Source organism: Amblyomma americanum, chromosome 5 (genome assembly GCF_052857255.1).
Source record: "Amblyomma americanum isolate KBUSLIRL-KWMA chromosome 5, ASM5285725v1, whole genome shotgun sequence".
Classification (NCBI taxonomy): domain Eukaryota; kingdom Metazoa; phylum Arthropoda; class Arachnida; order Ixodida; family Ixodidae; genus Amblyomma; species Amblyomma americanum.
Window position 1 is genome coordinate 164,957,563 of NC_135501.1, and position 142,729 is coordinate 165,100,291.

Sequence of the window (142,729 nt, forward strand, 5' to 3'; positions counted from 1 at the left end):
GGATGTCTTGCCCTCGCATTACATGCCCTGCCCAAGCCCATTACTTATTGATTTCGACTAGGATGTCGTTAACTCGCGTTTGTTCCCTCACACACCCTGCCCTCTTCCTGTCCCTTAACGTTACAGCTATAATTTTCCTTTCCATAGCTCGCTGCGGTGTCCTCAATTGAAGTTGAACTTTGAGCCCTTTTATGCACCCGTTCCTGGATTTCGAGTCGCAGTGTAGTATGTCGTAGTCGGCGTAACCGGTGGGTGTGTTGCCATGGGGACAGTTACTGCGTTATATCCTTTCCTCAAAAACCAATTTGCAATTCCTTTATTTTGGGACACGTTGCGCTCTCGTGATGTGTACCTAAATGCAGCGAGGGTGTATCGTCCCGCTGCCGTGCTGGTATAGTATAGGGGTGACCCAAGTTCTCCCACCGTGTTGTGGATGCCCAGAGCCTTTAGTGTATCGGCAGAGGCGCTGATGGGGAGTCCTAGAGCTGCCGTGTGTGCATTAACTACGCCGCTTCGCACATGAAGCTTTACGCCATGGAACGCGACAGATTAAACACAGTTATTAGAAGAATATATCTGCAATCTGTTTTGCTAAATATATACTTTCTTAGCCCGGAGGTACAGGTATAGGTCCAATATGAAGAGAAACAAATTATCCGGATTCAACAAATGGTCACTCCAAGCACGCGGTAAAATCGACGGCGTTTTGTTTTGTTCTCTATGTAGGTTTCTTCGGGACGGATAATGCCCATGAGACATTTTCAACTTTTGTGCACACGTAACAACAGATTTCGTTCTTGTGTGAGAACTGGCTGTTCTCTTTCAGACTGCACTTACGTGGACATTCGATTACAGCAGGCGCTCGAACTTAGCACGCTGCGAAGCACGGAAACGAGCTGCTAAAGCAGCTCGCTCTCGTCTGCGGGCGCCGACAAGGAATTATATTCTCGATCTGCAATTCAAGTTAAAGCTCAGTAACGACTGCTGAGTCACAAGTATATTAAATGTCACTGAATATATATAGAATATCCTCGTCTGAGCACAGAAAAAGCTTACAGCTTGTCATAATCAATCCAAATTTGTCTTATATATGAATATATGCACACTTTTTTGTTGTAGTTCTTTATTCATGAGTTATCTTCATGCTCTCTCTACGCGGGCCCCTGGGCTTACAGAAAGATGCAACGACGTCTTATGACGTATATTTAGTACGACCCACGTACAATCTTTCTCAAAAGTCTTAAGTAATAATATAATAATAATTGTTTTTTGAGGGAAGGAAATGGCGCAGTATCTGTCTCATATACCGTTGGACACCTGAACCGCGCCGTAGGGGAAGGGATAAAGGAGGGAGTGAAAGAAGAAAGGGAGAAATAGGTGCCGTGGTGGAGGGCTCCGGAATAATTTCGACCACCTGGGGATCTTTAACGTGCGATGATATCGCACAGCACACGGGCGCCTTACCGTTTTTCCTCCATAAAAACGGAGAAGCCAAAGGCTTTTCTCTTCAGCCCCAATAATAGAGCCATTACGGCACTATTAAAGACCGAATGACTTGAAGTGCTAGCAGAAGGCTTCTTCTGGATGTAGAGAAGCTTCCTGCTTGACTTGTGCTTTGAATGATCCGCTACACAGAGCATTCTAGACACATTCATTTCGCTGCAGGTGAACGATGTGGCCTTATGACTTGTGACCAAGACTGTACGTAATAGGCGTACGACAGAATGTGTATTAACGCGATAGCGTTACAAGGAGCTCGCAACGCAGAAAAGCCGGCGTCGTTTACCGCGGAGCGAAAATTCCAATAATAATTATAATAATGATTGGTTTTTGGGGAAGGAAATGGCGCAGTATCTGTCTCATATATTGTTGGACACCTGAACCGCGCCGTAAGGGAAGGGATGGAGTGAAAGAAGAAAGGAAGAAAGAGGTGCCGTAGTGGAGGGCTCCGGAATAATTTCGACCACCTGGGGATCTTTAACGTGCACTGACATCGCACAGCACACGGGCGCCTTAGCGTTTTTCCTCCATAGAAACGCAGCCGCCGCGGTCGGGTTCGAACCCGGGAACTCCGGATCAGTAGTCGAGCGCCCTAACCACTGAGCCACCGCGGCGGGTGGAGCGAAAATTCCACGAAAAATTTTCAGAACAGGAAGCCAGGTGGCAGGTGGCCACCTAGGTCACGTGTCCTTGTGGCGTCATCACAACTTGCCCACCGGATTGTGAGAAAACTGCCCATCGTGGCAGGTGTCAGTTGATGCAATTAGTGGTCGCGAGAGGTTCGGGAAGAAGTAACCTGGGTCTCACAAGCCCCATCGGTGATAGCATGCACCTGCCATAGAAGGGCAGTGGCGCATCGCTTAACCGCTGCACCACTGCGCCGGGAGGGGTATGCGGACTCCCCACAATCTATGAATGTTAAATATAGAGAATGACGAATTCCGCATATATGGGCATTGACGCGTTAGCTGTCGCGTCATACACCATTTTTTTTAATAACATTTACAGAAGCATCTCACGGCAAAGCCGCAGTTTGGAAGACTGCTCAGAGCGCCAGTATTCTTTCACAGTTCTTGAAAAGCTGACCCCGCGGGAGAACAGGGAATAAATACTCTGACTTTCAATAACTTAGTCTGCGGAAAGGATGCGTTTCTTTTTTAATCGCATAAGAGAAAAATATGCTTCATAAAGTACGCAAGGTCCATACGACGTGCTTTTCGAGCGCTATAGCCGATGCTCACTTTCACTTAATTTGCAGCGTAAGAAGATCGACGTCACTGTAAGCTCACTGGGACACTAAGGATAGCGCCGTCCGAATTTTTGTTTTAGTAAAAATTGATTACACGGCCCTTTCTTGCTATGTTGGTATTTGTCCGTCAGCAAACTACGCTTTTGTTGCTGAGACAATTCGGTTTAAAAATTGAAAAAAAAACTTTCCCCGCAATTCGATTCAAACTTGTGACTCCAAGACAGAAAAGAACTCTGAAAATAAAAATGAAAATTGTTTTTTGAGGAAAGGAAAAGGGCACAGTGATTACCGTTTGCAAATGAACCGCCGAGTAACCCATGACCTCTATTGATTCGTGTAAAAAAAAACTGTCTTGTTGTAAAAACAATTTGCTTGCTAAAATTGCCAGTTAATGAAATATCTTGTTTTTTTTTTAAATCCTTTTCAGCACACTAATCTACCTTGGACGATTAACAACTGGACGCCCCACTCCATTTGTAGTCAACATATAGTGCTCTGCGCGTGTGTGCAAATAGTTTTTGTGTATATTACCTCTCCCCTCCCCCTATCCTCTCTTCCTGTCCCCTCACCTCTTTCATTTCATTTCTCCGTTCTGCCTGCTATCCTTTATTTCCGCTGCCCCAGCTCAGGTGCTCCAGTATCGATGGCAGATGCCGGGGCTAGCAAAAATCTTATCCTTCCTTTTTATTATTATTTTAATAAACCACTACTACAACAACAAGAATACTGTAAATACAAAAGAGTAAAAGGGGGCAACCTGCCCTATAGCGAATTCCCTTCAAGGGACAGGGCATACGCCGCCCAAGCCCTTGGGTAGAATTCCGTCTCAAAAAATACGGAATACTTAATGCCGGCGACGGAAACAAATTCCCTCTTAAAAACAAGCGAAGTTCTAGCAGTTACGAAGATTTTAAACGCGGTTTAAACCTCCCCTATTTGCTAACATCGGAACCTCCAGTATCGCTTTTAAAAGCCTCCTCCCATTGCTATAACTGCAACAATTGTTACGATGCTTTGCAGTGGGAACAGACTTCCGTGGCCAAGAGTATGCATGCATTCCCTATGTTTAGGGGTCTAAATCTACCCCGAGACTTGGGCAGCATACCCGGCCCCTGACAGCGAGTGCGGTAGGGGACAACTTACTCCCTTTTTACTCCCATATAAGGGGTATTCGTGTTTAGGGTGTAGCTCTTATAGAAGCTGTGTTTTCACTGAAAGTAGCCCCTTTGCTAATAGGTCGAACGTGGTGTTCTACCCTTTAAAGAGCTCTGTGTACTGTAGCCGTAGACCCGCCGCGGTGGCTCAGTGCTTAGGGTGCTCGACTACTGATCCGGAGTTCCCGGGTTCGAACCCGACCGCGGCGGCTGCGTTTTTATGGGGGAAAAACGCTAAGGCGCCCGTGTGCTGTGCGATGTCAGTGCACGTTAAAGATCCCCAGGTGGTCGAAATTATTCCGGAGCCCTCCACTACGGCACCCCTTTCTTCATTCACTCCCTCCTTTATCCCTTCCCTTACGGCGCGGTTCAGGTGTCCGCCGATATGTGAGAGAGATACTGCGCCATTTCCTTTCCCCCAAAACCAATTATTATTACTGTAGCCGTAGAGCGAGGTCTGTATTAAGCACAAAGTGAGGGAGGGGGGGGGGGGGGGGGGGGGGTAGGGAATGGCTAGTGGAGTGGGGTCACCCAACATCCTCTAGAGAGGGTGAGGGTGTTGGGTGACCGTCCCTCCTAGGCGATGCTGACCTCTCCCCACCCCCTCCTTCTTTATACATTGGGGGGAGTGGGTCCTGTTCACTATAATGGTGCCATACGCACTATATTAATGGTGCATTAACCACCATCTACCGCCTCCATGAGTTGCCAATAAATGGAGAGCTCTATATATAAAGTACTCCTTCCTGACTGTGCCCTTGTTGGGCGCCCCTCTGTCGCGGTTCAGTGCCAGCAGCCACAAATTATGCAGTTGCTCGCACTTGGGGCAACCTATCAAGACTGATCTCGGGACGTGCGTCGCGTGAGTGCTGGGCGCTCGACAGCTGTACACACCGCTCTGCTGGCATGGTGTCAGCGATTCCCCGGCAGCTCTGCGCCGAGAAACTCGGCGAAAACGAGCGTGAAAATGAGGCCAGATTCACGTGAGACACCTTGCGTCATTTTTCGTCTGGCTTGCTATAGTCGTCCGGCTCTCCGTTAGGACACTGCGCGTTGTCTGCTGTCAAGCTTTTTCGACGCATTTCGCTAAGATACTAGGCATTTAACAGCTGCGAAAATAAAGCGCACGTAGAAAACACGGGGACACCTAATTCCGTTATGTGTTGGAGACGCGAAAGCTTTCGAAGCTGCGATGCCTTTGCCGGGAGTGACTGGTGGGGCTTGTGAGACCAATGTTGCTCTTGTAGAGCTCTTTCCGTGCACCACCTGCCACCGTTTACAGGTGGAGGCTTCACACAGACGAGCCTGGTCTCGGTGGCAATATTAGGGCCGACGTCCTAGCTCGAGGAATACCTACACCGAGCAGGCCACACCGACTCTATACCCTATTCCCCTTCTCAACACATTTTTCCACCCGTCTATGGACCGTCCGCATAAATCGACGTTTCTAACTCCCACCACATCAAGCAACCTTCCCAGGCGGCCTGTACTATACCACCTCAGACGCATCCAAGCACTTTCCCCAATCTCTGCCACCTACACCCAACATTACACGCAGATACATGTCCTATAGTGTTTTGATGTCGAACACATTACAAACACATTACATGGACATACATTTATTGTTACACCGTGACAGGCACTAAAGCCATATCCAACGCGGCGTTGGAGAAATGAGAGGTAACTCTGGCCAGCGGCACCCTGGTAGACCAGGAGGCGCCAATCGCCATCGCCAATGCGTCGGCGGAAGCTACTGGAGTCCTGGACTGAGGACCCCATCCACAATCCGCTTCAGTCTCCTTTTACACAAGAAATGTTTATTCTCTCTCTCAAGGCGAAAACTCTTTGGGCTTCGTGCCTTCAAGCGACTCTCGGTGGGAGCTAATTTTTTTTTCTTTTTTGTAGCGATAGCTACATTACGGTAGCATTTCGAACCTTCAGCGTGGCGGCTCCGGCACCCTGTGGCTGTGGTCACGTGGTTGTTCACGTGACCAAGCTCCACTCGGCCAGCTGTAGCTATCGCGTCACTCCGGGTTTAACCAGAGCTAAACCACCGCCAATTTTTTTTTTATTCGTCCCTAGCCAAGGTACGGGAGGGGCGGAGAAAAGGATATACCGGCTGTAATTCCTCTCCCGACGCGATGTTGTTTAAAAGGTGCCAACGGACGAGATGTACTCTCCCCTATGGGGTCAATGCATTATTGTTTGTATCAGTACATAACTGGAACTTGCAGTCGGGAGACGCAGCGGCAAAAACTGCTGTTCGCTGTATACGCTCAACTCACCGCGTCCCTATAAACCATGCTGAGAGCGACGGATATGTATATATGTATACGTATAGTGCGCCTCCGATGTGTCCGATCATCCGTGCCGGCAAAGTCGTCTCCTATCGCGATCAAAGGAACGGCGATCGATGGTCGCCGATTAGCGGCGGAGATGCCGGCCAAGCCGATCGCCACCTCTGATCGGGACTAGCTCCGGAGGCGGTGGCGCACGCCAAGATGGGCTCAAGGCGAGCGGCTTGCCGAGGAGCAACGGTCGTCGCGGCTTGCGTCATGTAAACAGGGTCACCCTCCCCGACTCCTTGACAGCCTCGTAGAATCACGTACGCACTCTGTATACGGACCAGCAGGAGCCGACATGAAACAACGGCCTCAGATAGTGTATAGTACGCACTAGCTCGAACCACATACGTATGTACAGTTGCACGGCCCGGACAAGTTCGATAACCCTGCCGTCTGCGTCAGAAACGCGCCAGTCTCCGCGGTGATATCTTGTCGTCTGCTGGCCGCACGCGTTTCGACGCTCGATAGTCAGTCGCGTCAGACGCGCCTGGCGTTCGAACTGCGATTGGTTTGAACCTTAGACTAATAGCTGCGCATGAAAAAGGTGCACGAAATAGATTAACACTAGCGTCATTTATCACATGCCTACATCTGTGTGTGCGCAGGCGTATGCGCATTAATTGAGGACAGCGCAGCGGCCTGTGGAAAGGAAGATGTGATTTGGCAGTTGTGTTTACCGTCCCGATGCGGAACGCGGGGTTAATAATAATAATTGTTTTTTTGGGGGGGAAAGGAAATGGCGCAGTATCTGTCTCGTATATCGTTGGACACCTGAACCACGCCGTAAGGGAAGGAAGAAAGGACGGAGTGAAAGAGGTGCCGTAGTGGAGGGCTCCGGAATAATTTCGACCACCTGGGGATCTTTAACGTGCACTGACATCGCACAGCACACGGGCGCCTTGGCGTTTTGCCTCCATAAAAACGCAGCCGCCGTGGTCGGGTTCGAACCCGGGAACTCCGGATCAGTAGCCGAGCGTCCTAACCACTGAGCCACCGCGGCGGGTCCCGGAGCGCGGGGTTCCAGAATAATTTCGACCACCTGTGGTTCTTTAACGTGCACTGAGACTGCATAGCACTCGGGCGCCTTTTATTGCGAAAGCAGCAATCCGGACGTTCAGGACCGAACAAGATCGTCTCTTGCGTGCATGCTGCTGTTGCTGCTGCCTTAGTGACATGGCACATACCCACGACGGGGGATAGGCCAGGGTTCAGTGAGGAACGCCAAAAGCAGAGAGTAAACTGGTGCCAAGCTAATGGTTGTGCTTTGGGTAATATATCAGAATAATTAAAGAGGAAAGAAAAAAAAAACGGGAGAGAAGATCAGAGAATTGAATACACGAAAATTACTAAAATATCTTTTAAATGCGGAAATTTTGGATACAATTAACAAGCGAATCTGCCGCGCTCCGTCCCGCGGCACTGCCCGCTCATCGTCGTCGTCATCATCATCATCATCATCATAATCAGCCTGACTGCGCCCACTGCAGGGCAAAGGCCTCTCCCACATCTTTCTAATCAACCATGTCCTGCACAATCTGCAGATGGTGCAGGACATGGTTGATTACCCGCCCACCGTGTGCCCGCAAACTTCTTAATCTCATCCGCCCACCTAACCTTCTGCCGCCCCCTGCTATGCGCTTACTTTCTCTTGGAATCCACTCCTTTACCCGAGCAGAATCGACTGTTGTTTGTGCGCTAAAAAGGACAGAAAATTTAATCAGTCATCATATGTGTACCCGCCGCGGTGGCTCAGTGGTTAGGGCGCTCGACTACTGATCCAAAGTACCCGGGTTCGAACCAGACCGCGGCGGCTGCGTTTTTATGGAGGCAGAACGCTAAGGCGCCTGCGTGCTGTGCGATGTCAGTGCACGTTAAAGATCCCCAGGTGGTCGAAATTATTCCGGAGCCCTCCACTACGGCACCTCTCTCTTCCTTTCTTCTTTCACTCCCTCCTTTACCCTTCCCTTACAGCGCGGTTCTGGTGTCCAACGATATATGAGACAGATACTGAGCCATTTCCTTTCCCCAAAAAAACAATTATTATTATTCATCATATGTGTGCCTAAGTTCAGCCATTCACGCATGTGAATGGAAGTCTTTGTGAATGGAAGTCATTGTTAAAAAAAAAGCCCATGCTTCCGCACTGAATCGAATGTTGTATACAGTCTCTCCATCGAAATGCAGCCGCAGCAGCCGGGATTTTATAAGTGTAGGATAGACGGCAGAGTGGGCTAGGAAACAAGCGCGAGTCATTGACACCCCAGCTGAAATAAAGAAGAGGAAATGGACGCTGGCAGATGTGATGTAATGAGGAGGGCAGTTAAGCCATGGCGCGGCTAAATATAGGTACAGGTAACGGCTGGGTTAGAGAGCCCACGTAAATACGCTATTAGAGTAACGGAGTTGATTCCAAGGGAAGGTAGACGTACAGCACGGGGCGTCAGAGAGTCGGGCGAGGCGGATGAGGTTAGGGATTCTTGCGCGGATAGGGTGCCCTAAAGTCACTAAATAGAGTCACTAAATAAAAATAAACCTTTATTTAGTGACCCTAGGGTGGCCGCTGCCGACGTAGGACGTGCTGCAGCTGTTAGTGTTACATTGTTGTCGATAAGTGCGGTGCGCGATGGGTATATTTGAAACGAAATTTGTCATTACAAGACATTAGTAATTAACGATGACTTCAAAACTTTGTTCTCACAAAATACCGGGTGTTCCATCGAAGACTTTAAAAGATTCCTAAAAATACCTGGTGTTTCAAATAGAATGAAAATCTTTTCAGCAGAATACTCTCAGCCGGGGCGGACGTCAGTCATTTAATAAATCACGCTAATTGATCTCCGCTAATTAAATTTTATAGGAACTGTCTGGCGGTGAGCCGTCCTATAGTCCTGCAGCGATGACAAATCCGGTGCTTTTTTCCGCTCCAATTCCAAAACTGTGGCCCCTAGAAAAAGGGATCATACCGAAACCGAGAGCATGTGGTTCGCAGGAACCTCGATCGGGACAAGCGTAATGTCCGCTAAGTCTTCGCCGACAACTTCTGTCTGCTTCATCGTACTACGGCATGCACTTTCATTTGCTTCGTCACTCTAAAAAACATCGACCACGAAACTGGCGATGACTATGCACTTTTCCTTGCACCAAGTTGTGAAGCAAAAAAAAACCCTTATAGAATGGTCTATAGACTGTCTGTAGACTTCCTATGGACTCTGTTGGCTTCCTATTATTTCCTTTTGTCTATTATGTCCAACATTCCTGGACAAAAAATTTGAACACTGGAAAATTACGGTTATGTAAATATTGACGGTAATGGCCCGTTCTTCCGATGCGCAACGAAATCTTTCTTTTAACGTTTTTCATTACCCGCCGCGGTGGCTCAGTGGTTAGGGCGCTCGGCTACTGATCCGGAGTTCCCGGGTTCGAACCCGACCGCGGCGGCTGCGTTTTTATGGAGGAAAAACGCTAATCCGCCCGTGTGCTGTGCGATGTCAGTGCACGTTAAAGATCCCCAGGTGGTCGAAATTATTCCGGAGCCTCTTCCTTTCTTCTTTCACTCCCTCCTTTATCCCTTCCCTTATGACGCAGTTCAGGTGTCCAACGATAATGATACAGATACTGTGCCATTTCCTTTCCCCAAAAACCAATTATATAAAGTTTTTAATCGCTGCCACTGCCGCTAACATCATCACTATCATAATCACTATCTATCTCTAGCACTAGCCATCATGTATCACTATCAGTCGCTATCATTATCATTATCACTACCATCACTATCTATCTCTAGCACTAACTACCACTATCGGCAGCTATCATTATCACTATCACTACCGTCACAACCACAGTTCGTAGGGACTTGGGGTCAACTTCCATCTGCAACTTCCGTCCACACCACTAATGAGCCGAGAAATCGGCTTACGCCTTAATAATTCGAAGCTGTTATGAATGCTTGGAGCGTGTGGATCGAGTTGCCGCGGTAAAAAGACGGGCTCAGAATCCTCTTTACTGCGCCCTTAAATTTAAATGTCTTGAAAGGGTGCGGCGGTAGAGGGCTTCCCCCACCTTAAAGATATTTAGAGCTTGAGGGATGCCACAAGTGTTCCACACTATACGGTCGAAAGCAAACAATGATGGGGCCATGAAGATATTTAACTAAGGCTTTAGATACCAGAGTTAGCCTAAATAATAATGCTGAAATACCACTGGTAGCCTTCATAGCGCGGCACCAGGATCACTTTGGTTTCAGGTGGCTTTGATTAAGTGAAAGGATTATGGACAAACTATAAAGACCCACCCCTCATGTGATACCCAGACAGGGGCATTTCATGGATAAGTAAATAAAATAAATAAATAAAATCCGTATTTCCTGTGTGCTCCTGTTGTCGACGCTTGTGGTCTGCATTCATGCCTCATGATTTGTAAATAAGCATCCCCAGCCAACGTGAGTCAGGGGTTAAAAAGATCTTCCGTAAGTTCGTTGATATAGAGCTGAGGTATAATATATTTGGCGATTTGGCCTGGATCAAACGCGTTCTGTTTCAGTCACATTTGTCCGATGTATTAGTTGAAATTAGAAAAAAAAATGTAATGAAGTCCGCGAATCCCTTAAGTATGTAACGCTTAAGTACTTAAGGGACACTGAGGACAATCCTACCACATTTTTTTTTCTTAGTAAAATCTGATGGTTTGGGATTTTGTGGCTCTGCTGCCGCTCGTCCGGCAGCGAAAGGTGCATTTATTGCTAATGCTAAGAGGTTTGGATTCCAAGTTGAAAAAGTTTTTTTTTCCCGCCGTTACGATTCAAACTCGGGACTCTGATGACGAAATAGGAGAAGAGTGACGTAAAGCGGCGGAAACGGAAACGTGGACTCCGTGATTGCTGTCGGTGAGCGCTGCGCTCCCGCCTAGCAGCAGCCGAAATGAAAACTACTGCCGGCCGGACTTTGAAGGCCTCTATCAGCCGTCGTCGCTTCGTTTACGTTTGCACCAACGTGACGATGGATCGCGTTCCCGATTCCGACAACAAAGTCCTCGCAAAGAACTGGCGCCTGCATTCAGCGACCTCAACCCCACGCAGCGTGCGATGCTTCTTAGGGCTAAGGCTGCGGGTTTGACAAGAAAGTCTTAGCGCCGAGGATTCGGCAGCGTCGCTGTCACCGCCCCCACAGCCACGACCGATGAGTAGCGACTGGTACGTGCGGGCATATTTAAATTCTGTAGTAATAGTACTCGTATAGGGGTGGTTATGCAGCCCTGCGTCAGGGTACGTTGACGAGGCGAACACGCCGAGCGGTGTGTTTGCTGTCGTGGAGGCGCGTTGAACGTTGGCTATACACAGCTCATTTTCCTTGTCGCAGTTGCGTGCCGTTGCACGGTCTTCGTCCGAGGTGCAGTTCGAGGTCCTCTGCTGCTCCGCCCTTGTAAGTCGAGGTGCATAACGAAACTATACGGGCACGTGCATAGCCGCGAAGCACCCCAAAACATATCGAAACTATATAACCTGGCCGCCTGTTGCGCCGCCAACTGCAGGTTTTCTATGACTTCCAACATTCAGGGTGTCTCTTTTCTCCGTCTTCCTCGTGTGATAAAAGTGCACTAGTGGTTTCAGTACAAAACTCATATGCTTCAATGTCGATTAAACACCTGACCTTTTTTTTTTGTCATCCTCAGAGATCTGTTGCGTCTTTTCTCCTATTGCATCACCACGCTTGTACTTGCGAGATTGTCCTGTGGCGGCGATGCCTGTATTTTATTTCTTGCTTTTTCCGACCTAACAAGAGCTTTGTTTTCAGAAAGAGTGGTGTTTTTGTGTTTAGGAGCTGGCATTCTATCGATACAAGCCAACTTCAATTTCTCCTCAGAGTCCTTCCAAGTACGAACTGTCTGACGAGCCGGCATATGCATGGCTGCAGCTCCATCGAAACCAAGGCGCAATATGCGTCAACACAGCGTGTCTATATATGTGCTATGGCAACTTTTGCCAGTGAGAGGACTCCCACTTGCTGTCAGAGCAAATATTAGTTTCATATGGACTCACACACAAGGAATATCATATAACAAAGCTCATGTTTCCGGCCGCAGGGCACAGCAAAAGTGCTTGCAACGGCGACGTTGGGCTAGTTCACAAAAGCTACAAACCTCAATTTCGATTGGAAATAAAAGCTTAGAAAGAGCCAGTGACTTCGCGCATTCAAAAGAAGGCTAAATGATATTAGCGTTCAGGACCTTTGGCATAGTCAGCTTACTATCATAGCTATCAGTATCAGTAGCGGTCTTTATCACTATCACTACCATCACTATTATCACTATGCTATCATTACTATTTATCTCTAGCACTAACTACCACTATCGGCAGCTATCATTAGCACTACCATCACTACCTATATCTCTAGCACTATCATTATCACTATCTATCACTATTTTTATTATCTATTTACTATAACTACTATCATTACGTATATACTGAGAGCCGAGAAAGTACACGATAACCACATGTACTGAATGTATAAATGTTGAATCTAATTTAGGCAGTGCTTAAGTATACCCCAAACCACAGTTTCGGGGTGGAATCAGTTCTGTACAGATTTGACGTCTTGTGCGGGGCCACCTTGCGGGGGGATTAAGACGAACGGTTCCCCTTTATTTGGTAATGCAGTTTACGGCAACGGAGTCATGCGCCTGAAAAAGCTTTTTATTTGGAGAGACATTGAAAGAAACTACTCAGCACAAGATACGTTTTGTCAACAGATTTTGGCATGTAGGACCATCATAATCCTAAAACGCTATATACGAAATAGACGAGAGTGCTATTGGGATAATGCGCGCTGTCAATGTCCTGCGTAAAAGATGTCTACGGTGTAATGCCCAGGTAAAAGGTCCCGTTCACATGAAGGAACTGATATTTACATTTTAAAAAGTTACCCGTATTAAAACGCTCAAATAGTAATTTCTGTGGGCAATAAACAAAATGACTTAACAACACTCACGTAGATAAGGAATAAAATAAAATTAGAAGATTCAAGTTAGGAAGGAAAGAATATTTGTTTTTGCTGGCATTAGCGAGACCGGCAGAGATTACGATAAATAGAGGACTTATATTAACGTTGAACGTGATTAACACTGAGTTGACAAGCAAAACGATGTTTACGAGGTACGTTTTGAGATCATACCAATATGCTAACTAAAGTGCAACAACATGCATTCAGTTCTAGTCGTGCCAAAACAGACGAGCTTTCGAGAAGCTTGCAGGCAAAGCATTCTCTCCAGCGCTCGTAACTCCTCGAAATAGCCAACACTTGTTGTGTCACAGCGCCGAGAGTATCACCATTTTCGAAATTCTAAAAATTGATGTCGATATTACTTAAGGCGGGCTACGCGCTTATATAATTTATAATTGGTTTTTGTGGGGAAAGGGAATGGCGCAGTATCTGTCTCATATCGTTGGACACCTGAACCGCGCCGTAAGGGAAGGGTAAAGGAGGGAGTGAAAAAAGAAAGGAAGAGAGAGGTGCAGTAGTGGAGGGAATAATTTCGACCACCTGGGGATCTTTAACGTGCACTGACATCGCACAGCACACGGGCGCCTTAGCGTTTTACGCGCTTGTCAGCAATTAAGGAGCTAACAGTAAGAGTTAAAAGAGTTAAAAGTTAACTATTCAGTATTAGTTAACCGGCCTGCTAATTAGCTCGTCTTATCCGTATTCCGATACACTACACCGCTGACAATGCTATGCCGAAAAGAAAAAAGCGGCCTTCTAACTCATAAAGCCTATCTTAAAAAAATGAGTATAGACTCAGGTGAAGCACTGTATACATACACACACCGGTTGTTTCAGCAAACACTCTTAAATTCCTGAAAATAGGGAGTTCGATACGTAAAGAAAATCTTACGATACGTAAAGAAACGTCGATTAGTGCGCACATAATCTTAATTAGGTACAGCCGCCGCCAAAAGTTTGCAGCCCAAGAAATTTGCTTGCGAACCCCGCAGCATGCCCCGTAATGCATTCTCAGCAACCGTAACCTCTCTGAAGAGGAATAGCTTCGCGTCCTCAATCCTGCCAAACTTTGGACTGATAGATGTGCTAGGGAACCCCGCTAAACAGCTTAGAAGCAAACCCTTTGGTCTGTAAACTTTTGACGGGGGCTGTACATATATAGTTTGCGTTTCAATTAAACGAACGATTTAAAAACCGAGAAAAAAAAAGCTGCTGCCTTATCTATGCGACCGCGAGTTTCGATACCGAAACGAACAGCTCTTTATTCCTTTTTTAAATTGATGCGGCATTAGGCTTCATACCACAAGGCTGCGGTTCGTGTGTGCAGGGGTTCCGATACACAATACGAAGTCCTTCACTACAGCTTATGGATCGTAAGTTATAAGCCAAGTGCACATCTGACATGTAATAAAAGCTTATGATAAACTGCACATCTCCAATCAAAACCTTTTATTTTAACCCAACGTTTCGAAGCCGACTCGGCTCCTTCATCAGGGGTGACTGAAGAGAGAGAGAGAAGTTGTTGCCAGGAAGAAAGAAAAGGAAAGTGCACAGGCCTGCCCACTGTCTCAAGCCGAGCCACAATCGCTACCACGTGCAGATAGCAGGACAGTTGAAAGATGGGATAGAAAGACAGGATAGTAAAGACGCGCTAAAGACAAGGCCGATCCCGGAGGCAGTGCAATACCGGTGGCGGGAGTGAAGCATCCTTCAAACTCTCCGCCACATTTCCAAAAATAAGTCCAATTGGACCCGTAACAGATACTCTACAGGGTCCGGACAATCGCGCTATTGACTGAGGACAGTAGCTAGCGTCTTTAAGTATGGAGGGGAGTAGGGGTCAAAGGAACGACAGCTGTGATGCGAAAGGCGTGGGGGAGGAGGAGGGGGTTAAGGTTAGTCCCGCTGGCACACTGTGGGGAGGCGGTCAATGGCGACTTTTTTTTCGTTGAGTTGAAGAGCGAAGTCCCTGGGCATATACTGGGGGCAGGTTTCCTTTTGTGCGGTTGATATTGTTCGGGGTGGTTTGGATAGTAGTAGTAGTAAAGACTTTTATTCGACCATAATTTATAGGCCGAGCATGTCGACCGCCTGGGCGACTAGAAGCCGCTGTTCTTCTTCCCCTCTAGCGCCTAGCCAGTCGAGCCAGGTGGTGATGGATAGAAAGGGTGGGGGGAAGGAACCCGACTGCTGAGCAGCCGGGCAATAGAAGAGGCAATGGGCCAGGTCCGCATAGATGCAGGGGCAGTTGGGACAGGAAGGGTCCGATCGATAGCGATAGAGGAAGAGGCGGGACGGGGTGATAACTGCATTCATCTGAATGTGCCGAAGAAGGCGAGACTCCGGCACCGTGAGTGATGGAATGGTTTGGATATGCCAGGATTCCAGAAGAAGCCTCTTGTGGTAATTTGTTTCGGTTCCGAGGATGCGGGTTTCTTGGAAGTTGATTCTATGGCCTGAGTCCTCGGAGTGTTCGGCTACAGGATTGCGCTCTTTTGCGAAGTTGCGGACGTCGTTCTTATATTGCCGAATTCTTTCTTTTAGATTTTTGGTTTCGCTGATGTAGCTTGCGTTGCAGTCGGCGCCAGCACGCATTTGCTTTGCCGTGCGAAAATCTATCACCCATTAATCAATCATAACTTCTACTACAAAACGACTCTGAATTAATTATATGTGAAGATAGTATTATAAATAATTCTGAGAAAAAATGTATTGCGAAAAGCAGCCTTACCGATGCAAAGCGCATATCGATCGGCTGTGAACCGATATATGGCATGCAAAACATTTATGCGAAACAGTTCACGCGTTGCCCAGCTTGGGTGGTTAGTGCCTCTAGAGGTAACCTTTTTTTCTGTTTTTCGTAAATGAATGCCTTTGGAGCTGATATGAAAGACGGAATAAATTAGCACCCGCCTCTGCTCCAATTAAACGGTCCCCATTTCTTCGCACGCCTATGCAGTGACGAAGTAAACGCCTTCGAAATCGTCGTTTGTGTCACCCGGAAAGCTTCTAAGTTAAAGAGATACACGGAAACATGATAATGTAACACTTGAGATTGTTGTCGGCCCCATCTTTCGCATCCGTTCTCTTGTCTAGCAATGCAAACTTGGCGGGCTGCGCGTACTGCGCGTACGCGCCTGCTCTGCGAAAGCTGCCATTCCAACAACGGTACTCGTGGCTCCATCAAGCGGCGACTTTGCTAGTCCTCCAGCGATAACGCCCACGCGTGCGGATTACTGTTCCTCTGTTTTTTTTTTTTTTGCTACTGTTTCGCGGACAGTCATTAACTCGAACGTCATGTCATCACGTGCATATGTCCGCTTCTTCAGAACGTCATCGTGTTTATTTTTTTTTTTAAGGCATGCAGATTTGTGTTCCAAACGTGATGCCTTGAATGTGGCTCTCCCCTTTGTCAAACTTCACTGCAGTACCTTGGGCCAACTTAGTCACGTGACGCAGCTTTTACAGCCAATAGAAAAGCTCGAAGAGGGCCCATTAAGGAGGGGCGCATGGAGGGAGAATGCGTGATCGTGTGATGTCATTTTTGCCGTCAGGCGAAACTCGTGGAACGAGATGTGGTCAGTTTAGGGCGGTGATTTGCTGGCACTGGCTGCGGCTGTCGCCGTTGTCTGCAATGCGTTCGTCGGCCGCTCCTGACCCCCGGTTCAATGGCCGGCGGGCTCCTCGGAACGTGACGATAAAAAATGCCGACCGGAAAAGAATGAGAGGCATGTCGCCAAGGCGCTTGTCGTACATCGCGCTCAGTCGCTTTCAGTACGTCGATCGCACAATGGAAAGAAGATTAGGAGGGCTGTTGGGACATTATTGATTGACTATGGTGCTCGACATATTTCTTAATTCGCGATGGGCGACAAGAAAGATATATTAGAGTGGGCAGAAAAAAAACAGGGAAAAATAGAGGTGCCCTGTCCGCGCAACCAATTGGCACAATTAACGGGCTTGATTGAAGAGACGGAGAGAAAAAAGTTGAATATCTTGTAAATTTGTGCTGGAAGTTTCGGCATTCTAAAGTTCTGAACTACTGCCGAAAAAAAAAAACAGTAGGGGCTCACGTGGACGGATTTGCGCTCATATTGGTGGGTGATGGTAGTGGTTTATTAAAATAATAATAAGGAAGGATAAGATTTTTTCTAGCCCCGGTTTCTGCTATCGATACTGAAGCAAAGAGCTGGGGCAGCGGTATAGTGAGCTAGAATACGAGCTATTCTAGCGGATATAAAGGATAGCAGGCAGAATGGAGAAATGAGATGAAAGACGCGAGGGGACAGCTATAGGAAGAGGGGATCGGGGGAGAGGTAATATATACAAGCTATTTACACATTAATAAATGTGTACAGGTTGCGCGCGTGATTAGTTCATGATGAAGCATGCATGCGCTCAAATGCATAGCTTCTTTTTTGTGTATGCGGCAGATGACAACACCGGTAGCTGCAGCTGTGGCTCTGATTCGTCTTTCGTCTGCATTCTCGTAACGTGGTGTTCTTTAGGGCTAGTTGTGTTAAATAACTATAGCATCGCGTGGTCGCTGTAAATAATTTTCGGAGAGCAATAACAGAGCCACGCGGAAACTTGCGGAACAAAGATATCATCGACACAAATTTCAACTGTGAAACATATTGACCAGCGCACACACAGACAGGAACCAAAGTAAGAGTAAGAGACAGGACACTTTTACTTTGGTCCCTGTTTGTGTATGCGCTTAGTCAATATGTTTCACAGCTACAACCAACTAGCCCAAATGAAAGCCTTAACACAGCCGCCGCGGTGGCTGATCGAGTGGTTATGGCGCTCGGCTGCCGGCCCGAAAGACGCGGGTTCGATCCCGGCCGCGGCGGTCGAATTTCGATGGAGGCGAAATTCTAGAGGCCCGTGTACTGTGCGATGTCAGTGCACGTTAAAGAACCCCAGGTGGTCGAAATTTCCGGAGCCCTTCACTACGGCGTCTCTGATAGCCTGAGTTTCTTTGAGACGTTAAAGCTCTATAAACCAAACCAAACCGAAAGCCTTCACAAATTTCAACCTCGTGAAACGAGATAAGCAAGGGGAGTGCTTCGCCTCATTCGAACATCACGCGATATTTCAGCTGTACAGATGGCGTGACTCTGCGCCACGCGAAATGCAATGGTGGAAGTCTATTTTCAGAGCAAGATTAGTAAAGGCGGCTGCAGGTCACGGGGCCAAAATTCGACTGCGCGAGTCATATTTGCGCGCCAGAACGGCGCGTCGTCTGCTCTGCGTTGTGGCGGGAGTGCTGACAATAGGCAATTCTCATGTGTAATCGCAGAGAAACTTTTTTTTGTCAGATAACTAGCATAAAAAAAAAAATTGTCCGCTCTCCGAGTCTCTGCGGCGCACCCGTCGACAGGCATAGCCGGCACTTGAGATTTAGCGATTTAACCTCAAAACAAACCAAACCTCTAGCTAAACGCTGTGCACTAAAAATAAAATGAAATTATTTTTGTTATGTTATAACAAAGTAAATATTGGTGTCCTGGTGTGTTTATTTCACGACCTATTTACTCTATAGCAAAAATTTTGTTTCACCTCTGCATTAGCGGCATTGCGATAGACATCAAGCATCACGCGCCAGCGCGCCAGGTGGAGATGTGCGGCTAAGCTGTCGCCCGGGCCCGGCACCTCCCAGTCGGCTAAAACTAATCGTACCACGTTAAACAATAGGAACCGAAGTCATGGGTCTCAAAGAAGAGGACACAGCAATACTGGGCAAAACTACAAGCTACTGCAACGGTGTGGCCCACAGTGCAACGCTAAAAAGCGAAGCCAATGCCAAGGTACGTGATGGGTAGCCCAGCGCGTTAGTGGGCTGCACCCCGGCAAGGGTGCTCCGGAAACGTAAGCCAGGTAGCGCACGTTCTCTTTCATGCTGTTATGTTGGCGATCGTGCGATAGTGGCGTAGGCGTGCTGTTTACGGGTCCCGCTCACACACTTGCCCCTTGCCCTGCATCGGTTCTGCTCATGGACAGCACGCCGCTAGCCTGAAAGTGTGCCGTTCATCTCCGCGGTCCACTGACAGAACGAGGTCTCCTCGGCTTACAGAAACCTTGGCGCGAGGTGAGCGTCGGCGATCGCCGGCCCAACCGTGCCTCACTGTCGGGCTTTTTTTTTCTTTTCCCGACTGTCCTCGTTCAGCCGTTCGAAAGCTACTCATGTGCACAACAGGCACGTAGCAGCACGGTTGGCCCCCTTGCGCCTGGTAGTTTTCTGTGTCTCTTGTTACTTAGGAACCGCATCGGTATGACAGGCGTGATCGCGCAGCGCATTCTCGCCGAGGTGCGCCTTTGCGGTCCCGCTTCTCCCCATGTTTTTCACCTCAGAAGCTGCGTGCTGTCGCGCCTCCCTCTGTATGCCTCGGTTGGTCTCGGTGTTACGTCCCTAGGAGCAAGATCGCCAACTCTCGCCTCCACAGAAGTTCCGCAAAAGCTGCGGCTGTCGTGCTAAATGCCCCACCAGGTATATGACTGTCGCATATCTTGTTTTACGGCCTCGTATTATCAGTTCCCCCCGTTTATGCCTATTCGTTTCTAAATATACTTATCGCTTGCGCGCATTCATGATTTTTTCTTCTTTTTTTTTTGACGTGCGGATGCTGGTCCATTCAGAACTAGGCTAGACCGTCCAGTCGTCGCCGCGATGCACCGCGCGACATTTGGGAAATGACGCGGTGCGCTATCGCGCGGCGCTCTTTCTATCTGTGGGTCGCTGATATCTGGGCGGGCGTCGTCTTTCGCCTTTTTGCATCAGAGGTTAGCTCAGAAGAGTCTGCAGCGTCTCGCTGTTGACCTTGCCCGCATGCTGCAACGTGGAGAATTATCTGCCAAGTTCATGGAGTAATTTCCAGCAGCATCCGAGCCCGATACAAGAGCTAACTGCTACTTGCAGCCCTGTCAGATGGACAAATGTAGTGTTGCTTTCAGCCCGTGCACTTTATCTTATTGTCACTCTGGCTTCCAGGTGCCGCACTGCGAACCAAAGTATTGGTTTAGATTTGGTGGCACTGCCATTAGGTGAGGACGTAGTCAATTGAGAGTCGTAATGGTGTTGAGGAAGTGTCGAAAGTTTACTAAGACACTTGAACAAATTTAACATATCTTTATTAAAACTGCACAGAACGAATCCGATTTGTCAGTTTGTACAACTGTGTAATGTTCTTTCATGAGGCGGGCTCATGAACTGGAAAAGTGCATGTCGGCAGCAGCGGTCTTATTGTGCCTGTTTTGAGATATCTACATTATCACTTTCAATGACACTCCAGGTGTTGTAGCACCGGCTCAAAAGGAACACACACACAGACTGACTGAAGTGAGTTAGCTGAACTCGATAGCTGCCAAATGCACTTGGCAGTGAGTCATTAAAGCTTCCAGCATGACAGCTCCCAAATGCCAGCCTTGCTGAGTGGCAGTTGCTCAGTATAACATGAGTCCTTGCATCAGATGGAGCCTTCTATTGTTTATCTGCACCCTTGATGTCAGAGGTGCATCTTGGCTGTTTTATACCTTGTGTCATTGCTGGCATCTGATATGCTTTCAAGGAAGAAAGGCTTAGTCGTTGCATAATTTTCCTTGCCATGGACTTTAGTTCTGAACGTCTGCTTCTCTGGTTTCAGTGTTGCTGCTTATTCACTTTAACTCACCTAGGGCCAAGTATAGCCCAGCCATGAAATGTGATTTTTGCAATGAAATTTTATTCAGGCTTGGAGATTACATTCATATAAACTTACGGCTTTGGTCTAGTTGATTCATATGTACCATGAAATATAAATTACCCTCATCTGCTATAAAATGAAGTGCATGCATTGAAAGCAACATCTGAGTACATTGTAAGAAAATATTTACCAAATATATTTCAGTTTTCAAAAAACAGAAGTAGACATTACATCATTACCTATAATTTTGTTGCACGTATCTGTGATATTTAATGCTTAATTTTTGATTCCAGGATAATGTTTTGCATACTTGTCTTGTCACTGGCAATTTTCGAAAAAATGCCTCAGTCAAGTTACTCTTGTCTAGGGAACTTTAATTGTTAATCAGATATTTACATAAATGATATTAGTGCCCACACTTGCAGTGAAATCTGATGCTGAGTTTGTTTCTGAGATACTCTCTGCAAAACACATGTCCCTGCCACAGACTAAAATTAATGAGATGATTACCTGAGCCTGAAAGTTGTGTTCTGTGGTTGAAAAATATATATTGACCACCAATTCAACACGTACAGGCGGTCCTTTTTAATATGGCCAGCCTCCAGAAACGACACTCATAAAGCTCACATAAGAACACCAATAAATTTTATCTTCTGCCAATAAAAAGAGTCATCTATACTATTGAATTGGGAAAAAAAGACAGGGATACATATCCACTGAAGTTGAAATCTTGGTGACTTGAAATGCGTTTTTCTGAATGCCTTTATATATATATAAAAAAAATTCACTGCACCTTGAAGTGCCTCGTGGTTTATGAGACGTGGGATGGCATTGAGTCGCATAACAACACTCTTCCTACTATGGTTTTTCACTTGTCATGAACATCTAGTGACTAACAACACCCATATGATATTACCGACATGTGGTGAATGTGGTTGTCAAAGTAACAGAAGCTACTGAGAGCTTCTTCCCCGGCTATCGTGCAGTACGTCACACCAGACAAAAAGGTCTGTCGACTGGGGACCTTGGCACTTCAAGATGTGAAACCACCAGATGAAAAAAGTCTATCACTGAGGCAGTTGAGCTCTTGCAATGCCTTTTGCAGGTGTCCTGCACTCAAAATAGAGGAAAAGAAATGTTTGCTTGTGTACCCAAGGTTTTGTTTACATCATTGTCCATATTTATGCGCCAAAAATTATGTAGTCCCCAATGGGCACTGTGTATTTTTACCCTGTCCATTGTTCAGACGTTGTTTCCATATTACTGAGGCATAATTACATTGAAAAAGTTTGCTGCTCGGGAAACCTGCTCATAATTCTAATTTTCAGTATTAATGGGGCATGATTATACATCTGGCCAAATCTTTAACTGGCTTGAGTGTTGCATTGCTAAATGCACCTTGTCAAAGGTTTCTCTTTTCTAAACCACTAGCATATTCATGTTGTAATTTGACACATGAGGTGGCATTTGGCTGTCCCTTATTATTCATGTATTTTTTAAATGGATTATTTGCCTGATGGGGTCAGAATTATTAAAAATATTCATTGTCTACAGCTATGAAGGGCTCAAACAAGCAGGCAAAAAACAACAAACAATGGTTCTAGTGGTGCAATCCCGCTTACTTTAGGTGAATGTCTTTGTTTACCGTGGAAGGAGTGGTAGTTTACCCAGAGGTTGAATCGAAATGGACAAGAATCATTGCTGCGTAAGCCGCTTGTTTTGGCTCTTTGTAGCTGCAGATGATGCAGATTTCTAATAGTTTTGATCCAATCAGGCAGGCACTTCACTCAAACATTATGTGGAAAAAAAAGGCCACTATCTCACGCGTCAAATTACAGCATGAATATGCCAGCAGTTTATCCGAGGGAAGCCTTTTACAAGGTGCATTTAGAGCTGCAACACTCGAGCCATTTAAAGGTTTGACCAGGCGTACATCCTCCCTGTGATTTGTATTTGACTATTTTACTATTTCAAGTTTTTAGCTGCAGGAGAAGGTAGTTCGGCATCTTTTTTGTCTGTTGCACGTAACCTGCTCGGCTTCATCAGGCACAGTTATTGATGATACAGCTTGTTGGTGTATGCGTAGTGTACAAGTACGCATTTCCTTTACACTGAAGCGTTCTTCTCAATGCAATGTCGACTGGTTCATTTTAAAAAGTTGGAGGCGAAACACTGCTATGAGAACTGTTTTGAGAAACCACTTTTTTCAGACAGGGTTAAGTACTTAGTGGTTTCCCTAAAGTAAGGGAGAGTTCATTATCCTCACGCACTGCACATCAAGCATATGCTGCACATTTGCCGTTTGTCTGCCATATGTCTGCCACTTGACTGCCACACACCTGCTATTCATATCTGCCATATATATGTCTGGTATACATATGACTAGCATACACCGTCTTCCTCATGATCTGTATCAGAGTTATGTTGTATATATATATAATATTATATCATACTGGTATATTGATAAAAATTGTATGTAGCTCCAATTTTATTCTTTGCAATACATCCTAGTTATTTACAGCCATATTAATTCAAGTACTTGTATTCTAGCCGTATCTGGCATGCTTCATGCCATTGGGATAACTTGATGCAAACAGCAAAATTTAAATATAAAATTTTGTGTCGCAGTCTTCTCCATAGGTTCAGGGTAGTGTTTGCAAGGTGGGCTCTGAGCTGTTGGTGTTTTATTTCTATGCACAGTTTTTTAATAGAACAGGCCTCACTCCTGTTTTGTCTGGACACATTTGATTTATTGGTATTGCTGGGGAATGTGTCTTTTGCTGGTTATACGGGTTAAATGGAAGAATCGGTTAAATGCTTGTGAAACTCTCTTTTGTAATAAGTACACAGTAGGTATATGCATGCCTCTACCTTGGTACATGATTAAAACACTTGATCATACTTCATTCCACTTCTTTAGTTATTTTTCTTACACTTCCAGGTGCAGCTTTAGAGAAAATTTTCGCTGCAGTAATGTTCTTGTAATTCTTTTTGCGTGTGGGTCTTTTTTGCATTCATAGAACTGTTGTAAGCGTACACTGTATTGGCGTGGCAGGTGCCTTGGCTTGCCCAGGGCAAATGAAGCGGGACGTTACGCTCTGTTGACTCCATTTGTGTTGCTTTCTTGTTTTGCCCTCGTCATTGAGGTCACACAGACGCCACTTTGTTGCTGTGCGTTCTTTTGAAATAGGCTTTGTGTTCTACATTGTGTGCTGTGACAGAGCTTCGTACCGAACATCCTTTGCGCAGCGCTCGGCGGAGTACGTGCAGTTGAAAGAAAGGAAAAGGATGTGCTGCTAAATAGATTGCCCCTCTATAAATATGAGCACATGTACCCATCTCTGCAGTCTGCACAGGTTTATATTGTTAAAAAAGGTTGGTAAAACCGACCCACCAAAGGCTGTACAGTGAATGAGTACCAGCAATCATAGCCATTACTCCAGGTAGTTCGTCAGTTAGAGTGGTATGAACATTGATGAAACAATATATTGTGTGCTTACTGACAGTGCTATCTTGTTTTCTACATGAGCTTTTAAAATAATTTACTATAGCGCGTTTGCCTAGTGGGTATTAATACATGAGAGGTGCTGTACAGAAGACGATAAATGCTATATAATCGGGGGCTCTCATTTCTGTAAACTCTGAATTGATGTTATGCGAAAAGAAGCAGCAAGAAAGGTTGCATGAAGAGAGAAAAAAAAATGTTGAAAGAGGTGGGGAAGTAATGTTTGCAGTGATAAACAGCAGCTGCCCTTGACTATGAGTAGAGAGTTGAGTTTGCAGTGACTAGATTGAAGAATGAAAATGTAAGCGAAGCAGTATGTAACATTGACGTAACGGGAATACAACCAACAAACAAAAATTACTGGCAGCAAAACTCGTTTTGTATATTTATTTCTTCCTTCAGGAAGCTGAATTTTAATTACTATGGGATAAGGATAAGATCGCAGTACATAGTTAAGGCAACTAAATCAAAAATTGATAAAATGCAGTGTGGGTATATAAGGCTGGTTTGCTCGCGTAATGAATGAACTTTTTCTCAAGAAATTTATGAAAATTGGGGGTGGGTAATAAATTAGCAACATTTTGACAAAAGTGGTGTGTGTGTGTGTTCAGTGCGCAAGTAAATTCTTCCTCAGCTTATCCCACTTGTTCATGTGGGGCTACCAATCCTAAGCAAATAATACCAAATAAGTGAATAATAATAATGCAAGCTAATATGATATGTAAAGCATTGAGCAGTGTGCTTCTAGAGGTTTTTGTTTTCAGCAGCTCATGGTTGGTCTCAAACTCATGGTTGGCCACAGCTGATAGATGTGACAGCAGGGTTGAATTCCCTTCTCCCTATTCCTTTTTTTTCCCCCTGTGCCCAGCATGAAGAGAAAAAGCCGAGGACCCGGGGCAAGGACTACTTCGAGGAGACTCCTCTGTTGATGGCGCTGAGCACGTACCTGAGCTATGTAATTCTGGGAATCTTTGGTCACATTCGGGACTTCATGCGGTCCACAGGGCTCGAGGAGACACACAGTTCTTCTGAGCTGGACCGAAAGGTAAGCACCAGTGCTGTTTGAGGTGCATGATCGAATCTCGGTTTGACGGCATTTTGATAATAAAGGGAACTGTACGAGTGACATCGTGTGATTTATAGTGCTTACTACTATAAGCTTCCCCAAGTAACTGAAGCACGTTCTTGGCTATACAGAATTACGGTGTAAGCGTTCCCGACTGTGGACTTTTCATTAATGTCGGACATGGTCATGGCAGTCATGGTTATGACACCAGAGAGTGCAGGGTTTCAAAGATTGTTCTGGACATCCTTTTTTAGTGCAAAATCACTGTTTCACTAGCAATTCAGAAAAAGGAGAGGTGTGTCTGAAGCGTCCAGATACCTGCAGAAATGAAGTAAATAATGTCGCGACTGGGTTCTGAACGCGTGGTGGCGCGAACAGATCAGCTTTGCCGGTCACTGCAGGAGAGCAGTATGCTATTGCCGGAGCTCATCACGCCTTATATTAAACTGCCACACTCTCATGCTGTGCATTGCACGTCGTCGTCTTCATCAACTTCCATCTGTGTGCAAAAGTCATGAAAGGAAAGGAAATGCGCATAAATGACTCTCTGAGTCAGTGGGCACCTCAGTCACGCTTTGAGCTACATGGCGGTAGTGACAGAGAGGTACGCGCTGCTTGCATTTGCGTTGACAGCACTTTGGCAGAAATGCGGCACTGCAGCAATAGGCCATCGGCATGCGTTGGGTTCAGTGGTGTTGATATTGACAACGTTGTAGACTCTGTTGATTTTGAGAAAAGGAAAGGTGCATAGCTGGCTCCCTGGCTCAGTGGACACCTCAATCACGCTTTCACGTATCTGGCAGTGTTGTCCACTTGCAAAAACCTCTTTCGCACACTGTTTCGTTCTTAGCAATGCTAAACCGGCAGCAATTTTTTGTACGAGTGGTAATGGAGCATTCACACTAGTGGTTCATGATCCAAACTGCTGGAAAAGATTGCCCCGGAGCAATCACTATAACAAGAGAAGTACTGCATCACCAGTATTATATTTTTGCGGCTAAGCATGTGAGCCATATTTCTTCACATGATAGAATCATGGCTGTAGGTCAAGAAAGCATACTTTATAGCAGTCCACATGTTTTTAAAGTTGCAGCACAGAAAAGCACCCTCGTTTTTTTATAGGCATATACAAAATATTGCCTGTGATAGTTTTATGCTGTGTGCTTGACTTGCTGGTTGGGTATGTGTCAGCTTTGAATAACATTGGCCTAGCAAGCTGTGTTTAAGCAGCATCTGCTTTTTTTCTTCGCAGGGTTATGTCCCGCTCTACCAAAGCTTTGAGAGCTTCTACACGCGTAATGTGTACAGACGCATTCGCGACTGCCTCAATCAGCCCATATGCAGTGTGCCCGGGGCTGTCATCGATCTTGTGGATCGTGTCAGCTATGACAACAACTGGACATTTGTGTGAGTCATGCTGTGCCATTCTCCAGAATTCCGAAGAAGTGCATGCTTCTCAGGATTTCTGCATTTGCCAACTTACGGAATCAACTTCTCTTGTAAAGAAGCACCACACGTGGCAGCTAAATCAATGTTACTGCCAGTGTGGCCACGTATGGTTGGTAAGCTTTAGGAACAGGAGGAGCAGTGTAGACTAGAGAACTCAGGTTAATGGTGTTCTAGCAGAGGGAAGGAGCAGAAAATGGACCTGGGTGTAATACGTCATGCGGCGAACAGATAAGCAATGGCCTGTTGTAAAGGTGGATTCTAAGGGAAGAGAAATTATAGTCGCGGAAGCAGTGAGTCAGTCGAAGGTGTGAGGTTAGGAAGTCTGCTAGGATAGGATAGTCGCAGGAGTTGGAGAGCATTAAGCTTATGTGCTGCAGTTGACATAGCTTAGCTGATGGTGATGCTGACAACGGCAACAGCAATGACGATGGTGACGGGCATTCGTAACTGGTACCATGCATCCATCACTAACTGTATATGTTGCCTTGTGTCATGCTAAATTAATCAATTAGTGACGAATTTTGTTTGCCTTATTGGATTTGTCTTTTATTGTGCATTTTGCCCTGCTTAGCAGTGTTTCCTTCCTGATAATTCCATTGAACTGTCTTTTTGCTTTCGATGGTTGACAACTTCATGTTGTCCTCAGTACAATATACAATTTTTGTAGGGGATCAGAGAATTTATCAGCCTGCATGGGCAAACCATTGCGACGAGACAAGCTTGCTACTTGCTAGTGATTGTTTCTCAGTGGACAGTATGCAGCAAGACTGTGTCGAGGGTACAGTGATTTCGGGTCATGCGTCTGTTTTGTGCTTCTGATGTTTGCCTTATCTTGTTGCTGTCTAGAATGCCAGGTACTGTGACAAAGGCCATCAACATGGGATCGTACAACTACCTAGGCTTCGCTGAAAATTCAGGGCCCGTTGTTGACGAAGTGCAACAGTCCATTGAACGCTATGGCAGTGGAACGTGTAGCAGTCGTCATGAACTAGGTGTGTAAAATAGTTCTGCTCTCTCTCATTCCTCTTCTTTGCATTTATGGCAGCATACCTTTGTGACAGGTGTTTTGATTTCACATTCCTGGGAACTTTGCTGCCCTGGGCTCTTAAAACTCCCTTTTCACAATCCTCTGTGTTCATTATTTGGGTTCATTATCAGGCTTTTGTGAATGTGGGGAACAATGGGGGCCATGGCAGTCTCATATTTGCATGTTTATGGGACAGATCGTCGTGATAACATCCTTGCACTGTGTAGGTATTCATAGTGTGGGCCCCCTGCATGAATTATTCTTTTGTAGAATTTCTCCTTTCTTTGATAGCTCGTAGGTACTGAAACACTGTCTGAATAGCGGTGGCGCGTGAATGAAAAATTTCCACATGACGTGACGTCATCGCAACCTGCCCACAATTTTGTGAACAAACTGCCCACGTGGACCTGGGGTGGCAATTCAATTAATGATTGGTCATCAGTGGTTGCTCGACAAGAGCAACTTGGGTATCGCAATCCACACTGGTGGTAGTCAAGATATAGCCACTACATAAAAACATTTTCCTTCTTTTTTTTTTCAGAAGAGAGTGCGCTAGATACCTTTTTCATACTTTGAACATGCGCTTCGGTGACTTATTGAATTTAGTGTCATTCTATAAAAAGCAATGCTTAATTAAATAATGTTATTTTAATTTCAACAATTTCAGTGCTGTTAAGGCTTCCATGTCCCCTTAAGGTGTCAAAGCAAAGCACATAAGACCTGGTGCTTACCAGCTACTAACAGTTAACTTTTCTATGTGCCTAATTCAGCAATACTATTAGCGAGTTGAGTGCGGACTTGATAGGAACAGTGCGAAGTGCATGCCATATTATGGGGTCATTGCTTCTGTGTTATCACTGTGTCTTGTTAGATCCAGCATTTACTTCCTAGTGCTTTGTGCTGAAATGTCAGAAACATCTCAGTGAGCAGTGCTTAATGGTGCCCTTTATTTTTGGATTCAGCTGGTTGAAAAGTCTGCCCTTGGTGCTCATGTAAGTATTTGCCATGAGCAAGAGGGAGAGATTGGGGGGGAGGGGTCAGGTTGGATTTCCAGTGTGGTTATGCTGATGCCTGGTGCGGTTTGATGTGTGGTGCAGGCACCCTGGCCATCCACCAGGAGCTGGAAGAGCTGATGGCACGCTTCCTGGGCGTGGAGGCCTGTTTGACAGTGGGCATGGGCTTTGCCACGAACTCGACCAACATCCCCGGGCTGGCCCAGAAAGGCTGCTTGCTGCTCAGCGACGAACTCAACCATGCCTCGCTCATCCTGGGGTGCCGCCTGTCGGGGGCCACCATCCGTGTCTTCAAGCACAACAGTAATGTTATTCCCCTTCGCTTGTGCCATGTATGGGTGAAAAAGTGCTGGCTGGCTGTGCCTTAAGTGATGCTCAACTGCAAGAGGCGTAATTTTGTCCCACAACAACATTCGTCATCAAACTTTTACAACTTGCGAGACTAGGACCGTTCGCTGGCAGTGCAAAGGTTCTGCTTGGATAGAGAGTTGCTGCTTGAGAGTGTGAGCTGGTTGTTTGGAGGTGCCTGAGAATCCACGAGAAACTGACCTCTACCACCACGATCATCATCCACTCTTTAAAGACTGCAGGTTAGAGTTTCAAAACTTTATGCTACAGAAGGGTAATGTAGGATGATAGATAAGACAGCTGGGCACAGCAACGTTTCGTTGTGCTTGCTGTTTAGTTGGTGTGTCACGGTGACCAGCCTGTCGTTACACAGCTCTGTTTAGCTGTTGGACTCTAGGCCGTATTGCTGTAGACGTAGCATAAGCTGCTTATGAGTGAGATGTATGTATATACTTAATGCAAATACAGCTGAATTTTTATGATTGCTGAATGTTTAAATTAGGACAATGTGAATGTGTTGCATGCACTGCTGGCACTTAACGAGGTTTTTTAGAAATACTTTTTGTACACAATGGTTTTACGTACCTGCAAAGCAGAATCTACTCACACATGTCATAACATATATTGATACTTTACTGCGCATAAGTACTGTTATGCTCTCACTAGCGTTCCTGTCTTTGCAAATGTAGTAATGCTCACGAATATGTGAACTGTTATTGGCAGGAAAAGGCGTTCAAAAAAAGAGCTTTGCAACACGTAAAGTATGTATTTCAGTGTGAGGTGGCAACTTGTGCATAACCATATCTGTAGTGCTGTACTAATTTTCAAGAAAAGAGTGGAGTCCTTTTTCTGCCTACTTGCCCAAGTTATTCTGGGTGTGCCGGTGTACCCCACGACACCTTACGCCATCCCTCAGATAAGTCTAAGTTAATGAGTGGACAAGTATATGGTCATTCACTAGACTAACCACTCGTTCGAGCTTCATGTGTGGAGATCTAGACAGGCTTTCTGCTGAAACTGATCCAGCTGACCCGCCGTGGTGGCTCAGTGGCTTTGGAGTTAATTGCTGATCCCGAGGTCGTTTCGGGCTCGATCCCGACCACAGCAGCCATATTTTTATGGAAGCGAAACGCAGAGATGCCTGCGTTGTTTACAATGTTGGTGCACGTTACAGAACCCCAGTGCTGTAAATTCACCCAGAGCCCTCCACTATGGCTTCCCTCGTAGCCCGCATGTTGCTTTGGATTGTTAAACCCCACATACCATACACCAACATACCTAATTTGTTTGAGGTTTGCAGACCTACTAGGGCTCTAAGACCGTCTAATGAACCAGAATTAAAGGTATAAAAAAAAATAAATCCACTCTTAATTTAAAAAACATTTTTATGTGTTGATTGAGTTGCGGTGAGATGAAAAGTGCCGTCGTGTGAATTCCAGCTGTCCCATTTGCTGAGCATTGCCAAACTCAGGATAATTTGTGGCAGCTTGCCGACGTATGAGTACTTCGTCTCATGGCAGATCAAAGAAAATTGAGGAGGCTCACTTTTGGGTGCACTTTTTAAATGTGGCACTGTGCCCTGACTTCTTCCTTTTTGAATGAAGCGCATTAAAAAAATGATAGTAGTTGTGGGCCAAATCATGCCTTTTGCACATGATATTTTTCTGGGTTTATAATTGCTGCTTCCTCCGAATATCAGCATTACTAATAATACTTATTGGAGGCCTAGGCTAAAATCGTAACTAGCAAGACCTGTGACAAAGGGCGGTTTTTTTTTGGGGCACTTTTTGAGGTGTTGTTATTGTTACCTTTTGTTACAATCTCTTCAGTGGTGATTAGCTGCAGCTGAGCTTAGGAGGCGTATTCTACTAGCGAGCATTTTAGGAGTTCTGTATTATGTCACAATACTTGTACTTGTGTTTTGTTGCACAGTAAGGAACTTTGAATAATCCAGATCATCACGCTTGAATGATGGCCTGAGGAAATAACCCTCATCAGTCTCTCTCTTTCTCTTTTTTTTGTTGCTGCAGATATGAAAGATCTCGAGCAGAAACTGCGAGATGCCATTGTTGAGGGGCAGCCACGAACCCACAGGCCATGGAGAAAGATCATCATTATTGTGGAGGGGGTGTACAGGTGGGTACATGGAACTCAGTTGACCTTGGGAGATGTTTGAATACAGTCACAATTTTTGATCGAAAGACCATTTTCAAGTTACTGTAATTGTTTTTGTTTTCACGTTTGTAATAGCTAAGTACCTGTTGGTGAAATTTCATCTGCTAGCTGCATTGTGAAAGGAAAAGAAATTGAAGTTAATTTACACTGCCACGGCTTGCGCGTATTGCATACAACGGAATGCTGGTGGACAGTGGTTTGCACCTGTGTCAAGGTTGTACATTGGTCAGTCATCCATAAAGGTGGAAGCCATTCGGCTCAGCTCAGAATGTTGTTGGCTCATTCTTTCAAAATGAAAGCAAAAGTAAAGTATTTTTAACTTCTCACTTAGAGTTTCTCACTTGGTCACGCACAGCTTTCACTTGCTTGTTTACAATTCAGTTTGCAGGGTGCATTATTTCAGAAGAGGCGCTCCATTGTGTGGAAGTAATCCATGAAATGAACTCATTATTCTGTGAAGAAATGACTGGAACCATATTTGCGCTGCTGCCGCAGCCATCATGGACAACACTCAGTTCTAGAGTGCTATACAATTTTTGTTCTCATAATGCTGTTTTCTTTGCAATTTGTCCAGAGTTTCATGTTTATTGTGTAATGCTTCTTGGCCTGGAAAATAAATAATGAACAAGTGGACATCTGTGTACGGAATTGCATGCCCAGGATATGCCACAGATCAGTATGCTCTATTCTTTCTTGCACAGCAGAAAAAAAGATAAAGGATCTCATATCATGCTGCACTTCACTTGTATCTGCTGTTGTTCAGTTTGTGAGCCGCCGCTGCGGTGGCTCAAGGGTTATGGTGCTTGGCTACTAACGCGAAAGAAGTGGGTTTGATCGCGGCTATGGTGGCCACATTTCAGTGGAGGCAAAATGCCAGAGGCCCATGTACTGTGCGATGTCAGTGCGTGTTAAGGAACCCCAGTCGGTCGAAATTATCCGTAGCGCATTCACGTTGTTGTGTGTTTGTCTGTTATGTGTTATGTTCTTCAAAGGTGGAAGGTTTAACTGCTGCCATTCATTGTGTGGCAAGTCCTGGACGGTCCAGGCCGTGACTGAATCCGTGCTTTCCCGCTTGCAGTATGGAGGGCTCCATCGTGATGCTGCCCGAGATTGTTGCGCTGAAGAAGAAGTACCGGGCGTATGTGTACCTGGACGAGGCCCACAGTGTAGGTGCACTGGGCCCGACGGGGCGTGGGGTTGTAGACTACTTTGGCCTGGATCCACGTGACATTGACCTTCTCATGGGCACCTTCACTAAGAGCTTTGGGGCTGCGGGCGGCTACATTGCTGGGTCCAAGGTGAGTTGTTGCAAAAACGTGGTGCCCAGTTGCTGTGCCTTCCCTCGCATTACAACCTCTTTTCAAAATAAATAATAAAGAAAGGAAGTGTGAAATAAAGTTTTTATGGAAATGCAAGCATGTTTTCTGTGCTCCAGTTAGATTGTTTCGCTTTCCCATATCAAAGCGATGGGTTGTAGAGCCAAGCTGGATGAGGCCGAATCATCTTATCTTTAAATGCGACTACCGCTTCGTTGTGCCCGCACTCTCTTAAAGTAGACTTCCAAACAAGCGTGAACTTGGTCCCTAGAGAATTTGTTCCCATGATTTGTAGGAAGGACACCTTTTCATGATTTGTATGAAGGACACCAGTAGAATGTCAGCGTTTCTCATAGCCCATGTACAGCTTCGGGGCATTAAACTCGGAGTACCATACCATTTCGCATCTTTGCTGTAATAAAACACAGCCATACGGCAGCTCATAATCTTTTTTTTTTCACACCTCAGGAAGATTAGTGCACAGTTGTAGCTGCTTATAAATTACTGAGCCTTGAGAGTGCCTAGCCAAGGCATTATGCAAACGGTGATATCCTGGACATTCTTTACTCTCATTCCTCTCATTTTGTGACACTGCGTGAGAAAAATAAAGGAGACAAGTGACAGAGCGTGACATTGCATGACCTTTATTGCCTCAGCAAAACTCACTCATGTATCAGTGCTTGTAGCATACACCTGCAATGTGAAACTTAGTGGAAATCTTGCAGAGCCAAGATGAACTTCTTGCGTCTACCACACATCTGCTCTGGCATATCTGCTTGTGGGGCTTAGGCATCTCTGGCAGTGTATGTTGACATGCGTCGCCAGAGCAAATTGCCTCGTTACTAAGTGCTTTGGTTTTAGTCTGGTTAAGTTATGTACTGAAGGCATTTCTATGCACTGCATGGTAACCCTGCTGTGCATGGAAGAATGCGCCTTCCATTGTGGCCTGGCTTGATGCAGTTCCTGAGGAATGTGCTCAACTCTTGCAGGCAGTCATAGACCACCTGCGGGCGCAGTCACACAGCTTCTGCTATGCGGCCAGCATGACAGCGCCTGTGGCTCAGCAGATCATCTCCACATGCCGCATCATCATGGGTGAGACTGGGGACGGTGAGGGCCAACGGCGCATCGAGCGACTGGCGCGCAACACACACTACTTCCGCCGCCGGTTGCAGCAGATGGGCTTCATCATCTACGGTAACGAGGACTCTCCCGTCGTGCCGCTCATGCTCTACCTGCCTTCCAAGATTGCGTGAGTCTTGGTGCTGTCTTTTCTTGAGAGAAAGAGCTGTTACAGCCAGAGCTCGCTAATTCGACCCCTGTTAATTCGGAAATGAGGATATTTCGAACTGCTGGCTTGGTCCCGGCCCACGGCCATGTAAGCCTAAGGCATTGGATGCTTGCTGAACGGGCTGTTTAAGGGATACTGCGTGTACAGGTATGATTGCCGTGGCAAGAGGTCATCGAAATAGCCCTACTTATTACTCGAGTCCCACGCTGCAGAGTTGTTCGCTTACCTCTGTCGTGTGCGCGACAGCAGGCATGACAACAGATGGCCCTATCTCAGAGAATAGTCCGACCTCATAGTTTTGGTTTCGCTTTTCTGAGCTTTGCACCAGCCCACAGAAACGGCAGCTTGGCCAGTCAGTATGAAAAATGCCCTTGAATGGAGGAAGAGAGGGAGGGGGATATAAACAGAACAGGACTAAATGTTAGGTGCAGGGGGCAAGTACAAAACGAATAAAAGAATTAACAACTGCAAGATGGCACTAGCAGTCACCCCGAGATAAAGGGGATGCCAGTAATCTTTCAGCCAGCCAGCCAAGCTAACCGAGCTTAGCACAGTTTCGGATGCTGATTGGCACGTCTTTGGTGCTTTCTTCCCTCCCATGTGGTTCTGTTCTTCCAGTGCGCAGAAACTGCACATACATCAGGTGCTGTTTACAGTTCGTGTGTTTAAGCCTCCACACATGTGACGATGCAGCTTATGATGGGTGTGACGTAGTCGTGGACATCCACTGTGTTGCACCGTGAAGGATGCGGGAGGCCCTTATGATTTTGGAGCAGTTCTGCTTCCATGCGTCCGGCAGTGTGCACACAATAAAGCATTGATGGAAATGTGAAAAACAGTCACTGCCGCGCTATTTTCATCTAAAAATCTGACAGCCATTGGCCAGTGTCTCAGATAAATTTACCATGATGCAAGCAGTTCTTTGAACCTTTTTTGTGGGGTCACTCGATAACGCTGTAACGCTGTCATTTTTTGCAGTCCCTTGAAGCTTGAGTTAATGAGCTTACTCTATTACATACTGTATTATTTTGGAGATTAAATTTGCCAATTCGTCATTCATACGGTGCATAGTTCAGTCTCAGTTGTCATCTCATGCTGATATTGTTTGTTAAAGCAGAAGTGAGGAACTTGTCAAGCAGTCATTTTTACCGGACATGGCGGTGGGACGTAATGGTGGAAATAAATTATTGTTATATTGTATTGGATGTTACGGCCGACTTCATGCATCGAGACTTTGCTCCTTGTGCAGGTGTAAGTGCAAATTTTCTCACGTGTTTGTGATTTTTTTTTTTGCCCGTGTTCTTTTGCAGCGGCCTAGTGCGTTATCTCATGAAGCGAGGTGTTGCAACGGTTGGGGTGGGCTTTCCGGCGACACCACTTTTGGAAGCCCGGGCTCGCTTCTGCATGTCGGCCTCTCACACCAAGGAAATGCTGGACCAGGTGAGAGACAGATAGAGAGGGAGCAAATAAATTTCCTTTATATAACGTCTGGTTTCACATTTGTGCAATGATAGGTCTCCACCAGGTGAGTCTAGCTGACTGGTGTGTCATCCTTTACAGGCTAAATTTGTCCGGCTGGCATTGGTTTACTCTAACACTGATGGCCATCGAAGTCATGAGGCAAAAACAAAAGGCATCAAGTGGTTGGACAGGTGTCCACACCCCATCTGTTCTGCAGAGGCATTGGGGCATGCAGAAGAAATGATTTATGCATTCAGTGAATAGATTTTAGAGGCAATGCGATGTACATAAGAAGTGATTTATGAATCTAGCGAGTGAACATTGCAATGCATAGTGCTTAACATTAAAAACAGGCGTAAAAGTTGAACACATTTGTTATTCTTCTCTTTGGAAATGCATATTGAAAGCTAAAGGCTAAGAGAATGTTTTCAAATTCATCAAGATTCTCTTGTGAGAAGATATCTTTGTGAAATGCTGTTTGAGGCAGTTACCCTTGCATTAAAGAAAAAGCAGTGTGTTGATGACTGGTGTTTTTAAATTAAAGGGACACTGAGGAGAAATTGAAGTTGACATGTATCGATAGAATAGCAGCTCCTGATCACAAAAACGCCACTCTTCCCGAAAACAAAGCTCTTGTAATGTAGAAAATAGCAAGAACCAAAATGCAGGTATCGCCGCCACAGGTCAATCTCGCAAGTACAAGCGTGACGACTTCCTAGGACAAGAGGCGCCACCTTGGAGGAATTTTCCTTACTTCATGGAAACCACGAATCTCTGAGGCTGGCAAAGAAAGGTTGCGCACCGCACCGCTTCAGGAATCACGGAGTCTGCATTTACGTCACGTTTCACGTCACTCCGTTCTGTGACGTCATAACAGTTGCCGTGATGTCATAAGAGTTCCCTGAGCTTGAATCAAGGCGGCGGGAAAAACTTTTTCAACTTGGAATCCAAATTTCTTTGAAATAAATGCATCTTTTGCGCCCGGACAAGCGGCAACAAAGCCATGAAATGCCGAACAATCCAGATTTTGCTAACAAAAAAAAATTGATAGAGTTCTCCTCAGTGTCCCTTTAAGCAGCAGTTTGGCTCCCACTTAGGAGCCCTGTTTCATTGGCCAAGAGTGGCAAAAGGCGGGTTTAAGCTGCACCATCATGTCCTTGTGGCATTTTACTTATGCGGGCTCTGGTGACACTAGCATCGTCATTTCCTTCCTTTGCCTTCATGTGCACCAGCATGTAATCCAAGCATCTTTCACTCCATAGCAGTGGTGCATCCAAGAACGTTTTTATAACACATTTAAATAGTCTGACAAATGAACAAGACTTGCGAACACTCCACGCATGGAACCGAGATACAGACTCCTTTCTTCATAGAGACTGCACCACTGAAGCTTTTTGTCAGCCTTTGTTGCATCTTCAGTAGGTTGGTATTAATAGAGGGGTAATGTTGTTGTCATCCTTGTAATCTCACCTCAGCCACTAATCTGACGTTCTAGTCCTGGCAACACAAAAATTGAATGCCTCCGGCTTGCTCCTCGAGGTGAGTTGAAACCAAAGGTCCAGTCTGGCACCACCAGTCAGCAGGGACAGGTTGGCCTCAAATGGACAACAGCCAATCGCATATCTTCAAACAAAACAGCATGGAAAGAAAAGTTGATGCATGCAAAAAATAAATGAACTGGTATGTTGACTGTCTTTTTGTGGTTGTTTCGAGCACGAAGCCAAGACTGTGCTTGTGCGTTTGTCACTAGATTGTAACTGCCGCAATGTTGTCTTGTTGGTTTTTTAGGCCCTCAGCGTCATCGACAAGGCTGGTGATTACCTCTACCTGAAGCTGTCCAAACAGAAGAGGAGTACTGAGGAAATAGTCTACTGAATGTCATCTACAGATGTGTAGCTAGGTGGCTGCCTCGATCCAGAGCCTGCAGCAGCAAGAATGGCTCCAGGAGTTGCACTGTTTTGTTTTTTTTCTGCTGTGCACGCACCAAGTCCTGGCATCCATCGTGCTGCAGTGTGGCATCAAGGTGCTTTGCAGAAACCGGGTCCAGTGTGATTTAGGGAACAGTGTATAAGTAACCCCTGGCCTGCTTTTTCAATGGACTTCAAAACTCAAGACATCAAAAATGAACAGTGCCTCAGCTCACGTTTTCCTACTTGTGTGTTCACTTTGGGGGTCCATGTTTCTAGTTTCTGTTACCCGTTTCTCAGTTTGGGTGCAGTTAAAGGGCCCATTCCCTGGATGTTTTGTCAAGTTCATTCTGCTCGAGTTGTACGCTGCACTGCTACAGACGTGCGCTTAGTAGATTTATTTGTTTGGCACATGCTTTTCTATATTTTTGTTATGACTTGGACACAACTTTTACATGAGTTGATTTGCTAAACTGCACTGATCGATGTGGGCTTTATCCACGGACGCTTTACGATTTTCAGTGCGCCTTTAGCGAAGTAGCAGCGCGATGTTTTGTAATTCTCACCATGACGCTGCTGAAGAACTAGCGGAGCCGAATCATTTCCTTCTGTAAAAATCGTCGCTGTTGCGAGTTTTGAAATCTATGTTGTTTCAACGCGTGTACGTCGAGATATTGAGGCTAGTATAAATGCAAGATAAAATCTTTGCAGGTATACCAACGTCTTCAGAGATGTTTTGACAAAATAAAATTGTCGATCTTAGCGAATGGAATGTCTCGTGTTTGTTTTTCCCGCAAATGGCACCGCACTGCACCTCTCGAAAATCGCATGCTTCCTCTTCACGTGGTGTCTCGACAGCTTCGCAGAAACTCAATTGAAGGAACGCAGACGGAAAAAAAAAAAAAAAAGTCGCTACTGCAATCGATATCTCAAGCGATCACCGCGCCACTGGAGCTACTGCAAGACCGCGCGCAGCCCGTGGCGACAGTTTGTCAACCCCTTTTCCATTGACGTCACACAGTATTGCTCTCGCCTTCCGCGTGTAGTGTAGTCCGTCGCCTAACCGGCAAAGTGAAATGACGTTTGGCAATGAATAGTCATCAAAGGTACTATAAGGATAAGAAAATGACCGCAGTGATGGGGAGGTAGCATTCACGTTGTTACTTAAAACTCGAAAAGCGGAGGTATTGTGGCGGAGTGATACAAAATCGCAGCGATATAGTACGTGCGCAGCCGTTCGGCCATTTCTTTTCCCTTATGACTCTATGGTAGGCTGTTCGCGTGGGGGAACTAGGTAAATTCTGTGTACGCGACGCGTAAGTACTAAAAAATACCAAAAAAATCTATAAAACAGAAAAAACTAAAAAAAATTGCAAAACTTTGGCAAAAACCCTGAGCTTGCTTACAAGTTCAGTCGAAAAAGCAACTGGCGCGACAGAGTTAGGGTTAGGCGGTTTCCCTCGGATTGCGACGTGCTCACCACCGAAGTCATCTAACTTGGCAAGATGAACCCCAGCGGCCCGAACTACCCCATGGCCTCGCTCTACGTTGGCGACCTGCATCCAGATGTGACGGAGGCGATGCTTTTCGAGAAGTTCTCCACGGCGGGGCCCGTTCTGTCCATCCGGGTCTGCAGGGACATGATCACACGGCGGTCCCTGGGCTACGCATATGTCAACTTCCAACAGCCGGCAGATGGTGAGTGAGCCGACTGTTTGTGGCTTGTTAGACGTCCTGGCCTTCACTTCAGGCGCTCCTGGGTGTTCGACTTGTGAAGGAGCGCCCCATAAGGCGCTAAGAGATCAGTGACCCACATCTCCCGTGTGTGCGCTTGTCAAATGTGCACGGTCGGGTTTTTATTCGCCACAATTGGACACGTTGCAAGTGCGCCTGTGCCCAATGGTGGCTAATTTTTAGGGTTCTGGATCGTTTCCGAACGTCTGTTCTACCTTGTAAAAGGCGGCGTGAACTAACCCTACGTTCGATCGCACGAGGGGCACGTTCGTGGATGCCTGCGCGTAGGCGTCGTTCCAATCTTTAACCGCAGCCGAACACTGGATTCCCTGTAAATCGTGCGCCGCGTAATTGAATTTATTTTTCCTAGTAAGCTTAGCAGAAAGCAGAGCTTTTCTTGTGAATCTCTTCTCTATAAGTTCCTCTTCGTAATGGAACATACAACTAACTAGGCCAAGCCGTTTCATGCAGTCTCTCGCCAAGGAATCCGTGTTTCTTCTACTGTTCAGATGGAACAAGTTGTACGCAGTGACACCCTGCGATCACTTGTAAGGCCTGCACTGCATCCTGCAAGCCGCGTAGTGTAAATACATTGATGAGTCACCCCGGGAATCTGCGCGGAGATACCGTTCGGGAATATCTTACTTTCCCGCCCCGCGCTTCGTAGGCGGTGCAATGCGTTTTTTGTTATTGCGCGAAAAATTGTTGCTGCAAAGCCTTGCTTTTCATTTCCTTTTTTTGTGCAGATGCCCAAGTTATATTTTACGAATTGTTGAACGCAGCTAAGTGGGTGTAGCTTTGTGGTTAAAGTTGATTTATTGGGGCACTTGCTGTTTGACTTACTTTATTACATTGCACCTGTGTGTGTATTTGCAGCGGAACGTGCATTGGACACAATGAACTTTGACCCGATCAAAAGCAAGCCGATCCGCATCATGTGGTCTCAACGTGACCCATCGCTGCGAAAGTCTGGCGTTGGTAATGTCTTCATCAAGAACCTGGACAAGACGATTGACAACAAGGCCATGTATGACACATTCTCTGCCTTTGGGAACATCCTGTCTTGCAGGGTAGCCACGGACGAGGAGGCTTCTTCAAAGGGCTATGGCTTCGTTCACTTTGAGACTGAAGAAGCAGCTAACAAGGCCATCAGTAAAGTGAATGGCATGCTGCTCAATAACAAGAAGGTGTACGTGGGCAAGTTCATCCCCCGCAAGGAGCGCGAGAAGATGCTTGGTGACAAGGCCCGCTGCTTCACCAACGTTTACATCAAGAACTTCGGTGATGAGCTCGATGATGAGAAGCTGACTGCCATCTTTGAGAAGTTTGGCAAGATCACAAGCGCCAAGGTGATGACAGACGAGAACGGCAAAAACCGGGGCTTTGGTTTCGTCTCGTTTGAGGATCCCGAGAGTGCTGAGCGGGCCGTGGAAGAGCTCAACGGAAAGGAAGTTGGGGGACGTGTGCTGTACGTGGGCCGTGCCCAGAAGAAGGCAGAGCGCCAGTCGGAGCTGAAGCGCCACTTTGAACAGCTAAAGCAGGAGCGCCTGAACCGTTACCAGGGTGTCAATCTTTATGTCAAGAATCTTGACGATGCCCTTGATGACGAGCGTCTCCGCAAGGAGTTCGCCCCCTTTGGCAACATCACGAGTGCCAAAGTCATGACCGATGGAAATGGGCGCTCCAAGGGCTTTGGCTTCGTCTGCTTCAGCTCGCCAGAGGAGGCCACGAAGGCAGTCACTGAGATGAATGGCCGCATTGTGGTCTCTAAGCCACTGTATGTGGCCCTGGCCCAACGCAAAGAAGACCGCAAGGCGCATCTCGCCTCGCAGTATATGCACCGCATTGCAGGAATGCGCATGCAGATGGGCCAGATGTTCCCACCGGGTGGTGCAGGGGCAGCTGGCTACTTTGTGCCCACCATGCCACACCAGACTGCTCAGCGCAGCTACTTCCCGGCCACCCTGAACCCTGCCCAGATGCGCGCAACACCCCGCTGGACTGGCCAGCAGCAGCAGCTGCGGGGACCGGGAGGACCCCAGGCGGGTGCTGGCGGACCACAGGGAGCCCAGCCCCAGGGCGGATTTGCCGCGACACTGCCCTATCAGCGGCAGCCACGCCCATCCCTTGCAACCCAGCCGCAGCGTGGAGCCCTGGGCAGTGCCCGGCCAATCACTGGTGGCCAGCAGGCCCCACCCCCACAGCAGGCTCCACCCCAGCAGGCCCCCTCGGCCCCCCGTGTGATGGGTCCCCGACCTGCGGGTCTTGCCCCGCAGACAGCCGGTGGCCCACGCCCAACCTACAAGTACACCCAGTCCATGCGCAACCCACCCCAGGTCCAGCCTGTTGCAGCAACCGTGGCTGCTCCATTCCAGGTGGGTTTGAGGAGAGGTAGCTGGATGAGAGAACTGAAGTGAAGTGCGAGTTACTGTACACAGTTCTGCACTGATTATGTTTATGAGGGCAAACGTGAGCTTAAGTGCTCTAAAACAGTTTAAATGAGGCTAATGCCATACTGTTTTTCCACACGTTCATTCGCGGCATGTTTCTTCAGCTTCTTTGATGTGTGCCACATGTATTGTAGGCTGTAGAGGCAGATTGCGTAGTCTAGTATGACCTGTGCTTGATTTGCTAACGCAGGAAACCCTTTCGCTGTATTATGCCCGTTGTCACTTGATGCACCTTGTTTTGCGTGTTCCCATGTACGGAGTACCTGTCGCACAGTTGACCTGGTCTCTCTGCCCACAGGTGGCTGCTCAGCAGCAGCAGCAGCAGGTGGCGGCGGCCGCAGTGGCTGCCCAGCAGGTGTCACAGACACAGCAGGCAGCTGTGCACATCCAGGGCCAGGAGCCTCTGACCGCATCCATGCTTGCCGAGGCCACGCCTCACGACCAAAAGCAGATGCTGGGCGAGCGCCTGTTCCCGCTCATCCACCGCATGTACCCGGACCTTGCCGGCAAGATCACTGGCATGCTGCTCGAGATAGACAACTCAGAACTGCTGCACATGCTCGAGCACCACGAGTCACTCAAGGCCAAGGTGGGTTCCATGCTTATGTCAGGATTGCTCGTTTGGAGACACTAAGACCAGGCTATCACATTTTTCTCTCTCCGCTGACCTGGCCTGGGCCTGGGTGGCCATCACCATTGTTCACCCTGGAGAACCGAGTGCACTATCTCATATTTGCAGTGGTGTATGTTGCTTGGGAATGTTGAGACCTCTACTACATGGTTCGAGTCATTGCTGCAGTAGCTTCTCTTGTGTAATGCTTTTGCTGCTCGACGTTGGTGGCCAGCAATGCTAGAAACAGTGCCAAGAGAACTGTGTGCTGATGAATCGAACTTCAGGGCTGTATTTTGAAACAGCTGTGTAGACATTACCTGTTGTGCCACTTGTTTTCACACGTTTGACGGGTGAGGCAAGCAATGCTTGCCTGGCCATATCATGCATGCCTGGTTGTGTCAGCTCTCTTGTGCAGTGTTCCATTGGCATTTATACATGCAATTTACTGTGCATACAGTGAGCAAGCAGTACTGCATTGTCTTGTGGTTTGCAAGATTCTTGCACTACATGGATGTTCCAATACACTGTAGCGCAGCAAAAGACGAAAAGACGAGAGACGAACACCACGAGCGCTAACTTTCAACAAATTTTATTCTCCTGAAGCATCACATTTATACACCAGAAAACAGTAATCACATGTGATGCTTCAGGAGAATAAAATTTGTTGGAAGTTAGCGCTCGTGGTGTTTGTCTCTCGTCTCTTGTGTCCTCGTCTTTTGCTGCGCTACAGTGTATTGGAACTATGTACCAACAAGCCCAAAAAGCCCCGCTACTGTACATGGATGTGAAGCCAGGGCTTTGTTTTTTCAGCAAGGAGCAAACGTGGCGAAGCTAGGGTTTTTTTCTTCTTGAAGGTGTCCTTTCCCCAGAGACCAGCTCCGCTGGTGGACTGGTCGAGTTCACAAAATAGTGCTGAGGACATGTTGACTGGTTTCAGAATTTATTTGCAAAGTGCACGAGTTGAGCTGACCTCCACATGGAAAACTTCATGATTATTTGCACCTGGCTCAAAGCAGGCCACATGACCGGAGACTTTTGAAGAAGACTGTGCATGCGGTGTGTGGAACTGCAGCATTAACGCTGTTAGGCTCAACTTCATGCATGGCCGTTAACGTGCCCAAAAAGTAGTTCGCTGTACAGCCAAAGGGAACACAGGCGTATTTTGTTGCGACAAATCTCCAATACCGTGACCGGCAACCTCCTGCATGCACTTAGTTTTACTTGCATTTTTGCCCTGCGACTCATCGATACTTCAAGAACAAACAATGATGTGGCGGTATGCGGCTGGTAGGGAGAATTGCCGACTTTCTGTTTGCTCCCATTTTTAGCGCATTGTTTCATTTTGAATCTGTAGTGTTTTTGTGTGTTTAATTCCCCTCTATATTATGCCCACATGGACCCTTAAGGGGAGACGCGGGTCGAAAAGTCGCGGTTTTCTAAAAAAAAATCACTTTTTCGTTTTAAGCTGCATTGTCATCTTTGGTGTATAAGCTTTTATTTCTGTAAATATCAAGCCGAAATTCGCACGAGAAGTTACCAAAAAATGCGCCTAAGTGAGCGGCGGTAACTCTATAATCCACCGAAAGTTTAGAAAGTCCGCGCCGTTTGCATCGTTCTCACGCAATCCAGCCTCACCGCCCGCCATTTGCAATCATCGGGGCGTGCAGCGTCAGCCCTTTCCTCCAAGGTTCAATGGTTGTCAGTCTCGTATGTTCACGGAGAATAAAAGAAAAACGAGAAAGAAGACGAGACTGTCGCGTGTTTTGAATTGCGCGCCATGCAGCGCGGCGCCGCCATTGGACGGCGGTGCTCCTTTTGTGCAGTAAAGCCGAACCACCGCTGCTGCGTGTTCTCGAAAGCCGCACAGTTTCCCGTGTTCTTTCCGCGTTTTCGTGATGACTAGCCCGAAAAAGTGCAGTTCCGACGCCCGGAAGTATCGAACTCGGCACAAGTACCGAGGGAAACGGCGTAAGACTGTTAAAAAAACGACAGCCGGGAATGACGCCCGCGACGCTCCGGCGTCGGTTAGGCCTACCGCCGACACCGGTCACCGCGACAGTTGTGAAATCGACGCTGCTATGGATTTCGTCAGTGCATCGCAGAAAAAGATGGGATTCTTCAAAAGTGACTCAAGGTCGGTCGGTGCCCCTGCTGCTAGCACGGTGTTGTGCGAGATCGGCGCATTGACGGCACTGGTGGCAGGATCGGCATGCCCTACTTGCCGCGAACGGAAACTCGCCGTCCGAGAAGCAGCTGAGAAGCGCAAAGGGCTTTCGTCGTACTTAGAGCTACGCTGCGAAAATCCCGACTGCCCAGAGTCTGTGCTTTCATTCACGCACACGTCGAAGCGGATCATTTCGGCCGGTGAGTGCGGTGACCCCGGGGCGAACACTCGCTACGACAGCGGGAGCTCGCGCGACGGCTTCGCCGTAAACGTGAAGGCTGTTTTGGCAGCGCGTGCTATAGGTGCTGGATATGACCAGCTTTCGCGATTTTGCGCAATCATCGGCCTTCGAAAACCACTGCATCACAAGACATTCCATGCTATTTCCAAGAAGCTCCATGGTGCTGCAATGGAAGCTGTTCGCCAAAACTTGGAACAGGCACGAAAGGTGACAAAGGACGCCGTTGGCGGCGGCGATGTGCCGGTCATGTTTGACGGCACGTGGCAAAAAAGGGGCCATAAAAGCCACAACGGAGTGGGCACAGCTGTGTCCCTGGACACAGGCCTTTGCTTGGACTTTGAAGTGCTTTCAAATTACGGTCTTGCTTGCAGTATCCACAAGCCCATGGGTGATGATGATGAGGTATGGCAAGCCTTTCATCGCCCTGTATGCGAAAAGAACACTGAATGTTCATCTCATGCAATGGAACCTGAGGCAGCAGTGCGCATATGGCAGAGGACTTTGTCATACGAGACCCCACTGCGGTTCACAACTTTCTTGAGCGACGGTGACAGCAAAGCCTATACTGCCGTCTGTGGGGCTGAGGTGTACAGTGACACTGTCATCGAAAAAGAAGAGTGCACTAACCACGTTGCAAAACGCCTAGGCACTGCTCTGCGAAAAATGACAACACCACTGCCACGAGGTCAAAAGCTATCTGTCACAGCCATCCAGAAACTGCAGACATATTATCAAATAGCCATAACAAATAACAAAGGCAGCGTGCGCAGCATGTACACTGCTATATGGGCCTCCTATTTTCATTGTTGCTCCAGTGATGGGGCCAGCAGCCACAAATTTTGCCCTGCTGAACCAGATTCCTGGTGCAAACATAGGCGTGCTGAAGCACTGGGGGAGCCTACACCACGCCATACCCCTTTGTTGACAAAAGCTCAGGGCTTGGCAATTATGCCTATATATAAGCGCCTTACTGATGAGAAGCTCCTGGCTCGGTGCCTTCATGGCAAGACGCAAAACGCAGCGGAGTCGCTCAATAGTAAAATATGGCTGCTGTGTCCAAAAACAAAATTTGCTTCTCGGACATCTGTGGAGACAGCCACGGCTATTGCCGTGCTGTGGTACAACAAAGGCCATGCCGGCTTTGAAGAAGTCCTTCAAGAGATTGGGGTACTTCCCCCAGAAGAGTTGGTTGCACGCAGCGACCATTCTGATTGCATGCGGATAAAGAAGATGAACTTGAAGCGAACCGCAGAAGCAAGGGCGCACCGTCGGAGCGCAGTGAAAAGGGCTCGCACCGAGGAGACCAACCGTAGGAGCCGGGAAGGGCCAAGCTACAGCGCAGGAGCCTTCTAGAAACTGTGTGTGCTTTCTGTAAAGCTGCTCTTGGGTGTGACCAAGATTCATCGGAAAACAATCGCATTTTGAAGAATAGAATGTTTTGAAACTTTCAAACCTGTTTTTCTCATTTTGAAATTTTTTTATATTTTCGTGTCTTCCGGGAAGCCTTTTGTACTCTTAGAATTGGTGTATACTAACGAAATTTGGCATACATATTCTTGAAGGTATGTAGAATGCCGATATCTACTTGAAATTTCATTATCGGTCGTCAGTAATTACAATATAACGAAGCTATGTTTCAGGGAACTGAAGAAAGCAATGGTTGAAGTGTCAATTTTTTTGTCTAACTTCCAATAACTGAACACGTTTTTTGACTAGATATTGGCACTCTGTGATCTACAAAGAGCTAAATAAGCTATAGCACAATACCTTTTGTGAAAGTTTAGTGCATAAAAAAGTGCCCATAAAATCGTTATAATTTGTCATTAAGTATAATATAACTTTAGAACTGTAGCAGCTACATAAAAACTAATTGCATATTTGAAATCTGCATAAAAAACTGTCTAGTTGGCTGAATTTTGAAGTCTCTGGTACAAATAATAAAAAAAAAGTTGTTTCGAGGAGCCTCTCCCCTTAAGATATTTCAAACATGTTTGTGCAACATGTTTCGATAGCTCTTCAGATTACAGGCTCTTTAACTCTGTCACAAGTCATTGCTCCATTTTGATCCTTTAAGGTGCCTTCTGCTGCCATTCCACTGCATCCAACATTAAGGTTGTTTCTTGGTGTTGAAGCACACTCATTCTATAGCCAACGTGTTTTACAGGTAATGCAGCAAATGATGGCTGTGCAGATTGTCTAGGTATTTTTGCTCACTGTTAAATCTTCTTGCTTCATGGCATCTGAAGAATGCAAGAGTAGTGAATAGATGAGGCTACATTTTAAATCTGTAGTGTTACAAGCGGTTATTGCATTGTGCCATATGGTACTGCTGCTTATCTGGTCACTTGTTCATGTGCAGGTGGAAGAAGCCGTTGCTGTCCTGCACGCTCACCAGGCTAAGGAGAATGTGGCCTTGAAGAAGGAGTGAAGGAACCGCCGCCCAGCTCCCAACTCTGTCGTCGGCCCCCCAGCGGGGGTTTTTTTTTTTTTTGCAGTTTATGGGTGACCGGTAGCCCAAGGGCCTGCGAGCGCATCTTGGCTGGACCTGCACAGGGCACGCGTGTTACTCACGGTGTGCTCTTCGTGTTTGTTGCGGGCCCAGCTGGTGCGCTTGCGGGGCTCTTAGCTTATCGTCACCCACGTGAACTGGCCCACCAGGAATCAGAGGGAAGGGAGCAGATAAAAATGGAAAAAAAAGAGCAAAACACATACCGAAAAAAAATCGTAAAACTCGAGCACACTTTTTTTTTTCTCCGACTTTTTCGCCTTGTAAAGTCGTGCATCGCTAATAAAGGCTTTTTTTTTTCCCGAATTAAATGGCTGGTGTCAGTACAGTGCTTTTAAATGAGCGTGTTGGCCTCTGTGGCCTGCTCTTCAGTGCTGATAATAGATGCAGAATAGAAAATTCACTGCTTTGTGTTGTCATCATGACCATCAGCCTGACTAAACCCACTGCAGAGCAAAGGCCTCTCCCGTATCTCCAATTAACCCTGTCCTTTGCCAGCTGCGTCCACCCTTTTCCTGCAAACTTCATAATCTCATCTGCCCACGTAACTTTCTGCTGCCCCCTGCTACTCTTACTTTCTCTTGGAATTCACTCAGTTGCCCTTATAGACCAGCTGTTATCTTGCCTTCGCATTGCATGTCCTGTCCAAGCCCATTTTTTCCTCTTGATTTAGACTGGGATGTCATTAACCTGCGTTTGTTCCCTCACCCACACTGCCCGCTTCCGGTCGCTTAACGTTACTCCTGTCATTTTTCTTTCCATGGCTCGCTGTGTTGAACTCTTTGCGTTGAAGCTGAACTCTTTTCGTTAGCCTCCACGTTTTGTGCCCGGTAAGATACAGCTGTTGTACACTTTTCTCTTGAAGTATATTGGTAAACTGCCATTCATGATCTGAGAGAACTTGCCATATGTGCTCTACCCCATTCTTATCCTAGTTATTTCCCCCTCATGATCCGGATCAGCTGTCACTACCTGCCATAAGTAGATGTATTCCTTTACAACTTCCGCTACCTAGCTACCAATTGTGAACTGCTGTTCCCTTGCTAGACTGTTAAACATAACTTTGGTTTTCTGCAAGTCGATTTTTAGACCCACCGTACTACTCTGTCACTCGTAGATCATGATTTGCAATTCATCTCGTGAGTGACTTGGCAAGGCAACGTCGTCTGCTGAGCGCAGATTATTTAGTATATAGGTATTCTTCATTTGCTCTTATTGCCAACTGTTCCCAATTCAGGCCTTGGAATACCTCCTGTAAACAGGCGGTGAATAGCATTGGCGAGATCGTGTCTCCTTGCCTGGCACTCTTCCTTATTGGAATTTTATTGCTGGCTTTATGGAGGTCTATGGTAGCTGTGCAGTTGCTATCTATATCTTCCACTGCTTTGACATAAGGCTCTTCTACACCCTGATTATGCAGTGCCTGTATGACTGCTGAGGTTTCCACTTGGGGCACTTGAATGCCTAGTCGCAGTGTGTGCTGGCAAAGCAAGTAGGTAGTTGTTTACCTGGGTTATCAAACTGCCGCTTTTTGCAGCACTTGTCGCGTTAGTGCCTTTGTGTGGCCAGTGCGCTCGTATACTACAAATTCTTCTGTAAGGTATTGAGTCCATCGCCAAATATTCTGGCGGTTCGCGTGAGCCGTTGCTCGTGCGTGACGGTCAAATCTTGGTCACGTGCCGATTTAACTCGAGTTAGCCTAAAGCAAGATGTCTCGCGATGGACACTGAGACCGTTGTGGGAGTGGCACGAACGGGGGTGGTACTAAACCTCCTGACAACTTTCTGTGCCTCTGTGGCCAAAGGTAGGCTGGAAAGGGAAGGCTACGGTCCTTAAACCCCATGGCGAGTGGAGAGCAGTGAAGGGGAAGTCTGAAGGACGGTGCTGGGTGTTTGGGGAACTTTGGTCTGAGGTAGTCCACTAGGGTACGCCACAGGAACAGAGAACCGTCTCCTTTTATTTCCTTCCTAGCCTTGGCAGCAGAGTCACGATCATTTTGCAGAGATACGCAAATGCACCTTCGGTTTGGTTCTACAAACATTTTTCACCTAGGCACCAGCCGCGGTGGCTCAGTGGTTAGGGCGCTCGGCTACTGATCCGGAGTACCCGGGTTCGAACCCGACCGCGGTGGCCGCGTTTCGATGGAGGCGAAACGCAGAGGCGCCCCTGTGCTGTGCGATGTCAGTGCCAGAGGTGGGCATCTGACCTCAAAAATCTGGACCTCACCTCAACCTCAAAAAGAATTTTCCGACCCCACTCAACCTCATCAGTTGAGGTTGAGGTCTCCTTAGGCGCCCTCACCTCACTTTTCCTGGGGCCACTGCTGACCTCAATCGACCTCAAATCGTGAGGCTGAGGTCGGCTGCTCGACCTCAGAAAACTAACGAAAAACAAAACAAAAAGCGAAGAGTTTTTCAGTTAAAAACAATTCTGAGAATCCTGCGAGACAAAAAGCCAAAATGATGATGGTATTATTTAATAAGGTGTCTACAGACACTACTGATGTGCACGTAATACGAGAAGCTTATAATCTGGGATGAACCCTCAGAGAGTATACGGCCTGCGGGCAGGGGTGTCCCATGCGCGGTTACCACCAGTACGTCGGTGAGTACTTTACGTGTCAATACTTGGCAACCTGCTTCGTGTATACTTGTTCGTATTGGAAGCCTCTCGCTCATTCACACGCGAACCAGCAATTGACAAACACATCCCTTCTACACCATCTACCAGAAACTGGGAGGAGGGGGGAGGTATTCACGATACTCATCGATGTACTTTCCAATGCGACGGTTATGCAGGTGCATATTAGTATATTTCGATTTTCTAGCTCTATCCGGCATAGCGAGAATGCTCTTTTCAGTCCTCTGTATGTTGCCTTCAAAAACATTTAAACTGTGACGACTGTAGTACACCAACAGAGGCACGTTGTATTTATGTCTGTGTAGAAGCGAGCTCACGCAAATACCCCGTTTGGACCGTCGGACTTACCCCCTCCCCACCCCTCTCTTACGCAATCCCAACTAGATCCTCTTCAGACGCCTCCAGACCCGCTCTCTGTCATCCCCTCAGCTGTTATCCCACTATTGCGGCATATCCCCTGCATGCTCCCTATGCGGTGACCCCCACGCCACACCCTCCCATATCCTTTTCGGCTGCCCTGCTGACCCTCCACCACGGGGACAGCACGCCATCTCGAGCTGGGAGTACTGGGAGGTCCTGCTCATGTCTGCAAACCCGACATCGCAGCTTGCTGCGGTGACTCGGGCTGCCGACATCATGTCCCGGCATGACCTACTTGATGCAGTGCGGGGACCGCGCAGTGGCCCAGGGACCCAGCTGGGTCTAAAACTCACTTGCTCAATAAAATTTTTCTTTCTGTCTGTAGAGGGGGGGAAATCCGACTGTGCGGCCTGCTCGAGGCCCCCCTGCCGCCGGATACGGGCCGGTGTAGTTTCGGCTACTAGGCTTTGTTCCGGTGCAACGCCAGCGGTGGGGATGGGTTGTCCGGGGCCCATCCTCTTGGGAGCTGCAGCGACTCCTACGGCTGTGTGGGCCAGCCGAATCGTGAGGTCCGTTGTCTGTGCGGAGGCAGGCCTGGAGGCAGACCAGGTTGGACCCACGAAATCCGGTAATGTCAAAAGTCAAAAACCTCCGCTCACGGGAACGTGCACGGCTACTAATGCTCGGTTTCTGGCTACGATCAGGTCAGGTCCGCGCGGTAGCGTGCCGACGCACGGTTTCTGGCTACATAGAGGCCAGGTCCGCGCGGGGGTTCCGACAGCCCGAGCTCCTCGGTATCGATGTCCTCGGGGAAGCAGTCTCATTGCGGATCGCTTATGATGGGTGGCATATTGCGGACGCCGAGGCTGACCCGGTCTTGGGGACCACCGGGGACGCCGAGGTAGAGGGTGTGCAGTAGGACCAGTGCGAAAACCGTCGATGTGTGGAGTACCGGTGGAGTAGGCCCGGCTTATCTCACCCTATGCCCGATTCTTGGTTCGTGGCCCGGGCGCCCGGCCTTGAATACTCCCTCCTCAGTAGGCGTGGAGCAAGCAAGGGGAGGAAATAAGTGCATGGTGGTTGGAAGGTAGCACAGGTGGGTCCCCCAGGGTTACCGGGTTATGGTGCCGAGGGCCAAGCGCCGATAGGCTGACGACCTGGGCCTCTGTTGGCCGGACCACACCACACACACTTCCGGAGTCTGAAAAACCGCGAAACACAGTCGACGGCTAGTAACCGGCCGGTCCGATCCAACCCTTAAAATCGTGGAGGAGCAGGTGGCTGCGGACCCCAAGTTAGGTAGGAATTTTTTTTTCTTTCTTTCCTGTCTCCGACGGTCGGAGCCAGTGGGTGGTCGTGCATCCCGTGGGGGAGCCGCACCATTTTTTGGAAAAGCTCGATGCCCTACCTGTCATGGCCAGGCAGGCCAGAAATGGAGTCGATGTCAAATGAAGGATCAGAGCAAAATCTCGCTGTCCCCATTCCCATCCCAATTCCCATAACCCTTTCCCAATTCCAATTTCCCATACCCTACATCCCACCCCCTCCGCTATGTCCTAGGGGAGATCAGGGGAGTCTCCCCGGGCCCGTTCCCCCGGCGATGGGTCGCTTAATTGTAGCATTTCCCCCCTTTCTTTTATTTTTCCACCTACGGGTGGAAAAACGATAGATTGCCTTCGGGCCTTTTCATTTATTTTACGATTGGGTCAAGACTGTTATACGTCAGTGGTGCAGGCAGGAGCTTATTGGTTTACATTCTTTTTATGGCAGCTCCACTATACTATGTGTCTGTCTGTAGAACCGAGCGGCTACTTTAATCAATGCGAAAACATTAGACGGTTTGACCCCGCCGCGGTGGCTCAGTGGTTAGGGCGCTCGACTACTGATCCGGAGTTCCCGGGTTCGAACCCGACCGCGGCGGCTGCGTTTTTATGGAGGAAAAACGCTAAGGCGCCCGTGTGCTGTGCGACGTCAGTGCACGTTGAAGATCCCCAGGTGGTCGAAATTATTCCGGAGCCCTCCACTACGGCACCTCTCTCTTCCTTTCTTCTTTCACTCCCTTCCTTATCCCTTCCCATACGGCGCGGTTCAGGTGTCCTACGATATATGAGACAGATACTGCGCCATTTCCTTCCCCCCCCCCCAAAAAAAAAACCACTTTCCAGGTCATATCCGCAAAAAAGTATCCGTAAGAAACGGCGCCATGTGACGTCACGAGCCGACGATTCACGCGACGATGACGTCACATAATTAATCAATATTAATTAATATAATTGGGTAACGCTAAGACTGATTGCTATTATTAGTGATGACATCATGAGTGTTACGTCATACCAGGTCATGTGACGGCGATGTAATGTACGTGCCATCAAACCTATATAGTCACGTGACGGGGCTGTAATATGACATCACACCTACTCACGTGACAACGATGTAATTTCTCGTCATAGCAGGCCCCAATCCAACCCCCTTCTACCCCATTTCAAGATCCATATGGATCCCACATTACTACACATGCGCGCATGACGCATTAAAAATAGTGCCCACAACCCGGCTTATATTACAAACATTCGCATTGTCCAGCAGGTAACCGCGCCAGTTCTCGTGTGTATCATACTGCAAATATCATGCAACGACACATGCCTTTGACTCTCGAGATGATGGCGATGATGATGATGCTAACAGTGTATCCTTATGAGCCCGGGAAAGTCTGATATATACCGCTACAAAATTAAATGTTGCCAGAATACTGATTAAATGTTGTACATTGCCCAGCAACCGAAGACAATTACTGTGCGGGAAAATAGGAATACCTGCTGCTAATATATAATTAAGGTTTGGTTTGTTTTCTTGTTTTTTTGGGGGGGGGGGTGGAGGAAATGGCGCAGCATCTGTCTCATATATCGTTGTACACCTGAACCGCGCCGTAAGGGAAGGGAGTGAAAGAAGAAAGAGATGCCGTAGTGGAGGGCTCCGGAATAATTTCGACCAGCTGGGGATCGCACAGCACACGGGCGCCTTAGCGTTTTGCCTCCATAGAAACGCAACCTCCGCGGTCGGGTTCGAACCCGGGAACTCCGGATCAGTAGTCGAGCGCCCTAACCACTGAGCCACCGCGACGGGTCTAATAGTTAAGGATGATGATGTTCCTGGGAGATCAAGACCCTCCCCCGTTTGCGCCACTTCCCTCCCGGTGGCGATCGATGGTAATGGTTTCGATATCCTGGAAAATCTCCGATGACTCGGTGAACCCGCGGCATTTTGAAAGAAAGGGCTAGATTACGTCTTCGAACACTGTGCCAACTATTAAAATCACACGGGTCAAAGCAACTTGCCTAGAATGGGCAGCGTGAACCGCTCTCTCAGGATCACCACCACGGCTCTCCGCTCAAATTTCCCCGCAGCGAAATCTTTTTTTTCCGAGCACCCCCCCCCCCCCCCCCAACTTACCCCGGGGGGAAGAAACCGCCTAAGTACTCATACGCCTCAACAGAATTCTGGGTACCATTTCGTCAACCAGACTGAGACAAGCTGCTTTAAGGCAATCACTTGTTTTCCTTCAAAACTGAACGAATCAATGGTACGCCAGCATTCTCGACGTTTATTTTTTTTTACCCACGAGCACTGCGCGAGCATTCAGCGAAGCCGTTTAAGATGAACGATGGGTCTCTGCAAAATAGTTAATGGAAAGATAACGTGTAATACCTGGTCGTCTGCAAGGCAGGCCGCCAAACTAACTGATCCCATACGAGAAAAGAAAAAAAAAGAGAATGATTAGAAACATACAAACAAAAACGGCACACTAAAAACAGAAGCGAACAACAGTGCGCCCCATTGAACATCATTATAAGGTTTGAAACAGCGACTCAGCAGCACAGCGCGAGCATGTAATCAGTTGCATTCACACATCTTCATTAAAAAATAAAAGGAAAAGGAATCAGCTACCCCATCATCATACATTCGATAATAGTTTAGCATTTTTTCGCTGCTGCAACACCGCTATGCTGGTGCGTTCGCCTCGTGTTGTGGTGTTTCGGCATAATAAGCGAATTTCCGAGAAGGAACAGGCGACCAAAGAGAGGTTACTCGAAAGGATAAGAAAACGAAATTATATTTGTATCTTCTCGCATTATGGAACGGGAATATACATAATTATTGTGAGATTCGAAAGGGGAAGCCACCGATCAAAAGCTTCGACGATATGTACGTGTTACAGGTTTTTCTGGCTTCGTGCTTTTTGCATCAAATCAGCAGGTGTCATTGTTAGGAACCACCTGAATCAAATTCTCTCGCCTGTGCCGACTACTCCAGTTTCTGTTAAGTCAACTTGTAATGTACAGCAGGATATCCCCTTTATTCGACTGCAAGGCAAGAGCCATGACGTCAGTGCCGGCAACGAGCATGAACACGAGCAGTCTTGCTTTGGGCCATCCGCGCTGCGACGAATTTATTACGTGCTTGTTGGACTGAACTTTTTTGTTTGCGGCATCAAACAAAGCTACCGCGGGTCAACGTGAGTTACGTGCTTTGCGCGCTCCTGGGAGTTTGAGCCGACCGGCAGGCAGCCGGTTGCTACGCCAGCGGGGCTAGGTGGAGGGATCCTAGAGTGGCGTGCTGTGACACTTCCGGGAAGACCAGAGGGGTGCGTCTTTATGGTGTCTAGCGTCTTCCTGTAGGCTCGGACTGAGCGGACATTACGGCAGAGCACCGGAAGCTAAGAGGGAACTGTGGCATCCGGTTGTCCAAACAGGGGAAACCGAGCACCAAGCGTCGTCACTGCATGAACATTGCGGCGGTGCCCTGCAACTCAGCTTCGGAAGCGGCAACTGCAAAATGTCTCGACCTCTAAATTTCAACCTCACCGAATGACGACCTCACTCAAATTAACCTTAAATATCTCACGGTTGAGGTCTGATTTGCTGACCTCACAAAATTTCGAGTCGCCGACCTCACCTCAGCCTCACCTCACGACGTGAAGTTGAGGTCATTTTCAGGTTGAGGTCGGCCTCATGAGGTATGAGGTTGCCAACCTCTGGCCAGTGCACGTTAAAGATCCCCAGGTGATCGAAATTATTCCGGAACCCTCCACTACGGCGCGTCTTCCTTTCTTCCCTCAAGGTCCCTATTTTATCCCTTCCCTTACGGCGCGGAAACGTTGTGTGAGACTGATACTGCTGATACTGCGCCACCCGCCGCGGTGGCTCAGTGGTTATAGGGTGCTCGACTACTTATCCGGAGTTCCCGGGTTCGAACCCGACCGCGGCGGCTGCGTTTTTATGGAGGAAAAACGCTAAGGCGCCCGTGTGCTGTGCGATGTCAGTGCACGTTAAAGATCCCCAGGTTTTCGAAATTATTCCGGAGCCCTCCACTACGGCACCTATTCTTCCTTTCTTCTTTCACTCCCTCCTTTATCCCTTCCCTTACGGTGCGGTTCAGGTGTCCAAAGAGATATGAGACAGATACTGCGTCATTTCCTTTCCCCAAAAACCAATTATTATTATTATTATCACGAAGGCCAGAGCGAGCCACAACAAGTCTGGCGCAAGCCGGTGTAGGAAATGGCGGAGAGCGCGCAAGCTCGAAAATGCGTAGAAGAAGTCGAAGCGCGCAGGGTTGCGGCGTCCCATGTCGCTTGCATGCGCGCTTCAAACGGCGGCCTTCTCATGGCGTCGCCCGCCTGCTCGGCAACAAAACCTTGCCAGGTCAGGTGCGTTGTCCGTCGCAATTAGCGAACGGCCGGTGAAGACTCCACATAGCGAAAGCGGTGCCAGCCGTGCCAGCATTGATTGACGATGGCATCGACGGCCCGAACGCGCAAGAGCCGAGGCGAGTCTTCAACGTCGCCGTCGGGCACTTCGGACAGCACGTCTACAACCATGTTTGTCGTGAACCAGGCTGAATTCACCACGACCACCTCTGAAGACAGCAGCAGCCGTCAGGTGGGAACACCCTGATGCTAGTTCGCAAACTCGACCGTGGGAGATCCTGAAATTTCGCGGTGGTGGCGCAGGCAGTAGTGCATGTGTTTCGGCCTGTACTGTGTACTGAAATGGCATGTGGTGCTTTGATTAAGAAAAGGTAAAAGGAGTTGGAAGGTGGGGCTATTCTATTGGCAAACGTTTTTTTTTTTTTTTGAAAGCGTGCAGTCTGAATCAAGAAACATTTGGAAAGCTTGCAGGAATTGGAAATAAGCAGCTGTTTGTTGTTCTAGGAATTCAGCTTATTAGGGAAGTGTGATGTGAGGATAATTAACATATTGGAGCTGCTTTTTGTGTTCGCTTTGCTTGTATTCCTCATTGCTTGAACCTGGGTCTGCACCTGTCATGCTGCAGGTTGTCCAGGGATCCAGCTCTGAAGTTGAGGTGAATCTGCAGCAGGGTCCTACTGTGTCTGGTTTTCCCTCCCAGCCAGTTCCGGGACCATCAGGCTATAATGTGTTCCTGCCAATAGGGCCTTCCGTCCCAGTCATATTCACTGAGCAGGGAATTCGTATTCCTGGCTACAATGCTCCCGCAGCTGTACCAGGCGCCGAAGATGATGGCACAACCTCCTCCACGACGGCTACTGAACAGCAGGAGGCACAGGATGCTCCAGTAGCTGGCATTTTCCAGTTGCTTCCTGCAGGATCATACCTACCCACTTTTGTCAACATGGAACAGCTTGAAGAGGAAGACGAAGAAAGGGACGAAAATGAAGAACTGCCACTAGAACTGGATCAGGAAGAGGAGCCACTAGAAGAGCCAGTGCAGCCACCAATAGTGGGTGTTGTTGGGGCTTCCATACGTGAGCAAGAGATGTTCTTTCAAATGCCACTGCAGAGAGAAGCAAGCCCTGCAGCCTGGCCGCAGGCAGTCGTTATGCCCCCTCAGATGGTTCCACCTATGATGTCAGCACCTATGCTGTCGCCACCCATGATGTCGCCACCCATGATGTCACCACCCATGATGTCACCACCCATGATGCCGCCACCTATGTACTCCCATATGCAGGCAGCTCAGATGTATGCCTCACCTCAGTATGGTATGCCTTCGCCACTGATGTCTTTTGGGTGGCAAGCACAGATGCTGCAGGGTCAGGAACAAGTTCAGGCTTATGGCCAACCACTTGGCATGGAACCTCAGCCACCCCAGACACAGTGGCCAGCGTTTCAGACCCAGTGGGCAGGAACACAATGGCAGTTAGGGCAGCCGCAATGGCCACAGGGCCAATGTATTCAAGGAGGTCCCCAAGTGACTCAGCAGCAGCAGACTGCACAGCAGGTGCTAACTCAGGAGGTGCAAGAATTTGTCGCATCAAGTGAAACGGACCAAGCAGTAATACGTGTGGCTGAGAAGAGGGTGCGGAGTGTTTCCACAGTGCCACGCCACTTTTCTGATGAAGAGTTTCTTTCACAAGGTGCACCACTAAACGAAACAGAGCTGCTAGCACCTTCCTCTCAAGCCCCTTGTTTGGATCACAGAGTTCTCAAAACGCGGACTTCTGTGCAACATGTTGCAGGTCCATCAGAACCTATAGCTGCAGAGTCATCAACGCGCATTGACATCTGTAGAAAAGGGGACAAATATGATGTTTCTCAGGCGGCACATGTCTCTGTATCCTCTGGCCACCTTGCCACTGAAGCCACTCAGGTGACTCAAGTGACGCATGGAACTGAGGCCTGCCCTACAATGCAAGATCTGCAGCCGAAAAAAGTTGTGCTTGAAATAAATGATGCCAGAATGCAGGCTGAGGATCCCTGCATGACATTTGGAATGCAGACCAGTCAAGAATTTATGGGCAGCCGTGTGACGTCTGGTTTGCGTGATACTGAGCGCATACACCGGCCAGCCGGAACACAACCCGCCAAGGTATTCAGTGATCCACAACATCCAACACTTGGTACTCAAGCTGCTGAGAAACCCCTTGGACCATCTCACATTGCTTTGGGCATACACACTGTGGAACAGTTCACTCAACCTCCCAGCAGGGCAGTTGGATTACAAGTTGCGCAGAAACACGCTGAACTACCCCATGCTGCAGATGGAGCACATGTTACAAGAGGATGTGAAGAAGCATTGCGGCCAACGGTTGGAGTGCAGATTATTCCACAGCCAGCTGGGCCACCGCATATTACACTTGAAGTACAGGGTACTGGACAACCGGCTTCTGATCCCCACAGTTTAGTAACTGGGACACAGGCCCTTCAGGAACATGGAGAACCTCCTTGTATGACCTTTGGAATGCAAACAGCTGAACGCTTAGAGCCTCGAACAGTGACGGGAATAGCAGCTGTTCAACAGAGGATCTTGTCGCCACAAGCGGTCTCAGCTGTGCATGCTGCAGATATGCATATTAAGTCCTTGCAAAAAAACTTGCAAGTGCAGTGTCCTGAGCAACCTCAGGTATCTCAATCAGTTCAAGCAACTTCTGTCATCAATATTCCTGGAATTACCTATGTAGACTCAGCGCAAATTTCAAGAAGCCCAGCACAGGCACACATGCCTGGAGGACCATTCAGACACACAGTACGTCAAGCAGTTCAAGCATCATCTGTCGATTCTGTAACCTTACTGGCTCAACATGGACCTCGAACAATGGTTTCAGTGGAGCAACTTCAGGTTGATATGGGTGCCCATTCACATGCTGCTTCAATGACTGTTGGCTCAGGCCCTCAGAGACAACAACAAGATATTGGTGTGCAGCATGGGGGTATTATCCAGCCTATTTTGGCATCAAGACCGCCATCACCCGCAAGGAAACATCGTGATCTTGAGATACAGTGCAATTATGAACAGCCCATGCAAACCGCAAGGAGCATTACTGCTATAGGAATACAACAGAAGTACGAGTCATCGGGTAGACATCAAACTGACTTTGGAATTCAATGCACATTTCAACCTCGTGACCGAATAGTCAAGACTATCACTACATTGCCTCCAAGGCCTCTGCATGATGCTGAAGTGCAGTTTGGTGATGAGCCTATTAAGGAACCTCCTCCTGAGCCACCGTCACATGACTTTGGTGTTCAGTGTGTGTATGAGCCAGATCACATGATGGAAAGGGACATTTCTCGAGCTGGTAGCAGGCCTATGCATGGCTTTATGGAACTAGGTTATGGTCAGGCAAAGTGGAATGAAAAGGGCTTGTTCCCAGCTGGAGGGAGGTCAATGAGAAACTTTGAAGGACAGTACGATCGTCCTGTCACAATGTCCCCACTGCCCATGACACCACAGGTTTTGCATGAAACCGTGGCAATTGGAGTTGGTGATGGAGGGCCGAAGAACATGTTCCATGCTAATTATAGATTTAACCAGGGGCTCATGTCACGTGTTCAGTCTGGACTTTCAGTTAGCAGCTCTCTGTCTTCTTTGTTCATGTTTGGCCGTTCACACCTGCCTGTCATGACGAATGCCGCTACCCAAGTTGCTGAAATGGAGCGCTCTCCTCTGTCACCCATGTTTGCCTCTCCAGTTCCGAAAGTAGAGACAGCCGCATACCCATGTGTAGCAGTATGCTCAAGAAACACCGTCAACCATGCTTGCACCTTAAATGTTAGCAGTTACCCTGGCCGTCTCTCTCAGACTCCTCAGATGAGGGATGCAGTCTTTCAGATTGGGGAGCCATTTCCAGCAATGCCCCCTTTTGGGCAACAACTGAGGTCCCAGTCTTTGTCTAAGGAACCTGATGGAAGAACCCCATTTAGAGAGGCAGCCATACAGACATTTGCCATGTCAGCAGTGCCACCTGCCTCTTCTCCACCTTTGTCGCCGCCCTCGTCACCGTACCAGCTGGGGCCATTTGGCACATCAGCTGGGGGCTCCACCCCACGAAGTGGCTCACCCACTCGAGACGCTGGCCTCCAAACTGAAGGAGGGTTCACTAACCTTCGTGAAAGTCCACTTGGAGGCCTTTTTAGGCATGAGTCAGTGGCGCAGCTGGCAGAACCGGCAGGAGGCCCCACTCATGACATTATGATCCAAGCTGACACCCTGACACCAAATGCAGGCAATGCTTGGGGTCCCTGGCAAGTGCAGCGCAGGACACCAGTAGCAGCTACGGCAGAGGTGTACCCTTGTGGCCACTTGCCTCAAGTGTTGCAGACAAGGGACGTGCCCCCTAGCCCTCCACCGCTTTCACCACCACCGCATTCTCCCTACCCGGGGGCTCAAGGCTGGCAGCTTCCAGTTGTTGTGGAGCACAAGGTCGGAATCGGTGGAGACCTGTTGCGCCTCCTGACCCTGAGGCAGCAGCAGCAAAACTTGCCCCCTGATGAGAGGCCTGGCCAGGCTGAGAAGGGGGTCTCTGAGGGTCCCTTTGCGGGCCCTGCATGGGGTTCGACTGATGGCGAACAGGACTATGCAGACCAAGGCAGCTCTCAAGTGGAACAGTCTTCTGGCGCAGGAGAGTACCTGCCAGCTGGTGCAGTACTGGGGGCTGCTGGTCTGGCAGCAGAAGCTGAAGCCGCTGCCAAAACGGCCAGAAGGTCTTCTATAGAGACAACAAGCAAGTGAGTGGCAACAAAGTTTCCTTGAGGTAGATGCCTGTTAACATCAATATAAGCACAGTCATATGGCTACAGAGAAACACTACACTTTTTTTTTGCATTTGTCGTGTAAAAAAAAATTGTTTTTAAAACCCAGGCAACTAAAATGGCAAAGCAGAGCTGAATAAGCCAATTTTAAGTCAAACAGTTTGTTAGCTCAGTGTGCTAAAGAAATTCTGTGAGGTAGTAGCCGCATGGGTAAACTTGGGCGGATGCTAACAGCAGTTATTTTGCTTCAAAATTCACTCCACCTTGGGGAACTCTTCCAGACGTGTTGGGCAATGTTCCTCACAGGCCGTCATCACAGCATTTAGTTGTAATGAGCGTAATGCAGTGAATAAATACATAGAACCTACGGTTACATTTGAGAAAAGGCGTTAAAAGAATTGAAACTGAAAAAGGAAGCATCAATAGACATTTCTCGGGATAGAAAATCAGTGTGTCGGCTTTTCCAGTATACTTCACAGTCAGTGATGGAAATGATCGATTGATGGGAGGTCACTGTAATTCAAGGCTGCACAAAGCTGTGCTGGGCAAAATATGCATACTTTAATTGTGTGCTTGAAGTCTTAGTGGTTATTAAGTTTTCTGAACTGGCAAGCTGTCATTACAGAACTGACAAGCTGTCATTACAACTTCTGAAGGGGTTGGCTTAGCTCCACTCAATGAGACATTTGTGCAGGTAAGATAAAAGTGAGTGATGAGTTAAATTAGAATTATAAAGACACTGTCTCCTTAACACTAAAACATTAATCTTCAAAATAAGTGAAGTTGTATTTCTGATATGCTTTCTGCAGTATGTTCACTTATGTAAATCTTTCTATACAGTTGTCAGCAACAACTGTTTGCCCCAAAACAAGCTGAAAGGCTGATTTTTGTGCGTGTATTTATAGCATTAATAACTCATGTGGTCTCTTTTAGTGATGCAGGCTCGTTTTGGCCAATTCCACGCGTCAGACTTGACAAATTTATTTTCCATTCATACTTCCAAGGCCGAGCGGGATGTATAGGAATCTCTAGGGCATTGCTGTGTTCACAGGGATTGCTGTTTTCATAATTCGGTGTGGTAAGACCTGTGCACTCAACTGTGCGCTGGTCAGATGGGTGAAAGCATAGCTCACTCTTTCCCCATGTGGCACGTTAGATGTAAATGCAGATTGGGTGTTGAGGGAGAATTGTAAACACTTTTACGAGATAAATGTGTGACTGCATTCACCTTTTCGACCCCGCTTATGTAGTAATGAGAGACACGTTAAAGATGCTTTGAAACCACCCCACAGCATTGAACATCTTAACTCTGAGCTGTCGCATGGTTTTAGTGTATTTCATGCTGACTTTGGGCAGCATCGCTACAATCTTTTTGAGTGCGTTATGCAGGTTGGACATTCCTCTGTTTATTCATTTTTACTGAGTCATTCTCAGTCTGGCCTCTCCCTCCCCTTTCCTACAAGTGGAAATAGGGAAACTTCTCTAATTTAACACCACCTGCCAACTGCCAGATTTGGCAGGTGGAGCCTCCACACATGCGCTGGCACCGGCGATACCGGACAGTTTTCACCTAGCTTCATCACACTCCTGATGCTATAGCTTTGAAAACTCTTTCACATTTCACACTGAGCTGGAATTTATTAATATTATTCTACTGTTGCTGCCCCGCTTAAATTTAGTTGCCACCTTGTGCACAATAAACCAAAACATGATTTCTTTTAGTGAATAGCCTGAGCAGAGAGGACAAGGTACTTGTCACGCAGGCAGAGTCGGTCTGTAGAAATATGTTCTCTCTCTTCCTGTGCACTGAAATGCTCCACATGTTTTACCAGTTCCCTAGCAGTTAACAGGCCTTGCTCAAATGATATGCTCTGTTTATTTTTCATAAACTTGATGAGTACCACAGCTGAATGTGGTCTCATGCATTTAATGCTGTCGCATGTAAAGGCCACTAATTGTGATGCCTCGCAGAGCTGTCAGGTGGGTAAGCACCTGCTGTTAGTAACAGTCCACCATCAGGTGTTTGTACTGGGCTGTAAAGTTACGAGGGACTGCCTAGCACTATAAAACCTACTACTTGTACTGTCAAAAGCACTGAAGTCCTTTTGTGAACTTAGATACATTTCTAATCGTAACATGGGTGCACTGGCAGAGGGCATGTTTTAGGTTGCATGCCAACACAATTTGTCTAACCTGTTGGCCTAATGATGTAGTTATTGCATCTTGAGGCACTAACAGGAAGAAAACTTTTTAAAATTAACGTTATGGTAAAATAGACGCTTAACACCAGCGTCATAGTGGACCATGGCTTGGAGACATGTTCTGAATATGTGTTTACTTTTGTCAAGCTTATAGTGGTATTAATGGGACATGTGAAATCGCTGCAGTTTGACCCGGTCGACCAAAGTGGCTTCCATACTTCCAGAAGTTACTGTGGCATGTTTTCTTCTGGCTTTACTCTTGGTGCTGGTCGCTTCAGCCGCTCTTCTTTCTTGGACAACACGTCGACATGCCCGTGAGTTGAAAGTGTTCCAGGTGTACGTGTGCAAGCGATTTGCTTTTCTCGGTATAACTTCTCTCACTTGCCTGTCGACTCCTAGCTCTGTGCATGCGTAAACCCCTGTTTACTGTTACTTAATTGCTGCCTGATTCTTTTTACTGACTAGTTTCCATAACAAGCAGTTAGCATGCACAAGTGTGGCAACATTATTTTTGCTTTCTGTTTTTTGTTTAAGCAGCACTGGAAACAATTGGCTTCTCTGGAAGATTCAAGAATAATTTTGTATTTTCTGCTGCCGTGTGTAGTGATATGCATGAACAGTGTGGCATTGTACAAGCTGCTTTTGGCTGTAAATAGTCCACCACTGTTTTTCCGTTTGGTTGTGAACCAGTTTAGCTCTGTTGTAAAGCACAGTACTGGACAAAACAGGACATTTTTGCCCCACTGTGTATTGTTTTTGAAGCTCACATATTGTCATAATGCCATTGTGAATAAGGCACTGTGTTGAAATACAGTCGAGCAACGGCCGCAGATATAACGAACCCTCACTTATTATGAATGAGGGCGGTGCTACCGCCAAAATATGGATTACGGCAATGGCTACACGTCACAGATATAATGAACACCTTTGGTTTCTCCGCTCGGTTACAGCGAACTTGCAGGCACCGTAAACTTGCCTCTGCAGGAGAAAAAGTCACGCTTCTTACAAGCGCAAAGCCCAGAGAGCTTGTTTCGGTCCCCATGGCAATAGCCTGTAAAGATCGTGGCTGTTGTGTGTGCACAGAGCATATCAGCTGCACTTCGTGCTGTCTAAGCTCTACCTGCACACAGTAGCAGCAAAAAAGATGGAGAGACTACTTGGTAGGCGACGCAAACCAGATGGCAAACCAACGACGCAAACCGACGGCTATACCAACGGCAGTAATTTGAGCAGTGTAGGTGGCTTGCTGGTCCTGCTGTTCCCGTGGTTTGCATCACCTGCCGAGTCGTCTCTCCATTTTTTTTTTTTGCTGCTACTGTGTGCATGTAGAGCTTAGACAGCACGAAGTGCAGCTGATATGTTCTGTGCACACGTGTCTGCTGCGTTACCTTAGTCACTGAATGAGCACCGACGAGATTAGTCGCACGAAATTTCTGACAATGTGTTGTTCATGCACACTTGGCGAATGATGCCCGAGATGACTGTGTTGGTGTTTACGCCAAAATGACAGGGCCGTGCGCTGAAGAAGACATTATATGCAAAGTACAAACACTTCCTGACTGCCGCGAATATTATAGCCATCTTCCGTGAACACTTTAAACACTTAGTTTTATCACGTCCCTATAGCATGCAGCTCGTGGCAGCAAGGGTCTCGGCCAGAAGATCATGACTGTGCTAAAGAGATTGTAAAGCACCACGATAAGGTCATCTTTGCAGGAATAGACGCACATACTGCACTTCTTTAAGAAATGAATGTGTTTTTTGGGGGGAACTGTATCTTTTGATGTAATGTGAGAAGTCTATTTGCTGCGAACTTCAGATGCAACACACGAATCTGCTTGGCCATCAGGTTTGTTATAAGTGGGCTCGACTGTTTTGAGATACAGTTTTGAGATACTGACTTGCAATAACCTTTACCCGCCTCAGTGGCTCAGTGGTTGGGCACTCTGCTACTGATCCGGAGTTCCCAGGTTCGAACCCGACTATGGCGGCTGCGTTTTTATGGAGGCAAAACGCTAAGGCTCCCATGTGCTGTGCGATGTCAGTGCACGATGTCAGTGCACGTTAAAGATACCCAGGTGGTCGAAATTATTCTGGAGGGCACCTCTTTCTTCCTTTCTTCTTTCACTCCCTCCTTTATCCCTTCCCTTAGGGTGGGGCGGTGGGCGCCATTTCCTTTCCCCCAGAACCAATTATTATTATTATTGCAATAATCTTTCAACTGTTGCCTCTTAGCTGCTTCTTTGCAAGGCATTATCTGGTAGTAAACTTCATGTTCTTGTGTGGAAAGAGGAAAAACTTTTTTTGAAGCCAGCACAAAAGAAAAAGCCCAGTGAAGAAGAGCGCTTGCTCCACCAAGACATGCTGATAATCTGCCGAGCTTGAGTGAAGCCAACCACTCCAGGAAGGAGGGGGAGGGTAAGGAAAATAAGGAGAGGTAATGACAGGGTTACGTGAGTAGAGAATGTGTTCTGTGTCTGTCCTCATCTCTGGACAGTGGGCTGTGTCATGGCTTCCGAAGTTGTGGGTATTAGTGGGGTGGAGGAGAGTGTTGGTTTGAACTTTGTGAAAGACATGTGCTTGTTCCGTGCTGAGTGACAGGTGAGGGTGGGGTAAAATTGAGTGATTTTCCCTGGTGTTCTGGTAGCATTAGCTATTTGCTCTTGGTATGTTTTGATAGCCTAGGGCTCTCATGCAGTGGCCAGCGAAGCTATGTGGGAAGAAGGCTGTCTTAACTGCATGGCTATGTGTGTTCCTTTTTCAGGTGTGGTCCTTATAGGACAAACTACCAAAAGTGAGTTTCCCAGAGACATGATTTCATTTGTGCTTTGTAGTTGCCATATGCTCACTGTAACAAGCTTCTTCATGCCATTTTCAGAGGCTTTACATCCCAGCAATGCGACCTACATCATACCTCCATTTAGTAAGTTGCAAGCAGCTTTATTGTTGTGAAATGCTTATGTCCAAGATTTACTCACATAGGCTAATATGAAAATAGCCAATTTAAAGCGTACCAGCATTCAATAAAACACATGCTTATCATGTCTCAGAGTGTATCTACATTGTAATCCATGGCCATTAGAAGGGATGCCCTATATTAGATTAATTGTGTTCGATTATGCACTCAGGCTTGTCACTTAGCTTCATTTCCTAAACCAGTTTACAGTGTTAAAATTTCATAGGATTTGATTGTGCGGAGAAAAAACATTATTGCTGTATTCTCTCGCTATCCAGTCAGCTGGTGCCCATTGCTGGTTTGCTTCTGAGTCGCCCCGTTTGGCTTGTAATGCATCCTTAGTGATAAAAATCTTCTGAAGGCAAGATTTCTACTCCTCCATCGGGTGGGACTTCCACGAATGCTACAGGAGCCCCACTGCAGGGCTTAGAAGCAAACACCCTGGGCTCTGAACTTTTGACAAAGGCTGGGCTTCCATGCTTCCAGGCTTTTCAATGAACTGGTTTGCCTGAATCTGCGTAATTTTTTCGTTTTTTTCCACAAACCCACATCCCCTGAGATTTTCTTCATGACTGTATACTGGGTAATACAGATTTGTTAACCTGTAAACATCTCTGGTGCAGTTTTTAAAACTGAAGTGTGGTTTAATAAAGCTATATTTTACAAGTGACTTTATTTGATGAACAAACTCTGATTTCCCTATAGCAAGACATTGGGTTTTAGAGTTTCTTAATAAAGTAGAATTTTCAAGCTGGCTTCATAAAGTAGGTTTAATTTTTAACATTGCTTAATCCTCTGGGGTCCCTAGCCTGGCGTCTCCCGACAATGCACCATGGCTGTTTGTCTGCTGTTGAGCATCACCTGATAAGCTTTTCAGTCGGGGATTGTACTCGTTTTTGTCATTGTGCATGATGCAGCATCTCTAAAACCATACACTGCAAATATTGTTGAAAGGTTTGGGCTTATAAAAAAACCAAAAGTAAATATTATGTACATGAATTTTTTTTTTCCACAGTGGTAGCCTTCTTTTGCAGTCCTAAAAAACTGGTGAGATAGTTTTAAACTGGAACAGCCGCAAAATAGGTAAAAGTTTTGGACTGCAAAGGGTTAATATAAAACTCATGTCATGCTGTTCTACCTGAATGCTTTGCAGCTCATAAAAATTCCTGCTCACCGCTTCTTGTGCTGGTATTCACTTATATGCAGCTTTATTTAATGTAGGAAATAGAGAAATAATGACTGAGCTTTAATTGAGTAATTGCTGAGCTTTAGTTTTTTTTGAAGCGAAAAGCTTCACTACGCTAGGTAAAGCAGTCGTCGGGTAGGCCAGAGAATGACCTTCAACGGCCTTCAATCGGGCAAGCAGACTTGGCTTGGCGTCTGTAAAGTTGAGTGCTTTCCGCACACTGGATAGGCTACGCACCCAGCCCGCCACACTGCAGGAGGCGGTTAATGGTTGATTGCGAGAGGTTGGTCACCGATTTAACGCTGCTGCCTATTTCTCCATGTGCGCATTTGACCTTGAACCGACCTTGAACCATGTGACAGCTATGATGCACTCAGCCAGCTGCTTCCTCTATTCCTATAGGCCGTGGGGTTCATTGTGTTCATTGGCATTGGCTTTCTAGACTCAGATGATTTTGAGGAAAGGAAGGGCGCATAACTGGCTCCCTGGGTCAGTGGACGCCTCAGTAGTGTTTTGAGGTAGGTGGGGGTGGTGACAGATAGATGTGGGCTGCATGCATTAGCACTGACAGGGTTGTGGCGGACACGTGACACTGCAGCAATAGGCCCCACGGTTCACTGAGTGACCAACCTTTCGCGATGAACCATTAACTGCCACCTGCCAGGATGGCAGGGTGGGCGCGCTGGCTATCCAGTGTGGAGAATGCATTCGACCTTACAGACACCAAGCCGTGCCTATACTTGCCCGATACAGCGCAGCTTTCACTCTCTAACCAGGTTCAGCAGTAGTTAAACCGCAGCAAATTTTTTTCCCACATAATGGGCAAGTTTTTACCCCACTGCACAAAACAGTTGAGCGAAAAATGGCTGGTGGGTTACATTGCTCAGCACGAAGTATTGTTCAAAAGGACACCACCAACGCCTGTGCAAAAGGACACCACCACCACCACCACCACCGTGCAGGTGGGCACGATTGAGGTGTCCACTGACCTTGGGAGTCAGCTATGTGCCTTTCCTTTTCTTGGAATCAATGGAGTCTAAACCTTCCCCTGGTTTAATAAAAAAGGAATGACACATAACTGCATCAATTTATAGGTGGACCAGAGCACGATTGAGGTGTCCACTGACCCAGTGAGCCAGTTACACTTGCTTTTCAGAGGCTTCACAGAGAGAGAGAGAGAGAGTATAAACTTTATTGATATGAAGTAATTACGCAGGTGGTTCACCCAGGTCTGGGAAACCATTGATGAATACGGCCCTCCAGGCCCCACTGATCAGCTAGCACTGAAGGGGGAGTTCTGTGTGAGCCAGTTTCGCCTCCCACTGCTCATGGCTGAGTTCCTGTAAAGTGTGTGCGCTTTAAGTTGCTCGGGGCAGTTCCAAACCATGTGGAGGATGTCTGAAATCTCTCCGCAGGCCAGGCATGCCTTTGTTGGGTATTGTGCTCGCCAAATCTTGGGGAACTCTGCCGAGTGGCCGCCCACACCATGAGGAGTCACACTTCTGGTACACATTCCCGTCACAGTATTCTATGGATCCCAGTCCACGAAGGTGTAGAGGGCAATGAGGCTTCACACACAGACTCCACTGAAACGGCTAGAAGCGCTTTCACACTAAAAACCTATCTAAGCTGCTGTATATTTGAATCAGTGTCTTAATATAGAAACAGAGCTGGGGCAAGCCATAACCGTTGTCAGTGTTGTGAATCTTAATTTCTTTTTTTCTGTTTTTCACTGTAGGTGTTACCCCTGCTGATCGTAAGTCGACTTTCTTTCTGTCCCATTCTTTGGGCCATTCTCTTCCTCCTAGCAGATGTGGAAATGATTCTTTTCTGGGGGCCCTTCAGGTCCCCTGCAAACCATCAACCCTAGTCTCTCTGGGAACTTTACAACTGGTGAGTGCATCAGCTATTTCTTGTTCTCTTGGGTTAGCTTACTGAGTCTTTACATGCTGTGGATAGTATGTGTCAATGCTGTAACGCATAATTGGGGCTGCAGTCCAATTTCCACGCACTGATCTGCCAACTGGCAACCTTACTGTTTCAGAGCATACCGGTTCACCGACTGGTCCGCGCACCTATGAATTATGTGCCACTGATTTCTGTGTGAAGGAAGGCAAGTGTATTTGGTTATACATGTATTTTTCTCTGAGAGTGTTGAACAGTACTTTGCAGCACAAAACTGGACAAACAGAGCACCAAGAGCAGACCAGATAGGCTGTCTTCCAATTTTTTGTGCACATCTGATTTCGGGGTGATTTTTACCGTTGTATTCACCCATGCAGCCAAAACTTGAAAGTTGATGAAAAGGCCTGAAAGTAAGTTGCAGACGATGCAGCGAGCTATGCAAAGTAAATACAGGAAGAGAACAGTGTGTGTCAGTGAACGAACGTGAGTTAATGGCATGCCAGCAGAAATCAACAAGAGGAATTGAGCATGCGCAGGGCATGTGATGCGAAGGCAAGATAACCGACGGTCCCTGAAGGGTTATGAAGTAGATTGCAGGAGTGGGAAAGCCTAGCAGAGGCAGCAGACAGTCAAGTGGGTGGATGAGATTAGGAAGTTTGCAGGAATAAGGTAGCCACAGCCGACACAGGACAGGGCTTGTTGGAGGGATATGAAAAAGGACTTATTCCTGCAATGGACATAGCTTAACTGAGGATGGTGATAATGATGATTTTGATCACTCGAATGTAATCTGTTGTGAATTAGCTGGTACAAGGAAAGGTGTCGTTGCACAGCTTTGCACATTTTGCAATGCCTACAGTTCCTGCTTCATGGTGCCCTGTGTCACATAACTGGACAAAATGTGCAATTAAGAGAACATTTGACGAAGGCAGTGTTATTGAGCAGGAATAGGCTCTTTTCTCTTTATCATTGCTTGAAAACATGTGGTAGTAGGAATGATGGTGCTAATGGTAGTACATAGTGATTCGCTTTTATTAGATGTTGGCTTCTTGCTTTCTGTGAGACCGATTGGAGTGGCTGTTTGACCTGTCTTGACTTAACGACTTTAATGGCAATTTCGGAATGCAGTGAGAACTGAAGTGTCATGATTGTCTGGTTTATTAAAAAAATAGATCAGCTGGTTTTCTTTTATAAACCCAGAGGGGGGGGGGGGGGGGGGGGAGCTCTTCTTAGAACGTCTTTCAATTAATGGGTTACTGTTTCCAGTGTTGAGATTGTAGACTGTTGCTAATTTTTGATGTAAGTGCCTGTCATTCCTCTTAGCACAGAAAGACACTGCTTGACGATGACACACTGGAGCACTGGCCTGCTGAATGCACGTTGCATGGCTTTATTGTTTGATTGGTAGCCGTCTATACAATAAGCCCCCACATATCAGCAGCGGCCTATGCTCTCACCGTAGGTGTGTTATGGTCTGTTGAGAGTGAGATTTAATCCAGTTGTAAGGTGCACTGTGTAGCTTTTCTGCCAGCCATTTCATGCACTAAGTGTGACGTCCTTTTATGAGTGTGAATGCAGATGCCAATTTGCATTCAAGTACTGCTGTGATTTTCTCACATTGGTTTAATCAAATTGTATCTTTCATCTATCTCTTTTCCTGTTTTTTTTAGAGGATGTGTTGAATAGGCCGGTTTTGGAAAGTGGCGCTAATGGGAAACAGGAATTGGATGTGCAATGCCGTGTGCTTAATATACAGCAGACACTCAATTAAATTGAACTTAATTAATTGGAACAGCCAGTTTATTTGAATTCTGGCGGTTTGGTTCCATCAACAGCAAACATGTTTAAAGCACTCTCGTTTATTTGAAAGCCACATAATTTGTGCAAATTTTCAGTCCCTGCCAACCTCGAATTATCAAGAGTGACCTGACTACGACACATCTTGAGCTGTGCACATCTGAGTTTTTTGAAAAGTTAAGAAGAGGCTCATGTGCACCTGATACTTTGTTTCTAGAAGTTTGCATGGTGTTAGTCAGGCAAGTTATGAATGAAGAAGGCAGCCATAGCAGTCTTCTGACGGGTGGACAAACTGATGTGTGCCCCTGCTGCGTCCGCCCAGGACAGATGCTACGCTACCTGCGGGATTCGGCCACAGACCCCTGCAAGAACTTCTACGAGTACGTGTGCGGCCAGTGGCTGTCACAACAACCTTCTGATGTCACATACTTGGATGTTGATGGAGCCCTGGCAACAGACATCGAGGCCAGGATGCACCGATTTCTCGATGGTAGCCGGCTGACTTGTATATTGCATTTGTTGGTTGTTTAGACAATTGTCTATTTACATTTGAATGCAGGAATGCATTTGGTGGCTACATTTTTACCTCCCTTTGTTCGCGAAAATGGTTTGTCCAGTTTCTGTCTGCCCACCCATTCACGCCCGCCCTCTAGGACGTGTATAATTGCCTAAGGTGTTGTGTGAACGAGGTTAAAAAAATTCTCTGTTCCTGTTTCTTGTAAGTCTTAGTAATAGCGTCAATTTGAGCTGTACAAACTTCATGGAGTTTTAAATTATTGCCTACAGTAACAAAGTTGTGAACACAACTTTGTAGAGTTCCGATACGAGAAAAAGCACACCCATATGTTGACTGTGGCTTTAGGGTATTGCAAACTGGCACTCTTCTTGTTGGCCTCAATCTAAGGTGTTCTGTTTCTCTTTGTTTCAAAATCTCCTTAGTCATGCCATGCCTAGTTTTTGCTTTACTGCTTTCAGCTTGAGTGAACGGTTGAGTTAAATTTTAGAGTTAAATTGCTAGTTTCGGAAGGTCTCATAGTTTGATGCATGGTAGCCTCGGCTGCTTGTTGTCATCTATTGTGTATTGTTTCCTGTGGTTATAACTCTTTGTGCTGTTGGTCATGCTATACAACATCATGTGCTTTGCGCATGCAGTGTTCTGGGCTTAATGAAGGTAAACACAAATATTATTTCTTGGCAGGGCCTGAAAAGTCTAGCATTCGACCCCTATTCACATTCTGGACCAACTGCAATCGTCAAGGTGGGTGGTCCTTGCTTATGTTCATGTTGTGACCGGTTATGGAGGCAGTGTTTCATGACTGAAAAATACGTATGACTGCACTCTGTCTATTCTTTTCGTTTTGGTATCCTTTTTGCTGTCCTTTTGTGTCCTGACACATTATTTTCACAGCATGCATGCAGTGACATTATGTGCAGCGCATGCACATTACTAATTATAACATTAAAAAAAAAGATACAGAATTCTTAGAACCCTTACATTTTAAAATATTACTTTTATTTTATAAAATCTGGCTTCATGCTGTAGGTAAGGATTTTCTCCTTTATTTTTCCTCAGATATTACAAGGATATAAAGATCATTTCTGGATTTTTGTAGAAAACAAAGGGCTGTTTGGTCTGTATTGCCTGTTTAAACATATATGGCCATTTAAATTGGTTCAGTTAAATTTTTCGCATGGCTAATGACGTTGGGTCATGAAACTTTGTTATGTGATGGACATTTCATGTTGATGACGATTCAAAAGATCTTGGGGACAGTCTGGCTATAACAACTGACTGTTTAAAAGCACTACAGTGTAAAAAAATGTTTCGCCTGACAAATGAGAACTGACGTGTCTGCCTCCCAGGTGCAACGGCACAGGACCGAGCCATTAGCCATGCGCGAGCCCTTGGCCTGGAGTTGCCGGGCTCGCAGGCATCGGCATCACCCGAGCGCCTCATGGTGCTTGCTGTAACGCTGGCCCAGGAGTTTGGCCTCTTCGCCCTTCTCACGGTTGAGCTGGACGTTGACCCCGAGGGCAAGGACCAACATGTTCTTGCAGTGAGCCACCGTGTGCTTTCTACTAAGGAAAGCTCCCTAGGTGGTGCCGTAGTACCAGCAGTGCTCTCCAATCGGGAAAGCTCACTATGTGTTGCTCCAGCACCAATGGCGGTAATAGGGAAAGCTCCCCAGGCAGCGCTTTAGTGCCAGCGGTGCTATTAGGGTAGCTTCTTAGGTGGCACACCAGTATCTGTGATGCTTTCCATAGGGAGGAGATTCTTACATGGTACTTCAGTGCCAGTGTACTGAAAGGGAAGGTCCCTAGGCGGTGCTCAAGCACAAGTGGTGCTTTGTCAAGAGAAGCTTTCTAGGTGGCACTCTAGTCATTGTCATCATCAGCCTAATTATGCCAACTGCAGTGTGGAAGTGTATTCCATATCCCTCTGAATACCGTACACGTCCTATGCCAGCCGCAGTCGCCTTATCCCCATAAAGTTCCTAATCTCATCTGCCCTCCTGATTTTCTGCTACCCCCCGCTTCATTTGCCTTCTCTTGGAATCTGTTCTGCTTTCCTCTACATTACATGCCATTCCCATGCCCATTTCTTTTTGATTTCGGCTAAACTGGTGTTTATTGGCACTTTAGTACCACGCTGGCACTTTTAGAAGAGCGTTTTATTAGGGGAAGCTGCCTAAGTGGTGTTCTAGTATCAGTAGTGGAAGATTCGTATGTGGTGCCTCCTAGGTGCATGTGTGATTATTAATTGTTTTATGTGGCGAGCCTGTTTTAGCTGTTGCCTATGGGCACGAAATTGCAGGTCGATGAGCCTGAACTGGCCTGGGGCAGGATGAAACCTCCGCTGGTCACCAGTGATCACACTGTTTACTGGGCCATGCTCACCAGGGCTGCTCAGCCACTTGCTGCACTGCTGCTCACGGATAGCAGGGCGGTCCAGTCTGCCACCCACAACTTTGCACGCATCACCATGGTCATGACCAATGTGAGGGACATCTCTGCTGTGTGCTGGCTGGGGCATTGCTATGATATTTATAGAAACCTATTCTTGGTCATATTACTTTAAAATGTTCTTTTTGAAGTACAGTTAAAGACAGTAAGCTCAAGTACAAAAAAAAAAGAGAGGCACATTAGATGATTGTGTCTAAAATCTGAAGTATAGTTTGTCTCAATTTTGTATATTGTATTTCATGTGTGTTTAGGCAGTTTCCTGTGAGGAGGGTGCTTTTTATAGTGCGCCCTGCATTTTCCTTTCTATTAGTACGACTGATGACATAATCTATTACCTTATTATAAAAGCCCTCGTGAGAGAGTTCTGGCAGTTATTTATTACAAAAGCCGTCTCCTTGGGTTGGCCACCTTGTTACGTTGCCAAACAAATGGTATTAGGAGCTGAGTTAGGCAACATGACAAAAAGGATATGTGGTGTATTACTGTGTCACTTACAGTAGCAGTACTCAGAAGCATTGATGGAGATCACTTTCTTTGTGCTGATGTGCCATGCAGCCTAAATTAAAAAGGTAAAAGCCTATTTATTTGGGAAACTTCAGTAGGCCTTGATGTTGTGGACCATGCCATTTCTCTCCACTGTGCTTTATAAGAAAAAGAAGGCTTAGAATCATGGCCAAAAGGTTTAATAATGACTTGCACATACAGCTGTAATCGGCCATAGCATTCTTTGAAGGGACACTGAGGACAAGTAGAAGTTCACCTGATCGATAGGGCACCAAATTATAATCAAAAAGAGGCCACTTTCACCGAAAATGGAGCTTTTATATGCTCGAAAAGACCAAAAATTGAAATATTGGTGTTGCCATCGCTGGCAGAGTTTGCAAGTACAATGCGTGTATTGACACAGATTTCTGGGTGCCAATACTGCCATTCACTTGAAAATGGTGGCAACATGTTCTTTTCGGTAAGGATGTCACGAGTTTCAGTTGACTGACATGAAGTTTTTTAAATCCAATTGTCTCTAAATCTGTCTTTTGCTGCCAACAGACGTCAGCATAACCAGAAAGAGTCAGATAACCAATTTTTTCTGGCAACAATGATTGGACGGAGTTGTCTGCAGTGTCCTATTAGGCACATTCTGTGTGGGCATGCATGCTTTGTGCATTGCTGACATAGCAAGTGTTTGATGTAGTGTTGCATTGTTAGTGCCTGTTTGACAGTTACTGCGATTTTAACTTTTAATTGTTTTCTACATTGTCATTATACTGTGACTGCAGAACATTTCCCTGGTCACAATCAATCCCTTAACTGTAGCCCTATATATAAGGAGAGATAATTGGGCTTAATTGGGGGACATTGAGTTAGATTTTGAAGCATGACGACGGAGGAAGCCAGCACAAGTGCTCTTGTCGTGTGTTCTCTGTCGTTATTCAGTATGAAACTTTGTTATCTTCTATGCTTTGTGGCAGCTTATATAAAGATCATGATTATGAAATGTCTTGATTTACATTCCCTTGGCTTTAATTAGTATAATATTGGGTGTGTTAAATAAATAAATTTTTGAAAATATTTAAAAAAAATTTGCAGGTGTTAGGAACTGCTCGTTTTACTGGCACAGGTTGACTTAGCCATGTTGATTACTGTTAGGGTTGCCTGTTGAGAGCGTAGGCCGCAATCATATGGTTGTCCTTACTTTGCTAGAAAGTTGCAGCTAGAAAAAATGCTGGATCTGCTGAAGCTTCCATGTTCTGTATACCAGAACCGAAATTTTCACAAAAACCTTGGCTGAACTTTTGTTGCGCTGAATTTGCTGCGTTGCATGCAAAGGTTTCTAAAGCCCTCCACTATGACATCCTTCACGCTCACATTGCAGCTTTGGGGTGCAGAAGTCTGAGGTTTTTTTAAGTGTACATAACTGGTTGTTGTTTGAGAAAGCTCTGTGACCTGCCTGTGGGGGAGGCTGACTGGCTGCATGCTGTTGTATAGTGCAGGCTGGATGACTTCCCTATCAGTTCAGGGACAACTTTGTCAAAAGATACACATTCTACATAGTCCCCTATGGAGGACACTTGCTCAAGTATTAATACCAAAAACTTAGGCATGCTTTTGGCTCTGCGCAGGCTTCCGTTGCCCACCGCCACCTCTCGGACCGCATGGGCCACTACAGGATGCGCGGTTATCGGGAGCTGAGCCGTCTGGACCCGGTACTCAATAATAATAATAATAATAATAATAATAATAATAATAATAATAATAATAATAATAATAATAATAATAATAATAATAATAATAATAATTCTTGTTTACTCTTTAACATGCTGGAACTGCTGAGGCTTCCCCATGTCATTTATACCAGAACATGGCTGCAGAGGTAGAAGCCACAATTGGAGAATTTCACTGGTATCTCCATTCTTTGAGCCTACGTAATATTGGATTTGTTTATGAAACGACTGTCTTTGATATCTATGTTTGAAAGCTTATGTTTATGTATGTTTAAAAGCTTCAATTTTACCGAAAAAGTGCATACCATTGCCTCTGAATTTCGGATCTGCCCCGCTGCTGGGCACTGCCATACAAGCCATGTAGAGGCTTCGGCAGGCCCGGCAACACATCATATGTCTTCAATGAGGACTAATAAAGATTTGTTATTATTATAATTATTATGAGTCCCTGAATAGCTGAATAGGTATAGTTTGACGTGAATGGTGTTTAAACACACTAGACTTGATTACGTCTTTTTTATCTAGGTAAGAAAGCTGTGGGGCTTCACTGAAAAGCACGAGGTTCACTGACCCGTGAAATGCTATTATGTCCTCGGGGGGTGGGGTTTGCAGAGCCTCATTTGAGAACTACTGTCATTCGATATGGCGAAAATGATCAACTTATGGTGTGTATATTATGTTAGAACGGCATTAAATGTTTCACTGTAGTTTCATACTGGGGTGTACTTAAAGTGGCTGGGTGATGTGTCAGCACAGCTCCTCAACGGCCTGTTTGGGAGCACCCACGATCTGCGGCCGTCTTCAAGGGTGCTGGTCAAGGCACCACGTTTCGTCGAGCTCGTCAACATGCTCCTGTCCACGGAAAGGTGCAGTGACTTCCTTTCCAGCAAATGAAAACAAATACAGAAAATTATTGGATTATAGGAAATTACTGGAAATTATTGGATGCTGTCATGGTTAAAGCAAGGTCAGTGTTTTGTTTTTATTCATCTGCTCGTTATAACTTATGAGTCCAAGTGCATTTATTGTTCAGCATGCGAAAATTCATCTATTAGTTGCCACTTCTTATTTCTTAGTACCATCCAAGGTGAAAGCTAGAATATGTGTGCTCATATTGGAGCAAAAGTTTTACTCTATATTTAGAGACTGTGGGTTGTTTGTGTTTAAGCATCTTTTGCAAGGCCTGGTTTTGGATTTTCTTCTACCATGTGTTATGTCTCATTTTTGTCATGAATATCGAGCGCAGTGGATGCACCTTTGCTTCACATACACCTTCATTACTTCATTATATTAAGTTTGGGCTGTAATAAGTGCTTATAACCAAGAGTGACTGATAACTGTACTGGAGTCAAGTTGTGTTGGTGCTCATTTTGGTATGTCTGCTATTGCCCTTGACAAGCAGGCCTTGGAAGAAACTGTTCACAATAATTTTAGGCTGCAATTTTGAAAGAATGACACACTGATGGAAGTGCGTTACTCATACAAATACTTATTAGTCAGTGGTCTGAAAACGGCCAAGAATTGAGTAACCCGTACTAGTTCTTCTTGGTGGTTTGCAATCTCAAATTGTTGGCAGGGTAGAATGATGCATGGTGCACTACTAAGGTCTGCTTGCATGGGGAACCAATTGTGCCTGTGCAGAGACAGGCCTGCCCACATCTGTTGCCTCAAGACTACATGGTCATGGCAACACATTGCGTACTACACTTTTCTAAATATCTTAATGCGTCCAACCTGAACTTAAATTGCAGGAATGCTGAAATGAGCTGCTAGGCTTTTTTTGTTCCAAGGGTCTGACGGAAACAGCACTAAAGGTAGGATGGACAGAAAACAGCACAAACTGCGGTGCTGACTGATAATGATGCCGTTTTTTTTTTTCTTGAGATGACAACTGATATAGTCGTTTTTTCACTGTTCGTAACAAAAAATAACCTTGGGATTTTCTCAGGACCCTTTTTGTGATGAAGGGAGATATTTTTTTTACATTAATGGTATGGCTGACAGACTAATGCATGAATTTATACTCCTCTGACTACGGAACACCTCTCATGTCATATGGCCATGCTAATGTTGATGCCTCGCAATTATATCGCATTCCTCGAAAAGTGGCTTGTTAATTTGAAAATGACTGTACTCGCTGTCATCTCAAGAACTAAACATTGGGTCAGCACGGTTGTTTGCAGCTCTTTCTACCTGTCCTATATTTAGTGCTGTTTCTGCCTGTTTCTTGATGCAGACTAAATTTCCGCGTTGGCCTTGCGAAGATATCCGGCAATGACAGCCTGAAGGTGTGTTGCACTTCTTCTGGTAGAATGGTTAAGCAGTGCAAACTGCAGCTCATTTCTCATTCCATTCCTCCAATAGACTAGAAAACAAGAATGCCACTGAGGTGGGACAGTATAGTGGCCATTGATGCCAACTTCACTGTCTTAGCTTTTTCCTTACCATGCCTATTCAAACCATTCAGTTTAAACAGTGCTGTAAAATTCTCCATTCTGAGCAATTCAGTTTTGCTTCTCGACAAGTAACACCATTCAGTATGTTGCAAAAAGGCTGTACGTCAGTTGCAGATTCGTTTTTTTTCATCAGCCACACGGAGTCTTTTTAAACTTCACATGAAACCTGCCAACACAGAGCGATCACAAAAGCATGTCACCCAACTAGGCATCCTCTTCTCACACTGACCCGTGCTCAACAGCGACAATATTCTCATGATCTCACAGCATCGACATTCGACCGTGTAGGTCCAAGAGACAGCTTTTTGTGAAAAGACGATGACCATTCGTCTATTTTAGTTCTTACAGAGATTACTGCTCCTCCCAACAGGGACAGTCAAGAGATAACTATCTGTAACTTTCGTTTCCGCCATTGCCGAGAAGATTCACTGCTTTCAGGGCCTCTCTGAGGGTGCCGGATATGTTCTGAAGGATTCCGTGCCACCAACAGTGTAGCGGGCAGAGTTATTTGCAAGATGGCGCAGGGCCCACCTTGGCACTGCACTGCTAAGTAGCCCAAAGTGCTGCGAGTGAACTTTTTTTGCTGCCCAGAAAATTTAGCACTTTTCTTCTCTAACTTTGAATACTCATTTTTTGCATGGTAGCGGAAAAAATATATTCTAGATTTTTTATTCACCTGTTTTAAGATGATATGCTTAATATATCTTTGTGGCTTTGTTTGAGTCTCAAACTTTGCCAAAGTTTTTTCTTTCGTAAGCAACATATGCAACATATATTGCTTTCTTTTCTTTGTATCATTGAAATGAGAATTTTATTATCTGTGTTATAGTGTACTGCAATACTGAAAGATTTTTAAATTATTGGGTGGAAAAAAAATTTCTGCACACCATTCTGAAGTAGCCTGTTTTTCTGTGGTTAGGAAAGATTTGAAGCCATTTTAGTGAGGCTTACATAATTTTATCACTTGGAAGACGTGATCCATATTCTTGAGCTTGTTCTTTGTTAGAAGCACCATGAATGGTTTCTCATTAGGGCCTTCCTTTAATACTGCAACCATTCTGCAGTTTTTCTGCTCCTGTAATTCTGTCTGTAGTCTGTCTAGGTGGCAGAGGAAGCTACTTGCTATGTTGGGAAAAGGAGTTTAAGGGGCACTGACATACCATGACGCGACCTTCAGCGTCAGCTGTTTGTGGTGTGGGGGGCCATGTTGTGTTGAAGGGCCATGTTCAAGGATGTCATGGGCATGTGTAAAAGGTTAATGCCTCTTAAATTAGTCGCATGACCCATGGGTCATGTGACTGGTGGTGATGGGTCCCGTGACCTTGTTATATGTTAATGGGTCCCGTGACCTTGCTATATGTTAATGTTATTTCACACAGATTACACCACGAGACCCCTGGGAGAGTCTGGATCCTACATTTGGCGCTGAAAAATCGGAACATACTCTGAGTACTTGTGTCTCTCACCTGCAGGGAAGCTCTGCACGAGTACATGGTCCTGCTGGCCCTACTGCATCTAGCCCCCTTCCTGGACATTCCGGAAGCACCCAGTATGTTCTTGAGCTCGCTGACAGGTGAGGCCGTGTCGTGGGAGGCATCCCCTCCGCGCTGGCGTGTCTGCCTGCGCCTGGCCGAACGCACCCTGCCCAACCTGATGCAAATGGCCTATGAGCAGGTCTTCAAGGGGAGCAACATCTTCGACGAAGTCATGGTACGGCAGAATACGCTGCGGTCCTCACTAGTGTTGAAAGTGTGGCAAAATAAATTGCGTGCTTTCCGTTTCTTGATGGAAACACTGGCTTTTGCCCTGCAATGGGAGAAATAAGTTCTTGCGCATTTGCTTGTACAGAACTTGTTGGAACTTGGTGGATGTTTTTGAGACTGTACAGATGGGAAAAAGAGAGGCTTATTAACGCAATGGACACAGAGGTGAGGATAGGGCAAGGCAGCAGACATCGTCTTGCTCTGTCCTTGTCTTTGCGCACATCACTACATTATTCATGAGTTACTGACTATCCCAGACCCACATGTTAGCCAGAAGGATGTGGGTTCTTAAGAAAGAAGATAAGAAAAGAAAAGATTGAACATGCTAGTTGTGATGATGTAGACATTCTTCTTAACTTTTTCATGACTTTGGCCAAATCAGAACTGGGAAGTGTGTTTTGTATGCAAACTGCTTATGAAACACTGCGCTGGTGTGTTTGGCTCTTTGCTTCTTGCAATGCATGAAAGGAGAAAAAAAGAGGCAAGTTTTCTTAACCTCATCTGTATTCTTCGTGGACTAGTAATGGTCAGTGCTTGAACAGTGCGGTTGCCATGTTCTGTGGTTGACAGCCTTGTTTTCATTGAGTCCCAGTGTCTGTAATTAGCCGTAGCAACTAACAAATAAGAGCTTGTTACATCTATCATCAAGCACTTGCTCTCTGTGTTGTCGGTACCTCATCATTGACACTCTGCCATTTGGACTTGTATTTCTAATTTCTGTGACTGGCATTGGCTCATGTGCTCTTGGTCTCTAAGGTATGCAAAGCTTTTAAAGCTAGGAAATACTAATTGGTGTAGCCTAGCCTCTACTGAAAACTGTTCAAGCACAGGATGATAATAATACCCTTGTCACACAGGCACTTTCAAAGGCTACGGAGTCTAGGACCTTTGAGATTCTCAGCAGCTATTAAACTCGAAGGAGTTGTACCGCTGCTACACGGCAACTTGATGGCCATCAAGAGATTCCAGCATTTCACGCCAGTATTCTGTGGCACCTGTTGTCACCAATAATTTAGCAGGCATGCAAGCAACCAGTCAACAAGTTTAAGCTGAAAAGTTAAAATCACAATGTTTATTTATTACCTTAATAGTAATAGCTTTTGAAATTAATTTTGTTGTTTTGGCCAAGCTGTATAGCATTCATGCACTTTGAGCAAGCTGATGTCGGTTGTTTTTCTATCACTGGCAACAATAATATTGTGCTTGTTGTGGTGTTTTGTAGCCTGGCCTGCATTTTTTTCTGCAAATTAAGTTGTTTCCAAGTTTCAGAATTTCCAAGTTTCATAATTTTTAAGCAATTGTACTGCTCTGATTTTATTCGCCAGCACTTTGTTTTGAGCACTTTGCTTCCAAAAGAGTGCGAAACCGCTCAAAGGCATTCGAAATCTCGATAGAGTTCCATCTTGCTCCATCGTCTCAATAGACTTATTGACTCGATGGCCGTTGGAGCTGCCCGTATAGAGTAATCAGTTGGCCATTATGTCAATAGACTACCATTTCGAAGGCCTTCAAGATGTCTGTGTGACAGGAGTGTACAGGGCATTTCACCCAAGTGTTTACAAAATTTTTAAAAATAGGCTTTTTGAGATAGAAGAACGCTTTTCGGCATAGCATTGTCAGCTGTGTAGTACATCAGAATACAACTAATACGTGCTAACTAGCAGGCTGATTAACAAGTATTGAATTGCTAACTTTCTAAGTATTACTGTTAGGATCCTTAATTATTGAGAGGCATGTAGCTCACCTTAAATAATATCCATATTAGTTTTTAGAATTTCGAAAACGCAGTTACCCTCCGCGCTGTGGCCCAACAAATTTTGGCTATTTCGACAAGTTACATGCACTGGAGGGATTCCTTTGCCTGCAAGCGTCTCGAAAATGCATGTATTTTGGCGAGATGTAGCCAAAATTTGTTGGGCCACAGCGGCTAGGGTAACCGCGCTTTTGAAATTCTAAAAACTCATGAATATTACTTAAGGTGAGCTAAACACCTATCAAGAATTAAGGAGACTAACAGTACTAGTTAAAAAGTTAACTATTCAGTATTAGTTAGTTAACCCGCCGCGGTGGCTGAGTGGTTACGGCGCTCGGCTACTGATCCGGAGTTCCCGGGTTCGAACCCGACCGCGGCGGCTGCGTTTTTATGGAGGAAAAATGCTAAGGCGCCCGTGTGCTGTGCGATGTCAGTGCACATTAAAGATCCCCAGGTGGTCCAAATTATTCCGGAGCCCTCCACTACGGCACCTCTCACTTCCTTTCTTCTTTCACTCCCTCCCTTATCCCTCCCCTTATGGCGTGGTTCAGGTGTCCAAGGATATATGAGACAGATACTGCACCATTTCCTTTCCCCAAAAACCAATTAATAATAATAATAATTAGTTAACCAGCATACTAGTTAGCAGATCTTAACTGTATTCTATTGCACTACACCATGCACTTACAATACTATGCTGAGAAAAGCCATCTTCTAACTCAAAAAACCTGTTTGTAAAAATTGCGTAAAGTCTTAGGTACCTAAAACACCCTGTATAAGATATGTCCTACTCTTTCAGGATTGCTTGCTGTATCAGTCATTATGTTGTATCTGACACTGAAATGCTGTGGGATGTGAACTAACCGTTTCATACCGGCACGATCTGCTTGATTGCTGCAGAAAGTTTTGCACTAATTCATTCATAGGCTTCAGATTGTGCAGGAAGTTTCCTGACCTATTTGTCACAAACGTGCAGGGGGACATCATGGTGGAAGAGGTGCGCAATGGCCTGGTGGAGTACATTGACAGCCTAAACCTTCTGGATGCCTGGTCCAAGATAATCGCAAAGATCAAGGTTCGGAACACCAAGGTCTACACTTTCTATCCCATCGTCCTGGCTGACCCCAAGAATTTGGCTGCATATGTCAAAAAGGTAACAGATCAAACTTTTTTTGGCGGCGTTTATTTATGTATTTATTTCAATGCCTTCAAGGCCCCTGGAGGCATTGCAGAAGGGAGTGGAATGCATGAATAATATCTATATGTATGTAATTATAACACAGGAATTGCGGCAATACAGAGGGAAAAAAAATAGGAACAACAATAACACGGTAAAATGCAGATTAGTGGGAGTAAACATGTTCTTCGAGAGCAGATTTGAACAAAACAGACTCGGTAATTGTGGCAATTTAGGTGGGCAGGTGGTTCCATTCATTGCTTGTCTTTGGAATAAATGAGTGGAAATATGCGTTCATGCAACAAAAGGGGATGCCAACTTTATGAGGGTGATCTCTACGGGATGAAATGCATTCAGGTTCAGAGAGAAGTGCTTCTTTAAGATGGCGATTGTGATGATAAATTTTGTGAAAGAGAGATAAGCGAGACACTTTTTTTTGTAAGGAAAGAAGTGGAAGGTTCAAAGTAGCTGTTATGTCTGATACACTTGATAAACGAGAGTAGTTGTGAAGTATGAATCTTGCACAGCGATTTTGCACAGACTCCAACATTTGAGTGTGACATTCGAGACCAGGATCCCACACCGAGCATGCATATTCCAGTTTTGGGCGTACGAGTGATTTATAGAATAGAAGTTTTAAAGAGGACGGTGCCATAGTAAAATTTCGCCTTAAATATTCAAGCATGCGATTGGCATTGCTGCAAATGAAATTATATGTGTTTGCCAGGTCAGATTGTTATTTATGTAAACACCTAGGTATTTGTAAGATGTTACATGTTCTAGGCAAAGGCCATCGATCTGGTAGTCAAAAAGGTCAGTGGAAACAGGAGGCGGGTTCCGGGAAATTCGCATTGCTTTGCACTTATTAGGAATAAGGCGCATGTTCCAGGTGTTACACCAGTTGGATATGCTGTTAATGTTGGACTGTAGTTGGGCAGAGTCAGAGATAGAAGAAATCATTCTGTAAATTATGCATTCATCGGCAAACAATCTAATAGAAGAGTTATTGTGGTCAGGTAAGTCATTAATGTAGATAAGGAAAAGTAATGGTCCCAGCACAGAACCATGGGGTACGCCGGAATAAACTGGAGAAGGAGAAGAATCAGAGTTATTGGCATATACAGACTGTGTTCTGTTGAGGAGAAAATTTTCGATCCATGCTAAATAAAAGGCTGGGACCGATGCTAAGCTTGCTAAGCTTCAAACAAAGTAATTGATGGTTAACAAGATCAAATGCTTTGGAGAAATCTAGAAATATGCAGTTGATGAAGGATCCAGAGTCTATGGCAGCAAGAAGGTCATCAGTGAAAGATATGAGCTGTGTCCCACATGAAAACGATTTGAAAAACCCATGCTGATGTGGCGTAAAGAATTAGTTATTTTCAAGAAAATTAACCAGGTTAGAATTGATTATACGTTCGAAGATTTTGCATGGAACGCTAGTTAAGGAAATTGGTCTATAGTTAGTGGGTGAAAGTGCGTCACCGAACTTGAATAACGGTACCACCTTGCCCACCTTCCAGTCGTCTGGTAACACTGAAGAATTCAAAGATTGAGTAGACAGGTTAGAGAGGATTATGGATGAGTATACATCGGTACTCTTCAAAAACTTCGAATGAATACCATCTACGCCCGAGGACGAGGACAGTTTTAGGTTCTTAAGTTTTGCACACCGACCGAGTCAATAAGTACAGTGTTCATTGGAGGAAAATTCGTGTCATGGCGTTATGCTTGGTGTTATGCTTTATTTTTGTTTATTGTGCTACCTGCTTTTGCTCATCACGCTTTGCTCTTTGGAACCGCTTCCATCTTTACCTTTTTCACAAAATATACCACTATGCTCCCACACTTAAGTCTCTTGTCTATTCATCCTATGCCTACCGGCAGTCCAAAGTTAAAATCCTTACACTGTGATACTAACATTTGCTTAACTCTTTCTTTTTCCTCAAACAAGGGAATGTCTTAAGTGACATACTCTCATTCTGTGCTAACATAGCAGGTGTGACATATTTTTAAAATGCCGTAGATTAGAAGCAAACAATATTGCAGAATGTGTGCTCTGTGTTCAATAATTTTGCTACTGCATGTTCTTCCGCTAATATTTTAAAACTGACGCTTATGCTTCTTGATCGCGACAGTCTTCCTGAGCTGCTTGACCCACAATCTGTTAGAAAAACAGTGTGGAGTTTAGGACAGCCAGTTTTTTTTTTTCATTAGCCATCTTATAAGACAGCTGTGACCAGCCAGGCATTAGCGGCTGAATGTTCTTGATGATGATTGGGACATTTTTTTGGCTCATGGTCAACTTTCACCAAACAGTGCCAAAAACAAGGTTAATAGCCAATGCAAGTTTGGGTTGCATCGGTGGATTTCTCTAAAACCTGAGCTGGATAATTATTTTTTGCACTGACATTGTCAGGCAATTTATGGGCCTTTCTTTTTTGTCCGGAAATTTCTCACAGCTGGAACGCAGTGTCAGCTGGGATGGAGACATAATGGAATACTACATACGTCTCCGAGGCTTTCTGGCCCAGATGAAGGAACGAGACGAGACCCTCAATTTTTTTCTTCCCAGGTAAGTGAAGGCGTGTCACCTGTAGCATAAACGTTTGCTTTTAATTTTAGATGCAGATCTTGGGCCTTTATAGATTCCATTGCTGTCATCTTCAGGAGGCCTGCATATGCTGTGTTAGCATATTTGTCCATGGGCAACTTTTTTCGTCAGCATGAGCCAACCAGAACTATTTATGCATTTGTTATCAAGCTTATGTGACTATCTAAGAAAGTTTGAACTGGAGATCATGTAACAACTTGCATTATAATTTGCTGTTTTCACCTGTGCTTGCTCATGTTTGCATGCGTGTTAATGTGTGTGCATGTTCATCTGTGCATCCTAACTGGCCTACACATTATCGGCGCTTGTTCCTGCTAACACGTCAAGCATTGTCATAACCATGCAGGCATGCTTGAATAACTTAGACAAGTAGTTTATGGCTACTAATGCACTAAGTTCTACATATTGAAAATGCTTTTTGTAATGCAGGTGGAAGCATTCCATTTTTGATCCTGAATGTGTCTACTATCCGCGGAGGGATGTCGTGTGTAAGTGTGGGGCACATTGGCGTTCCTGATCGTCATGCCTCAAAAATCTCATTTGGTTCTTGTGCTTTGGCACAGATGTTCCTGTGGGATTTTTTAACCTGACTGTTCCCACAAGCCCAAGAGAGAGGTATGTGGTTCCTGCACTGCTCCTGAATAGATTTTGTGGCTGCCTAATACTTTTTATTCCCAAGGGATATTTGGCGACTCAGCCGTTCTCTGTAAGAAAGCAAGCTCTGTCATAAGAAACACTGATTTTAAGTTTTGTCTAACTTAACATGGAGGTGGGATGTGCAAAATTAAGCTCATGCACTTAAGGCATGCACACTGATGCTGCATAAAAGGCAGTGTGAAACCAGACAACAAAAATGTCTTTCAAAAGGGACAGTGTAGATGTGTTTATATGGCTACCAGTGACCACGTTATTTTTTGTGACAAATGACTTGTTTCAAAAAATGTTCAGTGAGTGTACTAACTACATAAGAATGCAAAACCAGGACCGGGCTGCGAACATCCTAACTTTACTGATGTTAAGTCAGAAATGAACATCTGCTGTGAATTCGTTGGCATTGATTCTCTTTTTTTTTTTTATTGGTGCTTAAGTAGCTTGTGCAGCTTTTTGTGCGTATTACTTACTTGATTTGCATGTAAAATTCTCACTCATTTTGAAAGGATTGCTACCATTTTCTTTGTGCTATTGTGTGTGAATGTTTTTGTTTATGTGCTGGTACAGCCTAAACTGCTGCTGCTTATAATATAAAATGTGAACAATGAAGCCGTGATTGTGAACAAGGAAGCCGTAGGGCTTCTGAAACGTCAGTGCGTTTCATTAAACTTTGACTTGGTCAGTGACCCTATATTTTTTCTGTATGAAATGTGGGAATCATGAAAATCTTCATTATAAGCGTTACCTTACTACAGCCAAAACGATACTTCTAATGTACTTGTGCATTCAGCACCGTAGACTACCTTTCAAGTGAGTCTCGCAGCACATTAGGCAAAGCAATACAACAATTACAGGCAGCAACATTTATTTCATTGCTTTGCTAAAGTATTGTGGTGAATGAGAACTTCTTTCTTCTTGCTGCCGTGATATGACTGCATTACTGATGACTGTCCTCAACATCGTTCAGATGCTTGAGCGCTTGCTTGAACAGGTTCTGCAGCGCTCAGTACAGCCATACTTTTGTGATGCAATTGAACTGTGAAGTGTGTGTGCAGGAAACTTCTGCACAAAACTTCTCTTCGTCATGATTGTCCCCAGACAGCAGCTTATTGTGGTCATGCTCCGGCGCCAATATTTATACATTCGTGGCTGCTGGTTCGCGTACAGAGACGACATTGCCCTCGTCACCAAAATCTACGAATATTTCGTTTTTAAGCACTGCCGTTGTCATTGTGTGAGATCCTGGCGTTGCTCACAAAACCAGCCTTCTGAAAGTGCTTTTTGATAGCTGTTGCGTTTACATTCTATTCGCGAACTGTGGTCGCATCAAAGCGAGACCTCATATCTGCATGAATTGCTTCCGTTCTAAGTTACTAACTGCCTGATGTTCACATACGCCACTCTTGCAGTATGGTTTTACCGAAGCTGTTGCGTGTTCGAGATGGGAAGTTTGCGTATTTAGGGCTATTGAAAGAACAGGCTTATTGGAAACTGAAATGCAGTAGATGCAGGCCGACTTGCTCAATGTTGCACCGCAACACAACCACAAACTACGATGTTTTGAAACACCCGGCAGGCCTTCTCTTGGCCAGTTTTAACAACAAAATGCAGCACTCCGCCGTTGACCCTGGAATTGGGCTGCTGCATGTGTGCGTAAAAATGGCGCATGGTAGAAGCACCTGGGGTTATGAGGAGTGAGAGCGTGTCTTCATAGTTAGCCCAGTCAGAGTGCCCACCAGAAGTACACAGGAGATCGAGCAAACTGCAAGAATTCCTGCTTTGGGAGTTTTTTTTATCTGCTGCTTTCAGCCTTGAGCTGTGGTGCTCAATTAATAGCTCCTTCCTTTGTTTTTTCCAATATTAACGAATTGCCGCTAGAGCTGATACGTGGGCAACACAGCCTTCCAGATACTGCACTATAGGTGGTCTGTTGTTGCACGTGGCTTGGATTTTAAGAGGCACGCAAGTACTTCTAGTTCTACGGGAATTGGAAATGGTGGTCACAGAATTCTGTGCGTTATGCAGTCCCGCACTATAATTTAGTTACATTACAGTCTGAGCTCTATATATGTGCGTCCCATCAACCTTTATAATTATGACTTTAAGGCCATGTAGCTGACCAAAACCTTCTGAGAAATAGAAATGAATTGAATGTGAATGTGGTTGTACAGGATGTTCCATGTCCCACGCGCCGGCCCACGCCTCATCGGCTGCTTTTTCAGGGCCATCTTGGAGAACAGTAAGTCGGCAGCCTGTGGTGCTGTGTGCCATGATTCATTTCTTCAGAATTTCTGCCCTGTGAAGCGTACGCTTGTTTTTAGGATGACTGCTGTCTGCCATAGTTGTTGGGTTCCTTTTTGTGTACACAGAACAGTTGTTGGTAACACCTAGTTGGGCTACTTCAATTGCTGAATGAAGATAGGAGGTTAACAGTGTCTTTTTTCATGGTGGTGAGAGAGGGGGAGGGATTGATTTGTGTACTTATTTATCTCAGTATACTATACTGTCAAGGCCTAGTGGTTTTTTTTTAGGGGTTGGTACAGCTATAATGAGAAAGAAGAGAACATAATTTTCTAAACTTGTCTTAACTACTTAAACGAAGGAGAAGAGGTTAGTGTGAAAAAATTTCTCAAGAGTGAGTGAGTGAGTGTTATTGATGTGTCAATCTGGAATGTTTAATCATGCGAAAACTCATTGGGATTAAATCTTAAACGTGCAACAAAGTGGCAAAAGTACATTGTTGGGATGAAACATGGAACACAGGGTGCCATTTCAAAACCTACCAGTTTTAGAACTGCCTAGGTCTTTTCCTTTTTTAGAGAGAGCTACACTGGGCTAGCAGTCGAGCATTTCGCAGTGGCTGGGAGAGGCCAGTTGTGCGCATGAGCCGTTACCATGGCAATTAGAGAGGAGCAGCTGGTGCGGCGTGCGCATCGCCGTTGCCGCGGCCGCGCGCCCGCTCCACTGTCGGAACGAAGCGTGCCGCACGCTTCCTTGCCGCCTCGCCGTACGCCGCAAATCGCTCTATCACCCGAACTGCTCATCGCATACGCAGCATTGCTTATAAAAGGCGAAGATGTAATGGGTGGCTGTATCACAACGTTTGACATGGATGCAGAGAAGGAGAGTGCAGCCACTGCTAAACAGCCGTAAAGACGAGAAAATGAACTCTCCTGATCCTGAGGTTGTCGCCTGGCAGTTGGCGACTCAACAAACAAAGAATGAGCGGCAGAAGGCGAAGAGAGCAGCGGAGACGCCCGAACAGAGAGAGGAACGGCTTGCCAAACGGAGATGCCAGACTGCAGAGCGTAAAAGACGGCGCATAACCGCCGAGATGGAGCCTAATGCCTTTCATTGCTAACAATACAGTGACCACAACAAGCTCAGCCAGGGAAACATACCTCTCGCTACGTATATATCCTGGCATAGCCGAGCTATGCCACTGCCAATTTTTTCTCTGGCATGACTGTTCAGGATATCTCAACGAAATTCTTTACAAGGCATCAATGTAGTAAAATGTTTTCTTGCTTTTCCTCTCATCTAAGACAGCCAGGTTTTTTTTTCTCTGTGATTGTTACTTGTTATTGTATTACCAACATAATTAGCTCCAGCACACACCTCAGCTTTCACTGCGTGCTTGACGCAGCCAATATGTACAAGCCAGAGGGTCTCTGGTGGACGGAGGCAACACAGGCTGCCTTCCAGGAGAGCATGGCGTGTCTGGAAGAGAGACGCAATGAGATGGTGAGTGTAACTCAGTTTAGTTTAGTTTTGATGTTGTTTTATCCCGGTGATTTTTTTTTCTGACCTCGGATGGTGAACAAAAGTGCAATAGAGTTGGTGTGCCAAGTGGCAGGTGAATGCAAACATAATGCAGAAAACAGTGTTGAGCTACAGTAATCAATTCATTAATGCACCTGCTAAAGTAAGAAAGCACAATAATATTTGCATTACGATGTAATAATGAATATGTGCAGTAGCATGACCCTGTAACAAAATTGGCAATCTTATAAATTTATGTATTATACTGGAGAAGATGAAAGGGACTTCTAAGCTACATTAGTAATGCTGCAGTGCTCAAAAACATTCTCCAGCAGAAAAAGCAATTGCAGAATGGTATGTTTGATGTATGACGGCGTGAGTTCTTTGTGCACCAATAAGCCCAACAAAAACAAAACCATAAAACAACACACACACTATAGAATGAAAAATATTGGTGCTATAGTATATAACAGTGGAAGACCAGGCCTAGTACGTGTTGTGTTGCATGTGTATAAAACTCTGAGTGTTGTAGTCATGTACCCAGCTTTTGGCTAGAATTTTGCTGGTTGCACTTGCCACCTACATCACGCTTTTATTTTCATCTTACTGCTAAAGACAGATATCTTGTTACAATTTTTGGAATTTTTCTGGCTTTATTAAACAGTCACTCGCTTCCTAATAATCTTTCATCATTGTGGCTGGGCCGTTAACTCTAATCAAGAGTTGTCTGTAGCACAGGTCGTTATGTCCCTGTAAATAGGATTCCTTCATCAGGCAGTCGAGTGAGGTCAAGATGCATTCCTTTTTTTTAACTCCTTTGTAGAGTCACGCATATCGCAACACATAATCATGATAAAATTTAGGAGGGAAAGTCGTATCTGTGTTCACCTTGAAGATGATGATGATTATGGGTTTTTATGGCGCAAGGGCACCTATGGCCAAAGAGCGCCATGACACAAGGTATTTTCGACTTCTCAAGGTGGGGTCAAAGACCCATTTCCCAAGCATTTCACCCTAAATTGGCCGAGCACCAGACCAGGGGAAAGCTTGTACCCATTGTATCACCGGTGGGTACCAGGCGGCACTGGGGATCGAACCCCGCACCTCCTGCATGCGAAGCGGATGCTCAACCACTTGTCCACCGCTGCGGTACCTTGAAGAATCAAACAGCAAATTCAGCTTGAATGTGTTGCATTACCGCTGAATGAACTTGACGTTCAGGGATGTTTCTTGCCCATAGAGTAGTTAGATTTGGACTCTACCTCGCGAACAGCTTTCTACCTTTTCTTTTTCTTGTGGGTGCAGGTGTATCAACACAGAGGGATTAATCTGCAAGATGCGAGCAGGGGCCTCAACCTGCAAGGCCTGAGTGATATTGAGGACAACGTAGCTGTGCGCATCTCCGCCAAGGTGTACGATGACCAGCTGTTTACAAACCGGTACCTCAACCGAGACTACCGGCTGCCTGGGGTGGAGCACCTGACCTCCAAGCAGCTCTTCTTCATCTACCTTGCTAGGGTCAGTGAACTTTCACTGCCACTTGGAGTGGACATGTTCCTGTACTCTGCAACAACTTTGTCTGGCAATGGTGCAGAAGCTATGGATCCGAAACATGCCTTCTCTTTCTATGCAGCAGAAATTAGTCCCTGCTTGCAGTTAATTGGCTTTCTCTTAAAACATAGTATAATTCGTTAAGGCACACTTCTAACACAATTTGCGAACTTTCAATGCCGAAAGTCAAGGAAAAAAAACAAGTTTTCTTGATTACAACAAATTTGCTAGGCACATCTAGTTACAAGAATTTTCGATACGTGGCGCCAGCTGCCCCAGCAACGGAAGGAAGATGCTGCAGTGAGAGCAATGCGTCTGTTGGGCAGGCAAGCCTTCATGCTCCAAAAGAATGGCACAGTTAAGAGTGGTCTGCTCATGTAGCCTTTCCTTCATTTCCAGGAAAAATTGTCTGCAAGTATAGATGTTATCAATAAGAGGTCGATGGGCGCCGGCTTATTTGGCACAGGGTTATGCTCATAGTACACGAAAGAGTTGAGGATTAACTCCCCACGTTTTCCCCCCAGCCCAGAAAAACGGTTATCCCGAGGGTCATGAAAAGGTCTATAGGATTGATCTCAGCCTGCCTTTTGCTCTAATTCTTCCCTTGGGAAAGAACCACAAACACATGGCCACTTGTTGCAATGTGGTACATGAGTTTGTGGTGATCAGTTGTGGGTGGTGTCCGTGGGCCATCAGGCGTATCAGAAATTTTCAGAGGCAGTAAGTACTGCTGTAGTAATGCCTGGAAACAAAAAGGAATTAGTCTGCAAGGATGCATGGTTCAAGGCTGATGAGGCAGCTTCACTCGCACAATTCTGTGATGCTCATGAGCCAGCTATTAGTACCTCTGTTCTTTGTGCATAACCAGGTTGTCAAAGATTATTAAAAATGTAGGGCCCATTTCCCTGTTTTCGAATGAACAGAGCACAAAATGGGAAAAAAAAATTAATCCAGAAATTGGCATCTATTGTGGTCTTTCATCGCATATTAATTCTCACCAGCACTGCCCTTCTCACTGCAACGTTCAACTTGAATTGTATAGAAGCATATAATATTACTCTGTCGGCTTATTTCTTTCTGGATTATGTCAAAGGGTGACTCCATTTCACTGCTCCTTTTTGTCTAATTTAAAACATTGGTGTTATTTCTGAGATTTGCTGTGTTTATACCATGACTGAAGTTGATGGAAAAGTGGTTCTGTATATTGTTAGTCAAAACTAGAGCATGTCAACAGATTATGTTGAACTTTTGAATGTGACATTCATGTTTTCATCAGCCAGCATGCTCATGCAAGAAAGAAAAGGATTTGCGAATTTCCCAATATACTATGTTGTGCAGAAGGCAGGTCATCAGCAGTTCTCTGATGGCATGGGCACTTATTTATGAATTCTAGTTGCAGCATGGCAGTACTTTTAGCAGGTGCTGACCACTGTACTGTTTCTGTCAGTGCTGTTTACAAGACCATTTGGCATTATTGCTCTGACTTTTAGCATGTACTTGAAAGTTTTCATAACCACAACCTGCACATTATAGCACTTCACAGGCAAAGTAGTACTCTACGAATGTTCAGTGCTGACAAAATGCTCTGAGGTGTGTTGAAGTTTTTTCACAGCTGTACTCCTTGAAATATGGCTGAAGTGGGACTCAGGGCCACCAAAGAACAACATTTTGCAAGCATGTTACCGTGTTCTTTCAGTCAGCAGTTAGGAAGAGGGGAGTGAGGGGAGGGGTGGTCTTTGAAGAAATGAATCCTCATGATGCGGTTGTTGAAGCACTGAACTCTGAAACGAAGCATTCTCAACAGTGCCTGTTCCTGTTCCAAAAGCGGGCTTTCAACACAGTAGTGATGAATCCGCAACGTCAACCAACATTTTCTCCTCTCTCATCTTTGTTGTAGAGTCACTGTGAGGCCCCTTCTGTTGAAAAAAGCCTCGAAGATATTCGTTGCTCATACAAGAGCAAAGGAAGATACAGGTGAGTTATTGCAACAGTCTGCTGGTGCAAAAAACACTGATTATTGACAGGTATGGCTTTAATCTCGGATGCTTAATCCTTCGGGGTTGGGGCTAAACATACAGTATCAACATGTTGCAGTAATCGCTTTGAGTTGACTACATCTGCTCAGCCTATGCCACGCAACAAGCTGGATTCTGCAGACAGTAAGGTTTAAACGTACAGTAAAACCTCTTTATAGCGAAAAAGTAAGAATCGCAAAAAAGTTTGCTATAGCCGAAATTCGTAATATAAAATTTCGTCAAACGCGCGCAACAGCGGCGCAGTTTAGTTGTTGGAGACAAAATCTGGCGACCTTTAATAGAGAAACGGAGAGACGTTTTCCCAGGTTTTGGCGGTGTATCGAAGGCGCTCGCGGATATTCCGAAGACCGCAAAAAACCAAGCGCAGGTTAAGTTGGCTTTTTCGCACAGCACCGCAACCGCAGGTTGAGCGCCGGCTACGGTGGCTCCCCCGCATCACAGCAGTGTAGCGTGCAAAGCGGTACGTCGGAGCGAAAGCTATCGCTGTTTTCACCACTTCCGCGACAGCCGAGATGAACGCAGGATAGTTACTGCAAGCTTGCAACCACCTGCGCTGCTGCCTATCGAAAGATGCCGGAGGCGTGAGCGCGTGCTAACTGCAAGACTGCAACCCACACATAAAAGTGAAAACCTTGGTGCGAACGCTTGCCGCATCACCACCAGTCACTTATGCGGTGCGGCGAAGCCTGACGCCTGCATCCGAGCTGGCACAGCTTGGCGCTGGGGAGTTCGATATATCCGTTTCATGGCCAACTGCTTTCGATATATAAAGTAGAAATTGCATGATGCGTTTGTCAAAAATATTTACGAAGAGTTCGATATAGCCAATAATTCGCAATAACCATGTTCGTTATATCTGGGTTCAACTTTTGACTGTGGAAGGTGCATGAATATTTGACTTTTCAAATAGATAGCGGAGAGCACTTGCTCTTTGATTAAATTTGCATCGCACTGTTAGTTTTCGAAGTATTTGAACCTTCTAAATATTAAAAAATTACGAGAATTTTTGGTTATCTATACCCGTAGTAAATACGTCTACTTAGGGCAGGCGGTGGGAGCTGATCGGGATCATGAGAGGGAAATAACTAGAATAAGAATGGGGTGGAGTGCATATGTCAGGTTCTCTCAGATCATGAATGGCAGCTTACTAATATCCCTCAAGAGAAAAGTATGCAACAGCTGTATCTTACCGTTACTCATCTACGGGGCAGAAACTTGGAGGCTAACGAAAAGGGTTAAGCTTAATTTAAGGACAACGCAGTGAGCTATGGAAAGAAAAATGATAGGTGTAACGTTAAGAGACCGGAAGCGGGCAGAGTGGGTGAGGGAACAAACGCGGGTCAATGACATCCTAGTCGAAATCAAGAGGAAGAAATGGGCTTGGGCAGGGCATGTAATGTGAAGGCAAGATAACCGCTGGTCCTTGAGGGTAACGGAGTGGATTCCAAGAGAAGGCAAGTGTAGCAGGGGGCGGCAGAAAGTTAGGTGGGCGAATGAGATTAAGAAGTTTGTGGCCGCGGCTGGCAAAGGACAGGGTTAATTGGAGAGACATGGGAGAGGCCTTTGCCTTGCAGTGGGCGAAGTCAGGCTGCTGATGATGATGGTGACGATGACTCGTGGCCAAACATTGCGGCATTTCCAAACGGAGGCATCTCGCACTTGTAACATCAGCTAACTTCCTCTTTCCTCGGGTGGTAATGCTATAGGCCTTGCATAAAACCAGCGCCCTGATGGCCATCAAGAGTTGCTGATGCATGCTTGCGGGTCAGGAAGTGGAAGTGCTGCACCATGTGTCACGTCACCGCGTCGTGTCATGAACATGATGCAGTCAACAAGAGTGAACAGGTGCCAGGGATCCTCCAGATAATAAGGTTTAAAAATTGGTGTGTTTTCGATCACAACGATAAAAGACTCGACGTGCACGGTGGCGTGGCTTGTGAAGGATAGCGGAGCAGGCGAACTTGCGACCTGCGTGCACTGCCGCAGTTGTTTCGCTGTGACCGCTTTCCATCGATAAAAATATTTATTTCTGTTGTAATGGACAATCTGTTATCAGAACCAGGCCAACCATGCTTCTGCTATAGCAGGATACTATTAAAAAAAAACAACAACAGCATTTGGTAATATTGGCCACGGTCCACAATGCCCTGTATTACTCCGTTACCATTTACAACAGTGTATAAAATCAACTTTTTAATGTTTGACTGTACCATACAAACCAGAGGCATCAAAATTCTTGAGTATATTAACATATCTTGTGATTAGCTTCTTGTTTTACTAAGAAAAGGTTTAACAAAGGCCTACCTTTTATCACGGAAGAATTTTGTTTGGCGGTCCTGAATGTGGGCGGAGCTTCACCGCAGACTTGAGATGTGTCCGGCTATTGATGCATCTAATGGCGTGGTTAATGTGGCTTAATTTTCTTGCCTTTGGTTCGAGACTGCTTTTGGGCTCATCACGACACTTGCAGTCCAGTGAAACTGATAAGTAATGGCTAAGCAGGCTACGTGTACTTATGAACGCTGCGTTTTGCATTCAGGCATCACGAGGGATCATGGAGACCCACTTGCATTGCAGTCTGCATTCTTCAGTCCATTCAGAGCCACCTTTTCATTTTTTTGCAAGCAGTGTTTTGTGCTTTTCCCCTCCAGTAAATGACTACTGACGTCACTCCTTCAGTTCAGGAGTGTCTGGCTACCTTACAGTACTTCATGAGAGCATTCAGTAAGCTCCTTTGTCATGGAGGCATCAGATCATGACTTTCTTCAATGAACGCAGTTATGTTATTCAAATAATTATAAAAACTTATTCTACAAGATCAAGTTTATTACTATTATGTTAAGTGATGCCGAGATGGGTGAAAAAATTTCATGGCAATACATGTTAGTTTTCACAGGTTTTTTTTTTTTGTAGAAAAGCGTTTGTATTTAGTTTAAGCTACCTTTATTGATACGTATTCGAAAGTCAAAGCTATTTGTAAACATTCAGTCCAATTTGCAACCAGTTTTTATTATTCATATTCACCTTGCAACTAAAAACTTGATGTTCGCACACATCCCTATTTAAAAGCCAGAAAAATGAATTCCAGACAGGGAAAGACATGTGTTCCTATGCTCAGTGTGTGCCTGTTCACATTTCATACTTCACTGCCTGTGCACAAACCTGCTTGACCAGCTTGCTACACTAAGAATTGGACATAGCTCACCCATGGCTCTTTTTAAAGGGACCATGAAAAGATATTTGCTAAGGTTAGGAAAAACACACAAGTGATTGGTATTTCATCACTCATCACTTCATTGCAAAAGTTTTTAAGCCAGCTTCATTAACTCCAAAGGTACTGATTAAGAATGAAGCTTCTCCTCTCCCTTTGCAAGTCATACATGTTGACCCAACAGAAGAAAAGTTAAGAGGTCTGAACTGTGCCTTACTGTGCCTCATCCCACCCACATCAGTTTGGGCACACCCAATGAGAAGGAGAGGCCTTTGCCCTGCACTGGGCGTAGTCAGGCTGATGATGATGATGATTGAGAAGGCTTGTCCGAATTCCCCGCTCTACATCGCGGGTCAAGGGCTGCTAAGAATGCGAGGTGAGGTGTCACCTTAATTGGTTGCAAGCAGCAATTTTTTGAAGTCATTTGTAAATTGTAGGGTCCACACAGAGCTTTTAAATTTGACTCAAATACTCACAAAGACTGCCTCTACAAATTTGTTGCATTAAAATATGAACATCAAAATCATTGCACGGTTTTTTTGAGAACATGGATGCACGTATCTGTGATGAATACCAAGAGGCACTTTTCATATTGGTGCATTTTGATCTCATGCCCTTCTCATCCATGAAATAAATGCAGTGCTGATCACACCCGCGGCAGTGCGGGTTGCTTGGTGCTAGTAGCCGCCCTTCCTTGTATGTTTGCTGTTGTTGGATTTGCCATGCATAAGTGTGTGACAATTGTGTGCCCGTTTTGGGATGGTTAGCATGAGGCACGAGCTATGGGCACAAGGTGGTCACATGATCGTGCCCTCATGAGGGATGTTTCCCGCTCAATGGTCACGCTCTAATGCACAGACACCTGATGGTCACAACTACTGCTGCTACTGTGTTTAGGCTGAGAACTTTCACCATAACAGCTAGTGCTGTAAAATGTGACATTTCTTTTAGTAAGGTTTAGCAAGAATGCATCCTGTTTAAGCTGAAATTTTTGCTCTTTGATGAGCCGCTTGAAAATAAAATAAAAGGTGATGAAAATAAAGGTTGTTTTATTTTCCTATGCTTTATTTTCCTAAGAACGTTGGTATCCTTCAGTTGCTTTACTTACCTCTTAGGCAAGTGCTTGAACTTTGGCCATTGTCTTAAACTCATGATTACAGACCTTAATGTTAATAACCACAATTAGCCCACATTAGCTTGTACTTTGCACATTAGGGATTAAGTAGCTGATGAACCATTAGTCCTCAGCTACTGCTACTACAACTAGCTCAATGCAGTACCGCATAAATGCTTTCTAGACAGTATGAAAACCACCAACAAGGCGGTGGTGCTCATGCTACGAGCAGCTGCAGGCCAGGAAATGCATACAAAGTGGCCGTCTAGTTTTGTGCTGAATTCAGCTCTCTTCTGTACATTATCTGTAGATGCATTTACTCTGTGTGTGTGTTTTTGTCGTTCTAGGACTAACCTGGCTCTGAGCAACAGTCGAGAATTCATCGACGCATTTCAGTGCAGTCCTGGCACAGAGATGAACCCTGCAAAGCAGTGCTCGGTCTGGAGCTGACGAGTTGTGGCTGGCGTCTTATAACTGATATCGCTTTTAGTTTTTTTTAATTAAACAGGTTGTGTGTGCTAAGTTGAGCAGCCCAAGCAGTACAGCAGCCTTCTTGCCATTATTCAAACTGGCTGGACATTTTGATTAACTTTCTGATGGATGACACAACTTTAGGGCACAAAAGTTTCAGTAGGTTGTAAATAGTACCCTTTGTTTTTGGTTTTGTTTTTGTTCAAATTGGAGGAGTAAAAGTGAGTAGCTATGATGTATCATTATTGCACATTGGATACTATATTTTAGTTTAGTTGTAGAAACCATTCCAGATTTCTGCTTCTCATTTTTCTTGTTACCTTAACAATAAAAAAATGGGCTCTCAGCTCTTTGAGTACTGGTTGTGAGTAGTAGTGATGAAGTGGGAGGCACTTAAGTGAGGGAGTTAAATTTTCATGTAGCACCTCCAGCTGCTGAGTGTTCACTGAATAAGGTGAATTTTACCGGAGACTTCCTGCGACGAGGATTTTTTTTATAACTCAAGTCTCAAATTGCAGGAAAACTGTGCAGAGATTTAAAGCCACTTCAGGCTTTAACTCCCATTGTAAAGCATGCTGTGCAGTCATATAGCTTTGAAAGGCAGTGTAATTTGCATCTGCTTGTTTCAAAGGAATGGAGAGAAATTAAAAAATTGCTGGGATAGGGTGGCCGCAGCTGGCACAGGATGGCGTTAATTGGAGAGTTATGGGAAAGGCCTTTGTCTTGCAGTGGTCTTAGGTTGGTGGTGTTACGTTGAGGCAGAGAAGATGAGAGTGACTTCATATTTGTATGATTCTAGAGCACTCCTTTTAATTTTCTGCTCATATTCGTTTTTAGACTCTCTTCTCCACTCCGCTGGTCTATGCGCATGTTGCCTCCGGATTAATCTAGCCCACCTAGCGCTCTTTAACGTACGCTGACATCACACAGCACACAGGCGTTTTGGTTTTTTCCTTCGTACGGTCGCCGCAGCTGGGATTCGATCCCGCGACCTTGGCATAAACACCCAGACACGAAAGCCACTGAATCATCGTAGCGGGTAATTACCGCCTGTCTGTATAGTGAAAAAATACCAGATCAAACGAGCAACGTTCTGCGCTGTAGATAGGGTGTCCGCTTGCTTCGAATGCCGTATAATGAGCGAAACGCCAATAAAGTCTCATTCATATTGTTATTGTTGCTTTCCTGCACCTGACAGTTACTGCCGCATATAATTTGACCCCCCAAACTTGCAACCCTCGCTGGCAAAAAAAAGCGCGCTCTGTTTTGAAGGTTTCCGCAGTATGACATCATGGCGCGCGCATAGCAATCGCAAGGCCAGCAGAGATCAAAGGCGATTAAACGGCGCACCTTCATGCCCCCGAAGACTAATGAGACATATAATTTTGGCCCCCACGAAAGGTTTTTGACTACGGGGTGACCTAATTACGATATTTTCAAATGTAGATGCGTGCAAGCACTAGCGAAACTCGCGCGATGTGCTTGCAATGGCCAGAGCCACAAGCTTTATGCCCTTTGCAACATGGTCTCTGGCGGCTTCACCCGCTCTAGTTGCCATCTATGGAGGATCGGCACTTCAGAGAGAAGGTGTACGGGGGGAGAGAGATGACGGGACTTAAAAGGGGAAGAGAAGTGGTGAGGAGCAATTTACAATCTGTCGCACAACAATATGTCACTCTCAGACAGCTAAACAGTGCTTTGTAGTCTTTGAGGGCTGTCGATTCCTGTGGCCGCAGTCCGAAAAATCTTACCCTCCCTCAGAGGGCGAGGATCGAGGCGGTCCAGAGCACAGCACAGCATATGTCTTTCGGTACAAACAAGGCACTCACGTGTACAGTAGATGTTCGATTGTCTCTTCAAATCCACATTTAAGGCAGAGGCAAGGCTGTCGGCCATGCCATTGTGGAAGGAGAATCGCTTTGTAGAAGCAACACCGAGCCACAGCAATGTTGCTTAGGCGTCGCGGTATGTTGAAGCCGAAGACCTAGCCCGGGGTCTACCGTACTGCTCTCCTCCCTGGCCTATCACCCATCATGGGTATGTGCCATGTCACTAAGGCAACAACAACAGCTACTGTATTGGGCCGAGGGCTGAAAAACTCACCCATGTTTCAGCAGCAAGTGCGAGCTTCCTTGCCGGCGTGCGACCGCTACATCAACCCCAGATATAGGTACAGTCACATGAAGTCCATTGTTTTGGGCAGATTTGGTGGCTTCGTCCGCACGGAGGTTACTTACCTGTGATGCCACAGTGTCTTAGCTGGCAGCCATTGAAAAAGTATATTGTGACCTTTGGTCGTTGCACCGTGACAAACTCCGCGGATTTCTGAAACGAGTTGTTCATGCAAAGCGTGTCTATGTGTAGCTTGCAGGCCTTGGAGGGCTGATTTGGAATTTTAAAAAAACACCATTCCTATCGGCTTTCTGGCTGATGAGCTCAACTACAGCCTGAAGGGCAGCTAGTTCAGCACCCGTCGAGGGTGTGTAGTAGGTTGTTTTCACCTTGATCAAGATAGACTTTGCCGGGATGACCACAGGCCCTGCAGAATGGGTGGAGTTGACTGGGCTGGCCGTGTAAACATGCATGCGGTGACTGCATAGAATGCAGGTGTTCGAGCGTGACATGTTTGAGAGCAGCCAATGCTACACTGGCTTCCTTCGTAATGCCGGGTATCGAAAGGTGCACTCGAGGGTGATGCAAACTACGTAAGGATGAGGGCAGTCTTGAGGCTGGGGTGAATCATCACTCCGGAAGTTTTACATAATCTCCTTGGTGAGTGTGCGTCAAAGATCCCCAGGTGATCGAAATTATTCTGGAGCCCTCCACTACGGCACTTCTCTTCTTGCACCCTCGCATTACTCCCTGCCTTCAAATCGTGGCCCAGGTGTTCAACAAGAAGCGAGACAATTACTGCGCCTTTCGTTTTCTGATAAGAAATCTTATTTTTTTCTCCGGGACAGCGCCTCGCATGATGGATCACCATGATTTCCAAAATGAAAGGAAGTGCAGAGTGCCGAAATTGCGAGTTTCTGCCACAACGTTCTGCATGCTAATAGATGCACTGCCGAATGAATTGCATTGATGATCTGTGAATTCTTTTAGAAAGAGCTCTACTCCTTGGGGGCACAACTTCCGATTTAGATGTATGGTTTATGGGGGTTTAACATCCCAAAGCGACTCAGGCTATGCAGGACGCTGTAGTGAAGGGCTGCGAAAATTTCGACCACCTGGGGTTCTTTAACATGCACTGACATCGCACAGTACACGGGCCTCTAGAATTTCGCCTGGATGAGACAATGACCTTTGATGCCTCACAAGGTCGAACCGAACTTAGCTGCATGGTGGCCTGGCCCAAGCTATGGTAGTATGATCATGTGAACATGACCATTGGGTACCTGACCTTGACATTTGATTTGAGACAGCGGGCACCACATTGCCAGTGACCTTCAATGCCTCACAAGGTCAAACCGAACTTAATTGCATGGTGGTATGGCCCAAGCTATGGTAGTATAACCACATGACCATGTGAATATGACCATTAGGTACCTGACTTTGATCTTATCATTTCATTCGAGACAATGGGCACCACATCGACAATGACCTTCAATGCCTCATAAGGTGAAACCAAACCTACGCTAGTAATACGCATATATTACTAGCTGGGAAAAGCTTGATTCAAAAAGCACTCTAAATGGAACGTTCCTTAGCCGCCGCTCGATTAAAACTTGTGACGTCAAGGCCGAAAGGGACTCTGTGAGCACCATTTGGAAGTCGGACAGTATAGCCTAGCTTCAGGAATGAGAGAAAGAGAGAGCAAACTTTAATGACGTTTTTTTTTAAGACTATGCAGTCACCTTCTTTCTTGTTGCCTGTCTTCTCGATGAGAGGGGCCCTGTGAGTTTTTTTGTTGTTGAAAATGTTTATTGATCAAATTGAAATGAACCTCGTGGTTGCAGTCCCTACCCTATTTAAAGATTCCATTGGATGAAGCTGCTACGACGGCTCGGTTTACAATTCCTTTCCGGCCCTTATTAGTGATAGGGTAAGGGATGGGGCATGGCTCTGTTTTCCTGCCTGGACCACAGGATGTGATAGGGGTCCGCAATTTCTCCACAGTGCCAACATTTTGGCCAACAAAGTTCACCGTAGTTTGCTTCCAAAGATGATGACATCTGGGTTAGTCCCTTTTGCAATGGGTAGACATGCACGTTCGAAAATGGCCAATGATGGCGATACTTGCTTTTACTGTTCCTGAATTATAAAACCTCCGCTTTCAATGAAAATGGCCTATTTGCCACTAGAACGTCGTAGTCCACCAACGCAGTCCAGTTTCAGTTTGTCCTCAGTGTCCGTTAACGTGCCCGACGTCATGCAGCACACGATCGTTTTCGCATTTCGCCGCCATCTAACAACGGCGCCTCCCCCGCGACCCAATCCGCCACTTACGGGCCGGAACGCGAAACCGGAAGCTGCTGCACTGCACCGTTGCGCATGCGCAGAACACAAGATCACGCGCACGGAGATCGCATCGGCGAAAGTCGGGTCCCGCGGCCCGAGATTGGATACCGCGACCTCGAGCATGGCGTAGCGCGAGGCATGTCGCCGCCATCCGATGTTGAAGAAGACGAAGAAGAAGCAGGCCCCTGCAGTAGCGCCCTTCGGTTGGTCCACAGCGTACGCTGGCTGCAAGTCGCGGCTCTCCTCTCCAGCTGCTGCGCACTCCCGCCGAAGTCCGCGGTCGGCCTGGACACGGCGCTTGGCCCTCGCATCGGCGTGGAAGTCGCGCGAGTGCCGCTGCTTCGCTGACTACTCTGCCTGCGGAGGTGAGATGCGCTGGCCGGGGGGAGGGGGCGGTGGGTAGCCGCGTTGTAGTGACGACGTCGGGCGCCCATTTCATAGCGTAGACAAGCTGACGGTCACAGGCTCACCCTCGCCAATGCCACGAGGAGTCCGTTTCCCTTCGCCAACCTCACACAGGCACTTAATTACCATAACCTCGCGCGCTACCACCGCCTTTACCCTACCCGCGCTACTGCGCCAATTTCCCGCTATGCAGCGAGCATGGGACTTTACCGCACTGCATAGGTCTGGCAGGCCATTCCCCGATGTTGGCTTGGAGAGTACCCTAGCTCCGGTCACCCGGCCTGGTTGATCAGAGCCAGCTGGTCGCCCGGCCTGCAGCGGGCACTGGGGCCGTTGAGGCCCTTGACTAAGGGCTGCACTCCCAGACCGAAGTCCCCGTAAACCACATTAATACAGACATTTTCCGCCGCCATCACAAAGTGTCGAGACGCGTGAGTGCAGGAGAGCGCACATTGAGCCAGGAGGGCATACTGCGGTACTCATCGACAGACGCTTCTAGTTTGTGTGGCTGCCACGACATGCTCCTTTGAGCCCTGGCCTCACCTTCCTCAGCCGTTGCGTCCTCCGCACGCATGACCCCTCAAGAATCTTTTCGGGGCCCAAAGTAATGCCCACCTTCTCACAAGTTTCGATAGGTTCCTTCACTTCAAGGTTCTGCATCGTTCACAATAACCTCTTGCCGTTTGCCTTTTCACATAGCACACCTGCAGTCCTGTGTTGTTCAGCTGCTAGCCTAGCTGACATGCGCGAGCAGTTCTTTCCAACACTGTCTTTGTTTACTCCTACACAAGATATGGTTTCAAAGCGCTCCTACTAGCTCGAAACAAACCTATATTACCAGTCCTTCACACAGCCCTTCTCTAGACTACGATAACCTGTGCTGAGAAGCCTTGCAAATTGAGGGGTATAAGCATAACGCAGTCACCGCACCGAGGTAGCTTACGCAGGTCGATCCCACCGCTGCCACCACTGTCGCGCCTGGTGCATTCCATCATTGCCACCACGTGACGTGTCGTTTAGGGTAGAAAGGTGACGGCGGAGCACACGAAAATTATTTTTATAAAAAGGTATAACATATGAGAGTACAAAGGTTCGGCACGGAGGCCGGCAGCATAACGGAAGGCTCGCTCGAACGACGGAGACCCGAACGCTGCCGTCTCGCTCCCTGTTCTTTCTCCAACCTGCGGGCTTGCTTGGCTGGCCGACGGTTGCATCACCTGCTCCGCCTGAAGGGTGACTCCAACCTGCGGGCTTGCTTGGCTGGCCGACGGTTGCATCACCTGCTCCGCCTGAAGGGTGACTTGTCAGACCGCCTTGCGGCGGCGGTTCGCGCTGGGCCCTGACAAGCCCGGGCGCGCTTGGGCGAGTTGTCGCTGGGCGCCGGGCTGTGGGCGAGCCTGCACTGGACCGATCAGCTCGGCGCCTGGCTTCAACAGGATGCCAGCGAACGAACTTTGCGGAAGAAGCTCAGGCCTGAAACTTTGGGAAAATATGCATAGGGATACCTATTGGCATTATGGGTTAGCAAGATACGATAGCATTAGAAGCTATTGACGCCTTTATTGGAACTGACGTCACTTCCGTCCAACCAATAAGCGAATTTTATGAACGATGAAATATTTTTTCCCGATGAGGATTTTAATATTAAGCCCTGGCATTAACAATGTGCAACGCCATGCCACTTACAGGCAGCAGGCAAACGGGCCATGGCTTCGCTGCCTGCATGCTTCAATAAGGAGTTTGTCGACGCTTCCAAACTCCCCGTGCCCATACCTGCTTCTCCCACGCCCGTGACGAAAGTCTACAACGATGCCATTCAGCTCATCAAGCAGCAGAAAATCAAGGAGGTGAGAGAAAGATCTTTCAGAACGGCTTCATGCACTCTTCATCAGAGTTGCTTTCTTTTACAAGTGGGCAACAATAGCATCACGACGAACTACCAACTACTCCATGCCCTAATTTTGATAATAGCGCCATGCACTTACCCAAGGAACGCAAAACGTTGCCAGAACGTTGCCTTAATGGTTACCATAGTCTGCCTATAACGTTGCCTGATTATTGCTAACTTGACTTTTTGATCACCAGGCAACGTACAATGTTTATGTAACTTTGACGTGACATTATCATGACGTTCGATTGACAAAAAGTACACAAAGTAACGTAGCCTCTCAATGTGTGTCGGCTGTCGGGCAATCCTACGCCTACATATACGTGAAAAAAATATGACCGCTGCAAGTAACTGATCGCAAGCAACGTGCTCATTTTTTACAATGCATTCACGAACGTAATGTACACAGCAAGCACTTCCTCGGCGAACGATAATGCATGAAACATTATGCTACAGCAACATTACGAACCAGAAAACGCCACCGCGCTACGCTCACATACGTATGAGTGCATTTCAGCAAGCTTATATATTCCCCAGATGAGGCCCTGGTTTTAGAGCCAGTGACGCTCACCAATCAAGCGAAGTAGTTTCGTGCGTTTTTGAACTGATGGCAAAAATTAGAAATACAAGCGAGCATGATCATGTTGATAATACCTTTTATTAAAAAAAAGCCGTACTATTACGCGCTGATATCTTTGTGCGAGAATTATCGAACTGCATTCCATAAAAATGAACATGCTAGTTTTCAAGGAGGCGCCTTTCCGAGCACTACTCTTATGTTGCTTTAGTATCCTCCAGTTACACTGCATTCACTTGGCTCAGAGAAGCAGCAGGATTAAGTAAACTACATTACCGGTGCACTATTGGCCTCGTCAGTATTATATCCTGCAAGTAATTTGTTCACAAATGCTGCCTAAACATGGACTCAGAAACGTTGTCTAGATCTCTACACCCAATGTTGGTGCAATTTATGCCCACAAACGTCGTATTGATACCATCCTGCAACATTCCGACAACGTACTCAAGGCAACGTTATGTGGAACGTCATGTTTTGTTTCCCAACGTTGCCTGGCAGTTGTTACTTGCAGATAACGTTGCATCAACATTCTGCGTTAATTGGGTAGCAGCACTGAAGGGCAACTGAAGGGGTTTTAGAATTACACTTGCTTAATGGGACAGAATGCGTGAATCCTGGTCAGGAAGCGCGCCAAAAGTATTGTGCTAGGGTTTGAAATGGTGGCGTAAAACTGCTACACTACTCTAGCTTCTCTGCACTTCGCGGCGCTGGCTAAGGCAGCAGCATGATGATGTACGTTTATAATGACGACACATTTACAAAGCAGCAACGCTTGGTCGAAAGGAGAAAACTAACGCCATCGAAGGTAAAGCCCGCGAAGAGTGGCTTTACCTTCGATCCGTAATGCGTCACCATTGGGCTTCTTTAATTCATTCTTACTAGGACGTTATATATCACCGATCTTCTGGGCGCCACAGAGTGCTGTGAGGAGACTCTTGCACATAGGCGATTACGTCTAAGAGTTGTCCATGGCTTGTGGGCCTTGAGGAGTCTGTAGCTGGATCCCCGCGTGTTCGCAGGCGAAGAGCATCGTGCGGACCCAGCACTGGCCCATCGACTACCCTGACCGGGGCGAGCTGTGGCTGAAGCTGTGCGAGGGCCACTCCAAGGGTGGCGTGCCGGACGACTTCTACCAGGGCACGGTCAAGGAGTCCCTCGGTGGCCTCTGGCCCATGGGGCTTCCGGCGTACGCCGATCCGCTCTTCTGCGAGGACTACCTGCTGTCGGCCGAGGGCCAGCAACGCGCCGAGCGGGTGCTGTTCATCGTGTCCGTGAGCCACCCCTTCATCACCTACTGCCCCATCCTGCACCCCGTCGTCTCCCTGCTGCTGCACTACCTCTCCGAGGAACAGGTCCGGCAACTCGCATCCACGACCGCTTGCCGCCGCTAACGGCCAGTAGCGGCTTCGCGTCGATTCGAGGCAGTTTTTCGTGGCAACATGTAGCGGTCGTCCACTTCCAACTTGAACACCGCTCCTTGCGACGCTCTGCGCGGAGCGCCTCTCGCGGGCGCTTGGGAAACTTTGCACAGATGCTGTGAGTCGTAGGCGGGTGATACGGGTTTGTCGTCTGTACTGCAATTTTCCCTTAGAGGGTAGCCATATGCCGCACCCGTAACCCTAACCCCCCCCCCTCTCTCTCTCTTCTAAGTCACCAAGCTACAGTGCGCCGGCAACAGCTGCTACAGGCCGGGGGTAGCGTAGCGACATATACAGACGGTTCCACAATTAAACGCGCACCATTGAATGCACCTCACGGCATAACCGGTCAATTTTCGAGCTCAAATTTCGCACAGAAATGGCATTTGGTCGGAAGAATTGTTTTATACCACATTTCTTTGGAGTACTTGCCTGAATTGATAAGAAAAATTCAGATAATGGCATCGTCTGCGGCGACGACGAAACGATTCCACCGGTGGCGCCATCTCGTCGGTCGATCGAGGAGATTTGGCAAAGGAGGTGTTGGTAGTAATAGCTCTATGAGGAGGGGTGTCTTTTGAGGGAGGTTTGAGGACTGTTCAGCAAGTGCTGTGTCAGTGATCACAAAAAGCTTAGTTTGGCCAAAGTTTGAAGAATTTTATGGTACAGCATCTTCAAACCTCCCGCAAGGCACTCCCCCGCCTCCTTTGCCAAATCTCTGCGACCGAGAAACGAGATGGCGCCACCGGTGCAATGGCTGAAAAGCGGCCTTTTTCGTTTCGTCGTCGCCGCAGGCGATGCGAATACCCGAATTTTTCTCATTGATTCAGGCAAGTACCCCAAACAAATCGTATACAGCAATTCTTTCGACGAAATGCCATTTCTGTGCGAAATTTTCGCTCGAACAATTCACTGATATAGCTCTGAGGAGCTTTCTATGGCGTGCGGTTAATTGCGGAACACGGTGTAGAATTCGGAAAACCCGCCTACGACCAACCTTTGAACATTGCTACGACTCCCACAGCGCCTGCGCAGTAGTTGCCCAAATGCCCGCGAGTGGCGCGGCGCGCAGCGCTGGAAGCACGGAGTGGTGGTGGAATTGGAAGGTGTACGACCGTGTACAGTCAGGATCGATGTGAAGGTGATGACTTAGACATTATCTACCTTGGCTTTAGTGTACCCAGCTGTTTTGAATAAAGCATTATTATTATTATTACTGAACCTGAACCGCCAATTTTATGGGACTGGAAGCAACCGTCACATCAAGAAATATTTATTTGTTTTGATCCGCTGAAGCTGAACTGTTCGCCTTAACACTGATCGTGACGTGGTTCGTGAATGTAAAGTCATATGCTCTGTTACCAGCAAGTCCCCGGCAACGACCAAGTTTGCGACCAGTTTGCACTTGATAGAAGTTAAAGGAATGCGCCGTGACGCGCGGGGTTGAACTTGCGGACTGACTGCAGATAAAGGATCTCTTTCAATTAATGGCTAAATGTATGGATCTTCAGTGCTGCCGGGCACAGTTTGCTTCGTCAGGTGAGCTCGCACCGCACCTTGTGCGTTGCTTATCGTACTAAATAAGCGCTCTGTTGTGCATTTTAGTTCAACATAGCACATCCCTGGACGGGGCGACATGAACACATGGCAGCCGACAGAGCCGTACGTTTATTATTGCACGGGCACGCAGAAACGAGAGCCCAGTAAGTTGATTATCAACTGAGCTTCCTTGTGTATAGGCGTCAGAAAGGGGGCAAGGGATTTGTAGCCTTCAAATAAACGCCACACGGTAAACAAGACACGTACACAAGCTTGACTAGGGGAGGGAGAAGAAGCAGGAAACAAAACAGGCTCAGAGGACTAGAAAGGTGGTTCAAAAGTTTTGTACGTCTTTTGGGTACGTGTGTACGTGTCTACACAGCCTTTTGTAAGTACGTGTCTTTACTGTGTGGCGTTTATTTGTCGGCTGTAGTTCTCTTGCATCATGAACCACCAACTAGCTCAGAAACAAATCTTTTTGCAGAAGGGAGACGTTCCAACGCTGAGCAGAGAAGTCTTGAGCACGCGGAAATAGGAAGCTATAATCGTGGCATAGCCAAGCTTCTATGCCGGAAGGCGAATCGATTATTGTGAGATGCTTCAGTTGGCACTTGCATGTAATGTTACTGGGCCCCTTTGGGTCTTGTAAGTTCTCTAACGTGTGCCTAACGTGTGCCTGCAACATATCCAATGGGCATTAAAACTCCTATGGACGTCTTATGGGCGTTCAGAACGTCCGCAGGATGTCGAAGGGTGTTCCAGTGCCCATTTGGATGGGGCGGACTTTCTCTGCGGCTACCTGTTCAATTTGCGCGTTTTCACCCCCTGGGTTCGACTCTCTGCTGGCAAGCGATGAAGGCGCTCCAGAATCGAAGGTCTCGCATTTATTGTTCTTACATCCGCATCGCTGGTTCAGCAGCTATGGCGTCCCTTTCCTCACGGGATCGAGTTTCAGGGGATCAAATCTCGGATCAAGTCACGGAACCAATTCTCAGCCGTGGTGGTCAAATTTCCATTAAGGCGAAATGCGAAAGACGACCGCCCGTGCGGTGTGCGATGTCATTGTAAAAGAACCCCATGTGGTCGAAATCACTCTTCTTTTTGCGACTTTTAATATTTGCCTCCCCCTTACAGCTCTTTCGTCATCCCTTGGTTCGGCTGGAGTGACAGAGTCACAGCGCCTTCCTTTTAGTCCCTGTAGCGCTATAGATGCTTCAGACCAAGTGATTCGTCTGCTCATCGTCTTCGCAGACGTACGAATGCGTGTGTGCCCTGATCGAGGGAACCATCGTGCGCCACCTGAGCCAGACGCGGCTGATGTACGACACGTCGTCCCACACGCTCATGCAGCTCACCAAGCGCCTGGCGGTAGGTGGCGCGGTGTTCCTGCTCATGGAGGCTCCAAGCCATCGAGCCTGCTCACTAACCGCAGTGTGCGTTGTGCCTTGCATGTTCAGAAGAAGACCTACACCCGGCTGCTGCGCAAGGTCCAGCAGGAGGACGAGCTGGAGAAGATATTCCGCACCTGGCAGCTGTGGATCTTCCGCGGACTGCCCTTCTACCACATGGTGCGCATGGGCTATGGATATATCGGCTGTTGTAGCGAGGACGCCATTATGGCGGGAGGCTTGCTGACTTGCTATTCCAGCCAGTCATTCACTAATGCAGTTAGGTTGCTTTGATGAGCTTTCTGTGGCCGAAGTTTCCGGAGCCCTTCACTACGGCGTCCCTCATAGCTTGAGTCGCTTTGGGGCGTTAAAGCCTCACAAACAACAAACCAAACCTTTCTTTGCCCTTGAATTGCTTGGCCTAAGCTGATAGCGTGCATCAGTCTAAACAGAAGGGAGTAAAAAGGGAGTAAGCGGTCCTAGGGAGTGCGCTAGAGTATAACTTGCTCCCTTTTTATTCGCACTATAGCGTGCTCGTGTTTTAGAGTGTGAGGTGAAGGTCATCTCTACGTCGCGGCCGCCCCGTTACAGCATATTTCCATATCTTGTCAACTCCGTACCTAAATCCTCTGCCACCCCCTGGCTATACGCTCTGCTTCCCTCGGAAATAACTCTGTCGCTGAGTTTTGTGGCGAAAGCTGGTATGAATTGCTGTTACATTTCCATAAACAACGTTCGCAAGTCAGCGCGTTTACACATTGCTCTGTGTTCCTCTCGTGCACTCGTCTTGTTCGAGCTAGAATTATCTCCATTCGAGTTCAAACTAAACATTTGACCAGCACTGTTTCAACTCGAGTTATTGATCAATTCGCTCTCGCCCTACTTAAAGTTTGCCGCCTCGGTTAGCTCATTTGGTGGAGCTACTGCCTAGACTGCAGCATTGCCAAGAAAAGTCGTCCCGTAGTACAGCTAACGTCGTATTAGTCGGATGCAACTCAGGAATGAAGCGCCAGAGTTATTGATCAATTCGCTATCGCCCTACGTTGTTTTCCGCCTCGGTTAGCTCATATGGCGGAGCGACTGCCTAGACTCTGCAGCATTGCCAAGAAAAGTCGTCCCGTAGTACAGCTAACGTCGTATTAGTCGGATGCAACTCAGGAATGAAGCGCCAGAGTTATTGATCAATTCGCTATCGCCCTACGTTGTTTTCCGCCTCGGTTAGCTCATATGGCGGAGCGACTGCCTAGACTCTGCAGCATTGCCAAGAAAAGTCGTCCCGTAGTACAGCTAACGTCGTATTAGTCGGATACAACTCAGGAATGAAGCGCCAGAGTTATTGATCAATTCGCTATCGCCCTACGTTGTTTTCCGCCTCGGTTAGCTCATTTGGTGGAGCTACTGCCTAGACTGCAGCATTGCCAAGAAAAGTCGTCCCGTAGTACAGCTAACGTCGTATTAGTCGGATGCAACTCAGGAATGAAGCGCCAGAGTTATTGATCAATTCGCTATCGCCCTACGTTGTTTTCCGCCTCGGTTAGCTCATATGGCGGAGCGACTGCCTAGACTCTGCAGCATTCCCAAGAAAAGTCGTCCCGTAGTACAGCTAACGTCGTATTAGTCGGATGCAACTCAGGAATGAAGCGCCAGAGTTATTGATCAATTCGCTATCGCCCTACGTTGTTTTCCGCCTCGGTTAGCTCATATGGCGGAGCGACTGCCTAGACTCTGCAGCATTGCCAAGAAAAGTCGTCCCGTAGTACAGCTAACGTCGTATTAGTCGGATACAACTCAGGAATGAAGCGCCAGAGTTATTGATCAATTCGCTATCGCCCTACGTTGTTTTCCGCCTCGGTTAGCTCATTTGGTGGAGCTACTGCCTAGACTGCAGCATTGCCAAGAAAAGTCGTCCCGTAGTACAGCTAACGTCGTATTAGTCGGATGCAACTCAGGAATGAAGCGCCAGAGTTATTGATCAATTCGCTATCGCCCTACGTTGTTTTCCGCCTCGGTTAGCTCATATGGCGGAGCGACTGCCTAGACTCTGCAGCATTGCCAAGAAAAGTCGTCCCGTAGTACAGCTAACGTCGTATTAGTCGGATGCAACTCAGGAATGAAGCGCCAGAGTTATTGATCAATTCGCTATCGCCCTACGTTGTTTTCCGCCTCGGTTAGCTCATATGGCGGAGCGACTGCCTAGACTCTGCAGCATTGCCAAGAAAAGTCGTCCCGTAGTACAGCTAACGTCGTATTAGTCGGATGCAACTCAGGAATGAAGCGCCAGAGTTATTGATCAATTCGCTATCGCCCTACGTTGTTTTCCGCCTCGGTTAGCTCATATGGCGGAGCGACTGCCTAGACTCTGCAGCATTGCCAAGAAAAGTCGTCCCGTAGTACAGCTAGCGTCGTATTAGTCGGATGCAACTCAAGAATGAAGCGCCAAATGCCCCTTTCTTCCAGCCAACGATATCGATCGGCAGATTCTCCCCCTCGATTGGTCCCCCCCCCCCCCCCCCTGTCCGATTCACTTGGGCATAGGTGCCAGCGTGAAATGGCAGGGTGTGGCTGATGAAAGGGGAATAACCACGGCCTAATGGGATTAACCTCGGCGTCATGAAAATCGGTCGACGCCATTGGCTAGAGGACCCTATGGGCATTGCCGCTTCGTTCTTGAGTTGTATCCGACTATAGTACATGTGGGCTTTAGTGGGCGCCTACCTCACTATTACTGTTTCAAGCTCATCTGGATAACAAGCGAGCACCCGCGTGTTACTTAAAAGCATACATGGTCCTCGGTGGGAACGCTGGTAGCAGAACCGCAATGAGAAGGTATACTACCTATTGCATAAATACCCCCTTTGCCTTGCATAAATATATACCTAATTATGCAATATATAAATACATTCCATAAATATATACCTGCTGCATTTCATGCAGTGTGTATTCCTGGATTACGCCTGTATTAGCCTGCAAGATTTTCATTACAATGCTATGATGGCTGCGGAACATCGTTTTTGAGGTTGGGTTATTTATCTGGTAAGTTGCTTGTGTTGCATAATAATAATAATAATAATAATTGGTTTTTGGTGGAAAGGAAATGGCGCAGTATCTGTCTCATATATCGTTGGACACCTGAACCGCGCCGTAAGGGAAGGGATAAAGCAGGGAGTGAAAGAAGAGAGGAACAAATAGGTCCGTAGTGGAGGGCTCCGGAATAATTTCGACCACCTGGGGATCTTTAACGTGCACTGACATCGCACAGCACACGGGCGCTTTGGCGTTTTTCCTCCATAAAAACGCAGCCGCCGCGGTCGGGTTCGAACCCGGGAACTCCGGATCAGTAGTCGAGTGCCCTAACCACTGAGCCACCGCGGCGGGGTTGTGTTGCATAAAGTTGAACACCCTGTATTGTGCAGTTGGTCCGCGAATGCAGTTGGGCCGCGAATAAGCTTGAACTGGGGATTGTGTTGAGTGAAGAAGGGCCGCGTTCGCTGCGACCACTGCAGGTGCGCACCATGGACTGCTTCCTGATTGAGGGCGTGCGGGCGCTGTACCGCATCGCCATGGCCATCCTCATCCTCTTCGTCCAGGAGCACGCCAGTGAGTGGAAAGAAAGGGAGAGCCGACTGGACTTAAACCCACCGCTCTATCATACAGGCTGTAAAATCGAGGACACAGTGCCCCGGTGACAAGTGCTCTCCTCGAACGTTCGGCTTTACTGTGCTGGGGTTCTCGCGATGAACGATGCCGCAGCTAGTGGAGATTTGAACAGCACGACTGTTTGGCATTCATGCCCCGTTGTTTCATACAATGCTAACCTGCGTCCTATAGCCTTACTCCGAAAGAGGCCGGCGAAATGTTTATATTCACTGATATTTAGCTTATGATGGCGGGTGTGACGCTTCATGATTGGCGGCCTTCATGCATCACGTGACATGCGACGGAAGTAAGTTGTGACTTCATTGCGTTTTCTGTTACGCTGGATGCTGATGCCGTATAATTAAGCCCAGCAAAACCGCAACTGCGTCTCGGCATGCACGAGTGTGCATATACATCTCCCTATATATTGCATCCTTCCTCTGCTTTCAGGCGAATTCCCCGCCGAATCGTTCATGGCACGAGTATTCAGCGGAAAGAAAGGCAAGGGCAAAGGTGAGGTGCCTTGATTAGGCCTTCCTTCATGAGACCCAGTGCAGAAAGCTATTCGCCCGCTTTTGTGATCCCTGTCATGAAAATCATGAATCATGTGACGCTGAAACACGCAGTACAGTTTAGACGGGCACTGTATACGTGCAAAGTGACCACTCGTAGCACTTGTAATCATTGTCTGACAGTTTTGAACCACTACGTAGACTTGATATAAATTCGTTTTCTTACTTGCACTAGACGCTAAACGTACCGCAAAAAGTATATTCTTCCTCCTCTTCAAGACCATTCTCGCTGAAAACAAGAGAAACACTCCATACTGTTTGAACTCGGCGGGGATGATGAGGTGCTAATTATTTTACCGATTCGGTTGTTGGAGAAGCTGTGCCCCCTCAACTTGCAGTCTGTGAAATCCAGTTCCGAACGCGAGAACGCTGTTGAGGCATGCAGTCTGCAGCTTACCGAAGGCTAAAGTACACTGAAGAAGCAATCAACTTTGCTCTTTATTAGCCACGTGGTAGCTGTCGTAGAAATGCGTGTGCGGGGTCGATCGAGCCTCAGTTCATAGCGGCTCGGGCTCTGTTCGGTATTCATCGGAAATGTATAGCGTGGTGTATGTACCAGGCGGCTGTTCGGGAGACCAGTCTCCGGACACGGGGAGGTTCCTGGACCGCATCATAGTGTTCTGCCGGGACATGCCTTTCGACGTGGACAAGTTCCTCAAGACAGCCTACAACATCCAGGTACGTGCTGCATCGTCATGCTACGCGTCACTATAGTTCACCAGATATCGTATCCATATACGTTGCGGTGACAAAGGGCAAACAGGCGGGCAGACGAGAGCCTCGGGAGCTAACTTCTTATTGGCCGAACATGTGCCGACTCTGGGATGCGCTCGGGGTTGGGTCTTAGGGCGTTATAAAAAAAACTGACCACTAGCTGCATAGTAATCAACTTTGTACTCCTGCTCTGTTTTTCAGCAACATGCAAGTGCACCAGCCGCAGCCGGTTATCAATCTCCGGGCAGAGCATTATATACCCGTACTTCCCTCATAAAAATGGTCTATAGACAGTCTATAGACTTTTTATAGACTCTATTGCCTTTCTATAGATACTTAATTTTGCCTATTCATAGTCCATGGATTCTCTATAGATAAAAGTGTATTAAAAGTGTTTGGCCATAAATCTATAGATTGCCTATAGACTGTCTATAGGATTTGCATTGAATATAGACTTCATTAGGATTTGTCTGTAGAAAGTTTATATACTTTATAGACGGAAGTCGGCAGACCGTCTATAGACTCTAAAAAAATTTGTAGGGGTGCGGCCGCTGCTCGCTGGTCTAGCCCAGACCGAAGCCAGGCAGTTCATTGGCTTACTGCTCCGGCACGGCTTTTTTTTTTTCAGATATTAGCATGAGACACTCCGCAAACGTATGTCCTTCCGGTATTACCTTTATATCAACTGTCCGTCTGTAGACTGTCCGTAGAGATTTTCAGCCCCGCAGCCCTGTGCACTTCGTCTATCGATTGCGGTCAGATTCGCGTCACACTCCGTTGCGGTGATACCCCTAGTCTCTCGCTCTCAGGGCGTCAGCGCCAAGGTGCTGAACGACCAGCTGCTCAAGTCCGAGGCTGTCGTGAAGAGCAGCGCCAGCAGCCGCCTGCGCTCGGCCACGGAGACCGGCGTTACGGTCAGCCCCTCCGGCAGCTACCTGCAGGTGACCTCGTCCTGCCTCTCCGTCAAGGACAACAAGTTCAACGCCGCCTCGCGCGCCATGTCGCCGGGCATCATGCCCGTCTCCAATTTCCGCTCAGAGGTGCTCAGTGCTCAACAGGTACGACGCGCCACCTCTGCGGATGCGTGCTGGCGGATGGAGATTAGCGCGAAACCCTGGTCAGTGCCGCAGAAGCAGGGCAGCCTTGTGCATAGACTGCTGAGGAAGCGTCCTGAAAAATCAGTTCCCTGTCGGCCGCATTATCTTAACGAAATAGGTTCTAAAAATTTATCTCAGCGAGTTCCTTAGAAACGGCGTGCTGCGACACTCCACAGGACCCGCCGTGGTGGCTCAGTGGTTACAGCGCTGGGCTATTTATCCGGAGTTCCCGGGTTCGAACCCGACCGCGGCGGCTGCGTTTTTATGGAGGAAAAACGCTAAGGCGCCCGTGTGCTGTGCGATGTCAGTGCACATTAAAGATCCCCAGGTGGTCGAAATTATTCCGGAGCCCTCCACTATACGGCACCTCTCTTTTCCTTTCTTCTTTCACTCCCTCCTTTATCCCTTGCCTTACGGCGCGGTTCAGGTGTCCAACGATATATGAGACAGATACTGCGCCATTTCCTTTCCCCCCAAAACCAATTATTATTATTATTATTATTATTATTATTATTATTATTATTACTCCACAGCGGTACCATATAAGCCATAAGCGTACCAAAGGAAAATGAATTTTTAAAAGTGCACAACCTATCTTTCGAAAAAAAAATCCAGAAGGGCACGTAATGGGACTTTGTTAGTAAACGTGGTGTGCACATGCGGGCCTCCATGAGCATATTACTTCCCTGACACAAAGATCTGATATGTAGTTAGTTTTTAAGTCGTCAGATGACATTAACAGCGCTAAGTGGAAGCCGCGGTGAGGTAAAGCTAGAGTGGTCTTGGAAATTCCAGAAAAACATACAAAGCGATTGTACGGATTAATTGCGAACTAGAATTTTCTTAGCGAAGTGATACAGCGCAGGAGAGATATGGTACACGGTGAGAGACACGGACGAGTGGTCGTCCGTACATGCTTCAAAGAGTTAAAATGAAACACCGCGCCATCAAAGAACGCGATCGGCTCAAACTTCTCCAAGTCTTTCTGCAGTCTCGTATCACATTAAGCTGCCATACCTTTCCACCCGAAAGAGAGAGCGAGGCAGAATCAACACATGGATGGAAGACATACAATATGGCACTTGGACTACCGATGAGCACTTGAACTGAACGCTTCTTCAGCCTTGGCATTCAGAACACCCTGGATGAGCTGCTGGCAGCCCATCGCCTTGCTCAACATACTCGCCTGACACTCACACTAACTGAACGTGATGTCTTATGGACGGTTTAACTCTCCCCCGCACACCACGAACCATACAACATACCTCCCGATTAATCTTCGCAAATGAATAGTCAACCGACCACTACCTTGGCATATGCACCCTCAGTTCAGTCACTCCAGGCCATGGGCCCCAGCAGAATATCTCTGGCGCAGATTGGATACCATCCCCAACACACTTTTTAGGCGCAGCAGGAGCCATATATCGCAGAATAACTATCACGGTGTCGAAGTCGGATGGCTCCTTAGTCAACAGTGCCTTCATAGGCACATCCGAGCCCTCCCTGGCTCAAGAAGCCGCGATAGCTTTGGCAGTGACCACCAACCGAAAAGCTGCCATAATCTTGACAAATTCCTAAGCAGCATGCCGCGACCTCGTGCACCGCAAAATAGGCCGAGTCGGCCTCCAAAACCAGTGCACAACCTTAATGCATACGGCCCTTGTGATCTGGAACCTGCAGACGGCAATGAAGCATCCTTTTCCTCATATCACACCTACGCTACCCCACTCCTTTCTTATTGGGTCGTCCAGGAGGATTACAGGTGGACCAGACGTACTTACCCACCTCTCTTCGCAAAGCAGAACACTCACATACTTCATGTGCGGTGTGTGACCCACTTTGCACTGCGCAGATGGCCGTGTTGTGGAACTGGCTGCCGCCTCGCATCGCCATGCTGCAGCCGGAGCTGGTCTACTCGACCAACGAGCACGGCAGCAGCCTGACCAACTTCTACCTGCGCTCCGAGAGCTGGGAGCCCACCGTGCTGGTGGTGCTGACGACGCGCGAAGAGCGCTTCGGCGCCTACTGCTCCACCAAGTGGCAGGAGCGCAAGCAGGCCTACTTCGGCACGGGCGAGACGTTCCTGTTCACCTTCGTGCCAGAGCCCAAGCGCTTCGCCTGGGTCGGCGTCAACTCGACGCAGGACGTGCCCCACTCCTGCAAGCTCTTCCTTTCGGCCAACCAGCGCATGATCCAGATCGGCGCCGGGTACGACACTGGGGAGCTGTTGCGATCTTACCGCGGGCCCGGACAATAGACCGCTGGCAGAACTCCACTCACCGCCCCCCCCCCCCTCCACGCTTACTAATCGATGCGAAATTTGGGGCTCTCGGAACAATCGCGCTGGCTTCCGCTTTAATTATAACAGCTGATGACTACAAAGATAGGGGAAGGGACATCAGCCTACAGCTCACAGTGGCTCGCACACACATACACTGTCACAGTCACTGACAAAGTGACTCAACGCATCTTCTAACTTCTGAAAACCCCCTACGGCATCAGGGGTGAAAATTTCGCACCGGAATTTCGTCGCTGATATCATTAGACCAGGAGCGGTTATAAGTGGGGGAAGGTCCTCCCCCCTCGGCGAGAAATTTTGTTGGAATACCACGAAACGTCCCCTTTTTTGACGCAGTCCAAAAAAGTACGTTGCGCAAATCGAGCTGCCCCTAAGTCTCATCAGTCAGACCATGGCTGGGATACTGTAGAAGTGCAGTGGGATGAAATGTTGAAGGGAAACGGTGAAAGGCGTATGGCTGTCATTCTTTAGCAGTGTTCGTGAGCTATGTCTAGTCGGAATCAGTGCATACCAGACACTTTGAAAAGACGTCTACATAGCGTTATTTGCGCATGTGCGAATTTCGTACCAATTTCCTCTCTTAACATGGCTGAGGACTAGTGCGGGACTCAATTAAGTCTTGTGATATTAATGCCCAGAGATGTTTAGCATGGCTGACCACGTCCTAGAGCATGCAGTTGCAGTATGTCTGCGGGAACAGAAAACTTAAATGGTGGCACCACTCCACAATCATGTGATTAACTAGAATGGAACATTCTGGAGGTCAATGAGGTTGTGTCTTCTTGTGTAATTCGGGCCTGTAGTCTGTGCGGCCGTGTGCGGGTTCTCGCTGGGATGGTGCTATAGTTTTGACCTCTTTATCCAGGGCTAGAATGTAAAACGTCGGATGCTGTTGTGTTTACAGTGGGCAAAGCCATGACCTCTGTTTGTGCAGGAACGGCATGGGGCTGTACGTCGACGGGTCTCTGGAGAAGGGTCGCACCGAACACTGCGACACGTTCGACAACAGCCCGCTTAGCAGCCACAAGGACTTTGTCGTCCGCATCCTGGAGGTCATCGGCTTCAACTGATCTCCGGACTTGGCGGCCGGTGGCAATCGCCACCATGGCGTGCCTTCCGTACAAAGGCTCACAAAAGGCGTTGCCCCCGCCCACCATTCATTCATCGGATTCATCCAATTTGCGTAGTGGTCCACCATGCACGATCACTGCCCGCTTGAACTGCGCGAACTATAGGCTGTCTCAGATGACAGACTTTGAAGCGGGGCGCTTTCAAGAAAACTTTCCGTGGTTCACGTGCGAGGAATTAAGGCGCGCCACGTGGGCCGTGCGTACGTTTTGCGGTGCACATGACAGATGTCAAGTTATATCAGGCGCATCCTCGCTGGTGCATTCGAATTCGCGTGCTGTCTCCCTCCGTCCGTGTTAATGGTGGGATAGCTGCTACGCGGTAACAGACGGTTATACGAGGCACTTGCAAGGACTGCCCCGGACAGCGCAATGCCTCTGATCTGCACAGCCATCATCTGCAGATGACTTCGATACATCCTACTTCGTGATTCGTTGATAAAGGAGCCATCGCCCGTGCATGTCGCGTCGCGAGGAGTCTCAACGATTACTATACAACGTTTATTTTCAGTGGCGCCTGAGCCAATGTTTCGTATACCGTTTTTTTCTGTTTTGTATGCGAAGGTACAAGTTTTATAACGTGCGTCTTCTTGGCATTCAAGAAATAATATTGTCCTCGAAATATGTGACTAGTCTTATTGCGACCTTTTTCTTCGTGCCGAATATTCATTTTCATACAATTGACTGCGCCAAGCGCACGTTAACGGCCAATAAGGGACGTGCACAAGCGCTTGCATACCTCGCCTGAGTCGCGTCCACCATTCTTGTTTTCTTTCAAGCAGCATGAAAGACCTAGCTCACATTGTCTACAGACGAAGGCGTCCAGGCATTCAGGGCACTCAGTTTCTGGCGCTATATGTAGCGCCTTTTACAAGGCCGACTTCATGTGCGTTACGCACCACGAGGCTCTCGATTCGAGGCAGGTGAGGAGGAGGAAGAGACAAGAATAAATCTTGGAGATGATGGGTATAAGGCCGCTGCCCTTATACTCTCGATGAACGCTTTCTGGCCCTCGAGGTCGGAGCTGGACAGGGCGGCTTTCCACTTCATCCTTTTTCTTTTGAGATTAAACAGCGCTACATATTTAGACGTATACACTAAAAGACTTGACTGGACGGGCGCTGACTCCATGTTTATTGACACGTATGTTAGTTGAACGTATAAGACGACAGTGAGCGCATGCGCATCTATGCCCATGCAGAACGAAAATGTCAGGATAAAGGGGTGGGGGTGGGGGTGGGGAGGGGGGGGGTTAGGTCGAAAAACAACATTCTTGCAAGATGACAGCATAAAAGGCCTAATCTACAGTGCTTTTTTGCTGCAATCTTCGGAAAAATTGTTTTGCGACCCATATATTTTAGATTCCTATCTTTTCTATCTTTTCGAGATTTCTTTCGTGACGTTTCTCTAAAGCTTTGCACATAGTTAATGTAAATAGAATATAATTTCAGTGTAATAAATACCTTGTTTAAATGTTCTGTGGCGCAATGACTAGCGCTGCATTTTTAAATTCGAAAGACAGCAGGTCGAATGCCCTATTAAATTTGTTTTTTGTTTTATAGGAGCACGCAAACGATTTATCATCTGCTGTGGCTTTCTGTTACCTTTTAGGTTGCATTCCTCGGTGCTTTGGTGTGGAACTTGCTGTTTGCAACGCTGAGACGAGCCGGGAGCAGTGGGGTGTACTGAACATTCTGAGAATGGAAACGCGCGAAATTAAAGGCTCGTAAACGACATAAACAGCCTGGGGACATCGTGTTTAGGCTCCTGCGGTTGTTGAAGGAATTGTGTCCGTAGTTTTTCCGAGTTGTGTCTTTTGTAGAAGCTGGGTACTTCCTCCGCAACACCTGATCTGGATACCTGGTCACCAGGGTATCGCAGGAACGAGGCAGACGAGCACGCAGAAACTACCAAGCTAGGGCTACGCTACCTAAACCTACAGGGATACCTTATAGAGGTCAGTGTGGTAGGGGTACGCTGCACTGAAGCATCCCGTCGAGACAGCAGCGGCATAGTGAATGAACTGCTCTCTCAACGCACTTGTTTAACACTTTTGAATAGTGCCTCAAGGCATAAAAGAAATGAAATATATATTTACGGTAACAGATGTGCGGATTGAATTCCAGAAAGAACCGATCATGGGGTTCCTAATTGTCCTTGCAACATGGCAGCACAACGGTGGAAGTGCTCTCTGCTGGAGCGCAGGCTACGAGAGCGACGTGACGGCTTTCGTGCATGTGGAAGACCTTTCCGGAAGCCGCTCGTACACTCTAAACACAAACACACCCATATGGGAGTAAAAACGGTGTAAACTGTCCTGTAGCGCACACCCTTCTATTAAAGGGTGTGCGCTAGTGGACAGTTTTACTCCTTTTTTACTCCCTTTGTTTAGAGCGTAGCTTGCTTCGCACCGTAGAGTTTCTTAATACAACTAGAGGGAAAGCTGGCGGCGGTGCACTTCATCCATCGTGGACAAACGTGGGAATGCCGGGAAGACGAGGTTTCTTGCTTGGCTTGGCTATTGTTGGATGCATAAGATGTGAATTCTGCCGTAGAAATACGACACTTCTCGAAGCAAACTTTGGAGAAATGCTGTAAAAACTTTTCATTTCAGCTTAACAGCGAACTTTCACTCGCGTTAAGTCTATTGGAGTGAAAATATGCACTATTTAAATATATTTAGAAAATATTTAGAAACTCAATGCTTTGCATTGCGCATAAGGCGTCATTTCATAACTCTCGCCAGAGGGATCTCTGAGGAGCTTGCGATATTTAAAGCCAAGGCGTGAAAGATAACACACACACACACACTGAGAAAGAAGAGGAAAATGACAAATTTAATTTTTCAGTAATACATTCAATATCTGGTGCGTATACATGGACGTCGTTATATTACATTTGTAGCATTACGTCCTGCGAACACTCAACGTTTCTTGTTTTGATTCTGCCCGGTTTCGAACCCGACCGCGGCGGCTGCGTTTTTATGGAGGAAAAACGCTAAGGCGCCCGTGTGCTGTGCGATGTCAGTGCACGTTAAAGATCCCCAGGTGGTCGAAATTATTCCGGAGCCCTCCACTACGGCACCTCCTTCTTCCTTTCTTCTTACACTCCCTCCCTTATCCCTTCCCTAACGGCGCGGTTCAGGTGTCCAATGATATATGAGACAGATACTGCGCCATTTCCTTTCCCCGAAAACCAATTATTATGTTTTTATTCTGCATATACGGCCTCTCTCTGAGCCGACTCGTGGTGTCCGGTGACCATGTAAGGCCAGGCTTGCCTTGGCCCACTGTGAGGAACTCCACACGCGCTGTCGGAAATCAGAACAGATATTTCATTCGTGACTAGTTTTTGAGGCCGGCATGGAGCACACTTGCGAAGGCAGTTCGTCCTTTAATACTTAATCTTTTATAACACTCGTGTGCCAGCGTGAAATGCCAACGCGTAAAGAGGCAAGGAAATGTAGTAGGACAAAGCTGACAGTGCTTCCCTGCGTGTATCGTGTATCACATGACCTGAAGAATCTGGGCAACAGGTACATCGTTGAGGTGCTTTTATCAGCCCCGACAAAACTGTCGCATGCGCCCTTACATTTGAAGGAAGGCCGCTTCACCACATCAGGCGCTCAATAAGTGAAGCGCAGACCACTTTGTGATGTTTTTTTTTAAGAGTCGTGTTGGTGTCGTTCATATAGGTTACCGCTGCTGTGTGGCCTTGTTTATGTGGGACATGCTGGCAGGTCTTTGAACATTCGGCTGTGTTAACACCGCAGAAATGCAGAACACATTTGGCTGCCCATCGCAGCAAGTGTAATTTAGCAGCTTTTTTTGATCGCCCACAAAGATCAAATCATATGCGGGATCATCGAAGAGTATCATATCGCTGCAAACGCCACAATATTTATCAACTGCTGCCCACACTTGCTCTGACAGAACAAGAAAATGATTTTTAGATATTCGATGAGTGCCTTTGCCGGTACGTTGGAAAGTTTGCACTTTTAGCTGTCTTTTGTCTTGAAAATTGGAAAATTGGTCGTCGGGGAAAGGAAATGGCGCAATCTGCCTCACATCTCGCCGAACCCCTGAACCGCGCCGTAAGCGAAGGGATAAAGGACGGAGTGAAAGATGAAAGAAAGAAAGAGGTGCCGTAGTGGAGGGCTCCGGAATAATTTACACCACCTGGCGATATTTAACGTGCAGTGACATCGCACAGCACACGGGCGCCTTAGCGTTTCGCCTCCATCGAAACGCAGCCGCCGCGGTCGGGTTCGAACCCGGATACTCCGGATCAGTAGCCGAGTGCTTTAACCACTGAGCAGTGCTGGAGGTAACGCGTTACAAGTAACGACGTTACCGGTTAACGCGATACTTTTACCGGTAACGAATTGTAACGTACTCATTACCATTCCGGAGCTGTAACGGGTAACATACGTTAACATTTTTCGGTAATGTGAGGTGTCACGTTACTAGTTACTTTTTTTTCCAATCGTCCCCTACTCCGCGCCCTTTTTTAGAAAAAAATGCGCAGAACACCTAAAGTGATGTCGCTAAACAAAATGTACAGGTGCTCTCGACGACCTTTGTTGCGGCTCGCATGCATGCCAGAAAACACCTGCCCTTGACGACACACACAACAAAAAAAAAGTCCGAATAGCCATAAAACTCTCTAAAGAGTGGAAGCATGTCGAGCATTTTGGAACATCACATTTTTCAGAATTACTGTAAATTTGTTGAGAGTTCAGCGTTGTTTTCTTAGTGAATTTGGAATTGATGATGAAGTGTCATTTTGTGTTTAAAGTGACTTTCAGAAAATTGCTTCACCGTGTGCTACAGAGTTAGCAGCCACCACATGTAACTCTACAGGCAACGTAAAGCCACTATAACATTGCTAAGCTCCTGCACATTTGTGCAAAGTATTATCGTTGAGTTAGGATTTCGCGTAAAATCGTTGTTTGGGTTAGAAGGTTTATCTGGAATAGGAGCTTTATAGAATTGTTATCGTGAGTTCTTAGGGCGAAGACGCACTAATTAAAATTAATGGTCATGAAGTAACGGCAAAGTAACATGCGCTACATTTTTTTTTCGGTAACGATAACGGTAACGCGTTACCTTTTGTTGTTGGTAACGTAGGGTGGCAACGCGTTCCTTTTTTTTTTAGCGTAACAAATAACGTATTTAGTTATTTTTCGCGTTGCGCGTGAAAGGATCGTGGCAGTGTACATGTCGCTTTGTTCGAACACCATGTTGCAGCGGACGCAGCGATACTAGTTGAACATCTCTCCGTTATCGGGCTGTTCAGATACCTCGCGTAACCTCGATGCCAAAATGGAGGGCGAGCTCTGGGGGGCGACGGAGGGCGGCAGATAGGAGAGGGCGCTGCTGAGCTTCGGGGGAGAGCGATCGCCTTCCGTCCCTGGCGGCGGAGGCTACGACTCGTCGACCACTGACGGCTCGTCGGCGGGGTTCTCCATACCTACACCGCCTCGTCTTGCGGCTGATGCTGCTGGTTGTGTGAAGCATTCATGGTCCTTGAGAGGCGTGTATCTGCTGAGGAGCCTGTAGCTGCTGGAGTGGCGGCGACTGGGGCGGCATGGGCGGCCCGTTGGCCATGTCACAGAAGCAGGTCTTGAATCTCGGCGTGTCCCATGACGTGGCGGCACATCTGCTGATCATCGGGCGAGGCGAAGTCACACACGCTGCACTTCCACGGCACCGTGCCGGGTGCCGTGCGTTGCTGCTCGGAACATTTGTTGCTGGGCGCATGCCACAGCCGGGATGAGGCCCGCCAGCGGCTGTCCCTGCACTGGCGACGAGATGGGTTTGCAGGTTAGTAGTGACTCCTGCAGGGTACTCATGTGAGGTGCATTGGTGCGGAGGGAAATAAACGGAGCAAGTGACGGTGGTTGACCTCCACTGACGCTCTACGTAGCCGAAGTAGAGTTAGTAATGGCGACCGCATTTCGATGGAGGCGAAATGCAAGGAATTCACAAGGACACCGATAACGTCATGTGTTGGCAATGTGATAGAATTAACACTTGTTTGTCGGAAATGACGCCACTCCCGGTCTGGTGGCGTCATTTCCCTCACGCTAATGGGCGAATTGTATGAACGACGACGAATTTTTGTCCTGATGAGGCCTTTAATGCTTTTGCATTAAAACACCCTTGAGCGGACGTCAAAGAACCGCATGTGGTCGAAATAAATCGGGAGTCATCCGCTATGGCGTCTCTAAACCATGTACCATTGGCAACAAACGAAATACGAACAGTGGAGTGCGTGGTAAAAGGTAGTACATTTTTACGCCGTCTGCCTGTCGCCATCAGAGACGGGAGCGCTCATCCTTCTGTTTTATCTGGCGTTCGTTTTCGCGGTTTGCCACTGGAGCGCCACATTCGTTTGGCGATTTCCACTGGTCGTGCTGGAGCAGCTTTTCTTGCTCCGGGACGACGAATTCGAGTTCCGCTGGTCGTTTGGAGCAACTCCGTTCCATACGGAGCGCACTAGGTTGATCCGCCGACCCGCGGCAGATCTCACCGGAACTTGTAATTGGCGATGTCGTCACTTTCGAAACACTTGTGATTTTTGGTTATTTTTAGCGTGTGCAGGAATGTCAGCGGGGAACACTGAGCGCTGTTTCGCGCGCGTATGCCGTCTTCGCCACCTGCATCATAGCGGTTACAACTCTCAGTTATGGCATCGTATGGAATGGCAATAGCCCTCGCATTGTCTGACGAGAGCTCGTCGGAATCTGGGTCCGCGCACTCGGACAGCAGCAGCGACAACGAAAAGTACCTCTTCGAAGTATTTTTCGAGAAACATTTCGCAGAAGCCCCTGCGAAGGGCGATTTCCTCGTTGGAAATTGCCCGTAAGCATCTGCAGACATACGATACATATTCATTTGTGAACTTACATGAAGCGTAACTGTGCTCCTCATTGCCTACGAGGTTCACCGAAATGCGGTGCACCTCGGGTGTAACATGAACAAAGCGACTGGTAGGTTCCGTCACGAAAGAAGTGCCTGCTCACCGCTATAGTCGCCCCATCTCGTCGTCTGCTTACGCGTATTTTTGCGCCGGAACTGCCAGACCTCTACTTCCGGAACCAGTACTTCCGCTGCGCTCTCTACATGCTCCGCTGGTCGACAACGGTCGCTGTGCTCCGAGCCGGATTGGGGCGCTCTCTTGCGATTCGAGCGCCTCGCTTCGGATCCACCAGTGGAATTCGTCATTACTTTCCACCGATCTCAACTTGCTCAGCGCGGCTTAGCTGTAGCCCGCATGAATGAACCGAGCGCTCTTAGCTTCGTTGCCTGCTGCGCTTTGATTTTGTTTCTATCATCGCTCGCTTATCAGCGCTTATCGGCGTCTGGTTGCGATGACCGTGAGAAAGACCGATCGGGTGGCGGTCGGTCTCCGACGCGGCCTTTGTTGAATCGCTTGCCTCTGAGAGTGAGCAGAACTGCATCGGCGTACTGACACTAGAAATGTGGCGCACCAGTAGCAAACGAGAAAACGAACCTCAAAGAAGCTATAAACTATCGCAGGCCGGAAGAGCCCGCCTCCCTCTCTTATGACGACAGACAGACGGCGTAAAATGAACATTTGTCCACGCGCTCCGCTGTTCGCATATTCCATTTGTTGTCGATGGTACCATACCATACCATAGCTATTTTTGTCGAAACAGAAGTGAATGCATTAAGAACAGCGGAGCGTCCGGCGATTACTACTGTCCGTACTTGCATCATACTATTCGCAAATTCCGTAGATGGTGGCGCCGCGCAGCGGCGACGTCGAGAAACGCCCCTCAGATGATAAGCGCGAGCAGTCGTGAGTGCGGGAGCTAGCTAGGACTTGCAGTTTCGACTTGCTTTTGTTCGCGCTGCGCGTCAGCGTCGTCAGGCTGTTGCGGTGGAAAAAAGAACGTACAAGAGCAACAGGATGTGGTGCGTGCCGCGATGCACAAACCGGGCATTGTGTGGACGAACAAGTCTGCATTCTTCTCCCGCCTGAAGAAGCAGTGAATGGTTAAGCTGCGCGTCGGGAAACGTGTGACACCGCCGATGGAGGTGTGCAGTGCCCAATTCGGATATTAAGACTTCTTCGGGGGCCGTATTGGTAAGTGACGTGCTATTCATCTGACTAGTAATACTATCATTACTATTAATACTATTATTACTATTAATAGTAATGGTGGCATAATAGCAAATCGACTTAGTCGGTTTGTGCTAGCATAATAGTCGACGATAGTAGACGAGAAGGCCAGGCAACCAAGCGCGATTGACACGTGATGATCGCGCGTTTCAGCATACGCACCACCCGCCGCGGCTATAATGCACTTAGCTACGAGGGTCGGCGCATTTCCCGTCTGCTCAGACCGGCGAACTAGGCCTGCCTCTCGAGCTTCTTATGACGCTGCAAGTGTGGCGGCGTGAATGACTCCTCAACGATAGTTTGATTGGCGTCTGCAACACTTAATTCGTGTGTATTCTCTGGAATTACGAAAAAATGCCAGAACGTAGTTTGAAGAAAAAATTTATTTAAAACCAAACAAGCAACTAGGACTAATTCTCGAACTCTTAGACCGGTGCGTGTTTGAAACGCGCAATCACCGGCTATCACTTGCACTTGCTTTTGAAACGCGCGATCACCCGGTATCACTTGCACTTGCTTGCCTAGCCGCCTCTTGATTTGCGCGAAACGCGTTGGTTTTCCGGCCGCTGTATGGATAGATGGATGGATAAGGCTGAACCCTTTAGATCGGGTGGTGGTTCAAGCCACCTAGTCTTGACTTGTGAAATTTTACTCTTGTCTTGATTTTAGCCACCTATCAGATAACCTTCGCTTGGTCACTTCTACCCGCTTAAAATCTTCCCTTCAATGTCCATAAGCCCATATATATATATATATATATATATATATATATATATATATATATATATATATATATATATATATATATATATATATATATATACTTATGAAGGGAGCTAACAGTCACCGAAACCAAGGTACATATGATAATGTTTATTTTTTTATGTCTAGTGCTAGTCAATGGGATTATAATGCTTACATTATTCTATCGGTTCAAAGAAAATTACTTATAAAGCAGCAGAAAAAACAACCATGCCGCCGGTGGGATCCGAACCCACGACCCCCGAATATCGCGTCCGGTGTTCTTACCAACTTTAAACCGATAGATTAATGTATTATAATCCCATTGACTAGCACTAGACATAAAAAAAAAAAATTAAACATTCCCCTATGCACCTTGGTTTCGGTGACTGTTAGCTCCCTTCATAAGTTTGTCAAAAACGAGTCCTTCATTTCCTTTACCTTGTCTGCTATATATATATATTCTTTGGCAATTTCCAGCTTAAACATCCGGCATGTTCCCAGTGTTGATTTCGTCAGCATCCGTTTTCCACAGTTTTTTTCTGTTTCTTTAGCTTTTTTCTTAGCCGATAACTTATCACCGATGTTACTTATCATTGAGCGCGGCCCTGGCGCCGTGAAGCGCAAACACTGAGCGGAAATGAGGCTGAGAACTCACGATCAGGCGCCGCTCGATATTGACATAACTCAAACCCAGAGCCTAACGATATGGATGGCGCTGACTTGCTCCGCAGAGTGAGCGGGCATCCAGGCACCCTCGATTACGTTGAAACCATATCGCAGCTGCTTTTCTGCGGGCAATTTGCATATGCTCGTGGCTGTGCGGTTGTTTGTGCTCGGCTCCGTTCGTGCTCGAATATCAGTACCTGCTTTGTAATTTCGCTTCATTTCAACCCGCACAGCACCGCTTGCGTGCTCTATAGACAAGCGTGATCGAGACGCAGCCATGTGCATTGCATATCTGGGTGAGGCGCTCCGCTGCTGCCTGCACGCTCATTTTACTCTGCGATTCGGGCAACACTTCAGACTGCACTGCGTATGAAACGAGATCGTGCCTCAGTTATCGCATGCGTCACCTAATACTACAATTTATGTGCAAAATGTGGACTCGCATACCTGCAAAGAGGCATCTATTCCATAAACACACTTCACTCCGTGCGGCTGCTGCTTGACTGGCGTCCCATAATTTCTAAGTCGCATTAATCGAAAGTTAGGAATGACCGTATACCTTTAAACTGGACATTCCAGACAAATGTCAACATACCCCGAAAGAGCCATAGAATCGATTTTTACTGAGAACGAAAATTAGAAGGAATTGTCCTCAAAGTCCCTTTAATACAAAATCCTATGCACATCAGGCGAACAGTACAATGCAGTGCAAAGAGTAAGTACACTGCAGCCATGCACAAGGCCTGGTGAGGCACTTGGGCTTATTGCTTTTGACAAAGAATGTACATAAGGGGTTGGCTTCTGAATAGTGGTGCTCTTGCAGCATCAGTGGAAGTCCAAACTTTCAGAGGGGTGAGGACGAGTGTTGCTCTCACAGTCAAGTGATTCGTCCACACACCTGTCTATAAGACGCTCGAGCGGCGCACTCTGCTGTGCATTGATGGCAATAGCCGCTGCCTGGCAAGCCCGATATAGCTTTTCAATAGTTGAGGAGTTAAACACGACTCATGGGGAAGTGTATGGACAATGAGATCGGGTGTCGAGCCCCGGGCCACCCGTAATTGATGCAAGCGTACTCTCCGGTGCGCTGTTCGAGCGTTGTAGACGGTGCGTGGACGCATCACAGAGTACGGATACATTCCGAAGTATTAGCCCGGAGTATCAGGAGTCAGTCGGCTATTCCATCTGGTCGGTGCGTTATTTGACTTTGTCTAGCAAGGATATATCGCTCCATATCGAAGGCAAACAGGGCTTACCACTCAAGGGCGCACGGCGGCCTCTTTCGGAGGGTACTCGCAGGGACTCCGACGCGGTCCGAATTGGTGCCGTAGGCTTCCAGCGTCGGAAACAGGTTGGGGCTTCTGTCCGAGGTGAGCCCACCGGCCGGCCGGTGCACCTACTACTTGCGTAGGTCCAGCTTGAGGCTGTGGCAGTACTTGGTCGCGTCCTTACCTTTACTGCTCCTTTTCGGGTTTCAGAAACCAACCTTGCCTTAAACTGCACCTTTAGCCGCTCTTTCGGCCTCGCAAAGGGCACCCCTGGCCTACCTTTAGCAGCTCCTTTCGTCAATTCAACGTGGCAACCGAGTACGATCGGCGACCGCTTTTCTGATTCATCAAGTTCACGGAGTTAATGAAAGAAATCGATAAGGTGCCCCATCGCGCGAAGCCGGCACGGCGAGTGCTGATGGATCGCCAGTGCCCGATGGAGCTGTTTTACGATGAGCTTCTCGCGAGGTGCCGCTTTTCGAAGCCTGCCGTGCTGGAACTCTTGCCTGTGCTGCCGCTGCACCACTGCCCCAACGGACGAGGTTGCCCCGTGCCGCTGCTGCTGCGACTGCTTACCACCCTTCGCTTTTACGGTGCGGGAACTTTCCAAGTTGTTGCCGGCTACCCTGTCGATGTATCTTTACTGGTGGTATCGAACTGTCGCCCCACTGCAAGCAGGGAAACACCGATCGGCAAGCATCGATGTGCAGCTCGGCTCAAGCACCGCCCACGGCCGGTGTCATGCTTTGAACTTCGCACCAGAAAAGACAAAACATCTATGTTATCAGAAAGACTGCCTGTTATCGTCGAGCAGCGACAAAGCATGCCTGAGCATGTAGCGAGCTTTCGGCTACAGCACCACCCACGGTCACGCCGTGCTACGAACTGCGCTCGGCTGCCCTGGTCGCCGCTAGGCAATAGCCTATTTCGCATCGACTCAGCAGCGGACAGCGCTTCGGAAGTCACCTGCGCTGTAATAATGGCGCACTATTGATATTACTGAGCTGTCAACAGCTACATACCGCAATAAACTAAAAAAATGGCCAGGCTTAGCTTGGTTAAGCCAAGAATGCGTTGCATATCTCGATAGAGTTCCGTGCTGCTCCGTTGACTCGATAGGCTATTGACTCGATCGCCATAGAAACTGCCCGTGTAGCAGCGCTCGATCGCCTTTGAGTCGATAGACTATCGGTTCGAGGGCCCTCGAAATGCCCGTGTGACAGGGGTATAAGACTGTCCCGGCGAAGGAGCGCAGCTCTTTTATACATATGCCGTGACGTCAATCATAGCGCAGCGCCCCTAGCGGGAGGAGCGGGAGTCAGGTGGTGGCTGCGGCCGCGCGAGTTGGGTCCCAGCTTTTCCTCCGGCTGTCGTGACGTCATGTCACGTGGTTGCGCTAAAGGTCAATGGTGGCTGCCCGGCCGCGCCCAAGGGCTGAACTGAGTGATTGCAATATGCAACGCATAAAATATGGTCGATTTGCACGACGCCTTCGGCACCGGAGCTGGCGGACGCTAAGCGAGCCGGACCGCAACGGCGGGCCAACGGAAGCTGCGAGGCGGCTCTCGCAAGAAATTTGCTCGCATCTCAGTTGTCACTTTTACCAGCAACTCAGTATTGGCCAGCACTCCACAAAAATGATACATTGTTCACATTTTTCTACCCCATGTTTTATTATTTACGTCAACAACAATCTTCAGCTAATTTTTTGACGCCGGCGCACGAGAGCTAGGCCGGCCGGCAAGCTGGCTCGGTGTACTTCACGTTCGCATCAGAAAAAACAAAACAGCCATGCTATCAGAAAGTCTGTATGCAATATTCGAGCAATGACAGCATGCCTGCGCAAGAGCCCAGCTTCCGGCAGCGAGACCGCCTGCGGGCGCGCCGGACTACGCTGCTTCCTGACTGCCCTGCTCGTCGCTAAGCCTAGCTTGTTTCGCATCGATGCCGCAGCTGAGGGCGCTTCGGAACAGGCCAGCGCTATAATAAAAATACTACTCTCGTCACCTCTTCACTGTGAACCCGTCCCATAATAAAATAAAGATATGCCCGATTTCCGCGACGCCTTCAGCAGTGGATCTTGCAGCAGCCAAGGGCGAGCCGCACAAGGCAGCAGCAGCAGCAAAGCGGCTATGGGATGAAAGTTTCTTGTATCGCAGTTGCCCCTTCTACCAGCATCTCCGTATTGGCCAACAATCATCAGAAAAGGTATATTTCAGACGTTCAGCGCAAAACAACAAACGCACACAAGCACAACACACCACGATCGAGGCACACAAAAATAAACAAACACCGACGTCGACTCAACAGAGCTTGTAGCGACGGCTGCCTATCACTGTGGACCAAAGAGGAAACATTTGAGTCAGGCTAGTTAATTTCACCCACTGAATGATTATGACAGCTGCAGTATATGTTTAACTGCTTTCTATAGCTTACAAAAGTTATCAGTACATCTGCTGATGCGACAAGCATTAATATTTCTTTAGGCCCGTTACCATACCTCTTCCTTCTGTGGATAAGGGCGCTTTCCGTAAGGCGGCCGAAAGGTGGATTTCTGAAACACAGCTTGGCCTTTTCCTTACCTCCCACTTTCAGTAACCTTTCTGAAAGTCGCCCTTCGTGTTAAAGTAAGGTAAAGGTAAGACCAGTTTGTGAATACGGGGGTAAGTTATTCCCAAAGGTCGAGCGGTAGCATTTCGGCAATGACCCAGGCAAAATTTGGAGGTTGCCATCGTGTGGGGCACGGTCAGTTATGGCTGAACATCGATTTTGGTCCAAATCGGTCAAGGTCAACTCTCGGGCGTAGGTTGGGCCAAATTTTTGGAAACCGGGGCAGAATTGGAAGTCGCCATAGTGTCGGGCATGGTCAGTTATGGTTGGACATCAATGCTGGTCCAAATTAGCCAAGGTCAGTCTGTAAAAGTCCATCTTTCAGTGTGCCGTGCTTCTCAAATCAGGCACGGATTCTAATCGGTCACAGTGCTGGCTCTCCCAGCTGGAGCGCTATAGGTACGAGACCAATGTGACGACTTTCACACATGTCGAAGACCTGTGTGGAAGCCGTTGTATTGCGCTAGTTGCTTGATATCGACTGTCCACAAGTTCCTAGCGTTAAAAAAGGCAGCATTTCTTGACGCTCGCCCGAGTGACCTCTGAGGAGCGTGCGATAACACCAAGGCGTGAAAGATGACACACACACACTGAGAAAGAAGAGGAAAATGACAACTTTAATTTTTCAATAATACATTCAATATCTGGTGCGTATACATGAACGTCGTTATATTACATTTGTAGCATTATGTGCTGCGAGCACTCAACGTTTCTTGTTTTGATTCTGCATATACGGCCTGTATGAGCCGACCCGTGGTGTCCGGTGACCGTATGAGGAACTCTACGCGTGCTGTCGGAAATCACAACAACAGATATTTCATTCGTGACTAGTCTTTTCTGACTTGGTGAAGTGCGGCCGGCATGGAGCACGCTTGCGAAGTCAGTTCGTGCTTTTAACGCCTACTACGGGGAACAGTTGTTGGAAGTACGGAGCAAAAGGAGTTTGCTTTCCAACTGCGCAGTGGGGCTTTTGACGCCTACATGCAATTCCTAACTTTCCGAGCAGTGAGGACAAGAGTTCCTCCCACTTTCGAGAGATTTGGAACACCGACGACGCGTGACGAGCCAGCCGTGAAGTATGACCCAGAAGGAAACTCTCTTGGCTTGTAAATTTTTGACAAAAGCGAACGCAGGAACAAAAAGTGATAATATATAGAAAATAGACACCTTTAGCGTACCGTTACCGGAATACCGGGAGCCCGCCCACTGCCGCTGCGCCCGCGCTGATTGGTGCCGATACTGCAGGAGCACCCTACAGCTGCCGGGCACGTAGCGCCATCTGTCGCCGTCAAGGCGATCCGTGAATGCGCACTGTCGACGCCCTGGCTACTAGGGCTACTAGGACTCCGTACCCGGGCTGCCGGTGCTCCAGTGACGGAAACGGTAGACGGTATGCTGAAGGTGTCAATGCTACACGGCAACTCTTGTGTTATGTTCTCGCACACACAGAAAAAAAAAAAATCCCTTGTCTCAAACGTTACCATCTACAAGGTACACTGCATAGGGAGAAAATGCAGTGTAGCGTTTGGAATTTCCAGCTGTGAAGGTATGCGGGCAACCGTTGTCGTTGCCATTTGCAGGTCTGGAGGTTTTCGAACCGTCAACGGTACGGTGCACTAACATCCAGTTTTCAAAACGGTAATTTTCGCTCACAAAAATCTCAGAACGCAACCTGAATGGCTGTACACACTCAGGGGGATATGCTAAAAGTTTTTCATGGTGTAAATAACTAAGAAAATTAAACGTCTAGCGAGTAAAAGTGTACAAGTAAAAACAGGATATGTCATGCGCTTTCAGAAGCCGAGCCAGCCGAGCGCCCTCTTATTACCGTTCTCACAAATGTCATATTTTCCGCTAAGTGACGCGGGTGACTTATCCCTGCACTCTACCGCTGATCTGTTCCGATCTGCCTGAGTAGGTCGTCGATCATGCTTTGCAGTTCGGTCCCATGGTTTATAAAGCAAGGCAATGTTGTGAGGAAATCGGAGATTGGTAAGGTATTTATGCAGTATCTTTAATCCAAGACTTCCCAATCTAGTTCCGCTCTGTGAAAACGTGGTGAATTAAGTTCAGAAGCGCCCGTTCTGTTTTCCTTCTACTTCCGCCTTCATATTTGCGCTGTTTGCCTTTCAGTGGTGAATAGTAATGCAGATATCTCATGCCTTCCTTAATAATAATAATAATTAAGGGAGGCATGATTTCCTGACACCCTTCCTGATATTCAAGGACTACGGCCGCTGTGCGACCACTTTAGATATTTTCAAAGTAAATTCACGTGTGTTTCGTCTGCACCCTGCTTTCGCAATGCCCGCATGACGGCTGAGGTTTCGACTGAGCCAAATGCGTTCTTGTAATCTATGAAGATTGTGTATAGGGGTCGGTTGTGTTCTGAGCATTTCTTTATCATCTGATTGATGGTGTGAATACGGTCTTCTCTTCAGTAGCCTTTCCGAAAACCAGCCTGATCCTTTGACTGAAGTCTAAGGTTAACCTAATTAGAATAGCGATTGCCTTAGTAAATACCTGGTAAACAACAGATAGTAAGCTGATCGGTGCGTAATTTTTCCCGTCCTTGATGTCCCCTTTGCTATGGATTAAGACGATGCCAGCGTTCTTCCAAGATTCCGGTGCGCTCGATGTCATGCGGCATTGCATATACCGGGTGGCTATTTTTTTTTTTCAGCCAACGTCCTTCAACAGCGCTTGGTATGCGCCCTCAGATGCAACGAAACGGCCGGGAAGGTCCTGACGCCGGAAATAATTAACGCAAAACGATAAATCATCTGTGTTGGTGGTGAATGTTGAACTGGAACAGTTCCCAATAAGGAAAAATGAAAGGATAAGGAGAAAAAAAAAACACCATCATGACTTGCCGTATCACGGAGAGAGAGGGAGTGTGAAAATGGTTTAACGCGACTGTTGGTGTAATGCTCGAGATGTTGCAACCACTGAAGGAGCCAGGCGTCCAATATAGACCCTCTTTAGAGCTGCATAATGTGCCTCGATGAAGCGTTCTTCTACTAAGGTGGAAGCACCCACTGTTCGATCGCGAGACGCCATTTCGGAGTATGCGGATTGCGTCTGCCCGTACCATGGAGAGAAAGGCCCTATGTTTTGATCTGAATAATGGTGTCTTCGACTGGTCGTTTTAGATCGCTCTAGAGCGCTCTGAGAGGCGACCGCACATTCGGCTGGTCGAAACCGGCCGCTCTGACTACATTCGGCTGGTTCTTTCCGAGCGCTCGCCTCCAGTTCAGAGCGCTCCGACGCGCTCCGAGAAAAAAGTCGGAGCGGCTCCGAGATGAGTCCACGTGACAGAGCCACTTCCGCCATTTCGCGAAAGCGGTGCGAGGCCTCGGCGTCCCCTACGTGTAAACAGAAGCAAGTGTAGGCTTTTGACGCAGTCACGCTTGCTGCGTTGTGTTTTGCGGGCGCCGCGCTGTGTGAGGCAAAATTTTCAAGACACGCCGGATAAGCATATACGCTAGGAACGCGGTCTGTGTTGCTGTCGCATGACAACAGCGATTGCAGCAGCAGCTGACGAGGACGACAGTGCTATCCACAAGGCGATGTTCGAAAAATGAGCGTCCCGTGGGACGGAAAGCCGGGGCAGCGATCGATACAGGCTAAGCGGTGACCGCGATGCAAACTGTGTGCGACCACGTGCGGCTAAAGGTAATCAAGGGACCTTACGTCCGGCTACTGTTGACGTTTCAGCAGCGATGCCGCGTCATTGTTCCGGAAGTTACGTCCTCTTTCTGCCTCCTGCGCTTCCGCTCTGAAAACTCGCTGACCATTCGGCTTGACTACAGCTCAGAGTAAGAGCGGCTCCCACTCTGGCCGATCCTAACCGGATCGCGGGAGCGACCAGTCGAAGACACCATAAGACTTCGATATCTGGAAGAAGTATTAGATGTTCTCATGTCTCAAAAACTCGAAAATATTCATTTCCGATAAAATATTTTCATGTGCTTACATGAACCCGCACTTTAAAAAGGTGGAGATATCTGCACTTTGCTAAAGGAACGCTGCACCGAGGCAGCGAAGGAATGCTGCATCAAAGCACCATAGAGCCGCAGTGCTGGAGGCGGCATCTAGTGCAGTTGTATTGAACGAGGTACAATTTAAAACAACTCTGCCACGAAAACAGGGGTCCTCGCATCATTTTAAACCTTTTTTCACGTCCTTTCATTTCCAAAGCAGGGCGCTGGCCATATTAAAAAAAAAAATCTGCTTTCTTATGGTGACTTCCAATCTCAGAGTTGGAGCACTTCTGGAGCAACATTTCCTGCTCTTTTCGGAGCAACTGTATTCTAAACGCAGATCTGAGGCACGGATCACGTCTTACATTCGTAGACAGGGAGCGGTTGCCGAGCCGAGATTGCTCCGTGGAGCAGTCGGGACTGCTCCGCCGAAATAGGCGGATCCGACCGGAAGTTTGCGTGACGTTCTATTTCAGCGGCGATAGCGGCGCCCTACATGCTCTGGCCAGAGCAAGTGTACTCCAATCACAATTTCATGTCGCGCGCTCTGCGCCGGATTCAGGCGCTCTGTCACAGAGCGTGCAGACCGCTCCGGGCCTGCGATTGGAATTCACCATTACTTGCGATTCTTACGCCCCCCCCCCCCCCCTTCTAAATCCTTCGTTGTCTACCCGGATAGTCACCCATGCCCACTCGGGTGGTGCGCACGGTGACGTCACTTTTCGATGAACTGCGACAGTGGTCCAGACTCCCTTGTACCCATCCGGTCACCACTGAAGAAGCAGCCAGGTTGGCTTAGAAACGTCAGGTTTCCCGAAATGTCGGGTTTGTTTGGTCGGATTGTTACATTCTCTTCTTTCTAGTTCATAAACTGAACCGGCAGATTTCTATTAGAAACGTTCGTGTTCCGAAGTAATGGGCAATTTGGTTACTTAGAGCAGCACTAGATGTCGCCACAAGGACTCGGCTCTCGTGTATCGGTGTCTGTCCGAGAAAAAATGCAGAAAAATAAGCTAGTGTGACGGGGCGCATTTCTGCATCCCATTTCACAGCTCGAGTTTCAACTGCGTCCAACCCTTAGAGCAGAGAAATGGCCTGGTTTTGCAGAAGGATGGGGCGACCTGCATGATCTCCACGATTCGCATGATTCGTACCATGTGTAACCATTACCGTCTGATGAAAACCGTTAAATATTTATCCTTTAAAGCATAACGTGGAAAGATGTGCGCGAAGGCTTTTTTTCCCCTTGCCAAATATGGGAATAACCGCTGTGACGCGCAGTCTAGCTTATCCAAGTTATGCTAAGTGCTGACGCGGATTTAGCGGGGAGATGTTTCAAGGCTGGTTTTCGCCTCATGGATTTTCAAGATGCCATGCGTAGAGTTCAGTCAGAGAAAAGTTACTGCCTTGCAAGCGATGCGTCGCCTCATTATATCAACGTTCGCAGCCATTACAGTTCAACAGCCTACTGACCAACCGTGGGGGACTCCCTGCCGGCTGGTTTTCCGAGGAGCATTTTGACTTTACTCGGTATGATGCAGGCACTGTATCTACGAGCAAAATGACTGACCCATAATGTGTGTAGAGGCTAAGTTACGACTTCTTCTAGGCATTGGAAATTCCAGATAGTTTGCAGACTCCACAGAATGTGCTGATTCTTCTAGTTAAGAAAATTGCATTTTTAGAAAGAGGATAATTGTTTTTGCTTCTGCATTGGCAAGTTCGTGCTTTTTGTTGCCATTTTTCTCGCCGTTTACGCCTCTGCTTTCAGCCTATAGAATCTGTGCCCTTTTGAGAAAATTTTTACTTCAGAGTCAGCGCTTGTTCCTGTCTTCACTTTGCACTGCTTTGTCGTCCATTTACCGCTGTTTTTCGTCGAAATGCTCCTCCATAAGTTCCACTTAACGCTATTTACTAGCGAGGTAAGGATTTCCTGCAGAGGGAGCAGGAGCCTGTTTACTACTCGCGCCTTTGAGGGAGAACCGCAATTGCTGACTCGCTGGTACCGAGTTCATGCAAACGCAGAGTCGTCGAGTTGAGGTGGCCCTCCTCTGCCCGAATCGACCCGCTGCTGTCGGGTCATGTAAACGAGGCTTTTGAGGCTTTTGAAAAACAGTACCATGAACAGTGAAGACTGCCATGCTTCAAACATTTCCAGGAATCCGGGAAAAGCTTTGCTATAGTCGGACACAAGTAAATAAAAAAGCGGTTTTCCCTGTCAGAGGACCCGTTTCCAGCCAATGGCGTCGGCCGATACTCATGAATGTGCCAGGGTGACAATGCAGGGAGTAGCAGCTGAAAGGGGATAGTCCCCTTCCTGCATTGTCCGAGATAGTCCCCTCCGCGCATTGCATATCCACCCCTTGCGTTGCCACACCGCTCACCTTAGAAGGTTTATGAGAATCGGCTAACGCTATCGACTAGAAGCCGCATTTTCCTTGACTTGTACCTGACTGTAGTTCCCTTGGCTGCCGCCACTTGACGGCATGGCTTTGAACATTAAAAATTAGTATCGCGTTGACGTCATCTGTGATATGAGAAAGAGAATGACTGAGTGACTGTAGAACAGAGCACGATAGACGGCTAGGCTTAGCGACACTGGCTGGACGATGTGTCCCGAACTCCTAGTAATGTATACGCCAGCAGTGAGATCGCAGCCTGCGAACCAAAGGTTACCCGCATTGCGAATGGCGCAGAGGTCTGCGCTTTCAATTGATCTAAAGCTAGTAAAGGAAAATAAAGAAACGTCATCTCAAAGATGCGCAGCACGCGCAATGTGCAAGAAGAAGGCCAGCTTGTCCTCGCTACGTTGGCCACACATGTTGCACGTGAAAGGATCGTGGTATCCATGGTACCCCATGTGAACCGTGTACATGACGCAGTGCTCGAAAGCAATGTCGCAATAAACGCAACGGAACGAGTCCTTGGGCTTTTGTTCGTTCTCGGCCTGTTCAGAGACCTCGCGAAGCCTGGACGCCAGAATGGAGGGCGAGCCCTGAGGGGCCGCGGAGGACGGCTCGGCAGACTCCGGGTTCTTGGCCTCTTCTTCCGCGTCCGAAGCATCCTGAAGTCGCATGCACAGCTTGTCGATTCGCATCGCCCTGCCCTTCCGTCGACTGCGCGGCAGATCGGCGGGAGCGCGGCTGAGGTCCAGGGGAGAGCCTCTCCTCTCGTCCCGCGGAGGTGGAGGCTCGTGGCTAGACGTGGAGGACACGTACGGCACATCGACCGCTGGCGTCGGCGGGGTTTGCTCTACCTTCAGCACTGCGTCTTGTATCTCGTGTGGAACTGGCTGTGATGACTGTAGTCCCTGAAGGGCCTTTATTTGCTGGGGCTGCTGCATCTGTTGAGGGGGAGGTGCCTGGAGCTGCTGCAGTGGCGGCGGCTGGGGCAGCCCGTTGGCCAAGTTCCGGAAGCCGTGCAGCCGGAACAGGTCTTGACTCTCGGCGTGTCCCATGACGTGGCGGCCCATCTGTTGATCGTCGGGCGTGGCGAAGTCACACACGCTGCACTTCCACGGCACCGTGCCGGACGAAGCGTGCGCTGCGGCGTGCAGCATTTGTTGTTGGGCGCATGCCACGGCAGGGATGAGGCCCACCAGCGGCTGGCCCTGCACTGGGGGCGAGATGGGTTGCAGGTTAGTAGTGGCTCCGCGCGAGAGCCGGGCCTGAAAGTCAGTGCGAGTTGCAGAGCAGTTATGTGGGGTGTACTGGTGCAGAGGGAAATGAACGGAGCACGCTGCAGTGGTCTAGCTCACTAATGCGCTCCGTTGCCGAATTAGACAGAGTATGCTGGGACGAGCAAAACGATTGAAAAATAAAATGGCCCTGTCCGTGCCGCCAGATATAACGTGGTTAGCTGAAGTAGATAAGTAGATCTTTCATATGCAACAGTACTATGATGCTGTCATGTATTAGCTCATAGTTACAAATGGTCCATGGCCGCATTTCGACGGAGGCAAAATGCAGCAACACTTGTGTGCTGGGACTTCAGCCTACGTCAAAAGACCGCAGATGGTCGAAATTGGTCCGGAGGCCTCCGCTATCTCTCAGAGCTCATGCGCAGCTTCAGGACATTGTACCCCACATACCATACCATACTCTGCATACCATACCATACATACCATATCATGCCATATCATGTCATCTCATTCCATATCATGTCATGTCATACCATCCAATACCATGTCATAACATACCATACCATACTATGCATACCATACACATACCACACCATGTCATATCATCCATATCATGCCATGTCATACCATCCAATACCACGCCATAACATACATATCACACCATGCCATGCCATCCCATAGCATATCACGCCATGCCATACCATCCAATACCATGCAATACCATACCATACCATGCCACACCACACCATACATAATACCATACCCCAGCACACCACACCATACATCATGCCATACCATACCATGCACAGCACACTATACCATGCATGATACCGCACCACAGCACACCATGCCATACCATAGCTTTTTCGTTTGAAGCAGAAGTGAATGCACTTAGAGCAGCGAAGCGTCCTGAGTTGTCTGTCCGCACCTGTATATGAATCTAAGTAATACCTGTCTCTCCCTGAAATCCAAGTCTCTTGGCCAGCTTAACTGTCGTGGCGACTAAAATCCGATGAATGCACAAATGTCTGGTGCTCCTTGACTATGCAACTCACACTGATTGAAAGTAAGGCATGATAAAACCTTTGCATCACTGAGTACGAAAGGCGTCCCAAGTATTGGCCTACGCTCCATCTCGTAAGTTCCTTGCAGTGCTATGGAAAGTAGAAACCTCCTCAGCCAATCAGGAGAGCGCGTCAAACGTTGTTCCTCCGCGTCTCGTCGTCTGCTCGCGGCGTACACAGGTATGCCAGGAAACTGATAGCGTAAATCGACGGTGTCTGCGTACCACAAGCGTATGCATGCTTACGTGCGCTAAACGCAAGCATTTTGCGGGCTCTTACTCCATTTGTGATATTCGTATTTTCAGTTCAGCGTATGCGAACGGAGACGCAACGGAGATAACCCCAGGCCAGTGGCGCTGCCTGGTCGTTAGAAAGGGAACGGGATAAAGGAGGGAGTGAAAGAAGAAAGGAAGAAAGAGGTGCCGTAGTGGAGGGCTCCGGAATAATTTCAGCCACCTGGGGATCTTTAACGTGCACTGACATCGCACAGCACACGGGTGCCTTAGCGTTTCGCCTCCATCGAAACGCAGCTGCCGCGGTCGGGTTCGAACCCGGGAACTCCGGATCAGTAGCCGAGTGCGCTATCCACTGAGCCAACGCGGCGAGATTGAAAATTGGTTTTGAGGACAGGAAATAGCGTGGTATCTTTCTCGCATATCGGCGGACACCTGAACCGCGCCGTAAGGGAATGTATAAAGGAGGGAGTGAGAGAACAAAGGAAGAAAGAGGTGCCGTAGTGGTGGGATTCGGAATAATTTTGACCACCTGGGGATCTTTGACGTGCACTGACATCGCACAGCACGCGGGCGCCTTTTGCGTTTCGCCTCCGTCGGAATGCGGCCGCCGCGGCCGGGTTCGAACCCGGGAACTCCGGCTGTGCTGCCGAGCGCCCGCATCTCATCACAGTTTTGGTAATACTGCAAGGAACTACTGATATGAAGTATTCCATCTATCGACCTGGGCCGATATCTTTGGCCACACGCACCATGTC

General features: G+C 47.2%; 6 protein-coding genes across 7 annotated transcripts in view; 5 read left to right on the forward strand and 1 right to left on the reverse strand.

Moving 5' to 3' along the window:
• The first annotated feature begins 18,843 nt into the window (after positions 1-18,843).
• Positions 18,844-38,253, forward strand: lace (serine palmitoyltransferase long chain base subunit). Its single transcript, XM_077665683.1, has 10 exons — positions 18,844-19,056; positions 25,302-25,478; positions 26,752-26,906; positions 27,795-27,940; positions 29,073-29,291; positions 31,367-31,472; positions 32,590-32,809; positions 33,817-34,079; positions 35,429-35,558; positions 37,368-38,253. The coding sequence occupies exons 1-10, from the start codon at positions 18,955-18,957 to the stop codon at positions 37,452-37,454; spliced, it is 1,605 nt and encodes a 534-aa protein (XP_077521809.1). The 5' UTR covers positions 18,844-18,954; the 3' UTR covers positions 37,455-38,253.
• Positions 38,254-38,433: 180 nt separating this feature from the next.
• pAbp (poly(A) binding protein) lies at positions 38,434-47,505 on the forward strand. The gene is made up of 4 exons (XM_077665681.1): positions 38,434-39,184; positions 40,097-41,595; positions 41,969-42,259; positions 47,048-47,505. The coding sequence occupies exons 1-4, from the start codon at positions 38,992-38,994 to the stop codon at positions 47,114-47,116; spliced, it is 2,052 nt and encodes a 683-aa protein (XP_077521807.1). The 5' UTR covers positions 38,434-38,991; the 3' UTR covers positions 47,117-47,505.
• On the forward strand, positions 44,035-46,192 carry LOC144132936 (uncharacterized). Its single transcript, XM_077665682.1, has one exon. It carries the CDS (start codon positions 44,179-44,181, stop codon positions 46,039-46,041), a length of 1,863 nt encoding a protein of 620 aa, XP_077521808.1. The 5' UTR covers positions 44,035-44,178; the 3' UTR covers positions 46,042-46,192.
• An 8,252-nt stretch (positions 47,506-55,757) lies between the features above and the next one.
• LOC144132941 (uncharacterized) lies at positions 55,758-98,615 on the forward strand. Of its 2 annotated transcripts, XM_077665688.1 has the most exons (24): positions 55,758-56,133; positions 56,527-60,680; positions 63,092-63,219; positions 65,670-65,699; positions 65,784-65,828; positions 68,786-68,803; positions 68,893-68,940; positions 69,092-69,160; positions 71,072-71,239; positions 71,948-72,007; positions 72,613-72,806; positions 73,565-73,747; positions 75,834-75,917; positions 76,692-76,801; positions 79,864-80,101; positions 82,884-83,060; positions 85,547-85,659; positions 86,128-86,186; positions 86,262-86,313; positions 88,521-88,588; positions 89,996-90,093; positions 91,417-91,629; positions 93,560-93,636; positions 98,371-98,615. In XM_077665688.1, exons 1-24 carry the CDS (start codon positions 55,987-55,989, stop codon positions 98,471-98,473), a joined length of 6,636 nt encoding a protein of 2,211 aa, XP_077521814.1. In that variant the 5' UTR covers positions 55,758-55,986; the 3' UTR covers positions 98,474-98,615. The 2 variants fall into 2 exon arrangements, with proteins under 2 accessions (XP_077521814.1, XP_077521815.1); XM_077665689.1 differs by lacking the exons at positions 82,884-83,060; positions 85,547-85,659; positions 86,128-86,186; ... (4 more) ...; positions 93,560-93,636; positions 98,371-98,615 and having other exon boundaries at positions 76,687-76,801; positions 79,864-80,059.
• A 6,434-nt stretch (positions 98,616-105,049) lies between these two features.
• Positions 105,050-120,074, forward strand: LOC144135227 (GTPase-activating protein skywalker-like). Its single transcript, XM_077667965.1, has 10 exons — positions 105,050-105,204; positions 106,842-107,174; positions 110,031-110,147; positions 110,237-110,347; positions 113,671-113,764; positions 114,254-114,316; positions 114,935-115,053; positions 115,899-116,147; positions 118,039-118,394; positions 119,420-120,074. Exons 1-10 carry the CDS (start codon positions 105,064-105,066, stop codon positions 119,553-119,555), a joined length of 1,719 nt encoding a protein of 572 aa, XP_077524091.1. The 5' UTR covers positions 105,050-105,063; the 3' UTR covers positions 119,556-120,074.
• Positions 120,075-137,648: 17,574 nt separating this feature from the next.
• Positions 137,649-142,729, reverse strand: part of hb (zinc finger protein hunchback) — a 6,087-nt gene continuing 1,006 nt past the window's right edge. The window contains exon 2 of the mRNA XM_077665690.1: positions 137,649-140,649. Within this exon, the coding sequence (XP_077521816.1) occupies positions 139,787-140,649 (863 nt within the window). The 3' untranslated portion in view covers positions 137,649-139,786. The remainder of the gene's footprint in view (positions 140,650-142,729) is intronic.

Bases quoted from the DNA above. Each gene is read 5' to 3' on its own strand.
- lace (XM_077665683.1), top strand. From the start codon at position 18,955: ATGGGTCTCAAAGAAGAGGACACAGCAATACTGGGCAAAACTACAAGC. The intron at 29,292-31,366 runs GTAATGTTATTC...TTGTTGCTGCAG, and splicing joins CCGTGTCTTCAAGCACAACA to ATATGAAAGATCTCGAGCAG. The intron at 31,473-32,589 runs GTGGGTACATGG...TCCCGCTTGCAG, and splicing joins ATTGTGGAGGGGGTGTACAG to TATGGAGGGCTCCATCGTGA.
- pAbp (XM_077665681.1), top strand. From the start codon at position 38,992: ATGAACCCCAGCGGCCCGAACTACCCCATGGCCTCGCTCTACGTTGGC. The intron at 41,596-41,968 runs GTGGGTTTGAGG...CTCTGCCCACAG, and splicing joins CCGTGGCTGCTCCATTCCAG to GTGGCTGCTCAGCAGCAGCA. The intron at 42,260-47,047 runs GTGGGTTCCATG...GTTCATGTGCAG, and splicing joins ACGAGTCACTCAAGGCCAAG to GTGGAAGAAGCCGTTGCTGT.
- LOC144132936 (XM_077665682.1), top strand. From the start codon at position 44,179: ATGACTAGCCCGAAAAAGTGCAGTTCCGACGCCCGGAAGTATCGAACT.
- LOC144132941 (XM_077665688.1), top strand. From the start codon at position 55,987: ATGGCATCGACGGCCCGAACGCGCAAGAGCCGAGGCGAGTCTTCAACG. The intron at 63,220-65,669 runs GTGAGTTGAAAG...TTCCTTTTTCAG, and splicing joins GACAACACGTCGACATGCCC to GTGTGGTCCTTATAGGACAA. The intron at 72,008-72,612 runs GTGGGTGGTCCT...TCTGCCTCCCAG, and splicing joins GACCAACTGCAATCGTCAAG to GTGCAACGGCACAGGACCGA.
- LOC144135227 (XM_077667965.1), top strand. From the start codon at position 105,064: ATGGCTTCGCTGCCTGCATGCTTCAATAAGGAGTTTGTCGACGCTTCC. The intron at 107,175-110,030 runs GTCCGGCAACTC...TCGTCTTCGCAG, and splicing joins ACTACCTCTCCGAGGAACAG to ACGTACGAATGCGTGTGTGC. The intron at 113,765-114,253 runs GTGAGTGGAAAG...CTCTGCTTTCAG, and splicing joins CTTCGTCCAGGAGCACGCCA to GCGAATTCCCCGCCGAATCG.